The 102,662-nt window shown below is 37.0% G+C and overlaps 1 protein-coding gene across 1 annotated transcript; it reads right to left on the reverse strand.

Moving 5' to 3' along the window:
• Positions 1-5,667: 5,667 nt before the first annotated feature.
• LOC114651176 (allograft inflammatory factor 1-like) lies at positions 5,668-72,632 on the reverse strand. Its single transcript, XM_028801132.2, has 6 exons — positions 72,525-72,632; positions 71,636-71,697; positions 47,734-47,800; positions 45,414-45,455; positions 12,066-12,228; positions 5,668-6,258 (listed from the first exon to the last, which is right to left on the reverse strand). Exons 1-6 carry the CDS (start codon positions 72,541-72,543, stop codon positions 6,174-6,176), a joined length of 438 nt encoding a protein of 145 aa, XP_028656965.1. The 5' UTR covers positions 72,544-72,632; the 3' UTR covers positions 5,668-6,173.
• Between the last annotated feature and the right edge of the window lie 30,030 nt (positions 72,633-102,662).

Genomic DNA, 102,662 nt, shown 5'->3' on the forward strand with positions numbered 1-102,662 from the left:
TAATCACTAGACCACACTATACAATTGAATTTAATAGCACGTGTCATAGTGCACACCCGTCTTAGCAAGCCTAGTGAAGTTGTTTACACGTTCTCAGTACCCAGAGAACAGTGCCATCTAGTGTTGTTAGGTGGAATGTCAGGTATTAGAAAAAACATGATCTATACCAAATGGGTAATTGCAATGGCCAAGCAATGGCATGAGGGAAGTATATCTAAGGCTGTATTTACATATTAGGAATGACAGTTGTGTGTTTCATATTGTTTCCTAAGGATATATTTTTCTTTTTTGGAACATTAAATCCAAGTAAGGTGATGTTTAGAATATGACACAAGTTACTTATATGGGCAGGCTAAAAGGCAAGGGCTGAATGGAAGAATAGTGCTATGCTTCACATTTCAACACCACCCAATTTAATTCTACTATCACCTGAGGTTTATTTGTGAGCTTATTATTGACATGTTGCTATTGTCTGAAGGAGATAACAACATGAAGAAAAGGCTTGTGAGGTATCCAAATGGCCACTAAAGCTGTCCAGAATTCACAGAAAAGCCTCACCTTAATTCAGCCAGTTCCCAACTTTGAACAGCAGGCTAGGCCAAGCTAGTCCCCAAAAAGTTCTTAAAAAAAAAAAATCTTAAAAATTTCAAAATGTCTCATTAGAGGGGGAAACCACAAAAAAGGAGAAGGTATTTCTATATAAAAAGAATAGACCTATTTACAACCAAAAGAATATCAGAAAGGTTCTTATTTTTTTTAATTGTATGCTAGTTAATAGTTAAGAAATTTTCCAGCACTGTTATACCGTGGAAGACCCAAAGAGTGTCTGATTTAAAGAAAACATGCTGGAGAGCTGAGCATAAATGGAGAAAAACTAAATTGATAGTTCACTATGAAATATTGAAGGCTAAAATAATGGAATACAACAACATAGTTTATCTTGAGAGGCGGTGTTACCTCTCTAAAATTATAAATAATAATGCTGGTAATCTGAGAGTCTTATTCTCTACAATTGATCAATTGCTAAACTCAGGTCACTCAAAGGAATGCCTCCAGAAAACTACTAATGAAATGTGTGAGGCTTTTGTTTTATTTTTTAAACACAGAAATAATATGGTACATCCTCCCAAAGTTGATCCTATTAAATCCGATATTCCATTTTAAACATTAAATACTTTCACAAGGATAACAACTGTATTTATCAATGACCCCAACTCTCTTGGTTCACTAACCTAATGTCTTACTTGTGTTTCTGAATGGATGAGTAGTAATTTTCTCAAAGTAAATAAGGAGAAAACAGAAATCTTAGTTATTGGCAAAAATGGATATAGTGAGGGTATTAGAAATAAACTTGATCCATTAGGCTTAAAAATCAAGATGTAGGTAAAGAATTTAGGGGTAATTATTGACTCTGACCTAAATTTTAGATCATATATTAATCAGATTATTAGGACAGAATTTTTTCACTTAAGGAATAGAGCAAAAGTTAGATTCCCTATAACTTTGCAAGATGCTGAAAAATTAGTTCACTCTTTTGTTTTCAGTCAGCTAGATTAATGTAATGCACTTCTCTCAGGACTACCCAAAAAAGACATCAATTGATGGCAACGAGCGCAGAATGCAGCTACCAGAATCTTAACTGGGAAAAAAAGCCTGAACACATCTCTCCAGTTTTGATGTCATTACATTGGTTACCTGTGCCATTTAGAATTGACTTTAAAATACTGCTTATGGTTTACAAAGCATTAATAAAATATCGCTCCATCCTATATTTTGAAATGCCTGTCATCTTACACTAAAAAATCATAACCCTAGATCTTCAAATGAATGTCTGCTTATAATTCCAAGAGATAAACTTAAAAGAAGTGGTGAGGCAGCCTTCTGTTATGCACCTAAAATCTGGAATAGTTTACCAATAGAAATTTGCCAGGCTAACATGGTGAAAAAAACTGTTCTTCCAGATGGATTTGAAGTGGAGACGGACAAGCAAACTGTGATTGCATTCACTACACTTTTGGCACGCAGACTGATTTTGTTAAATTGGAATAATCCTAACTCTCCTCTAATAAGTCACTGGGAAACCGATGTTTTATATTATTTGAAACTGGAAAAAATCAAATTCTCAGTTAGAGGATCTGTACAGAATTTTTTCAAAACCTGGCAGGATTTAATCAATAATTTTTTAGAATAAGAAGAAATAATTATTTCCGCATTTCTTTTCCTTCTCCATTTATCTTTTTTGCCCTATTAAACTCAACAATTTAGGCATGTTTACAAGCCTTAAGTATTACTCCTTTGGCCATGCTCTCCTTCCCAGGGGTGGGGTTTGATTTGTTTTCAATCCTATTTTTTATAAAAATTGATCTATTTGTACGGAATGATTAAAATAAAATTAATAAAAAGAAAAAAAAAACATTACTTTAAAGTGGCTTAATTGTAGCAATATTTTAATTTATTCCTGTTAAAGTATATCTGCATTGTATTATCATTTTCATCGAGGCCCCACAATCTGTATTAATCCTTACTATTCTCTGCTGTTCTTTTTCCATGGTGTAATCTGATCAAGGCACCACGCAGTTCCTACATTTATAGATTGAAGGCAGCACCCTAGATGTCCGCATGATCATCATCATCAAATTCTTTCATGTGAAGCCTGAAAACCATGAGGACTGATTTAGATCATTTATGTTGAGTAGATTACCCAGTTGGGGCTGGGTGGTCTCTTGGCCTTGGAAATTCTGCAGATTTTTTTTTTTCTGTCCTTTTGGCCATCTTACCTTACTTTATTCTTTGTTAATTAGCATTGTCTAATCTTATTTTTGTTTCATGTAAACTTTTCTTTCTTCATCTTGTAAAGCGCTTGGAGCTACACCATTAGTATAAAAATGTGCTATGTAAACAAGTCCCAAATACACTAACAAAAATCAAATCCCAGAGACAGAAGCATAAAATGCAGGGAAAAAAAGCAAAATCGAAGACAAAAGGCAATACCTTTCTTCCACCGAAAGAACTTCAGTGAACAGCTACCTCTGGGTTTAAATAGCCAAAGGGCTCAGGAGTCCTGATTTAGGGGTGGCATCTCATCTTGGGGAAGCACCCACAAAGAACATGAAACATAGGCACATTTAAATAGACAGTACAAAATGAATAAATTATAGTAATATTAACTGAAAAAACGTAACATTTAAAAAATAGTAATTGAAAAAATAACAAATACAACAATTACACAGGCGCAGTGGTAGCGCTGCTGCCTCGCAGTAAGAAGACCTGGGTTCGCTTCCTGGGTCTGTGTAGGTGTCCTCCAGGTACTCCGGTTTCCTCACACAGTCCAAAGTCATGCAGGTTAGGAGCAATCGGCGATCCTAAATTGTACCTAGTGTGTGCTTGGTGTGTGGGTGCATGTGTGTGTGTATGTGTGTGCGCCCTGCTCTGGGTTTGTTCCTGCCTTGCGCCCTGTGCTGGCTGGGATTGGCTCCAGCAGACTCCTGTGACCCTGTAGTTAGGATATAATGGATTGGAAAATGTCTGACTGACTGACTGACTGACTGACTGACTGACAAATTACACAGAAAACAGATACAGTTTTCTTTGCCCTGGTTTGTAACACAATTTAAACAACTTCAATGTACTTTAAAATCACTTCCTTATTTTTTAACCAGTCTCTTCTTTCTAAGCTCTTGGGTTCTGTGTCCCTTTTCTCATTTTTAGCCATTTTCACTTTGTGTTTTGATCTTGTATTAATATGTGACTGAGCTGTGTTTTGACCTTTAAGTGTTCTTAACTTTGTACTCACCTACTTCCTTCTTTTTTCTGTTTTAGAAGGATCCATGCACAAGTCTCACCTGGCAACTATGCTTCTTTCTTTCTTTTTCTTTCTTTCTTTCTTTCTTTCTTTCTTTCTTTCTTTCTTTCTTTCTTTCTTTCTTTCTTTCTTTCTTTCTTTCTTTCTTACTTAATCCTGAAATTCATGCTGCTGATCCTTCATAAAGAATGCCATCTGCTGCTCTTGTCACCTTGATGTGAGTAAATCTTGATAAACAACACAAGGAAAAGAGTAAACACACAAGAGCCCTTGGGGGAATGTAAGGCTTATGCATGTTACTGCACCACTCCTGTTTCAGTCCTTTTACATTTTGTTATCGTTCATTTACCACATCTTCCTACCATGCATCATGTTACTCCTCCAATAGTTTGCATAAACCACCCAGCACGATGGTCATACATTGTGCTGTTTGAAATGACAATGCTTAACCTCTGTACATGAAACAGCAGAATATTTCAGCAATGTAATACAATTATGTAAATTTTATTTCTTCCATAATTCTCTGTTACCATGGAAATGCTCTTTGTGTACAATGCCTTACCTGCAAGTTACCTGGCAGAATGCCACTGAGTTACAGGATCTTCATAAAATGGAACACATTATGTATGCTATAACATTTTGGATAATCTGAACCTACAGTTCCAGGGCAGAAACAATTGAAGAATGGGTGAGCAGTCCTAGTATTTTAAAAAAGATCAGTCAGCACCAGTATGGATGGATACACATTTGTTAAGGAGGAATTAAATAGAATATGCAAGAAATAGGCAGATAAACTAGTTGGCCTCATGAATCATATGATGAATAATGACTTTCAATTTCATAGCTAACACGATTTTCATTACTGTTTTATGTAGCTTATATACTGTATATTGCCAGCAGTTATACCACCTGATTTTCAGAACAGGTAATCCACCTGATGCAAAGCATGTTTGGGCCCAGCCAATACTTGGATGGGAGTCCATCGAGGAAAAACTTGGGTTGCTTTAGAAAAGGTGTTGAGGAGGCTAGCAGGGGCCATTTACCCTGTGGTCTATGTGTGGATCCCAATGCACTGGTGCAGTAACGGGGACAGTGTGCTGTAACAATTGTTGTGGTTCTTCTGAAGAGATACTGTGTAAAGCTAAGCTCCTGACTCTCTATGGTAATAAAACATGCCTGGACCCCTTTCAAAAAGAATAGGGCATTTCCCAATGTCCTGGCTAAATTTCCCACCATGCTTGGTCATTCTGGTCACTAATCATTCCCTGTCTCTAACTGACTATCTCTCTCACCCCTTCACTGTCTAATGGCTAATGAGTGGTGAGTATACAAATGGTTACCATTGCATTATCCAGGTAGGTGGTATGGTATTGGATTTGACTCCTGTCACAGTAAAGTGTTTTGGGAAGGTAATAAAACACTATATGCACATTATTAATTATTATTATTATTATTGTGTATCTCATTGATACATAATTTTATTTAATTCAGTTAAATTTTACATGAGGGGCCTGAGTTACCTTTTTTTTGCACTAGAGCCTGTCAAATTCTAATTATGCCACTGGGGAGGTGGGAGTCTTTTGCAACACCATCAGGTACAAACAAGCCTAGATGGGTTCACAGACCGGACTCATGCATACAGCCACAAGGTGCTAATTTAGAATCACTGATTAAACTGACAGAAAAGTTTTTGGACATGGAATTAAAATCAAATTGATGAGACACAAGAAGAGAAGGTGTGAAATTCACACAGACATTACCTTAGTGTAGAATTTGAACCCAGGAACCTAGAGCCATAAGGTAGTGGCACAAAACCACAATTATGATAGTAATGTTGTATACACAAGAATCTTGCATTAACACAGTTTGTAAAAATGTAATAACTTTTATTTAACATGAACAAATAGATTACTGGAAGATGAGTTTCACGTGGTAATTAGTGCACACTTCGGAACAGTGCTTTGCAGGTCTGGTCCATTTTCTTTTGGCTTTGCTTTACTGTGCTTTCAGTTACTTAATAATTCCACCAGGTTACAATAACGTTTTTTTCTTTAGCAGGATTTTTAAATAGCTTTACAAATTCATAAATTTCAAACATGGATACATCTGGAGTCAGTCTCTGTGCCAGCAACTCCTTAGATGTACTTAAAAGAGCATTCGTTTAGAGAAAAGACTGCAAAGAATCCTGTGAGAACTACAGTGATAAGATACTTCTAAAATGCTGTGTTTTGATATGGTGATGGTAAGCTCAGATTTTTGTTTTAGGGAAGATGGGAGAGGTATTTTTCACCTAATAGAAGGGCTCTTCCATTCCTGTATAGAACTTCAGGTGAAACATGGCACTTTTTTGTTGTAGCATTTATTAGGACATCTATGGCAAGTCAGCAATCCCCTTCTTTGGTGGAGGGCCAGTGGGTTTCTCAGGCTCTTTGCCTTTGTCTTCAAACATCAGGATTCTATTAAGGAGAAAAAAAGGTTTAAGGTGAGTAAAACATGTTTGCAGATACATTTAGACAGGACCTGTATAAATGTTAAAATCCATTACGATGCTATTACTTCAAGACTTGTAAGACTACTAACATTCTAGAACTATTTTCAATTTAATCGAGTCCCCATCAAGATTTCACATCTTTAAGTTACAAAAATGTCACGGTGCCTATTAAAAACAGAAAGGAGTAATCAATGAATCTATTTCTTAAGCCACTTAATCCGATTAAGTATTGTAGGAGGCACAGATTCATGTGCAAAGCAGAAGGCTGCACTGGATGGGACATCAGTTGACGATAAGGCACACACCCACCAAGCCAGCTTTGCCTCGCCAATAAAACTAAAACTTATAACTTTGGATTAAAAAAAAAACCAAACAAAATCACACAGTCTCATGGGAAGGAAGCAGATTGCACATACATGGGTGACAGGGCGTTTTCATCGGTGGCGCCGAGGCTGTGGAATGCCCTCCCTGATTACCTGAGAGCCCCACAGTCGACTGAGGCCTTTAAGCGAAACCTAAAAACTCATCTTTTTAGAAAGTCATTTTGTTAAAGTATTTTATAGACTCTTATGTTCTTTTTTTTTTTATTTTATTATTCTATTTTTACTCTGTAGCACTTTGGGATTGCTAAAATATAAAGTGCAATATAAATAAAATTTATTATTATTTATTATTATTATACTGTAGATAGACTGAGATAGGATTTGAACCCAGAACTCTGGAGCTGTGAGGCAGCAGTCCTAACTACCGTGCTAGCATAGACTAGTTAAGAATGATAAAATGTAAAATACCAGTAAACAAGAAGGACTTTATAACCTTTTTCCACTGTTGCTTAGCTTCAATCAGGCAGTAATTAGCTGTGACTGGTTTCTTCTTCTGTTATTGTGATGGCAACAACAACCAGCAATAGAAGGTCAAGTAAATGCCAAACGACAGACAAGCAATATAACAGTTGCTACAAGGCAACATGATAGTAATTGATTTAGCGTCCACAGATGTAGAGAAGAGTATCACTGTACTCTAAAGGCCTTTTCCTCCTTCACCTCCTGGTCTGTTTATTTTTACAGTTTATAAATACACATTCCATTTAGCTGGCGAAAGTCATTTACTGATTGTGTGTCTATGACTGTGTCATGTTAAGTTCTTATGTTGGGTCCTTACTTTTTTCAGTGTACACACTTCAATTAGCTCAGCACATACTAGACTAAACTACCAAAAAGGATTCCATGAGGTCTTAAAAGCCAATGCATGACTTAGTCTTGAAATATTCCATTGAGATCTTAAACCTTTTATGTTTATTGTTAACATGAGCAGTAAAATAAATTCTAACCTATTTAATATTATTTTTTACTAGCAGGGGTAACTGGTGCTGCCCAAGGTGGAATAAAATACAGATGTACACACTAAGGGAGTTTGTTTGCCCCCAAAATATTTTGTTGCCTACTTTGCTGATTGGCACCAAGTCCCTAAAATGCCTCTTGAGGCAATTCCCCTAATAAAGCAAAGGTGCAGTCAGATTGCAGAATGAAACATAGCCTGCACAAATGGCGAATCTGTGCAACACTTGGGGGAGTTGGATCAACATTGTAGATTTGCATATTGGACAAACTAACACATTTAGCTTTGTACATTACATTTACTTCCTTTTTCACTTTTTAACTGAGTGAACAGTGAATTCCAGTGGACTGGTTGTACTGGGGATGGCCCAGTGACTAGTGATACTGCATCACAACTCTAAGTGTTGGATTCAGTCTCTGGTCTCAGGTTATGTGGATTGGGCACATTACTTTTGGATCTGTTGCTTTCTCTAGTAAAAACTTTTCCCATCCACAGCTCAGTGATATGCAGTTAAGATTAATATATGAGTGTAAATTGTATCGATGAAAGTGGGTGTTGGCAGTGTTTGTGTATGTTTACATCATTGTGTACTGCAATAGATAGACACATAGAACTTTATGTGTCCCCAGAGGAAAATCTGATATTTTACAGAACCTCTTTAAATAAATAAATACATAAATAGGAAGATAAGTAAGTAAGTAAATAAATAACTAAATGCACACACACACACTTTGGTCTGAACAAAGAAGAAAATTAAAAAGAAAGAAAAATTCTGACTTGTCTGACACAATCCCATTAAGGCACAGGTGTCAAACTCCGGTCCTGGAGGGCCGCAGTGGCTGCAGGTTTTCATTCTGTCCTTGTTCATTTGTGACATGTTTTTGCTAATAATTAACTTCTTTGCCTTAGTTTTAATTAACTTGACTCAGACCCCTTACTTGTCTCTTTTTCCTTAATTAGCAGCTAAACAATAATGAGACACAAAACAAGCCGCCACATGACCAGCTCACCTGTGCCCAGCACATAATATCTGAAAATAACGGTCTCAGTAAGGTTGATCTCTCAGGTCACCAAAACATTTTGACGATGTTCTTAGAAAAACAGAAAATCAACAGTTTTAGAAATGTCTGCCGTGGCAGAATGAGAGCAGCAACAAGCTGTGGAATTGAATAACTAGTTTAATTAACAGCAAGAATCAGCTTTTCATTAAGAGACTGGTTGGAGTGAAAATTGGTTCGAGTTTGAAATCCCAATTTAGCTGGTCATCTGTCAGCTTGTTTCACATCTCATTTCTGTTTGGCTCTCATTTAATGAAGAAAGGAATAAATTCAGAGGACTGAATCCATAAAAACAGGGCTATTAAAATGAAGGGAAAATGAGTTAATTAGCAATGAAAACTGGTCAGTGATTAGGAAAAGGGTTAGAATGAAAACCTGCAGCCACTGCGGCCCTCCAGGCGTGGAGTTTGACACCCCTGCATTAAGGCATTATGCACAGGTATTGCTGTAGGTATAAAGGAGCCCCGATAGTGTTTCTTGACACAATTCTGCTGAATAATTTGTTGGCTAAAAATACTTATTAGTGTATCAGAGAAAGGATATGCAGCCTTTTTCATAATGACACTCCGTTTTGTTTAAACTCCTTCATTTGCTGCTACCCACAGGGGGTCCACAGTGTGTCCTATAACTGAAATTGCCTTTTTAATTAGCCTGTTGATTCAGTGGACCTCTCTTGAAGTGATGTTACTGGCCCAGCACACCATAGCATAGAAAATTGCCCTAGCTCACACAGACTTATAGAAGATATGAAGGTTGAACAATGGACTACTATCCTTTCCCGAGATGGTTTCTTCATTGTGAACAATGCTGACAGAACTGGTTTTGACTGCCTGTGACCTTATAAAGGTAAAGCAAAATGAGAAACTGAATGATGGTTTCTTAGTGGAGTAGCATGTCAGAGAAATGATTAGTGCTATTGCCTGCCAGTTTCCAAGACTAGCCACCATCTCTATATAACCTTCTGCTCTCCTTGTGTTGCAATGATTTTTTTCTCTTTGCACATTGGTTTCCATATATGTGTGAAAGATGTGCATGCTGCCTTTATTGGTAAGCCTAAGCTATGTTTAGGTGTATGAATGAGTCCTGCCATCAGACAGAATCTCATTGACGTTCGGCTCCAGCCAGATGTCTGATGCTGCCTGATTAAGCTATATCTCTCCATGAGCCAAGAATAGAAAAGTCAAATCAAAAAATGAAATATTGGATAGCTTGGATTCTAACTTCTCATATGGGAAGTTAACATCAGCTCCATTGTTAGGAAGGCTATTTTTCTAAATCAGTTAAAGAATTCAGTACTACACTATGATTACTGAGTCGATCTTAATGTCCTCCATTACTGAATGATTTGGACCAATTGCCCTAGGACAAGACAAGACTTCAACATAGCATTTCGGCTGCAGAGAAAATAATTGGGTGTGATTTGCCCAGACTTCAAGATTTATGTAAAGCATGCATGCAAAGATTATCTCCCAGATGTAATATCATTCAAGCCCTCTCTTTTGGGAAATGTTCACACAGCACTAAAGGTTATTATGACATGGTATAAAGACTGTCTTTTCCCAAACACATTACTTCTTATTATTTTTTATCTATTTCTAAATGTTCACATTTTATACTAGATAAGTTGTTATTTGTATATAGTACTTGAACTATAATCTTATTTTGTATTTATTTGTAAATTGTATTACAATGATTGTGTTATGTGTATGTTTTAAATGCATCAGTGTAAGCAAACCACAGCTCAGATTCCTTTTACACTACGTGCAAATATATATGGCTAATAAAGTAATTAGATAGATAGATAGATAGATAGATAGATAGATAGATAGATAGATAGATAGATAGATAGATAGATAGATAGATAGATAGATAGATAGATAGATAGATAGATAGATAGATACTTTATTAATCCCAAGGGGAAATTCACATACTCCAGCAGCAGCATACTGATAAAGAAAATATTAAATTAAAGAGTGATAACAATGCAGGTATACAGACAGTCAATAACTTTGAATAATGTTAATGTTTAATCTCCCCGCCCCCCAAAGGGTGGAATTAAATAGTCGCATAGTGTGGGGGAGGAACGATCTCCTCAGTCTGTCAGTGGAGCAGGACATTGACAGCAGTCCGTCGCTGAAGCTGCTCCTCTGTATGGAGATGACATGGTTTAGTGGATGCAGTGGATTCTCCATAATTGACAGGAGCCTGCTCAGTGCCCGTCGCTCTGCCACGGATGTCAAACTGTCCAGCTCTGTGCCTACAATAGAGCCTGCCTTCCATTGCATTCCATTCCATGATGGCTCATTTGTTAGAGCTCCCACCTAATAGCGCCAAAATTATGGAGTTAATTCCCATTTGAATCGTTGTCTGTTTTTTGTTTGTATGTCCTTCCCATGGGTTTCTTAAGAGTACTCTGGTTTTCTTCTGACATAACAGAGATATGTGTCCTGATTTAATAAAAAACTCTAAACTTTCTGAGTAAGTTAGTGAGTGATTGGTGATTTAAATCTGGTATGAATGAGTGCACATGTGACTTATGATGAACTGGTATTACGTCCATGATTGACTACTGCCTTGTACCCAGTGATGTTGAACACAAACCCTGGTCAGGTAGAGAGTAATCAGTCTGTTTTAGACATTGAAACTACTACTGTGTAGACAACATGCTGATTGTATGCCACTCCATTCCCTGTATAACTAACTTACTGCATCTCCAGAGAGCCACAGTCTGGAAAAGAACAGAAAGCCTCCAGAAATGCAACGGAGTATAACATTCAAGATGTCTCTTTTCCAGATTCACACACTTTATTTATCATGATTTTTTATTCCTCATTTAAAGATACCCAAACTCACACAGAAAAGTAAAGGCTAGATCTGTAAACCTGTACCTACTTAGGTGTCATGTAATGCTTTAAATGTCGCTTCTTTCATTTCAATTGGATTTTAATGGCCTCAGTATGATTTATTACCTTCTGTTTTATTAAAATCAATATACAGTCCTGTTTCAAATGCTGAATTTGCACTTTTTGTTAAGTAAAATCAAAACAACATAACAATTCTAAAAAAAGAATATAGACTGTTTTTAAAAATAATTTAAAAATATGCAGCAGCCACAACAGATCGATGCTACTCTGATTTTTTTCAGAGTGTTCAAAACTAATAATGTTTTACTGAGTCAAAACATGTATACTTTTGTGCTGTGTTCTTCACTAAATGTTCATCTTTGTTAAATCCAAAATCCTAAGCCAAGTCTGACCTAAATTAAATATTTGTTGTACTTTCACGTCTCCAAGTATTGAATCATGAATGAGCTGTGCAGATGAGCTTTTTTTTGCCTGTTTGGATTGTCAACTGTGTTTATACAATATTGACTCACAGTTTTAAAATGGCTGATTTCTTCCCCAGCATCATGCAGATGAAGTCTTTATAGCTGATGGTTTCACCAAATCCTCCTGTCACTTCAGATATCATCTTTTTGAGCTCCAAATGAGTCTTGGGCACACCCAGCTTTTCCAGCATCCTTTTCAGGCCCATTATGTCTAAATCAAAGAAAGAGAAGGCTTGGTGTATATGAACATTTTTATTGACCCTAGATGAAATGTAGGAAGGCAGTTAGAAACAAATAACTTTGTCATCTCTGAGTAAACTCTTCCAACACATTTCTAGAACACTGTAGAGACTGCATATATAGTGAAAAGGAATATTAAAGCAATGGGTGAGTACAGAACACCATGTTCTCAAACTCAATCAATCTCTGTTAACACCATGTTGGGCTGGAGAAGCACCCAGGACAAAGGTACATGTTTATTGCAGGACCACCTACACACATTCCATTACGATGTCAATTTAGAGTAAAAAATTAAGACACAAGCATGGAAATGGAACCCATAACACTGGATCCATGTGGCAGCAGTACAAACCAGTGCACCACCCACTAAAGTATGTATCCATGTAAAATAGGGCTGCTGCAGATAATCATGAAGACACATGTACAGCAGGCAACATGGCTATAATTCAATGCAATTCAAGCAATCCATTCATCTTCTTAACCCACTTAATTAGATTTTTAATTTTCTGTACTGTATCAGATGCAAAGATCAAAATAATTGTGGATGAGCTGAGAGTCCATGGAAGAGAAACATGTGACTCTAACTGTATAGTTAAACCCATCTCAAGAGAATTCAAAAGCACAAAACAATGGTGCAAATGCCTTACTTGTATTTTAGCAAATGGTACACAGGCAGAGTAAGTGAATGCATAGTGAGTCAGGATCAGGAACTAAAACCACCAACTTGCTGGTTTAAAGTCCTATGCTTCAGCAATTAGACCACATAACTTAACTTAACTTTTTGAAACCTGCTTAATACAATTCAGACTCATGGTGGGTCAGAGCAAATCCTGGAAGCACTGGGCACAAGACAGGAGCCAGCCTTGGATAGAGTGCCAGTTTATCACACAGATCAGTCACACACAAATCCACACAGGGTTAATTTAAAATCACAAATTAAAAAATAAAACACACACATCTTTGGGGATATTAGAGGAAAAATAGAATGCAATTAGGGAAAACACCCTAAAGAGAAGGAAACAGGCATACTCCACATCAACAAAGACCAGGCATTGGATTCGAATTCAAGACTCAGAATCCGTAAGGCAGAAGTTTTAGCCCCTAAGTTGGCTAAATGTAACACGATAGGTTACATCAAAACTAATCTCTAAGCATTCCCAGGAAACAAGTGAGGAAAAAACAACATTAAGATGAACTGCTACATTGCAGGTTAAAGCCAATGTATATAAGCAAATGCAAATTCCTTTAGGTGATATTGTTGGCCACATCCTTAATATACTCCAGAGCCTACATTCTGAAATTTTAAAACATCCCCCAGACAGTACTAAGTTTGTCGAAATCAATTAGCATCTCAGTGTTGAAAGCATGCATGGTATAAAACCTTGTCAAAAGCTCTTTTGCTGTTGTTTTCATGAAAAACTTCAGAACTTGTGACATCCATTCTATACACACAGATTATATTTATATTGTATTTATATTGGGCGGCATGGTGGTGCAGTGGTAGTGCTGCTGCCTCGCTGCAAGGAGACCCGGGTTTGCTTTCTGGGTCCTCCTTTTGTGGAGTTTGCATGTTCTCCCCATGTCTGCGTGGGTTTGCTCCGTTTCCTCCCAAAGATATGCAGGTTAGGTGTATTGGTGATCCTCAGTTGTCCCTGGTGTGTGTCCTGCGGTGGGTTGGCACCCTGCCCGGGATTTGTTCCTGCCTTGCGCCCTGTGCTGGCTGGAATTGGCTCCAGCAGACCCCTGTGACCCTGTGTTAGGATATAGTGGATTGGAGAATGACTGATTGTATTTATATTAACCATGATAGTATATAAATGTTGTAGTAGTCACAAATCACTGCTCACCAATGGTGAAGCATGCAACATATCAGTTAAATGCCAACCTAAATATCTGCTTAAGGAATGTACTGCTGTTATTATTGTGGTGATGTACATTTCCTTAGTTCCAAAACTAAGAAAAAACTGGCTGTACTCTATGGCAGGGATGTCGAACTCCAGGCCTGGCGTGCCGCAGTGGCTACAGGTTTTCATTCTAACCCTATTCCTAATCAGTGACCAGTTTTCACTGCTAATTAATTCCTTTTCCCTTCATTTTAATTGCCCTGTTTTTAAGGATTCAGTCCTCTCAATTGATTTTTTTCTTCATTAAATGACAACCAAACTGAAATGAGACGTGAGACGAGCCAACAGATGACCAGCTAAATCAGGGCTTCAGACTCCAACCAATTTCACTCCAACCAGTTTCTTAATGAGGAGCCAATCCTTGCTGTTAATTAAACCTGTTATTTAAATTCACAGCTTGTTGATGCTCTCATTCTGCTATAGCAGACATTTCCAAAACTGTTGATTTTCTGTTTTTTCTAAGAACACCTTCAAAATGTTTTGGTGACCGGAGACATCTACCTTACTGAGACCTTCACCTTTCTTTATTTCCACATATTGTGTGATGGGCACAGGTGAGCTGGTCATGTGGCGGCTTGTTTTGTGTCTCATTATTGTTTTGCTGCTTAAGGAACAAAATAATTCAGAGGTCAATTAAACTTAAGGCAAAAGAAGTTAATTGGCAGCAAAAACAGGTCACTAATTAAGAAGATGGTTAGAATGAAAACCTGCAGCCACTGCGGCCCTCAAGGACTAGAGTTTGACGCCCCTGCTCTTGGAGTCATGAGCAAACTGCATATCTTCAATGGCTTTTTTATTATTGTTTGAAGTTTAAATCATGCACAAGTCTAATCAGATCTCCTCCTTTACTACATGAGGAAAGAACACAAATGAAGTATATAAGTCTGTAACCCCTCACCCATCTCCCTCCACCATGGTTATTCAGACTTACTATATTAATCTTGTTCAAATGTGTGAAATTGGTGAAAAAGCAGATAAGAATATGGGCAAAAGCAATTGCATCAGAAAAATAGGAATGTTTCAATTACAAAGATTGGAATATGCTCAAGGAAGCTACTATCTGTAGCCATTTCACCAACATGGATGACCATGAAGCATCTATGACAGGATATATCAGGAAGTGTATAGAAGATGTCTTTGTCTCTATGTCTATCACAACAAAAGACAGACAGAAGCCATGGATGATTACAAAGGTGTGCATTCTTCTCAAAACATGTGATGCCCTCTTCAGATTGGGTGACAAGACAGCTGTCAGAATATTAATGCCAAACTGTCCCATGTGCACAGAGAAGCTAAGCACAACTATAGTCATAAAATCCATGGCCATTTTCAGGGCACCAGAGACATGTGTGGCAGAGTATTTAGTTTATCTCTTCCTGCAAAAGTGCTGTGTTTGTCCACCACTGACTCTATTCAGAGAAAATCCATTCTGGTTTACGTGCTCAAGGAATATGAAGAGCAGATGGCAGACATCCTCACAGACATCTCCAACATCTCCCTAAAGCAAAGTGGTCATCCTTACATGCTTACATGAAGGTCATCACCTTCATAATAGCATCAAAGACGTTAACCATCTCCTGCCTTAATTACTACAGTCCCAAGGCGGTCATATCAGACCTACTGAAGGAATTCAAGAGGTAAATCATAGGCTACATAAAAGCCTGGCTGCCTACTGGACTTGATCTCTTCTACTTTGCATGTCACCCTTAATATTCCACATAGAACATCATATCCCCATCCTTCAAGTGACCCTTTCCCACCCAATAAAAAAGACACATTATATTGCTGTTTATTGACTTTAATTCATTTATTTAACACAATAATTACCAAAAATTGATATAGAAGATGAAACTTCTGGACTTTAGTACCTCCTTCTGCAACTGGATTCTAATCTTGTTAAATGTGAGACCTCAGAAATTAAAAATTATGATCAACACCTTCAGCACCGCATCATTCTAGCACAGCTCAGCACCAAGGCTGTGTGCTGAACTCACAGCTGTTCACAGTGCTGAGTCACAAATGTTCTGCTAAGTGTAGCTCTAATCATGAAAGTTGCTGATGATACAACACTGGTGGGCTTCATCAGCAACAATAATGAGTCAGCGTACAGAGTGGAGTTGGAGCTGCTAGCAGACTCGTGCAACAATAACAATTTGTCTAATAATGTGGATAAAACAAAAAAAGGAATATACTAAACCCTTTCAACTTTACATCAACGGCTCCACTATAGACTGGATTAAGTCTGCCACAGGCCCTTAACAAAGAGTTAATATTTTAACCATGCAGTGCCCAGACACCAGGTCATTTAATACAGCATAGTATTTCTCTCTCTTGATTTCAGTACAAGTCTTGATCATGTCATCTGGATCTCCTTGGTCATTATGGTGCATGGATACTCCATTTCCTCATTGAAATGCCTTGGTGAATCGGATTCGCAGATACTCCAGCATTTAATAGAGTAGGAGGGGTGGATTCACCCTTGGTCATTTCAACTCATGGATACTTATTATTTCATCTAGGGTGGTTTGGATTAGGGTAATTGGGGGAAAGGCTCCTTGGTGCACATCAAGAATGCCCTGATGGAGAAAATCTATCTTAAATGACATATTGTGCTATATGGTTTTGTGTACTTGAAGCAAGTTGTCATACAGCATTATGCAGTTTGGTGCTCTGTAGGTGCCTAGAGATTTCTCAGCAACATCCCTGAATGCCTTCCATGGGATTTCCTTCAGCGCCACTAGCAGATCTTTGAACCTCTTGTCATTGATGGCATGTTTGATTTATGGACTAACAAAAATCCTTCCTTAATCTGTTATTTGTGGAAAAATTGGTCTAAAATATCAAAATGTTACACCTTTCATTATTCATCACTTTAACAATTTTTTTTCATCATTCCAGATTTACAAGAAGAGGAGGCAAAAATATATTTGTTGCGTTGACAAGTGGTTTATGTGCCAAACTTTTCTGCCCTGGAAGCAAAGGCTTACAGAGATGCCAGTTGTTTTTAACCTAATGTGACTTTTTAACACAGCTGTCCCATTTGCAAATGAAGCCACAGCACTTCGTATATCTGAGCTGCAGTGCTACTACTCTTAGATTACCTCAGATGTTGTACTTGTAGTTGTTGTAGTGTCTATGTGTGCTTATAATATGAGAGGAAATCACAAAAATGGAATGTTACGACCTACTCTACACTTGTTTTTATACTCTCATTTGGTGTCTACCTTAATTGGGTCCTGCCCTATTTACCCACTTAAGTTGCTTATTAATTAACTCACCTGGGTTATGGGTGGGGTGTAGGTTTATAAATTAAGCTTCTTTGGGTTTTAGGTCAGGGTCAGGTATGGAGAGTTACGGTTGGATGTTCTGGCTTTGAGTTTTTGGTTGCTTATCCTCTTTAATAAAAATCCTTGTGTGCGTCTTCTGGTGAAGTGCGCTGGGCACGGTGCGATGCACGATATTACTGTCAGAGAAAGTTAGAGGTGTTTTACGGAAATACAAACCAGTATTACTGCGAGAGGAAATTAAAAGGCACACAATACAGTGACTCATATTACAGCCACATACAAGCCAGTATTACTGTCAGAGGAGTTTAAAGGCATATTACCGACGCGCACGCCTGTATTACCGTCAGAGAAAATTAAAGGTATACTACAGACATACAAGCCAGCGGACGCGCAAGACGGTATTACTGTCACAGCAAATTAAAGACACACAATACACGGCGGCAGCACACGAGGAATGGTCAGCTCAGCAAGTAAACATCAACAAAAGAAAGGCTGAAAGAAATAATAATACGACCAACAAAAAGAATGAGGTCAAAGTCCCTTGCCATTTAATATAGACTGCGCCTACTAATGTTTATGCACTACCGTTCTAGCGCCTTTTATTGTAACAGGCTAAATGACTAAAGAAACAGTTGTAAACTAGCCATCTAAATAATAAATGCAAATAGGTTTATCTAGCTGTAAACTTTGTGACGTTACACAGCTATGTTAGTGTGGTTCTCCTGCCTTGCTTGTTTTATGTAATTTTCTCCATATTACGTGTTGTGTTTATTTGACATGGAGCCTGTTTTTATTTAGCTGGTTTAGTTTTTTTGTGTTTTGTCTCTCTCTCGTATGCAGCCTATTTATAGAGCCTTGACTTTTTTTCAAGTTGTACCAGAGCCACACTTTTTGGATCTTGATATATTTTTTTTTTCAACATCACACAATTAGAAATTATATGACCCGGCTTTCTACAATAAGAACAAACACGCTTTTGGTCTACTGCTACATTACTAGAAGTCACCGATTTATCCTGTAATAACTTCTGATGAGAGGACCCATTCAAACCTCTGTTTTTTATTATTTCCTCACCAGAATATTTTTGTGGAGTAAATAGTTTTATGGGTAAGAACAAATACATCAGGTAATACAGCTGCTTCAGAAACTTTTTACTCATTTAAATAGGTCACAATTCATTCTGGAAGGCAATTTTTAAAATCCTCAAGCAAGACTAAATCTCTGAGCTGTTGAAATTGTTTAGCACAGATGCACACCATCGATCAAAAAGGTTCTCCTTTTCTCGAGCAAACTCCACAAAAAAGTTTGATTAACCTGTTTCGTATGATTTCTGAACTTTTGTCGATATGCCTCTGGAATCAGCTCATAAGACCGCAACACAGAATTTTCAACCACCTCATAAAGTTAGACTGTTCAGCGGAAAGAGCAGAACACACTTGTGCTTTTCCACTTCATTTGCATTGCAACAATAATATCTAGACATCTATTACCCAATGTAATACAGTTGCAACATGTTCAAATACAGTAAAATACTTAGACTTCAGTTTCTTTAAAAGAAGGAACTAAACAAATGTTTAGTAATATCAAAATCATTAGAAGGATTAGGTCAAGAATGGTCAGTATTTAAGACCTCAACTTAAAGTTCACGAAGTTGAGTGGTTCGTCTAGTTTCAGATTCCATCCTTCTCATCTCCATTTCCATAGCCACTTTTCTTTCAGGCTCTCTGACTTTCAGTTCTTCCAATCTAAGCTCCTGTAATTTAAATTCTTGTTGTTTTAACTGAAGATCAAGTTCTTAAACTATAATAGCTGTATTTTTGACAGGAACATCAAAACAATGCTCAGCTACCTCACCTGGCTGTGTACTTCCTACATCAATAGGAGTTACAACAGTAGCTTCTGAGAGCAATGTGGGTTCTGCCTCAGCACAAATATCAGGCAATGCAACATCACCTTCCATAATACTTGCTGAAACTTCTCTGTCAAGTAATATCCCCAATGTTATTAAATTACACTTAAGTTCAGACTTAAATTTCACTCTTACTAGCATGACGAGATAATGAGATCAAAAAAGTCAGCGTTCTGCCTTTCTACAATTATTAAGCTTAACAGTGGGAGCACTAGTAAACTTATGCAAATCAAAATCCACAGTAACACTAAAAGCAAAAAACCTGCTACAAAATACAAAAACGGACCCTTCAAAATTAAAGGAATCACTTCCAATTAACCAACTATTTAAGGCCACAATACTTTATTACCAAACAATTGCTGATGTACTGAATATGACCACTTAAAAAGGCAATCAAAAGAATTTTGAATATACTAAAGCACTTAGAGAAAACAAAAGAGAACTCAACTCCAAAGTCAACACAGGACCACCAAAACCACTCTGCCCAAAACAAAGCTAATTACAACTCAAAGTGCACAAAAATACTCAAAAAGATCCCAGACAAGCCCCCAATATGTTACAGCCTACCAAAAAGTCTAGGGATATATAAATAGGCCATACACAAGTGAGAGAGAGAACTAGCTAAATAAAAACAGGCTCCATTTATTGTCAAAAAAACAACACATAAAATATGGAAGAAATTACACAAAACAAGCAAGGCAGGAGAACCACACTAACATAAAGATTACAGCTAGATACAAACTATTTGCATTTATTACTTAGATGGCTAGCTTACAATTATATTTCTTTAATAAGCAACCCTAACTCTCTATACCTTGCTCCACACTCTCTCTCCCTGACCTAAAACTCAAAGAAGCTTAATTTCTAAACCTACACCCACCCATAACCCAGGTGAGTTAATTAATAAGCAACTTAAGTGGGTAATTAGGGCAGGACCCAATTAAGGTAAACACCAAATGAGAGTATAAAAACAAAAGTCTAGAGTAGGTTGTAACAGATAGGAAAATATAAAACTGATTTTTGTGATCAGCAGACCAAAATTCATTAGATACACCCCAAAAGTGTTTGGGAAGCAAAATATTCATTGTTAAGTGTAACTTATTTCATGTGTTTGCTGTTGTCTGACTGAATAAAGATTTTTATTTGAAAGTTTTGGGTGAAATTTATCCCTTACCAGTTTTTTTCTGTGCCACCCCCTCTTATAGTTGAAAACTTAATTTGAAAGTAACAGCTAACATCTACCTTAGTAATTAATTTCATAATTTTAAAAACATCTGTAATGACAGCTCCAAAACTCTGCTTGCTTCAGCTCAGATGAAGGGTTCAATATTTCCTCACTGCCTACATCCTGAAGTAGGTATTATTGCCCTTTCCTGGACTTTATTTTAGCACTGATACAATTTTTTTGTAATACTGAGACTCAAATCTCAAACAAGGCTTCCTAAGTGCCCTTTACAGTATAAGAATAAGCAACTTTAACTTGTAGTCACTACAGAATGCTCTTTAACAACCCAACACCCTATTAGACTCCATAATTGCCACCTTATCTTGTAAGGGGTGTAAATGTAAATTTAATAGAAAATGTGCCTTGCCTATGGTAACTTTATGAGCTTTCATTAATCAATTTCCATAAAGACTGGTGTTTTCTATTAGTCCTCAGTTTGTTTTTTGGTTCTTTTAACCTTCTTTATCTTCTTATCTTCTGTGCATAACTTGATCAAGGCAGAAAGCAATCTTTTTATAGTAACTTTCAAAAATGCAGAATACTGAAAAAAACATTCTGGAAGACAAAAAGCTGCATTGTTCTGACTTTTCTTAAATCTTTCATAATTGTCATTCATTTACACTTGTGCACTCGATGACTTATATTTTGGCATCTGCACATGGTGGAAATCAAAGCTCTTTGTGTTTCTGTATATTGCATAGGAGCTTATTATATGACTGATAGTATACTCTGTAAGCCCTCCAAAAGCTCAGTAGGTATTTACAAGTTTATTTGTAGGAGATTGAGAAACATTAAAAACAACTTTTTCATTAGGAATGATACTCTTCCGATCAGGGGTGCCTTGTTTCAAATTCATGTGTTCAGCTTGTTACAGTTCTGAGGTTTTGAAACATGTTTTCTGTGTACATTTGGAATTTTTGTGTTAATGTTGAATTTTTTGTTATTTTTAATAATTATTTCCATGATATCACCACATTAACATTTTTATCTGTATTTTGATTGTAGGTACTACTGTTTAGTGTTATTATCTCATGGAAGTGACCATGGTAGCTAGTTTTTTTTTAAGCATTTTATTGATTTTATTAAAATCAAATAACATTCCATACAAGCAAGTCAAGTTTAACAAAAATAGGTTTGAAACAAATCAACCCCCTAGGCCAATAGAGTAAAACTTTAAACTAGTAAAAATAAGTAAATAGATAAATGAATAAATGAATAAAGATAAATAGAACAAAAAAAGAGGGGTGAGAATCCGCTTCCTCAATTTAAATGCCTATTCTAAAATGTTTTTCATTAGATCATGCCAGGTTTTGCAAAAGTTTTGTACAAATTCTCTAAGTAAGAATTAGATTTTTTCCAATTTCAGATAATATATAATATCAGTTACCCACTGACTTAAAATCAGTGAGTTAAGGTACTTCCAGTTTAGCAAGATACAGTAAGTCTATGTGCCAATAGTGTAGTAAAGACTATTACAGTTTTTTTGTCCTTCTCCACTTCAAGCCCTTCCTAAAGTACCCCAAACACAGCTGTTAATGGGTTAGGAGGGATTGTGACACCAAGGCTATCTGAAAGGCATTTAAAGATTTTGGTCCAAAATTATGTTTATTTGGTGCATGCCCAAAACATATGGCCTAATGAGGCTGGAACTTGAATACAACAGTTGGATCTTGCACTGGGAACATTTTAGACAATTTTAAATGACACAGATGTGCTTGATATATAATTTTAAGTTGAATAATTGTATGCTTTGTGCATAAGGAGCTTGAGTGAATTCTGCGCATTGCTACCTTCCACTCCTTTTCTGAAACACTGAGTGAGAGATCCTGTTCCCACTATACTCTGGGATCTTTGAAAGGGAGGGAGTTTAAAGTGTTTATATATATATTACGGAAAATGTGTGGGAAAATTGGACAGGTTTTGTTTAACAAAGTTTCTAATTTGAAGGTAGTGAAAGAATTGTGTGCTGGAAAGTTACATTTTGGAGTGTAACTGTTCGTAGGATGCAAAGACGTTGACTATGTACAGATCTCTAAGTAATTTAATCCTGAATGTTATCCAGACATTAAAAACTGTGTACGTTTGAGAGGGTGGAAAAAGGTGGTTCTTGTGCAGCGGTGCCACAGATAAAAGCTTCTCTATTTTAAAATACTTCCTACATTGATTCCTTATTCTGAGGGAGTGACGCACAATTGGGTTGTTAGTATATTGGTGATGACTTGTACTTACTGGAGTACAAAACAAGGAATATAAAGAAGTACTGCAAGATTTTATTTCTATTGCGGACCAAGCCTGTGTATGTTCATCTATTTGTGTCAGTGTCCAGGTTTTTATACAGTAACTTGTATATTTGCCGCCCAGTAATAAAATTGAAAGTTAGGTAGCACCATGCCACCTTCTGCCTAAGGTCTTTATAGGGTCGCCATTTGGATACGTGGATGTTTTGAATTCCAAATAAATGCGGTTATGATTGAATCTAATTTCTTAAAAAACGATTTATTGATATATTTTGGAATGTTTTGAAATAGAAAAAGAAGGATATTCATCTTGACAATGTTAATTCTTCCAGCTAAAGTGAGATGAAGGGTAGACCATCTATGCAAGTCTTGCTTAATTTTTTCCATGCAGACAGCAAAATTTTGTTGATAAAGAGCTTTGTGTTTACTTGTGATGTTTACCCCTAGATATTTGAACTGAATCTGCGATGATAAAAGGGAAGGTGTCCAATCTAATATTGTGTGCTTGAGAATTCACTGGAAAGAGCATACTTTTATTCAAATTTATTCTGAGACCAGAAGTCTATTGAAATTCTATTTGTAGTGTTAGGACTGCAGGCACAGTATTTTGTGGATCTGATATATTCAGTACCATATAATCTGCATATAGAGAAATTTTCTGTTTAAGTCCACCTGTGATAATCCCCTTAATATCATAAGCATTTTGACAGTGAACTGCCAGTGGCTCAATGACAATTGCAAAAAAGCAGTGGAGACAAGGGACATCCTTGTCTAGTACCATGTTCTAGTTTGACGAAGTCTGAAATAATGTTGTTAATACAAACGGAAGCTTCTGGATTGGTATACAGTAGTTTGAGCCATGCACAAATGTTTGGGCCAAACCCAAATTTCTCCAATGTAGTGAAAAGGTAGTTCCATTCAACCATATCAAATGCTTTTTCAGGATCCAATGATATCATCTCGGGGGTGTTAGACTTTGTGGGTGAATATATTACATTAGACAGGCATTGAAGATTGGAAGCTAAGTATCTACCTTTAATAAATCTAGTTTGGTCTTGTGATATTACCGAAGGAAGCACTTTCTCAATCCTTCTAGATAAAAGTTTGGAGAGTATCTTAATATTATTCAGAAGTGAAATTAGTCTGTATGATGCACATTGTAATAAGTCCTTATTTTGCTTAGGAAAGATGGTAATTAATGCTTGCTGAAAACTTTCAGGTAGAATTTTATTGTCTCCAGCTTCTGTAAATATTGCTAATAAAATGGGAGCTACCTTAATTGAGAATTTTTTATAAAATTCGGCAGGGTAGCCATCCGGGCCTGCTGCTTTCCCACTCTGAATTGAGTTTACAGCATCTAGTAATTCTGATAGTGTCAGAGGTTTATCCAATTCCTCTGCACCGAGAGTATCTAGCTGTGGTATCTGTAATGCATCCAGAAACGCATTAGGTTGTGTCTTGTCTTCTTTAAACTAATAGAATATAAGGACTTATAGTAGTCTCTAAATGTGTGCATCAAGGTTATTATAGCTTTGCCTTTTTATATTAGTTTTTATTTCTATATTTTTTCTGACCTTACTTGGAAATTCAGTTTAGTTTTAGTTTTCCTTCATCGTGTATTTTTAGTTTTAATTTAGTTTTTATTTTACAAAGACATTTCTATTTTATTTTTATATATTAGTTTCAGTTTTAGTTTAAGTAATCATGGTACAGTTAAAGAGCTACTATGGAGTTTAGTTTTGGTGTCACAAATAGACAGAACTGTATACTTAACGGGTTTGGATATAATATGAGTTTAATGCTAGTGGAAGCTTGCTACACTACTCAACACACTTTACTATTTGGTTTTGTTTTTGTCTGATAAAAACAAGCATAATCAGAACCAGGTACTGAATATGAACAATTTTACAATTTTTAAAATATTTTCTATGTCATTTGTGCTGAACATATCTGCGCTGACTGTTGGCATTTTTTTTCTTTTCCTTTTATTGCACAGAATGGGCCAATTTATAATAAATGTAATGAATTATTATTAATTATTATAATGAAATGTAGGTGAATTTTAAGGTTTGAGGGTTTTTTACACTAAATGTCTACAGCACACATCATCTCCTGTTCCAACAACAAAGTGCTTATAATGAATGCCTTCTACATTGCATTCAAAAATCTCAAATACTGGGCTTTTTTATTTTCTACCAGCCATATTGATCTCTGATTTCATCTCAGGCACAAACAATTTATAGACAGAATTTTGCCATCTGCAGGCCTGAAAAAAATAAGAAAATAGAGTCTACTGTGTTCCGACAGGTGTGACCATGAAAATCACTTCGGGTAAGGAAGAACAGGGCTCTTATGCTTGAATTAGTGTACAGACCCCACCTAGCTGTATTGAGGGAAACAAAGAAAAACAAGCATGTAGTGTGAAGGTTAGGGGCAGTGAGACTTGAATAGCCCCCCATAAGAACAGTAAATCCTTAATGAGCAGAGCAAGAGCAGGTAATAAGAGTATGGACAGGCACAAAACAACAGAGACAGCATCTGAGATTAATATACAATATTATCTAAACCTGTTTATCAAGGCAGGATCACAGGAAACCTGGAGCCTACCCAAGCAAGTTTGGATGCAAGGCAGGAAAACTCCCTGGTATGCAATATGTATGAAATGACTGATGTTAAGAACAAAAAGAATATGATATTTCAACTATCTATTTTGAGAGAGAGAGAAAAATTGGGGACAGATATTTTAAAACATAATTCTGCTACTGGATTATTTTCATAATACAGTATCAGGTATTTTGAGCTGAATATTAATTAAAAAAGAGAAATTAATAAATATAGCATAAATACAAAAACATATTAGTATGTTTAGCTTTTCGTCACTTGGCTGACTCTCTTCGCCTACCTGTAGTTCAGTAGCGACGTTGCCAACTCAGGAATTTTACAAGGTTTGTATTGCTTCGTTGTTAAACTATGCTTTTAAAGCAAAAGTGATTGGTCAGCAACTATATGCTGATCTTGTATTAAGACCTTGGCAGTCTCTCGATCAGTGCCATTTAATTTTCAAAAATCGGTAGTGGTCTCCCCTAGACTTTCTTGTGTACTCAGATGGGGACGGATATTTCAGGAGTAAACCGCAAGACAATGATTACATCATGCACATTAAAGAACCATCAACAACAAATCAAATTAATAATATATTGAACAATTATTATAAAAGTAACGTTGAATAAAACAGATTCTGCAGCTGCTTGAATAAAAAAAAAAATGAGTATGTGATCAGGTAAAGTACCACTTCCGGTTGATGAATTTGGCCCAAAAGATCTACAATTTTGGTGTAAGAAACACATGCTATAGTTGCGTTTTTGAGTTATCATGTTCACACACACAATCCAAAAAAACTGCATTTTCGGACTCAGAGAGGTCTAAAACGTTGAGATTCATCAAAATCTCGAGGTCGAATTTCTTTCATGATTACTATACTTTCTCTATACTTCATGTGTGAAGTGGCAGATGAATTACTGTGAACAAAAATCAGGCACCTGAGAAATAAACTGAAACGTTACTCACTCATGATTTTTCTGTCCATATGGTAAAGTTTTTGTTGACCAACACATTTCAGTTTCAGGTGTTTGAATTACATTTTGATATACAAGTGCAAAGAAAAGTGGCACATAAATTGTTTTCTATTCTACACACTTTATTTGCGTGTTCAGCTCTCTATGTCACTGCAGATGCTGTGTGAACACTCGCCCTCCATCACCAGCCACCATTCAATGGATGAATATGTGGCGGCTCGTGAGGGATGACTTTCAGTTTTAGAGTAAAAAGTTATAAGAGTTAAAAACTAACAGCAAGAATATTCATTCAAAAACAAAAACTAAAATTATATTAGTAAATTATTATTTTATTTTAGTTAGTCTTTCCAGCTACTTTATTAGTTTCATTTAGTTTTAGTTTTTCATTTTGGTTTTGTTAATTATTTTATTTCAGTTTACAAAAATGTTTTTTTAATAGTTTAATAGTATGTTTAATAGTTTCAGTTTTGATTTTAGTTTTCGTTAACTATAATGACCTTGGTGTGCATTATATTTTTATGGTCAATGATTTTGTCTCCGTCTGTGTTGGTGATTGCTGGGATTGCATTACGAACTTCCTGCTTGTGGATTTGTTGAGCTAAAATCTTATTAGCTTTCTCTTCATGTTCATAGTGATATTGTCTCGATTTAAAAATGAGTTGTTCTGTTTCTTTAGTTGTCGAGAGGTTGGGTTCTGAACGCAAAGCCTGTCTTTTCTTATGAAGTCCCTCATTTGGACACCTGGCATGTTCTTGATCTATTCTGGTAATTTGTCTGTAAACAAATAATTGATTTGCTTGGATATAAATTCTGTACAGTTCTCGTCTGCTAATAAAAGTGGATTAAGATACCAGCTGCGAGATGAATATGTGAGGCATAATGATTTTAGGTCTATGATCAAAGGGGCGTGGTCCGAGATAACAATAGCGTCGTACTTACAAGATTTAATCGTAGGCAAGAAATTGTTTCATATAAAGAAATAATCAATTCTTGAGTAGCAGTGATGTACTTGTGAGTAGAAGGAATATGCTCTTGATTTAGGGTTAGAAATCTCCAGGGGTCTTTGCAGTGTTAGATGTCATCAACCCTGAGGCAGGAGACCTATCTAGGTCTGGCTTTAAAACACAATTAAAATCCCTAGCCATTATAATTTTATGAGTGTTCACATTGGGAATGGATGCAAATTCATTTTGGATGAAGCCCCTATCAACCACATTGGGTGCATAGATATTTATCAAAATCACTTTACAGTTAAATAAATTACCTATGACAATCACATATCTCTCTTCAGGATCAGATAGTACATCTGATACTACAAATGAGATTGTTCTATGTATAAGAATTCCCACATCTCTAGTTTTCTTTGTAAAACTGAAATGGAATATTTGGCCAGTCCAGTGTCTGTGCAGCCGAAACTGATCCTTGCTTAATAAGTGAGTCTCCTGTAAAAAATACTAATTTAGTGTTTAGACCTGTTAGGTGATAGAATACTTTCTTTCTCTTTAATTCATGATTCAGACCTTTAACATTCCAGCTCACAAAGTTAATTGTTCAGTCATGGAGACATTGCTTCTTAACTTTTGTTGTCATTTTGTAGTCTTAACTTAAGATAAGACAGCTTTGACCTTAATTTCCAACTTTCCCAAGAGTTATTGGCATGAAGTCTATTGCTACATTGGCATTTATAATTATAAGGATTAAAAGGATTAGAGATAGCTTGCTCTATTTCTCTCCCCCCCTAGTCCCCCTGACCTCCCATTTTGCCTCCCCATGTGAGGCTAGACCACACTTCACAAAGTCCCAGTTCTCTGACATGCCTAGAGACAGAGCACGATCAAAACAAAACATGCTTGTTTTATGACTGGTGACAATGCATCACTGTGATGGCAGCTCTTAATGCTATAAAACATGCAGCTCTCAACATCCTTGTTTTTAGATTTGACACTAAAACATTTTTGAAGTTTTTAGTTAGCTAAAAAAAAATCTCTATCCCAAGTCAGGACTTTTGTGCTTTTAGTTGAAGTGTTTGCATAAAATGCATTGGTATTTTGGGTAGGACTGATCATTTGATTTAGATCTCAGCATGTTTTCAATCTTAGTTTTGATCTCATCTCCTGTTCCTTCTTATTTTTATTTGTCTATTTTCATCCAGGTAGAATGCATCTTGTTTCTGAATATAAATATATCCTTTCTTTTGCCAATGTGTTCTCCCCTTCCTATCATTATTTATTTTTGTATTTTTTGCTATTATCTTAAATGTTGTCCTTACCTGTGATGCATTGTCTGTATTCATTATGAATTATATATCTGATTGTTTCATACCATGTAATACATGAAGGTATTCATTTTGAGAAACTGTATTTCATTTTTAATGAAGTGTTTGGAGACAGGGTTTAAAGGAAAAGGTGCAAATCAAAATGGAAATTGACTGATTCTGTGATTTGGAAGTCAGACTGATACTGACACATATTAATTTTATCAGTTTATTGTACATGGTGCATTATATATCGGAGAAAATTAGTGCGCATTATATAAAAAAACAAAATTACAATGACGATTGTGTCCGAGAGACATTTAATTAAATCGTGTTTCTATTTTTTGTTTTTAATCATTAAGCCACTTTTTTCCAGCTGGTTACCATGGAAAAAAAGACTTGCTGTTGGCAGTGCAGTCTGGACTGACATAAAATATGTGGGAGTGTTTGTGAGTGTGTGAGAGGTACTTTAGCTGAAGTACCAGAGGCAAGCGTCAGTATAGGTGTGTGTGTGTGTGTCTGTCTGTCCATGATGCTTTCCTGCATAAATCCAGAAGCATAAGATGATTTTGTAAAGTATGCTATTTTCAGAATATCTGGTACAATTTTATTCAAATATATTTCTTTCATTTTCTTTTATGGTCCGGTTTATATTTCCAAATCCACCCCTGCCTTCCATCCACCTATCAGCAGAATAACTAAACTCTCTCTGAACATCAACCATACACTTTAACTCACAATAGATGCACTGGGTTTTCTCTGGCCATAACATCATAAATTGGTCATTTGTGTTTTATTATTACATTATTTGACTCAGTTATTTTAAGTTTTATTATTACACCATCTGAATTCTGATTCTACCCTGATGTTAGGTGCTCAGGAGGTGGGCACACAGATCTGCTAGATGCTGCAGAGAAATCTGATCTCAAGCTTCTAGTGAAATGTTCCAGCAATGTTCATTATAAAAAAAGAATTCATAGAAAAGTTTTTCAAGGCCATGTTTAAGCCTACTGAGCTGAAGTCTTGATCAATCACAGTTTCTCTTATAACATTCTTTAGGAAATGGCCACTGGAGTTAGTGTAAAGTCTTGAAAAAAATGTATTATTTCTTTTACCACTGTTGAAATCAAGTGAAACTTACAACAATTTCAATGTATGGAATTTCCAGTGTATCCTTCACTTGAATGTGTTTGTGGAAATTTACTGGTATATAAGAGTGTAGTTCCAAAAATTGAGCTATAGGCTGTGCTGGCTTCACATACTTAGACCTCTACCCCTGTATGGGTATGTAGTTTGCTATTCATTTGTCTTTGTTACTCAAACTGGATACCATAAATAAAATAAAATATCTATTATGCAGATAAAAGAAATACAGGTAGGGCCAGATGGAGCTAATATGACAATTAGCTCAAATCTTCTGAACACAACTCAGATTCATTCAACCATCTTTATTACACTGACTAGCTTGTGTTCTGTGACTGGACCTTTACACTTTGGAGATTAAAAGTGGTCTTATTTAAAAAAAACAATGATGGCAGACTAATTCAGGAGACTGGATTTGAATTCTAGTACTTGGATTTCTCTTCAAAAGCATCAGTTTCATTCCTGCTTCTTCAATTGATACATTTTATCACCATCTTTACATTGCTCTAGAGTGAGCTCTGAAATGGGCAGGGTTTTTCTCCAGATTTGGTTTTCCATTGTGCCTGATGCTGCAAGAATGGGCTCAAGCCTTTATGCCACTCAATTAGATTACACTGATTGAAAATGGACAAATGGATTAATTCAATTATTTTAACATGCTTTCTTTGAGCCTGCTGAAGTACTGCTACAAACACTGTCTTTTTGTATCTTTTAAAATTCTGTAATTAGAGCACTGGGGAAACAAAAACACAAACTCCATTAATCTAATCAAAGATGTGTACGGTATGGACCAAATCCTTTAAGTTAGTGTTAATGGTAAATTTACATTAGTTTCCTATGTTTTGAACTTGAGACTAATGTAGCCTCATTCTAGATAATGGAAGACTTAATTTAACCCCCTATAAGTTAAAGGTAATGGAATGTTCTTAATTTTATCTTTGTGTGACAACAGAATAGTCATTAGATTGAAGTTACACAGCTAGAAAGAAAAATGAACTCTTCAATAGATACGCATTAAGGGCATATAGTTTTCTGACCACTATATACTGTACATAGGTCAAACATGGTCCTAGTGTAAAACTTTAAGAGATATAACCTTGATAGATACCATAGACAACACAAGAAGTTTCTCTTTTTCTTTTTTTTTTTTTAGTGTATCCTTTTTCCTTATTTTTTTATGTGAACTGTTGGCTTTGAATTTCATCTTAAAAGTTTAAAGTGTTTTGTTGTTCAAAGAGTTGTACTACTGCTAGAATGCCTTTCTTGTAGCTACATTTGAACTATTTGGAAACCCTCAACAAACAAAGTTTCATGTATAGAATCTGTATTTTCCTCATCATTTCCTTACAGTGTTTTACATAATTCATGGGAATAACACATAAATCAGACAAAAGCAATACAGCATAGTTACTGCTTTAATTCACCTGAATGCACACATATTTAAACAAATAAACTTTATAACCATCTGATATGCCCAACATATGACTTTTTCTGTATGAAAAACATGAGTACAGTATACACTGTGAGTCGATCAAAATGTAAGCAAGATGTAATACTAGTAGTGTGTTTGAAAATTGTGAACTGGTAAAGTTCAGAACTCTTTTGGATTAAATTTAAAATTCACAAAAATTCTAAGCAGTGGTTTGGTAGTTGTTGCTTTAAAATTATTAGCTTTTATTATTAGCTTTAAAAACTTTGAACATGAATAGCTCATTGCTGAAAAATTGGAATTCAACAAAACCTAATCAGCTCATGAAACTAACATGTGCAACTTGTCCACAAAGTCTAAAAGAATTAGTGTATTCATTACAGGATCCACAAAATGTTTACCAAATACACACAAACACAGAAAGACAGAAATACACCAACAAATGTTTTTCCAAAATGCTCAGAATAGGTTGTAAGGATATCAAAAATGTTTTTTTTCCATTAAGAAGTAATTTTTTTTTTTGGTGAAAGCAACAATAACATTTTTAAGAGCCCAGCAGTCAGATGTCAATTTGTAAGTACTAATTTTGCTGTACGTAAACATTTTTAAGAACCTAGATGTCAGACGTCAATTTGTATGTACTAATTTTGCTGTACTTTGCACACCATTTTACTACTAATACCACTTTACTGATACATTAAATATGAAGGAAGTAAAACTAAGCAAAATAAATTAATTTAAAGTTCATTGGATACTATAAGCTCGTCTTATTCTTAAGGAAGCCGTAACAGCAAGTTAACTACAAAGGTTAAAAAATACAAAGGAACGTTGTGTTACATCATTCTTGACTTAATGATTCATTTAACTTGTTCACCTACTTTTGCAATACAAAGTTTAACAGAAGAACAAAACTTAGACAAGACATCATCAAAACCACTGATGTCTGAATAGAGCACATTTGATTTGAAAAGGTTGCCTTTCCTGTCAATTTTAATTCATCCAGCAGAGGTCAGCAGAAACAAAACAAAATAAGTTCTTAAAACCACTTCAGAAGCAAGAAATACAGTACATTTACAGTTCTGTTTTTGGAATCGCCTTCACGCAACACATTTTACAAATTTTCATTCCTTCCTACCTATATTTTTTTTAACCCACAACTCAATATAACATAATTGGCGCATGACTTTCTTTATGACTGTTCACTTGGATTTCAATATTTCCATTTTTATGTCAAGAGAATTGGGGTTGGAAATAATTTGAGAGAGACAGATGTTTTATTTTGAAACACAGACACACACAAAGGACAAAATGTGTAGGAAACACAGAACAATGCAACTAACATGAAGTTAAATCATCTGATCCTACCTTTAATGACTTTGTGATTCATCCTATGGAGGTGGCACACTCGCTTTCCTTCATTAAAGATTTTCATTATAACACTCCCACCCATACTCCCTATTTACTCTTCTCTCCTCATTGTCCTGTCAACGAACCCGTGCCTTTGTCTGACTACTTCTAGAAATGCTGGTTTGTTGCTCAGGATGAAAAGCTACATATGAAAGGTGATGAATGAGTCATCACACTCAGGCTAAAAAGACGTGTTATTATCCAGCAATCCTGAAGCAAATATTTTCAATAAAAGACATGTCTGGTAGGATGATATGTAAAACTTTCTGTTTCTCTATTTATAGGACTACTAGCAAAATACCCGCGCTTCGCAGCGGAGAAGTAGTGTGTTAAAGAGGTTATGAAAAAAAAAAAGGAAACATTTTAAAAATAACGTAACATGATTGTCAATGTAATTGTGTTGTCATTGTTATGAGTATTGCTGTCTTTTATATATATATAATATACACACACACACACACATAAACATATATATACATATACATATATATAACATATCTACATATACATACGTATATACACATATACACATCCACATCAACATATATATACATATACAAATTTACATATCTACATATATATATATATATATATATAGACATACATATATACATACATACATTCACATATATATATATATATATATATATATATATTATATATATATATATATACTGTATATATATATATATGTACTTATTGGCTCCTGTATTTAGGATATAGCGGGTTGGATAATGGATGGATGGGCATCTGTATGCATAGCCCTATTTGCCCGTTTTCGTTTTTTTTCTTTGTTCAGTAATATTTCAGTAAACCCGGAGCTTGTCAGTTCAAATCCTGGTACTGACACCACTGTGTGACTCTGAGGAAGTCACTTCACCTGCCTGTGCTGCAAAAAACAAAAGTAATGTAACAAATTGTACCTCAGATGTTGTAAGTTGGTGGAATAAAGGCATAAGTAAAATAGATAAATATGTATTATACACATAGGAACTATTCATTTATTTTCAGTTAAGTCATCTGCAGCAAACTTCTATAAATGAGGGTTTCTGATTTTTAGATAGTGCAAACTGTTTCTTCTTCATTGACGTTTTGTCTTGGAGAGCTTTTTTCATTTCATTGAAAATGAAAGCAGCAGCTGCCAAAATATGTAGCTTTCTTATTAATTTTTCAACATTATGTAAAATAAATGTATAAAGTAACATAAAAGGTTTAAATACTGGTTATCCTTTTACACTAAAATATTACTAATGAGATACAAAAAAAGAAAAATGGATATGTTCTTTTTCTTTAAGGAGATTAAATATCACTGAAGAAAGAAAAAAAAAAATTAAACAGCCAAATGGGGCTATGCATACGAACTTAAAAGGTTTAAATAAAACAGAAATATATATTTTATTTTTACTTGCTTAACTTGTGGAGGGTGTATCCTGTAGCAAAGCCCTAACATTTTTCGTGAAAGCCCGTTTCAGTCAATAAGTCTTAAAAAAACATGTAAAGATATTGACAATAAGCTACGCAAACCCAGGAAGACATGGAATCGTTTAAATCAAGTATCATTACATCTTCCTTTCTTAAAGAGAAGTAAGGCAGTACTTATAAGCTTACATATTTATATATAGACATACATATATATATATATAAATCTATATCCGAAGCTGTGCAAGCACACTCTTGAGAATGCAACGTATAGTTGTACAGAAGAAAAGCAATCTTGCCTCAAATGAATGGCAACCTTTTGTAGGTCTATGAACTTAATTTAAACTTTAGGTTTACACGGTGCTTTCTTTCCGAAGTACCTGCACTCATGAATATGTCTGTATGTGTCAGTCGGTCAAATCCACGCGCTTCGCACCGGCGAAGTACCGCTTTTAAATTTTTATTAAGAAGAAAATAAAACGTTTTTAAATTGAGGGAAAATATACTAATAACAGTTTGTTAAGGATCTGTTTTTTTGTGAAGCTGCCTTTACTCGAGTGATCACTTCGACCTGACTTGGTGGCCAAGTATAAGCGTTACCTGGAAGGTAACCACCCATACAATCAGATTGTGAATCAGACTACGAATGCCGTGAATGTAATTACACACTCACTGCACTTGCTTACGGTAATCGAACCTGGGACGTCAGAGCTAGAGGGGCTTAGCAGCGGTGAAGTATTGCTTTTAAATTTTAATTAAGAACAAAACAAAACCTCAGAGGTTCGATTCCCGAAAGGGAGTGAAGAGAGTGTCCGGTTACCCACCAGGTAACGCTTATGGTTGGACAGCAAGTGACGTAACATCAGCCACGGTGCCTTCAGTTGTGAGAAGCAGATCATAGAATGATTGAAAATAGTTTTGCATTTACCTTTTTAGTAAAAGGCGAGCTTTTAAGCCTGAGAAATCACCCCGTAAATGCACACGTTTAATTGCACATGTGTTAATATGTATGGTTACACAGTATTAAAAGACAGTGAAGAACGTGATTTACCTTTGTTCCCGCGTTTGATAAAAGGCGAGCTTTTAAGCCTGAGAAATCACCGCGTAAATGCACACGTTTAATTGCACGTGTTAATATGTATGCTTACACAGTATTAAAAGACACTCAAAAATTAACGTCATTTACCATCAGCCACGGTGCCTTCAGTTGTGAGAAGCAGATCATAGAATGATTGAAAATAGTTTTGCATTTACCTTTTTAGTAAAAGGCGAGCTTTTAAGCCTGAGAAATCACCCCGTAAATGCACACGTTTAATTGCACATGTGTTAATATGTATGCTTACACAGTATTAAAAGACAGTCAAAAATTAACGTCATTTACCCTCGTTCCCGCGTTTGACTCGTGCTGTAAATCTCTTCCTTGTTTTTAGTTCACGTGATTACGTAGGAGGCGTGATGCGTGACTCCGCCTCCTCCATTAGAGTATATGGACAAAAAATATGTTCCAGTTATGACCATTACGTGTAGAATTTCGAAATGAAACCTGCCTAACTTTTGTAAGTAAGCTATAAGGAATGAGCCTGCCAAATTTCAGCCTTCCACCTACACGGGAAGTTCAAGAATTAGTGATGAGTGAGTCAGTCAGTCAGTCAGTGAGTCAGTGAGTCAGTGAGGGCTTTGCCTTTTATTAATATGTATAGATATGGGGTTACATGTACAGAGTACAGTGAAATTCCTACTTGCATGTGCTAACCATGTAACACTTCTTTATTTTCTCCAGCACCACAATTAGGTAGTAGAACTACCTTACCTTAGAAATGTTAGAACATGCTTTTTATAGCAATAAATATTTAGGGTTGACATTTAGGCTTTTTAAGGTAAGGTGCAAAGTGATAGCAAATGATAGGCTTGCTCTTACATTCACAAATAAATGATAACAGTCCTTACAGAAGGTGCACAGTACAGAAAAGATGAACTGTTAGCATCACAAGAACTGGACTCCATTTTCTTATGGTCATGCAGTGAGGCTGCATTGAAGCTGAAAAAGAGACAGCCTGTCCCGGTGTAATATAATACCCTTCCCATTGTAGTAGAAGTCACGTGATCTGCGCACACAGCAGAGTGAAGGGAAATTCCATTTAATTCAACTGGATGAGCTGCTGCATGTGACTCGGGGGCTCTGGCTGCATGGTCAGCATCTCTGTGTGAGGATATGAAATGGAGAGAGGAGGGACTCTGAGTGATTCCTTCCCAGTGCCAGATCAAAAAGGAACCCTTGCTAACTCTCACCACTCCTTGAGCCTCATGTATAAACAGTGTGTATGCACAAAAATGTTGCATACGCCCTTTCCACGCTAACTTTGAGATATATAAAAATTGAACTTTGTGTAAAGACACGCACATGTTCATGGCAGCCTCACACCAGGCATGCGCAAGTTTCTGCTTGGTTTTGCATGTGGGCAGCACCCAGCGTCAAAGCAGTGCTACTGTTTCTGAGTGGTGTCCCTTTCTTTTTTAGATTTGCTTCCATGACATAAGTTAATTACATATTGTTTACAAATTTAATTCACATAATTGTAATCATTCTGTAACACTATAATGGTGCATGGAAAGGACAAACTATTCAAACTACTATACCTGCTTTAGCATTGTTAGAAGACATTGCACATACTTATAGATGATGATGACTGGCTTCTATGTCAATTTCAATTTCCAAGAGCTATCCTCTTGGAGCTGTGTGCTGAACTGGCACTGGCTTTACAAAGGCAGAGTTTGAGGAATTGTGCTCTATCTGTTCCCTTGTAAGTTCTGTCCACCCTTGGATTTTTAGCCACAGGTGCTTTTTTTGAACTGGCAAACATCAAAACACAATTTGCAGCAAAGTCTGGTTTTCCAAATGTAATCAGAGTGGTCAACTGCATGCACATTGCTATTTCAAAAGCGCTGGACAAGTTACATCAGCCAGAATGGATCACCAAAATTACATCATCTATAGCAAGATAGCCTATAAAAATGGCAACTCTGCACAGTCGCAGGTGCTTTTTCCAACTAGTGTGGCGAAAGGCAAGCAGTCCTTTTAAGGATAGCGAGTCACCTCCAAGAGCCATGTGAAGAGCAGAGAATTGGTCCATTGTGGCGCTCGGTGCCAACACTACACTATAAAGGCACCTTCAGAGAATGAATTTGCTTATGTACATAGAAAGCTTTTCCACTTTATTAATTTGCTGCTCTATAGTCCACAGAAAGTGTGTCGCATTGTACAAAGCATGTAGCGTGCTACATTATTTACCACACAACCATAGCTTGCCCGAAACCTGAAGAGGTGCGGTCTAATGAACCTAAACCTGACCCACCAAGCGATCAGCCAAATCGAACAGCATTACAATTTTGTTTGTATGTAATTAGAAGAATGTAAAAACAGGTAATCAGATACAGCATTTATTTTTAAATAATTCATTAAATTTGTGGTATCAGATAGTATACCCCAGTATATTCCTTAGCTCATTGGCCACATCTCATACACTATCTACTACTGCATTTTGTGACTCCCAAACAGTGTCTGTCAGCACACAGACAGATGGTCGCCCAGCTGTTTGCCAAGGTGTGTGTGAAGCCATTGCCCGAAGATCACTGTGTGGAGTTGTGTCCTCGGCACAGGGGTCAGTTATTGTAATATTGTCTGAAACAGAATAAACAGATGGTGGGCTGCGACTCTCCTTTTCACGTCGACTTTGATATCTGACAACTTCTTTTTTTATTTTGGGTACTGTGCAACTTTCTGAACTTGAACTTTGGAGTGTCTCCACCACACTGTATCACTCCATCAATTTGCTTTTGTTGCTTATACCACTGCTTAAGCCAACAAATAGTACGTTTTTCTTTGCCTCCACTTTGCATTCACTGAAATTCATTTTTCCACGTGCTTTTGCCATTGTCTTTTAACAAAACACTGAATGGAAGGGGCTATTTATAATGATTTGCATACTGAATATGCAAAATTCAGGGAGGAGTTGAGGTGGGGCTGTAAGCCTGTGCATGTGCGTTAAAATTCACATTGATTGGGATTAATAAAGGTAAAGTATGTGGAACTTTGCCTAAGCAGTTTTTTGCATCTGAATTTTTTTGTGCATATGCACATTTCCAGTTTTGTCCGGATGGCATGTTTTAGTGTGAATTCTACGCACTGCGTTATACATGAGGCCCCTTATGAGGCAATTTTTGTGTCTGCACTAATCTTAAAGAATCACATCTAATGGTATTCAGTTGCTATTACTAAATATCTGTTATGTCATACCCTTTGTCTGGCGTGTACCTTAGACATACAGAGCAGATATCCCTCCTAATTCTTTTATGGGTAACATCAGATCCCTGGGTACACAACAAAGACAACTTAATTTATTATACTTTTTGATAAAGTAGGTTAACGCAAATCATTTTCTAGTCATAGTATTGATAACAGCAACACTTTAATTTTCTAATTAGCACAGTAGAGAACTGATTGAAATGCTTCATAGTGGAACTCATATGCCTGAAGAATCTGTTCAGATTTCTTTTTTTTTTTGTCCAGAACCATCCATTGAGTACAGTTTTTAGAGCATTTGTACATACTTATTAGAATATTAGAACAATGTAAATGAGAACAGGCCAATCAGCCCAGCAAAGCTTGCCAGTCCTATTCACTAAATTCTTCCATAGCTGAAACTATAAATTCACTAACAGCAAATTATTAAACCATACAACACTTAAGTAAATATATAAACTGAGTTAAACACCAGAAAAACTGAATTAATTTCAATTATTCACAAAAGCAACTAATTGGCAGTATTACCTCTTTCATTTTTTTATTTGCACATTCTTCTTTTGTTTCCACTTTAATTTTTTTTGCACTATTGCAAGAAAGAGAACCACAGATGCAATGTTTGCTCTGAGGATGTTGATGGAGAAGTATAGAGAAGGCCAGAAGGAGTTGCACTGCGTCTTAGTGGACCTGGAGAAAGCATATGACAGGGTGCCTCGAGAGGAGCTGTGGTATTGTATGAGGAAGTCGGGAGTGGCAGCGAAGTACAGGAGAGTTGTACAGGATATGTACGTGGGAAGTGTGACAGTGGTGAGGTCTCCGGTAGGAGTGACAGATGCATTCAAGTTGGAGGTGGGATTACATCAGGGATCGGCTCTGAGCACTTTTTTATTTGCAATGGTGATGGACAGGTTGACAGACGAGATTAGACACGAGTCCCCGTGGGCTATGATGTTTGCTGATGACATTGTGATCTGTAGCGATAGTAGGGAGCAGGTTGAGGAGACCCTGGAGAGATGGACATATGCTCTAGAGAGGAAAGGAATGAAGGTCAGTAGGAACAAGACAGAATACATGTGTGTAAATGAGAGGGAGGTCAGTGGAATGGTGAGGATGCAGAAAGTAGAGTTGGCGAAGGTAGATGAGTTTAAATACTTGGGATGAACAGTACAGAGTAATTGGGATTGTGGAAGAGAGGTGAAAAAGAGAGTGCAGGCAGGTTGGAATGGGTGGAGAAGAGTGTCAGGAGTAATTTGTGATAGACAGGCATCAGCAAGAGTGAAAGGGAAGGTCTACAGGACGGTAGTGAGACCAGCTATGTTATATGGGTTGGAGACGGTGGCACTGACCAGAAAGCAGGAGACAGAGCTGGAGGTAGCAGAGTTAAAGATGCTAAGATTTGCACGGGGTGTGACAGGGATGGATAGGATTAGAAACGAGTACATTAGAGGGTCAGCTCAAGTTGGACGGTTGGGAGACAAAGTCAGAGAGGCAAGATTGTGTTGGTTTGGACATTTGCAGAGTAGAGATGCTGGGTATATTGGGAGAAGGATGCGAAGGATAGAGCTGCCAGGGAAGAGGAAAAGAGGAAGGCCTAAGAGAAGGTTTATGGATGTGGTGAGAGAGGACATGCAGGTGATGGGTGTAACAGAGCAAGATGCAGAGGACAGAAAGATATGGAAGAAGATGATCCACTGTGGCAACCCCTAATGGGAGCAGCCGAAAGAAGAAGAAGTTTTTTGTGCTGTCATTGTTTCCTTTACATTTTAATTTTTTGGTGCTTCAAATTTTTGTTTGTATTTTCATCATTTTTTGTTCTTTAATTTTGTTGTTTGTTTTTTTTTTTGCCCTTCATGGCCACTGTATAATTATAATTCCATTAACACTGTAACTGACATATGACCAGATAACAACAAGAAGAAATCAAAAACTCCAACATTCACCGAAAATGTCACTGTTCTGAAGATCTAGTGGGAAACTGGCCGTTCATAGCAGGTTCAATGGTTATGCTACCTTGGTCACAGTTTGATGTTTTAGTTACATAAGATGCTGTAAGTCCTGCTAGAACAGAAAGTGCCTCGTGTGGACAGTGGCTCAGCATCATGAAGGTAGCTGTAGAAAGAGATGCTAGCATAGTTTAGGTGATCAAATGTAAGTGATTGTGTCATCTTCCGATTACAGGTTATTGTCCACACTGGGCCCAAACATTATATCCAAATTTAGTCCTCCTGGGAAATTGTTTATCACATGGTGGGGCTTCTTTCTATACCAAAATATAATTTCTTGATGAAATTTTCAACAGAACAGAGAGACAGCTTGCAGATTGCTTCATGAAATGTATCTGAGCCATTTTGATCAAACTTCTTTCATCTCTTTAATTAAAAAAAATCACATTAATCTGTCTCTCTGTGGCCTGGTTATGACTTATAGGCATTAACGGAACAATGGAAAAAGCCAATTTATTTTAAACTCTGTCCACACCTTTCCCCAACACAGAATGATCAACTCATCCTTTAACCTCATTTTTGTTTTGTTTACTCCATGCTTTTCATTTCCTCTAGATTATACCTGTATATTACATCTAGGTACTTCACTTTCAGTATGCAAAACCGAAACATTGGTGATTCTAGATTTTGCAGTCATGTTCACAAAGCTCTCCTCTAACTCCTTTGGAATGGGTCACACCTCCATATCCCAACTATTGGGCCCTGATGTTTGATAGATTTAATATAAGACTGTACACTGGATGTATGGAAGGCATAAAAGATGTGAAAATATGTTTAGCAGCTGTCATTTCATCATATCAATGATCTGGTTCATAGAGCTCTTATCTAGATGACAGAATACAAAGTAATGTTTTCCAAAATGGGGGGTTGACCTTTATCATGCCCTCTATCTTTCAAATACTGAAATTCACACAGTTAAATATGCTTTTCTATTCTATTGTACTGCAACAATTGTTTATAGTCTGCATCTTACTTTATAATAACCCTTAATGTCTGATTATCTCTGAACAACTTATAATATTGTCTCTGATTCAAGCTGTAAGCATTGAGACACTTAAATCACTTAAAAGGTTGAACAATATACATTCAAAATAGAGTATATGACAGGAAAATGTCTTTGTAAAAGATGGAATTCAATTAGAGTTGATTTTATTACACTTCCCACATTGCTAAAAACCATCCATTCCTCTGTTTATCTATGTTTTGTAGCATCTGGCAGAACCTACTCTGCATCAAGACAGGAATCAACCATTGAATAGTCATCGTCCATCACATCTCAGTTTTCAGTACTGTTGTGATTTCATCCTGCATATCAATGGCAAATTATTGGAGCTGGTCAAGTTTGAGTATAGCTTCAAATCATGATTTCACAGCTCAAGAAAGAAGAAGTCTATTGAATAGTCAAATGAATCTCAGTGGAACTCAAAAATGTGTCTGAACAAAGACAGCAACAGTGTTTTTATTCTATAGCACATGTATCTCAAAGTGCATGTCAAAGAAGTAGTTACATACAAAGAAAAATATATACATACATAGGAATATTAATGAATAAATAGTATACAAATGATAAATAAGGCATACTTATATAACAAAGATATATAATAAAAAGAAGTAGAGTCCTTAAATATAGTATTGTTTTTTTTAAGTTCCTACGTGACACTCTGATGATAAGCAGAAGCTTTTAACTGAAGGCCACATCACATTAAAATAAAAAATAAAAAAGATCTAACTGCAAACCTTATCAACTGAATAGCTGAATGAATAAGTAAGAGTTTGCTAACAGGAGAACAGTAAATGACAGAGATGGTCAGACACACATGATATCAGTCATAACAGCGTGTGAATTTCAGATTTATAATTTTAGAGTTATTGCACATATTATAAAGGTCTGTCTACTATCTAATGTATGTATAAGAAACTATGTATTTGCAAAGGTGTACTTCTCTCTGTGTAATGTCTGTGCAATGAAAAGTTACAAATAAACTGAAGTAAATTGAATGCTAAATTCACAATAGTAGTTCAATTACCATACACAAGGTAATGGTTTACCTGCAAAGTGCCATCTATAAGAATCCTTTAAATATGCCTCGTGGAAGAAGCAGTTGCAAAACAAAGAACTTTAGTTTTCTTTGTTTATTTTGTTCATTTCTGTCATGTGTTATCTTCTACCTTTAGATTTTTATTTTGTAAATAAAAACACCCTTTTATGTACTTCGTTAATTCCTTGGTTCTATTTTGCCGTCAAGAGCTTTTCGCAAGAGTCTCCCTCAGGCTAGAATAATTACTTAATTGTCATATATATATATATATATATATATATATACTAGCAAAATACCCGCGCTTCGCAGCGGAGAAGTAGTGTGTTAAAGAGGTTATGAAAAAGTAAAGGAAACATTTTAAAAATAACGTAACATGATTGTCAATGTAATTGTGTTGTCATTGTTATGAGTGTTGCTGTCATATATATATATACATATACACATATACACACACATATACACACATATACAGATATATTATATATACATATACACATATATTTTTTATATATATATTTTTTATATATATATATATATATATATATATATATATATATATATATATATATATATATATATATATATATATACACATACATACATACATACATATACACACATAGATGCACTTACAATAACATAGAAATCAATATAAACAACATTAACATCATTATCATATGAGAATATGAAGTAATATATAAGAAGCACATTTCATATAAATATAAATTATTAAACAGTAAAATGTTCTTCTATAATTTGCTACCGTGGCTTTTCGTTGGTCTGTCCAGGATTTTCAATCACATGTAGCTTGCAAACCGTTTCACGTATTGACTTGAAATGTGGTACACATATAATACGTCACGTCTGCTATCCGTTTTATGGGTGATGAATGTATTACTCTTTTTATGTTTATTTTATTTTAGAATCAACTCCTATCTGCGCACACCAGGGCGGCCGTGGGCAGATGCGTATGGTGTATTCACTCCATGTTATCGTGCATTGCGCTGTCACTGGTATTTTGATAAAAGAATTTGAACAATATATAAGAAGCGTATAAATTATTAAACAGTAAAACATTAACATTTAAGAAGTAAAGTTACATTGAGTACTACTGCAGTGCCTTCGGGTATACCTCATTTTTTCTTTGCCCATTACATGCTTAAATGTATACATTTTTTGGTGTACCTACCCGAGAACACGCGACATATAACTGACCGTGGGAGAAGCATGGATTTTAAACACGCGTTGAGTTCATCTGCTGGTCTCCCTCGTGGAATAACTGGTAATGTTTGAGTAAAATGTACAGCGAGTGAAACGACATTACCTCCTTTTTTTTTTTTACGATCTCTGAGATCTTGCTTTTTTCGGTTCAAGGCTTCATAAGCTGTTTTATGTTCAATGTTGTACTTAATAAGTACTAATTATCCCAAACCATCATCTTTGAATGTTGCAAGACTTTCGCCTTGTATGTAGATCGGGGTAATTACATTCATTGCATTCTTAGTCTGAATCACAATCTGATTGTATGGGTGGTTACCTGGCACTGTAGGGTTGCCACCCGTCCTTTAAAATACGGAATCGTGCCGCGTTTGAGAATGAAATTGCGCGTCCCGTTTTGAATCAATACTGGACGGGATTTATCCCGTATTTTTTTTATCATTTTTTTTTTAAAGCAGCGTCTCATGCAAATCATCCCACACGCATTTTATGAAGATGCCTCCTTTCCTACTTTTGATTGGGTAATACTTGATGTCATCGTTAGTTTGATTGGTGTTTTTAACTGTCCAGTGAGGAGGGCGTGTCTTTTAAGTACAGTCTGCAAAGTGTTGGCACTGAGATGTTGCGTCAGCGCCATAGTTGAAGCCCCTAACGTTGCGGTCAGCAAGTCGGCTAACATCCGCCATGTGCCGTCTTTCAGTTGCAAGAAGCAGATCATAGAATGGTTGAAACTGTTGCCCCTAACGTTGCGCCACGGCGTGTGCTTCGTTTATACCTTGTGTCTTCTCATTAAAGTTTTATCTCGCGAATATGTTATTGCAATCCGCAGCGGGAGCGTTTCTATAAACTTAATTTAAACTTATGTTTTACACCGTGCTTTGTTTCCCTTATGAACATGCTTGTATGCTTAACTCGCTCCGTTCTCAATTGTTTAATTAATTTTTTGCTCTTCGCTGTTTGCGGCTGTTCCTCCATTTCCCCCTACTTCGTTCTTTTATCTCGCGAATATGTTATTGCAATCCTTAACGGGAGCGTTTCAATAAACTGATTGAAAATAGTTTTGCATTTACCTTTTTAGTAAAAGGCGAGCTTTTAAGCCTGAGAAATCACCCCGTAAATGCACACGTTTAATTGGACATGTGTTAATATGTATGGTTACACAGTATTAAAAGACAGTGAACAACGTCAGTTACCTTTCTTCCCGCGTTTGATAAAAGGTGAGCTTTTAAGCCTGAGAAATCACCCCGTAAATGCACACGTTTAATTGCACATGTGTTAATATGTATGCTTACACAGTATTAAAAGACAGTCAAAAAATTAACGTCATTTACCTTCGTTCCCGCGTGTGACTCGTGCTGTAAATCTCTTCCTTGTTTTTAGTTCACGTGATTACGTAGGAGGCGTGATGACGCGATACGTGACTCCGCCTCCTCCATTACAGTGTATGGACAAAAAATATGTTCCAGTTATGACCATTACGCTTTGAATTTCGAAATGAAACCTGCCTAATGTTTGTAAGTAAGCTGTAAGGAATGAGCCTGCCAAATTTCAGCCTTCCACCTACACGGGAAGTTGGAGAATTAGTGATGAGTGAGTCAGTCAGTGAGTGAGTGAGTCAGTCAGTCAGTCAGTGAGGGCTTTGCCTTTTATTATTATAGATATATATAGATAGATAGATAGATAGATAGATAGATAGATAGATAGATAGATAGTGTAGAAGATACATTTTCAATAGGAAAGAAAATAAATAAAAGAGACAAAACTTTAAGTATTAAAGCATTAACTTCTCAAAAACAGTGCTACTTACCTATATCACCTTTATCATTTAAGTCAAAGTCCATATACTTCTCTGAAAAATAAAATTAAAAAGAATTGAGTCAACCAGCTAAACACCTTTCCCTGCTACATATTTCTATAAGGATATGTACATCTGACCTATGCACATCTCTGTTTGGACTACAACATGTTTGCCAAAACAGGGAGGGTACATAGGAGGAAGAGCATGAAATTACAGATTTTCAGGAGCCTGAAAGAATGAGAGGATCCGTCACTGATTTGATAGAATGTGCAAACTGTGGGAGAGTTGGGACCACTGGGGAGTGCAATTCCTTCTTGTTGTGAGTGATGCCCAAGTAGTAAAACCTCTGAGGTTCCTGCAGTTTGTTGACTGAGAAGATGCCTTCAGGATTTCACTAGGATGCTACAGCGGAATAAGAAGGCCTAAACTTCAGATGTTATGGTCAGAGTTTAGCATAAATAGCATTAGTCTATTGATCGATCCTTACATCAATTGCACAATTGTTGTGTGGTAGTGTAACAATGTGGGGAATGTTTTCCTTGCTTGCATTTGAATGAACAGTGTACCCAAGCTTTATTCCTCCCTATGTCATCACTCTATGTGACAGTATATCCTTTATCAAATTGATACAGCATATTAATGCACCATGTGACAAAGTACACATGATCTTAAACTTGCTTGATAAAGATGATGCTGATTTCACTTTACTCCAGTGAAATGAACAGTTCCTTGATCTAAATCCAAAAAAGCACGCTTAAAATGAGGTGGAAAAGATATTTTACAGTATGAAAGTGAGGTTGAAAAATAATGATGCCTTTCTAACCTATCAGAAAAGCCAAGCTAATTATACTCTTAAACACCTAGTGTATATAACCATGAACACTTGGTTTCTTTGTGAAATAAAACAGTTAATTTGTCAGTTACCTAATTAAGAAACTGATAATGAATTACCTAATTAACAAATGGTTACTGAGATTCTAAGTAGTAATGTTTCTGCACCTTACTCTGTGTGAGGAAAATGATAATTACATCGTTCCTAGATCTCGATCCAACAAAGCACCCTTGGAATGAGGTGGAACAGGAGTTTTATAGTATGAATGTGAGGTTGAAAGATCTGCAGGAACTGTCTAATGCTATCGAGTTGCTGGGGCCACTAAGATGTAGTGGATAAGACAGAAATGTAAATGAAAGGTTTACTAGTTCAAATACCGCCTCTAAATCATTTTAAAATGTGTCATCCAAATATGCCTAACAGATTTCTTCTGAGGACTCCAGCTCCTTCCCACAATCTGTGTTGATAGATCAGTTTAAGAATTCAAATTGAATTGATTTGTACAAAATTGTTTCTCTGTATGTAATGCTTATAGCAATAACATAATATCTTGGGCTAGTTCAGATTAACTAAATTTATTCAGTTAGCCATAGCTATGAGTCAGGTGTGGAAAAAAGAAAATGTCCCTCTGTCCCCTTTTCTTCTATACAGTCATACCTTATTATATGATTATAAAATGTACCTGAAAACAGGCTGGAAAATGAAAAAAATTGGATATTGAAGATCTATTTCTCATTACTTTAGATGGGAAAAATATTGATGCTTTCCTAGCTCATCAGAAAATCCCCAAATTATTTCACCAAATATCACTAATACACTCTTAAACACCTATATAACCATGAACAATTGATTTCTTCATGAAATAATAAAGATCATTCATCATTTACCTAATTAAGAAGCTGTTGATGTACAGTACTACCTAATTAACAAAATCGTTATTGAGGTTCTGAATGGGAAAGTTTCAGTAACTTAGCCTATGTGAGGGAAATGAGAATTAAACTGAGTCTTCACTGCTCTTGTGAAGAGAGAAGGCTTGCCTCCCACCATAGTGGACTAGTCACAGCAAAATGTAGCTATGAAATTTATGTTAAAAAAGAAATGGAACTACCTTTTGTTTCTTACACTTTTTTGAAACAATTTTCAAGAAACATATTTGAACATTTTGAAACATATTTAAGAATAAATGCAGTCACTGCAGAAATACGTTGTATTCAACCGAACTAAGGTGCAAGACTAGGTAGCAGGAGGCAGCTCAGACCGTAGGAGCTCCAACAACAATACACTTGTCAACACAAACACAATCAACTGATGCAACTCTCAAAATATTTTCAGAGGCATGTCAGATCAAATGTGCCTCATAGTGATCAAACTGTCTGGAGAGTGAATTTGTGGTATTAAAAAGCAAGAGTCAATTGTGTGACAAGTTAGATAAAGAGAGATGAACACATATCATTTTCCATCTTTTGCCTCATGCTTACTTATCACATTTATACTCACTCTTATAGGCTTCCAGTTTTTCTGCAAGGTCTTCTTCATTGCAATATTTAGGATCATCTAAATATTCCTGCATAAGAAAAAATGATTGTCAAACTTAATAATTACTCACTAATCTAAAAGATAAATATCTCAATTTCTTTTATAAATGCTCACTTAGTTTGAATGAATACCTAAAAGAAAGTAGTCAAAGCATTTTTTATCTAAACACATTGATTGTCACAAAAAATGGAAAAGGTGTTTAAAAATAAAACAAGTGTGAGACAATGGTGAAATGGATTTCTTTGCCATGGCACATTGCCTCCCTCCTAGTTTCTGGACGCTGGTGTGGTCTGTCCTTGCGTGCCTTTCAGTTCAGTTTTGTGGCTGCTGCTGCAAAATGTACTTTGAGGGGCTAATGACCAGTCTAGACCCGAATCTCTTATTGTGTAGGTTTATTCCATTTTCTTCATTTTGTTAAATGTTTTCTGATAGTGTTTTCTATGAACTGTACTCTGTAAAGTAATACTTGATTGAGTAATTGTGGGGTAGGTTGAAGGGACTCCCAACTGGACAGAACTTTTCAAGCTTGTGCAAACAATTGGAAGGCCCAAGTATTTATTTTAAAAATGGCTTTCAATGGGGAATTCAAGAGAGATTGATTGGCAGACATTGAAGCTACTGTACATCCACACTACACTCTTATAAATAATGTTTTTTTAAATGGCACTTTAAGGTGGTTTACTTGGTTGTGTGTTTACTCATAGAATTATTGCTTGACAAACCATTTCATCTGGAAAAAGTTATTTGCAAAAGTTCTTTGAAGTTGGTTCTTTGTGCTTTGAAAAGCTTCCTAGTATGGGAAAAATAAAATCTTTAATGTATGGTAAGATACCTAGCAGGATACTAACAGATTACAAAAACCTGAACTTAGCCTATGGTACCAGGGTGGCCCACAAAAAAGTGTCCTGCCTCCACCGACACGACTGCATTACACGGTGAAGAGAAAAATGATCAAATGTGGTACTCACATTTACAGAAGATGCTGAAAGTGATCTCCTTCTGTGTCAATATATCTCTGTGCTCGTTTCAGACATGACCGCAGCCGCTTATCCGACAGCAGACGAGATGGGAGTCTTCTCGGTGGAGGCGGGCCACTTTTTCATGGGCCACCTTGTATTATGTGCAGCAAGAGTACTTTGAAAAATATGAGCCATTGGTATTTCAAACATCTTTTACTATCTATTCATGGTTATTTACTGTGTGGAGCCTGTTATGGATCTAAATAACGACGCTTTCTGGAACTTTCACATAGATGAATCTTTTGTGAACCAAGAATGGTTCCACTATGGCATCACTCTGAAGAGCCACCCTAGCCCCTTAATTTTTAAAAGTGTACTATATTTTCATTTAAAAATGAGACATTAATCTCCATTTTTGCCTTTCATTCAAACTATCCAGGTGCTCTTAACCCCTGAAAATGGAGAGCTTTCTATATTTCTGAAAATGCAATGAAGTGGGGATGAGTGAAACAAAAAGTTTTAAATACACAGGCACTAATCTCACTTTATTAGTTTGTGCTTATAACATGTCCTTTTCCTGCTTGGACTCTGCTCATTACATTGTCTCATTACTGGATTGGTCACCCTTCGTGGAAGAAAACCATAAAGCAATGTAGAGGTCAAAGAGGAGCTGCTGTCCATGGCGTTGTGTTTCATCAAAGTTGTGTTTTGTACAGTTTGAATGCTACATACATGCACAAATGGCAAACAATTTACTGATTGTTACAGCACTTTGATAAATCCATCGCTTCAAGGAGGACACTTCCTTTTCCTTTTTCTACTGGTGTGTGCATGCCCAGTGTAGGCAAATGGCTATATCATATGAGTTTACTGTCATTTTATTGTGGATGGAGGTACTTTCAGAAAGAACATAAAACTCTAGTGTGGACGGAGATTGTTTTTGTTTAAAAACTGCCATTTTAAAATGAAAACATAGTGGTGTGAATATAGCCTAAGCATATCATGTCTTGGTCTTTTTAAACACAACGGCACTAAGGAAAATCGGTAAAATATTAGTTACTGACATTAGTTATGCATGTATTAATGCACCTAATAGTTCACACTGTCATAACAACAGAAATACAAAGTAGGACCAGTGGTGATGTCACTAAAATCACTTCAGACAATACAAAAAAATTTATGACTATCATGATCACTGAGATTTAAATTTAAACCAAGGAGAACACTTTCATCATGGGTCAGGTATTTTAGAAATAGTACAAGAAGGAAGCTAAATGTAGCAAAGATCAAAAAATGGAAAGACAATTAATTTATCATCAGGTTTTAGGAATAGTGCTAAATTAAAACTAAAAAGAAAACCACAATTTTCCAAATATAAAAAGAAAGTTTTTGAGAAAGTCTTTCATTATACTTCTATAAAGCATGGATGCAGTTTAATGGCTGCCATACTATTATGGATAATGACCACCTAGCATCATAGTGACCCAAACCTCTTAGATGGGAGTGTTCATGACAGAAAGTGTCCTTGAAAGTTTAAAACATAAAATCAAGACACCAATAAAGAAATAAACACACAAAATGGTGACAAAATGCCATTAATGGAATTAATAAAAAAGAAATCAAATGAGGAACATATTAATGTAATCCTAGCACTGACTTAGGCATTTTTTTAAATTTTGCTTTAGCTAGCTAGATGACAGAGTTTGGCATAGTTAAACAGAGTAGTTTTATAGCTCCTTCAGACTTTCCAAAGTAATATGTTCATTTTTATTATAGCATTTCTTATTCTGCTATGTTTTCTCAATATACAGGATGTGACAAATAAAGTGTGCATGTAAAAGCAGTAGCCCAATTTAGACAACATGCAGCAGTTAAAGGCAAGCAGAGGAGTCGCTTCTGATGCTTCCTTTTCCCACTACCATGAACTTGTAATGACACAGAGCTGGTGGGGTTGAAGGTTTGTTATGTTTTTGCTTTTGCAGTTACCTAGCGCTCTCTCCTAGCTCCTCCCCTTGAACACATGAGCAAGACAGTGGGCTTTCACACACCAACAATAGACAAACTCCTTTGTGTGGCTATATTGTTGGCTGAAATATATGTGCTCATTCTTTTCTAACTTATGGGTTTAATATCATGTCTGGCTGTGACACATTGTGACCATTAGGGGCACCTCAAAGCCCCAAACCCAAAATACATCTGCAGTGTCATGCATGTGTGCCAGAGGGTTACCCTACAGGTTCCTCCCAGATATGAAATCGCACAGCGGGTCAAGAGGGGGCCTCTGTCACTAACCATGCCATCTTCCTTTGCTCCCACAATACAGAGAAACTGCAGCTGACTCTGCCCTTTACAGTCTCAGAACCACAAAAGCCCAGCAACCCAGAAGGAGGGTCACTTATTGACTGGAAGCTCGAAGAAATGGAATTCCTTCAAATATCAACCAAAGTCATCAGAAAAGCCTTGAGAGGCAGTTACTTTGTTGTACAGAATGCCAGTGGGCAACTCTTTTTAGTTGTTATTGCTTCATCACTCATGTGTGTGTTTTTTTTTTTTTTGGAACTGTTTGAAAGTAAACAGGAGGCCAAGTAGATGCCCCAAAATGTATCTTGTCTTTTGACCCATCATTTCCTTGGATTACCACAGCAGCAACACAGGTCCCGGGTCTAAATACAGGGTGTAAGTATTTCTTTATTTAAGTGCCTTTTTCAGACTGGCTTCTTCTCCAGTACAATCCAACCTACAGTTCTCTCTCTTTCTGTTCCTCCTCCACTCATTTCCATGCAATCTTCAACCTTATGCACTTCCAACCCTGACTCACTTGGGGACCAATTCCTTTTCAATATGGAACAGGGAGTACTTCAGTGCAACTACTGTATATTGCACCCACGTGGCTCTTAAGGATCCTACCAGGGTGAACTTCCAGAACTTCAACTCCAATGCAGCCCTGCAGGTATCCAAGAGGAAGCTCCACTACACTAATGCTAACACCCTAGGTAGTAGTCATGCCCTCTCAACTACTGACCAAGAAAGGGAATAGGAATCTTCTCGAAAGGATGCACATTCACCCTTTCTATTCAACCATAAGTGCCATCCATCCTGGGTAGGATACCAGTCCATCCATGATGTCCATCACATCTTCTTCAGGGTTGCAGTTGCCATGACTGCCATCATAACTGTCAAAGCAGACATTGTAGTAGCAGAACATCTACATCAAAACCTGTTTCACATAGCTCTGCATGTGAAAGGAAATTACTCTACTAATGCTTTCTTCTTTTAGAAATTAATTTCTAACACAAATGATAGGCACCTACATGCTGAATAATGTATGAAAGTCATAAACATATGCACATTTATGAGCATTCAGAATGCCCACACATGCATTAATATGTGTCTCTGCATAAATAGAGATTTGTGTCTAGCTGAAAAGGAAGGTTTGAGAAGATGGTGAGTGTGTCACACTAAACAAGAGAGGAAAGAAAGTACATAGCAAAAAAACAGATTAATGAAGTGCAGATCAAAGACATTTTGCACATCAGGTATTTTCAAGGGATCTCCTTTATTGTGGGTCAGTTATGGTAAGCAGTGTATGGATGTGGGACAGAAGATGAGGAAATGGCAGTGTATGAGTGGGGAAGTGGACCAGCCAGCCCCATGGTAGTCAGAGGCCTTCACGTGTGTAAACAGGCCTTAAGGTGTCTAGTTTGTTATTTCTCCAAGCTTTGTATAAGACAGGGAATCCAATATTCAATAATTCATTGATTGAAACCCATATTTACTTAAATTTAGTACCTTAACAACAATAGTTACAAGGAACTTAGTTTAATAAAACTTATATAAATAAAATATCAATTCAAACATATACCACAAGGAATACATGTTCCTCAGTAGCCCCTAAACAATCACTGTTCATCAGTGTATTGAAAAAAGTGACAGGAAATATTGTGCCCCTATCAGAATTGAAATCAATACAGAAAATCCAGACATAGGTGCTTGGGGATGTTTCTGTCTACTTATTAATTTTTATTTTGGTGGATATGGTTCTCAGAAAACTCTGTATCAAAAAATAAAAGAATGAGTGTAGGAAAATGTTTACTTTGTATTGCATGTCTTCTGAAACTGTTACCCTACACAAGAATTATTACATGTGAATTGCAATAAACTGTGGTGGGCTGGTGCCCTGCCCGGGGTTTATTCCTGCCTTGCGCCCTGTGTTGGCTGGGATTGGCTCCAGCAGACCCCCGTGACCCTGTGTTAGAATATAGCGGGTTGGATAATGGAAGGATGGAATTGCAATAAACCGAAAGTAGTGTACTAACAGGAGTAAAGAAGTAAGTATGCAGCTGCAGAGTATAGTTGTGCTCCATTTTAGACCAATTGCAGTGAATATTACAACTGAGATGAGGGTGGCTATGCCTGGTAAGAAAAGGAGTTGGTAGTATGAGTTATGCTTCTCTTGAACAAGTAATAGGAAATCTGGGTTTAATAAAATGGATAGATGTATACTGAAGTATAAGCATTGTTCTACTTGATACATCTTGATTAGCCAAACAGAAGTGCTCAAATGGGAAAAACAGACTTAAACAGATTTTATCTAAATTGTTAAATTAATTCACAACCATGCACTGCATTAAAACATGTAATATGGGTACCATACTACTGATGGTAAATTGGTAATAAAAAAAGCTCAATCTGTTGTAAGAATTTCATCTTATCTGTATATTACTGGCAGAGCAGCTGCTGGTGTGGCAATCATAAGGTTCTATAATTATCCATGTGCTCGGCAGTCTAGGACTGCAGCTGAGCTGCTGCATATCGGTGAAGTGCACACCACTTTCTAAGTCTGTCTCAAGGAGGCCTTGTCACCTTTATTTTATTTTACTTCAGAATAACAGATATCTGTATAAGTCTTTGCAGTTCAAGGATACATTGAAACTTGAAGGTTTTAACTTTATTCTAGGATCTTTAGGGGTATGGGGACTTCAAAGATTCTGAACATTAATTAAAAATGTTGCTCATTGAAAAAATGTTTGTGCATCTTACGTATCTCAAAGACTGAGCCTAGACACCCTGCAAAGGAAGCTAATTTCAACCGCTTGTATCCATGACCTTGTTGTTCCTGACACTACCCAAAGCTCATGGTCATAAGTAAGGTGAGAAATGTAGATCAAATGCTAAATGGAAAGCTTTGCATCTCAGTTCACCATGACAGACCGGTACAACAATCATATAACTGTTGACGCTGCTCCCTCACACCTGCCTATCTCACAGTACTTTGTTCAATCACTTGTGTACAAGACCCTGAGATAATTAAACTCCTCTGCTTGAGAGGGCACTCCACCCATCTTTGGCTGAGAACTATGATCTTGGAGGTTCTGATCCTCATCTCAACTGCCTAAAACTCGGCTGCAAACTACCCCACTGTACACCTGAGGTCATCACCCATTGAAGCCAACAGGACCATATCATATGCAAAAAACAGAGATGTGATCCTAAACACACCTAAAGACCCCACGCCACCCTGGCTGCGCCTGTCCATAGAATATTATGAACAGGATCAGTGACAGAGGGCAACCCTGGTGGAGTCCCACACTCACTGGAAAATAATATGACTTACTGCTGGCAATGAGAACGAAGATTTTGCTTCATAATTAATAATTACACAAAGATTTGAAAACCAAAACTCACTATTTGAAAATATAAAAGTACAGAACTTAATAAAAACAGTAACATAAAAATAAAAAATATTCAATGAAAAGCAACAAAATAAACAACCATGGCAAAAGAAAACTGAGATCAAGGATTGAGCCAGGTTAAAACACAACACCACGACACTCATTCACCTTCAACCAATCAGCTTTCAACTTACAGTAGCTTCTGATATCATAAAAGAGGGATTTATGTTTGAGAGACGATTTCTAATTTCTTATAAGATATTTAATAAAATTGTTATTAAATCGTAACATATTTTTTACTTGCAAGCTTGGAAGATTTTGTTTTTTTGAATGTGATGTCTTTTTTTAATTCAAAGTGGATTTTGTGGGCTTTTTGGTAAATATCCTGGTATATGATGTTAAAGGTTCAGTTTAAACCGAATGATTGAAGGTGTATTGAGGGTGCATGACTGTCCTGAAACTAAAACTGTCCAAGGAACAACAGAAACCTAATGATGTCAGGTTGCCCACACCAACCCATGTGGTCACAACCTGACAAGTCACACAATTGTAAGGCAAATTTTGGATCACTGGAGGAAAGGTGACTAAACAATAATAATAATAATAATAATAATAATGATGCATTTTATTTATAGGGCACTTTACATTAGCAGTAAATCTCAAAGTGCAACATAAAAAGTTTAAACAAAGGCAAGGCAAGATAAAAACAGAGATAAAACAACAATAATTATAGCATTCTTGTTAATAAGCTTTCCTAAATAGAAAAGTCTTTAGCTGTTTTTTAAAACAGCCCTCAATCTGCTCTGTTCTTTGGCTCTCTGGTAGGGCATTCCAGAGCCATGGAGCAGCGGCTGCAAAGGCTCGGTCTCCCATTGTATGAAGTTTGGTCACAGGGGGACGAAGGCGGTAGGTATTTGTAAAACGGAGTTTTCTTGTAGTGGATTCTAATATAAGGAGTTCTTTAAGATATTGTGGAGCATTTCCATGGATACACTGGTGAGTAAAGAAACAGAGTTTGTATTCGATATGGAGATGGATAGGGAGCCAATGAAGAGACCGACGGATTGGTGAGATATGTTCATATTTCCGCACCCTCATCAGGATTCTTGCAGCACTATTTTGAATTTGTTGGAGCTTTTGAAGGCTCTTGTTGGGTATCCCACTGAGAAGTGCATTACAACAGTCCAGTCTGGATAAGACAAAGGCATGAACCAGCTTTTCAGCATCACAGAGGGAGAGGTAGGGAGAGAGTTTGGCTATGTTTCGGAGATGAAGGAATGCAATTTTACAAAGGCGATGGACATGTGTATCAAATGACAGATGGGAGTCTAACTTGACACCCAGATTTGTAACAGAAGGGTAGAGGGTAATGGTACGGTCAGAAAAGGAAATACAATTTACAGAGGAACAAAGTTGATGGGGGGTGCCAATTAAAAGAGCTTCAGTTTTGGTGCTGTTCAGCTTGAGGAAGATCTTGGACATCCAGGCCTCAATCTCATCCAAGCAAGAGGAAAAAGTTGATGGAGGTGTAAGAGAAGTCGAATCTAGTCTCACATAGAGCTGCGTATCATTGGTATAGCAATGGAATTAAACTCCATGCTTGCGAATGATGTGACCCAGGGGTAGAATATAGATATTAAAGAGGGTAGGCCCAAGGACTGATCCTTGTGGGACTCCACAGTTGAAAGTGTGGGTATGAGATCTAGCATCCCCCAAGGCCACATACTCAGCCCTGTCTGTAAGATAGGACTCAAACCACTCGAAAGCAATGTCAGAAAGTCCAATTGTATAGTGAAGATGATGAAGGAGAATATTATGATCTACCGTATCAAATGCAGCTATAAGGTCCAGGAGGATAAGAAGTGATGGAGAGCCATGGTCAGCAGCCATCAGGAGGTCATTGGTGACTCTAATCAGGGCTGTCTCTGTGCTGTGAGAAGTTCAGAAACCAGACTGAAATTTTTCAAACAGATTGAATTTTTTGAGGTGATCCTGAAGCTGAACCAAAACACCCTTTTCCAAAACCTTAGACAAAAATGGAAGGTTGGAGATCAGACGATAGTTTGCTATCACTTCAGGATCCAAAGAAGATTTTTTTAAATGAGGTCTAATTTTTGCGGTTTTCAAGGCCAGTGGAACTAAGCCGCTCTGGAGAGAGTGATTAATGATGTCAGCAATAAGAGGGCTTATATCTGATACATTAGCTTTTACCAGAGGAGCAGGAAAGGGGTCCAAGGAACACATTGAAGGTCGCATCCTCTGTATGATGTCCTCAACTTCTTTAACTGTGGTACAGAGGAACTGGGAGAGGCAGCCCATTGGCTTTGATGTAGAAACATCCATTAAACATTACAAAATGAAAACCAAAGTAAAAAATAATCAGCTAGCTGTAAAATGTGACCATTTCCACTTGGAATTTGGAAACATTTCTGAAAACATGTTTTTACTTTGTCATTAGGGCTTATTGAGTCCAGAGTGATGGACAAAAATATTAAATTTATCTATATACAATTAAATCTAGAGCACAACAAAGTGTGAAGAAAGTGAAGTGGTCTCAGTACTTTCTGAATCCACCATATACATGGTGAACAGCACATCATCTTGCTGAGTCTGTTATACAGGTCACAAAGCCCTGTGGTATATAATTTAAAAAAGCTCAGCACAGGAGGGAGGGCACAATACCACCATACAGGACACAAATTACAAGCGACGTCTAAAAAAAGCACTTTCATTTTACACCACATACACCCAAGTAAAAAACTGGCTTACTAGCAGACTTGCAGATTGTTTTTATGCACATGTCAATAAAGTTGCAACTCTTGAATGATTATTTGCTTCAGCTGTCACCAAGATCCTGTTATAATCAAATATACAACCAAATGGTCTGAACTGCTAGTACACTGCTTAAAACAATTAAGGGATCACTTAAATCACACATATGATCTCAATATACAAAATTCTCAAGTGGAAAATCTTTACTGAGTAATACTGTGTAATTCATTGAGAACAAAATGATATAGCATATAATGGTCAATGGAAACCTAAATGACCAACCAAATGAGAAGTGGACTCAACATCACACTGAAAATCAGAGTCAAAAATTGAAATCACAGACTGATCCAACTTGTGTGAATTTCATCACTTTAACTCATAATGTAACTCTATAGTGTATATGGCCGCCACATGCCTGTATGCACTCCTGACAATGTCTCGACATGCTCCTGGGGGGATCTTCTCCCAGATCCGGATCAGGGCATCAGTGAGCTCCTGGAAATTCTGTGGTGCTACTTGGCGTTGTCGGTGCACCAATACATAATGTCCAGGAGGTTCTCAATTGGATTCAGGTCTGGGGAATGTGTGGGCTAGTTAACAGCATCAATGTCTTCATCATCTAGGAACTGGCTACACATTCTTGCCACACCAGCAGGAGGAACTCAGGGCCCACTGCACCAATGTAAGATCTGACAGTGACTCTGAGGATTTCATCCCTCCCCTTCAGAGTACCTTTGCCTAGCAAGTGGAGGTCGGTGCAACCCTCCAAAGATGTGCCTCCCCAGTCCATCACTGACCCATCGCCAAACCGGTCATGCTGGATGATGTTGCAGGCTGCATAACATTCACCACGTTGTCTCTAGACTCTTTCACATCTGTTACATATGCTCACTATGAACCTGCTCTCATCTGTGAAGAGAACAGAGCACCAAAGGCGGAGCTGCCAATTAGCTGGTGGTGATGGGTTATGAGTACAAGTCCTACTAGAGGACGTCAGAGTCTCATGCAAACTAATGGAGTCTGTTTTTGATAGTTTGCTCAGAAACATGCACACCAGTAGCCAGCTGGATGTCATTTTGTAGGACTCTGGCAGTACTCCTCCTGCTCCTTCTCGCACAAAGGAGCAGACACCAGTCCTGCTGCTGGGCTGATGCTCTTCTACGGCCCTTTCCAACTCTCCTTGTGTAACGGTGTGTCTCCTGGTGTCTCCTTCATGCTCTTGAGACTGCTGAATGACACAGCAAACCTTCTTGCAAAGGCACATACCATCAAGTTATGCAGGTGAAGCTGAAACTTTAACAAGTTTCAGACATGATGCTGAGACATCATAGCAATGAGTTAAACAGAAAAGTGTATTTTTGTCAATTCAGCACTCCTGTACCTGATTGCTCACCAAAATCTATTCATTGTTAAAGGCAAAAAGGTTGATTGGTGAGTCAGCTGAGTAGGAGAACTCTGTGAGTAAACATTACACTGTCATTTACCACCATAACCTTTACAGACCAAAAAACAGTTATGTTTATATTAATTTAAGCTGTTCTTGGGGACGCTTCCATTTCTATTACTTATTTATTGTACTGTGTATCTTTGTATTTATTTCTTTGGGTTTATTTTGCTGTTTGTAATTCATTCTTTAAACTTTTGTAAGACAGTTTGTGGTACAATCTTTTCCATGAAAAAAGTATAATATAAATAAATGTTGTTGTTCTTGACTGGTGCTCCATCTTCATTTGGTTTCTGCCATGGCAGGGTTTATCCCCTATGACTCTGAACTCTATTAAATGAGTTCAATAAGGAACGATTGGATGATTGGCCTTTGTATTCTAGTTCTATTCCCAGCAGCTGGAAGTGCAGCTGGATGATAAATTGGACTGGACTGCCAATACTGATGCTCTGTGCAAGAGAGGACAGAGCCGGCTATACTTCCTTAGAAGGCAGGCGTCCTTCAACATCTTCAATAAGATGCTGCAGATGTTCTATCAGACGGTTGTATCGAGTGCCCTCTTCTACACAGTGGTGTGCTGAGGAGGCAGCATAAAGAAGAGGGACGCCTCACGCCTGGACGAACTGGTGAGGAAGGCATTCTCTATTGTAGGCACGGAGCTGGACAGTTTGACATCTGTGGCAGAGCGACGAGCACTCAGCAGGCTCCTATCAATTATGGAAAATCCACTAAACAGTATCATCTCCAGACAGACGAGCAGCTTCAGCGACAGACTGCTGTCAATGTCCTGCTCCACTGACAGACTGAGGAGATCGTTTCTCCACCACACTCTGCGACTCTTCAATTCCACCCGGGGGGGTAAACGTTAACATTATACAAAGATATTGTCTGTCTGTATACCTGTATTGTTATCACTCTTTAACCCTTTGCAGTCGTATTTAATTTTCAACGTCACGCTACATTAGTCGTAATTAATTATTGAAAAAACGCCAATAATTACAGCAGTTATTTTTTTCAAGCACGTAGGAATAACACAGGCCACTTTTCTCGACCAGGCGACTGTGCAAATCGGTCAGAAACTTGCAGGGCCACCAGCGGTGGCCTGACGACCTATAGCGCACTTTTTACTAAGGCCAGTTTTCTGGCCTAACGACCGCAAAGGGTTAATTTAATATTGTTTTTTATCAGTATGCTGCTGCTGGAGTATGTGTAAAGTATCTATCTATCTATCTATCTATCTATCTATCTATCTATCTATCTATCTATCTATCTATCTATCTATCTATCTATCTATCTATCTATCTATCTATCTATCTATCTATCTATCTAAAGTTCTAGAGCAAAATTTCAAAATGTATTCATTCCTTTTTATGAGATGACTAGCAAAATACCCGCGCTTTGCAGCGGAGAAGTAGTGTGTTAAAGAGGGTATGTAAACATATATATACATAAACATATATATATATACATATCTACATATACACATATCCACATATACATATCTACATATACACATCCACATATATATACATATACACATCCGCATATATATACATATATATATATATACACATATCAACATATATATACACTTCCACATATATATACATATATATATACACATATCAACATATATATATATATATATATATATATACACATACATATACACACATACATATATACATATACACATACATGCATACACATACATATATATATATACACACATACATACATACATACATACACATATATATATATATATATATATATATATATATATATATATATATACACATACAGACACATATATATACATATACATATTTACAAATCTACATATATATATATATATAAATATCTACATACTGTATATATTCACATATATATCTACATATCTACATATATATATAGACATACATACATATATATATCTATATCTATATCTATCTATCTATATCTATCTATGTCTATATATATACAGTAATCCTTTCTCCATCGCAGGGGTTGCGTTCCAGAACCCCCCGCGAAAGGTGAAAATCCGTGAAGTAGAAACCATATGTTTATATGGTTATTTTTATATTGTCATGCTTGGGTCACAGATTTGCACAGAAACACAGGAGGTTGTAGAGAGACAGGAACGTTATTCAAACACTGCAAACAAACATTTGTCTCTTTTTCAAAAGTTTAAACTGTGCTCCATGACAAGACAAAGATGACAGTTCTGTCTCACAATTAAAAGAATGCAAACATATCTTCCTCTTCAAAGGAGTGCATGTCAGGAGCACAGAATGTCAGAGAGAGACAGAGAAAAGCAAACAAATCAACAGGGCTGATTGGCTTTTAAGTATGCGAAGCACCGCGGCACAAAGCTGTTGAAGGCGGCAGCTCACACCCCCTCCGTCAAGAGCAGAGAACGAGAGAGAGAGAGAGACAGAGAAAAACAAACAAGCAAAAATCAATACGTGCCCTTCGAGTTTTTAAGTATGCGAAGCACCGTGCAGCATGTCGCTTCACGAAGCAGCTGCACAGAAGGGAGCAACATGAAGATAAACTTTCAGCATTTTTAGACGAGCGTCTGTATCATCTAGGTGTGCGAACAGCCCCCCTGCTCAATCCCCCTACGTCAGGATCAGAGAATGTCAGCGCAAGAAAGAGAGAGAGAAAAGTAAGTTGGGTAGATTCTCAGCCATCTGCCAATAGCATCCCTTGTATGAAATCAACTGGGCAAACCAACTGAGGAAGCATGTACCAGAAATTAAAAGACCCATTGTCCGCAGAAATCCGCGAAGCAGCAAAAAATCCGCGATATATATTTAAATATGCTTACATATAAAATCCACGATAGAGTGAAGCCGCGAAAGGCGAAGCGCGATATAGCGAGGGATTACTGTATATATATATATATATATATATATATATATATATATATATATATATATATATATATATTTATATCTATATATATATATCTATATCTATATCTATATCTATATCTATATATATATATATATATATATATATATATATATATATATCTCTATATATACAGTGATCCCTCGCTATATCGCGCTTCGCCTTTCATGGCTTCACTCTATCACGGATTTTATATGTAAGCATATTTAAATATATATCGCAGATTTTTTGCTGGTTCGCAGATTTCTGAGGACAATGGGTCTTTTAATTTCTGGTACATGCTTCCTCAGTTGGTTTGCCCAGTTGATTTCATACAAGGGACGCTATTGGCAGATGGCTGAGAAGGTACCCAACTTACTTTTCTCTCCCTCTCTTGCGCTGACTTTCTCTGATCCTGACGTAGGGGGTGTGAGCAGGGGGGCTGTTCGCACACCTAGACGATACGGACGCTCGTCTAAAAATGCTGAAAGATTATCTTCACGTTGCTACCTTCTGTGTGCAACTGCTTCGTGAAGCGACATGCTGCACAGTGCTTCGCATACTTAAAAGCTCAAAGGGCACGTATTGATTTTTCAGTTTTTGTTTTTCTCTGTCTCTCTCTCTCTCTCTCTCTCTCCCTGCTCCTGACGGAGGGGGTGTGAGCTGCCGCCTTCAACAGCTTTGTACCGGCGGTGCTTCGCATACTTAAAAGCCAAACAGCCCTATTGATTTGTTTGCTTTCCTCTGTCTTTATGACAGTCTCTGCTCCTGACGCACACTCCTTTGAAGAGGAAGATATGTTTGCATTCTTTTAATTGTGAGACGGAACTGTCATCTCTGTCTTGTCATGGAGCACAGTTTAAACTTTTGAAAAAGAGACAAATGTTTGTTTGAAGTGTTTGAATAACGTTCCTGTCTCTCTACAACCTCCTGTGTTTCTGCGCAAATCTGTGACCCAAGCATGACAATATAAAAATAACCATATAAACATATGGTTTCTACTTCGCGGATTTTCTTATTTCGCAGGTGGCTCTGGAACGCAACCCCCGCAATGGAGGAGGGATTACTGTATATATATATATATCTATATCTATATATCTATATCTAAATCCCCGCGAAGTACTGCTTTTAAATTTTTATTAAGAAGAAAAGAAAACCTTTTTAAATTGAGGGAAAATATACCAATAACAATTTGTTAAGGATCTGTTTTTTTGTGAAGCAGCCTTGACACAGCTTTTCCGCTGTTTTATAAACGAACGCCATATAAGGTCTTCCTTTTTCCTTGCTTCACCAAGGAAGGAGCCTTTTTATTTAATCCACAGGTTCTTAGCTGTTTTTTTTCTTTTTTTACGATTGTTATAGTTCTGTTTGTATACCACGTTGTCAGTTCAGCACTCCGGTTGTAATATGACCAAGCCGTGCAAGCTTACTGTTAAGAATGCAGCGTATAGTTGTACAGGAGAAAAGCAATCTTGCCGCATATCAATGGCAACCTTTTGTAGGTCTATGAAGTTAATTTAAACTTTAGGTTCACACGGTGCTTTCTTTCCGAAGTACCTGCACTCATGAATATGTCTGTATGCGTCAGTCACTCAAATCCCCGCGCTTCGCACCGGCGAAGTTCTGCTTTTAAATTTTTATTAAGAAGAAAAGAAAACCTTTTTAAATTGAGGGAAAATATACCAATAACAATTTGTTAAGGATCTGTTTTTTTGTGAAGCTGACTTCACACGAGTGATCACTTCGAGCTGACTAACCATAAGCGTTACCTGGTAGGTAACCACCCATACAATCAGATTGTGAATCAGACTACGAATGCCGTGAATGTAATTACCCCCGATCTACATGCTGTCAAATAAACGAACCACATGCCGTGGCGCAATTTTAGGGGCTTCGCCTCTAGCGCTGACGTCCGAGGTTCGATTCCCGTAAGGGAGTGCAGTGAGTGGGTGATTACCTACCAGGTTATGCTTATGGTTGGCCAGCAAGTCAGCTAACATCAGCCACGGTGCCTTCAGTTGTGAGAAGCAGATCGTTGAATGGTTGAAAATAATTTACTGTCAGATAATGCAAAGAGTATGCGACACGTGTTTCGCCCTAATTCTTGGCTCATCATGCATACACACTCACCTGCACTCATGAATATGTCTGTATGCGTCAGTCGCTCAAATCCCGCGCTTCGCACCGGCGAAGTACTGCTTTTAAATTTTTATTAAGAAGAAAAGAAAACCTTTTTAAATTGAGGGAAAATATACCAATAACAATTTGTTAAGGATCTGTTTTTTTGTGAAGCTGCCTTCACACACCCTCTCTGCTGTTTTATAAACGAACTCCATATAAGGTCTTCCTTTTTCCTTGCTTCGCCAATGGAAGCAGCCTTTTTATTTAATCTACGGGTTGTCCGCTGTTTTTTTGTTCGTTTATTACGATTGTTATAGTTCTGTTTGTATACCACGTTGTCAGTTCAGCACTCCGGTTGTAATATAACCAAGCCGTGCAAGCACACTCTTAAGAATGCAACGTATAGTTGTACAGGAGAAAAGCAATCATGCCTCAAATCAATGGCAACCTTTTGTAGGTCTATGAACTTAATTTAAACTTTAGGTTTACACGGTGCTTTGTTTCCGACGTGTTGCGTTCTACGTGCTGTTAGCTAAGACCCGGCACTTAAAAGTTTCTCGCTACAGCAATTTTTAATCCATTACAAAGTCATCGAAAGTCTCGTTTATACCTCGTGTCTTCTCATTAAACTTGTATCTCGTGAATATGGTATTGCAAACAGCAGTGGGAGCGTTTCTCATTAAACTTGTATCTCGCGAATATGGTATTGCAAACGGCAGCGGAAGCGTTTCTATATACTTAACTTAAACTTACGTTTTACACCGTGCTTTGTTTCCGCAGTATCGAAGTGATCACTCGTGCTGCATTCAGTCATTTCACGTAAGCCGCTCTCTTGTGCCTTCTCAATTGTGTAATGAATGTTTTCTTCATCGCTCTTTGGGGCTCTTCCTTGTTTTCAGTTCATGTGATTACGTAGGAGGCGTGATGACGCGATACGTGACTCCACCTCCTCCATTAGAGTATATGGACAAAAAAAAGGTTCCGGTTATGACCATTACGCGTAGAATTTCGAAATGAAACCTGCCTAACTTTTGTAACTAAGCTGTAAGGAATGACCCTGCCAAATTTCAGCCTTCCACCTACACGGGAAGTTGGAGAATTAGTGATGAGTGAGTGAGTGAGACAGTCAGTCAGTCAGTCAGTCAGTCAGTGAGGGCTTTGCCTTTTATTAGTATAGATAGATACAAGATATGTGCTTTTGGAAAATAAAACAGGAACAAATGCCAATAATCCATATACAGTATTAAAACTTCACTTCATTGATGAGAATTTTCAAAATTCCATCCATCCATCATCCAACTCGCTATATCCGAACACAGGGTCACGAGGGTCTGCTGGAGCCAATCCCAGCCAACACAGGGCGCAAGACAGGAACAAATCCTGGGCAGGGTGCCAGTCCACATACACACTAGGGACAATTTAGGATCGCCGATGCACCTAACCTGCATGTCTTTGGACCGTGGGAGGAATCCGGAGCACCCGGAGGAAACCCACGCAGACACGGGGAGAACATGCAAACTCCTCGTAGGGAGGACACGGGAAGCAAACCCAGGCCTCCTTACTGCGAGGCAGCAGCGCTACCCACTGCGCCACCGTGATTTTCAAAATTCCTTTATCAAAACTAAATTAATCTCAGAAAATTGTGTGAGTTTTGTTATGTGGCAGTGGACAATTAAAAGAAAAAGGAAGGCTTATCTTCTTTTACTGTTATACATGAAATTGATGACTTCAAGAGAAGCTACACTGTATTTACAATTAATGGCACAGGAACTGAAAAGTTTGAGAAAAATTATCCTAGAAATAGACGTATGGAATATATGGATTTAACTAACTGGTCCTCATGTAAACACCTTCCTCATTCTTGATCTTAGTGGAAGATCTATTAAGGTTTATTTTAAAGATGCTCAGAAATTGACTTCCCATATTACAGTATATTACAAACAAGTTTCAGATCCAGACTTACTCAACTCTGTATCTTAGTGGCATATAAATGTTTTAGATGAGAAAAGCTGATATAAAAGAACATGTCTACTATGATAATACTAAAAATATTTGGTTTAATTGCACATATCCAGATGCTCAAGGACACATTACAATATAATACTATAAAACTGTACAATAAAATAAAACATACACTTATTAAAATATACAATAAACATTAAAAACAATCAGAGCACAGATGATACAATTTATGGCACTGAGAAGGCAGTTCTAAAAATGTTAGTTTCAAGACATTTTTTATACAATAAAACAGCATTAAGACACCAAATACTATGATGGAGGGAGTTCCAGACCTGAGGAGCAGTGAAATTAAAAGCCTGATTTCCCATGAAAGACAGGCAGACTAATGGTACAACAAGAAGCTCAGAAGTAGAGGAGCACACTGAGTTAGTCATATATAATCTTTAGGAAGATGTTCTGAATATGTGGGAGCCAGACCATGCAGTGTTTTGCAAGAAGTGATGACAAGAAACTTAAAAGTTAAGGCTGTATTTAACTGGGACCAGTGAAATTTTTGTAGGTTAGAGGTAATGTGACTATAATTCATAGTTTGACTCAATAAGTCTGCAGCAGAATTTTGAACCAACTACAACTTGTTTGTAAGTTTAGCTGGGATACAAGACAATAAAGTATTACAATAGTCTTACATGGATGTGCCAAATGCATTAATACATGTCTCAGCTGCAGAGTAGGACAGTGAAGGACGGACTCTTGAAATGTTCCAAATATGATAAAAGGTAGCATGGGATGTAGCATAAATGTGAAACTGAAGAGACAGTAGTATCAAAAACAATACCACATCTCTTGCCTCGGGGTTGTAAAGGAATGGGGGTATCATTAATTAAAATGTCAAATTTATGAAAGGGTAGCTTTAGAGACCACAAGGAGAACTTAGGACTTGTCACTATTAAGCTTGAGGAGATGATTTGCCAGTCAAATTTGTATATTATGGGGGCAACTAACCAAACAGGATAGAGAACAAACATGACATGGTTTAGTAGTAACATACAGCATGTTGACATCAGCATAATAAGCTTAACAGTGTAGAAGAATTAGATTTACAGATCATCTCTCAAATCAAAATGTCATTAAGTGGAGAGAAATCTGAAAAATAAGTTGTGGAATGTAAGGCCCAAAGAATGGAAGTGTTGTGCAGTACAAAGTTGCTGATGAATGGCATCAATTTTAGAATGGAAAATTAAATACTGTACTAGCCTGGTACATCATGAATCACAAAAGAGTGGCAATGCAAAACGTACAGCAGTGAGGATCTCCAAACATATACCTTAAACTTAGTAAGTGCAGATGCGCTGTATAATTTTAGACCTTATTGCTCAAATGACATTTTTGTGCTCCATTTTAGTTAGCTCACTTGTTAAGATTCCCAAACTTTAATGATTCCATTGCACACAAACAGCTTCATGTGCACCTCTTATTCTTATGAAATAATCACTTTAAAATCATGAGTGGCATCTTTTATTCACTTCATTATTTTAAACACTTACATAATGTCTGCTGCTAGTCTTGATTTCTTAAGGAATGAAAGGATTCTACTCCTTTAGTTTTAACTTTAATTTGAAACCCTCTAGTCCTTGAGTGACTATAACGGCTCAGTCATATGAGTACTGGAATTGAGCAGTAAAACCATTAAAGGTGTCTTTTTTACATATGTTGGTTTTTGATTGTGCCTTCAGCTATTATGTTTTCAGAATATGTCAACCTTGACTATATGAACACATCAGTAGTTTAAAAATGTATTTTCTTCTTCACTCTATGAGGAATATGTTATAAGTAAAGGTATTTCATTTTAAGTAGTCAAAAGAGGAAAGTTACATAGTTATTGCAGGCAACAGATAGATGGCATACTCAAAAAAACGCTATATGTAGAAAAACAAAGAGTATAAAGTGCCCTCAGACATCCTGCTAGCCAGTAACCACAAAGTGCCAGCCACTTATTCACAGTGTTCAAGTGCAGCATTAGTGGTGTTACAGCCCTAGACGAGTGCATGTTGAGTGGTCTTACTCGGTTGGTGCCCGACGCTTTTTTTGCTACCCAGCCTTGAGGTTTACAGTACAGATAAATGATAAATGATACAAGGCCCCTGAGAGTTCAAGCAGAACACTAATGATTTCTTCTTCCTCACAGAATAGGCTGTGGCTTCACCATAAATATCCTTTTATACCTTTTTATGATTTTTTCACCCAAAAATACATATAATTACAGTACATAACATTGTGCTAAATTATTTTGAAAGTTTAAAAATGATATTAATAGTTTTACACCAGTGTTGCACAGAGACATTAACTATAAGATGTTTTTAAATGAAATTACTTTTTCTAGCTCTGAGCAGCAAGAAAAAACAACAAAAAGGAACAGAGAAATGTGTATTCAGTTGAAGAATAAAGTTGCAACATTTCTACTTAAACAACATTCAAGTCTTTGTTTGCTCAGGGAGAGTGCAAAGAGGTAGCAGTGGTACACAGAAAAGTGTTTGCAAGTTGTTGTCACAGTGGGCGGTATAACACATCTCTTTAACATATTTACAGATTCCAAAGATAGGGAAGTTGTGACTTCCTCATGATAAAAAATAAATCTACAGAGCTGCTGATAACAGAGAAAGTTTAAAGACCATAGACAAATGTAATTCTTGAGGTCGGAATACCCAGTCACTAGTAAGCAGCACAGTGGTTATTTGTGGTGCACTAGCTCTTGTCACGTGACCTAACGCAGTCATCTTTTGTGTCTTTTCTAATCTACAACAGTTGACAGGAGTAACTTATATAGAAAAGCAGCTGAAGACCACTAGCTCAAAAATAGAACCTCTACAGTCACATAAGTATGACCAGAAATGAAGCATGACAAATGCACAGACTGAAGAAGATGTGTTTGAATTGACTGACTTGTAAGAGTTACTGATAGTCAAACAGAGAGTGTGGGAGGCCATGAGACATGCAGAATAGGTGTATTGGCAATGCCATAAAATGGCCCTAGTGTGTGTGCTTACCCTGTGATGGACCAGCACCCTGTCCAGGGATTGTTCCAGCCTTGTGCCCCATGCTTGCTGGGATAGGCTCCAAGGTTAAGCAGGCTTAGAAAACGGTATGGTATAATAAACAAGTTACTCCCCAGTGGATATAATTTTTATTTTTAATTGGAATAACCAATTATTACTTGTAGGCTGGGGTCCTGTGTGGGTGTTCAGAATATTCTGACTGAAAAAAGTCCTATGACAACCTAAAAAGTCAATCCCAAGATTTAAAAATGAAAATGGACACATTTTTAATTCAATATCCCTTTCATAATGTTAAATAGTGATAATCTTGCTTTGCAGATAAAGTGTTCTTCTTTTTGGACAAAATGAAAGTAGGCAAGTGACTTGCATTGGCTTTGTATGCCTGATGAGAACCAATCATGGCCTGATTATGTCTCCTGCACTATTATTTGTATTACAGGTACAAAGCGCTTGGCTCCTATCCTGCCAAGAATGCCTACAGCTTTGCAATGGCAAATGTTTAAATAGTTTACCTCCCACTTAAACAATTTTTGCATGTCTGTTTATTTTAGAATCTTGGAATTTTCCCCTTGCTACCAAAAACAGGCTTTGGTTTCCCACAACCTGTTGGTTTCAAAATAAATGCTAAATGGATAATACTCCCTTGCATTTACGTAGCTCCAGAATTCTTCCAAAGTTCTGCAGCCCTGATTTAAATTTAATGGACTTAGAGATGAATGAAATGATGAATGAGTTACATCAAAGGAGATCCCTGATTGGATAAAATTGAAAAGAACTTAATAGTGGCAGCAAAATTTACAGTATCTTGAATCTCACCTATTCTACCAAATAGTATACACTTTTTCTTCTTATCTTCGATTAACTCACCCCCCTCTCTACTGCTTTGTAAGTTTATCACCCATAGCTTGCAGATATTTAAACCTCACTCATTTTCAGACTACTAACATTAAAAATGAGCAGTAAAATAATTCCTGACACCCAGAAAGAAGTAGTTTTGAAAGTCCCTAAAGTCTTACTGTCTACCACACTACCTGGTAGCTTATTCCAAGTGTCTGTCGTTCTCTGTGTAAAGAAAAACTTCCTAATGTTTCTGTGAAATTTACCCTTAACAAGTTTCCAACTGTGCCCCTGTGTTCTTGATGAACTCATTTTAAAATAACAGTCTCGATCCACTGTACTATTACCCTTTCATTATTTTAAACACTTCAATCATGCCAACTCTTTATCTTCTTTTTCATAAACTGCAAAGGCTTAGCTCTTTTAATCTTTCAATCATAGGTAAAAGAGTTGTATACATCAGATTTAAGATTGTTGAGAAGGCCGGTCTCAGGATTACCTTAACATTTTCCCACTCTTGCTATAGAGCAATAGCAGACGTTACTTGAATGTTGATTATGAATATAACAGGCTAATATTTGGTTCAGAGTAGCTGAATTTGAAATCAAAAGTCTGCAGATCATCGGGGCTTGGATCATAATCTTTGATTTGAAAATTTTTGGTGCACTGTGGCAGTATGAGAGGGAAACATCAGCCTTGTGCTATACATTGCTTAAAAGGAAATGGAAACTCCATCCATTTGGTCTTTCATGTGCAAAGCTATAGAATCTACAAAGCCAATCAACACAACCTCAGGGTCAAAGCAAGCATAGACCTTCAGGTAAAATTAAACCCAATGTTGGACACACTGATATTATCAAACATTCACCCACGCCAGACTAATTTTGAGTTACCAATTATGACAAACAAGAGGAGAAAATTCAGTCCATTCAGCATGTTTAATTAGCTAATGGCTAAATTGTTTAATATCTTAACCGGATACAGTTTTCAAGGTCTCTTCTTCAACTACATGACTTGGAAGCTTGTTTCCAGATTCAAATGACTTGTTGTGTGAAAAAGTACTTCCTGGACACTCTCTGTAATGCACTTATCCTTAACTGTCCCAGGTGCCATTGAAAACCTATCCATCCATCCATCTATTTTCATAACCCACTTGTCCAGGACAGGGTTGTGGAGCATATTTAATCTATCCCAGCAATTATCTGGTTAAAGAAGATGCAACACCTGAATGAACAGGATGCCAGTCCACACTTGAATATATGATTCACCATTAAACTGAATTAATTAGGTTGAATCAATTTTATAAATACGTTTGAGAATTTTGAATCCTTCCACATTTTCAATTATGTTACTATGACCTTTCTGCAGTGGAGACCTCCATTATGCACAATAATAGACATTGATTCAAAAGCTCATTGTTCAGATGGTAGCTAATGTCTCTTAATTTACGCTCAAGCATCTGTACCAACATGGCCCTGTGTCATGCTTTTAGATGATGTAAAAATAGATGACAAGTGCATTGAACTAGACCTCTCTTCGGGCGTCCCTGTAGACCCCTTAACATTTTAGTATATTCTGCCAATAAACACCCAGTCATCATTCATGTGACCACCTGAACTGTTCCTGTAGTCTTATTCTACAGTAGGTCTTCAACTGTATTCCTGTTCCATCATAAGTTCTCTGTTTATGAGATGGCCCACCTAACACCCAGATATTACTCCCGATTACCACATAGCTTTTTCATATTGCATTTCAGCTGAAATACCATCATTTTTGAATAGGGAATTCCACAGAGTCACCAGACTGAATCTTTTGAATAATGCAAAATATATAATAAATTAAATTGATCAGAATCATCTTTCCCTGTCCCTTGGGTTCAGGGGACTTGACCACTCACAGAGAAGTCTGACTTTACGATAGACAATTTTATCGTTCAGGAGTCAGAATTAAACGGATCCGAATGGAGCATTTCAGGACGTTTTTTGCCTCATATTGGCCAAAATTTAGCCTCGGGCCTTATGGTGTTCACCCTTGCCTGTACATTTCCTCATTCTCTGGCAGAACTCCAACTCTGAGGTCACATCTCATTCAACTTGTAGGCCTGTGGTGATTGAATTTTTAATGTTAGTTTAAATGAAAGAGTACCTTGTTTATTGAGTCTAGTCGCTCCTCTTGCTGTGCTTTAAGGATGCCATATTCTTTACCACCTGAAGAAAACAAAACGGACATTTAACACAATGTCTGAAGTGACTTTCTTTAATGTGGTAGCTTGGAGCTCATCAGGATCCAAACCGCGGCCCAGCCAACAATAAATGCAACTATAATGAACTGTCCACCACTTCCTTTTAAAATACTTCTAAGAGGTCACTGTCTTGACTTTTAGCCACCAACAAAGAGATGCTAACTCAGTGTGAAAACAAGGAACCACTTAAAAGGAATACCTCAGACGTTTAAATAGGCACATTGAGGTGTGGATGTATACAGGCATGTTCAGCCATTACCAGGTGTCAAATTATTTCATGCTTAGACTTATTGTAACTCATCTTCAGTCAATTAACATATAAAAAGGAAGGCTTATTCTGGAAGCAAAGGTTGCATGTCAACTTGACTGTGTCATTTTTTTTTTTATTTAAGGAAGAGAAGAAAGACATTACTTAGGCGACTCAAATTTGTAAGCACCTGTCAGAATTCAGCATTTTCTGGAAGGCTAATCGGAAAGACAATCTGAAGGATAAATATACACTAAAATAATGATAGAAAGAGATTGCCTTAGAGGAAAAACTGAATTAGGAATAAATCCAAGTAAATGGAAAAGTGTGGAAAGTTGTCTAGTGCACCATTTGGAAAGAACACATGGCTCACAAATAGACAGAAACAATACCAGTAAGATTTAAATTGTATTATAAACAGTTGGTGACACTAATGCTAATAAGATTTTACAACCCGTAATACATAGACACAAAAAGCAAATAGCTTCTCTAAAATAAATGTGAAAAACGTTTTTTTTTTTAATATACAAACAGACAGATCTCACCTTGCAGATCTCGGCTCATTGCGGCGTGCCTGATCGCTGTATGAAACTGAAGTGTCCACTAGAAGGAAGTGCAGCTGAACTTTTTCATTTAAGCTCTTGGTGCCTTACTTCCCCTTCTTGGTAAAATAGGAAGTGTTGCATTGCTTCAGATTGGGGGAAGGTGTGGGACAATAGGGGTGGGTATGTTTAAATATATATAGGGAACTAAATATACTTACTGGTTTGTCTCATTTGACCACAGATATTTTGCTCATCAGCATTTTGAACAGAGAAAATATAGCATAGAGATAAAAAAAAAACTGAGTTAACAGTATGAACATTCATTTAAAGAAAAACTATCAAGCTGTTATTTTAACAAAATAACAAAATAATACTTAAGCATATTTGAAATACTCATTTTTTTTTTAAACTTAATTTTTACACTTTGCAGGAAAGACAACCTGAAATGATTTTAAGGAGTTAGCACCACCGAATGGTGATTTGACAAATTACACTGTCTTGGATATATTGCTTTATTTTGATTTTCATAGTAAATGCTAATCCAAAGACCTTGTGGACAGAAAAAACACAATTTATGGTTACATGTGTATATTTTAGAGCACAAGCAGCTTAAATGCCTTACTAAGCATTGCAAAGTGAGCAGGAAAAGATGTGGAGCTGAAATTTTACATTTGTGAATTAAGTATAAACTCACTTCTGTTAAACTGTAATTCCTTGCTTACCACTGTCATTAGTGCTTATCTTACATCATAGCACTGACTCACTTTTCAAAAATATAGTTTTTGGCCTTCATTTGTTTTCTTATGCCTGTCTAAATTGCCTTAGTATTCATTACAACAATTGGTGCAATGCAGTCATTTTTAAACTCTCAATTCTGATGTTTGTACACCACAGTACAATGCTAGTAAATCTAATAATGGCTGACAATGGCTACACACTGGGTGGCATAGAGTTAGCACTGCTACCTCAAAGCCATAGGGACCTGGCTTCAGTCAATGTGATCATTCTTCCTATTTATTAAACTTTGAGTCCGACATCTGCAGTCTACAAATTTGATACTATGTATAAAGATGTTGTTCAAAGTCCAGCCTTTCCTCTTTCGAATGAATGCTGAAATACTTTCCCTTGCCTTTGTCTGGACCTGCTGCATCAACTAAATCTCAATTAAGTTTGGCATTTGCTTTTTTTTGGATGGGCACAAATAAAAATGAACCTTCAATTTTCAGTCTTGATTTTGAGAACTATTATAATACTGCATTGATGTCAAAAGAATGTAATTTAAAAGAAACAGTAGCAACACTAATGGAATAATCAGTCAAGAACTACAGTACCTGTAAATTGTAAAGATGATTTGTATCAAGAGGTCTGTGTATATGAATAAACATCATACACACCAGCAGATGAAGTTATATCAACAAAACAGATCTTTTGCTCAGGCGCCAAGCTAAGAGTTGACCAAATAACAGCATTAATCACTGGTCATGCTGTCAGACGCATAAGCATGGTGAGTGTCTTGCAAAATATGGAAAATGGAAACATGAGGGAAAGACATTTAAGGCTGCACACTCAGTAACTTGCCTTCCATTTCCACCCTGGACAAGCGAGAAGTCGACTGATATCTCTTCCTCTATAAACCATCCCCTTGTGATTGGGCCATAGAAACGATGCCAGCATTCATTAATGAACTGCAGTTATTTAGTGAGTCTGAGTCCATCTCCAAGAGCTGTCTCTAATGAAGCAAATAACCTTTTTTCACTGCCGTTTTCAATCTTGTCATATAAAAAGATGGGATTAACTGGTATGGACCCTAAACCTTTTTATGATTATTTTGTATTTTATTACACAATGCATTCAAGGCTTTGAATACTGTGGCTGATACAGAAGCTATAATATAATACCATATTATTCTAATACCAGTAACGACACACCGCACGATAACCAGCAGTGAATACACTTGACTTGAGCATTCCTAGTTTTCATCCTCTTTCTCTGTACGTTTAGCATTCGTTTGCTCAGAGGTTGATGTGTTTGCTGCTTCCTGAGCAGCTCTTCTTTTCTCCACCCTAGCGGCCCACTTCTTCTCTTCTGTCATCGGCATCTTTTCGCATTAAAACTGATTAAGTCAGTTTTTGTGTTGCAATTACTTAGTACGTTTTCGTTAATTTCGTCAATTATTCACTTAAGCTGGCACTTAAATCTGCCTCAAGAATAATTTTAGAAATGAAAAGGTAGGGGAAGTGACGGTGAAGGTGGTAAGGATGAGAATGGCGCCCGTACACATGCGCCACATGGCCGCCCTGCTGGCCACTGCCGAGATTTGATTCTACAATAAAATAAAATAAAAATAAAAACAGGAATAACCTTGGAGGTCAATCATCACCCTGTAACACCCAATAACAGACTAAGAGGCAGAGGTTTTTTCCAGTTTTTATATGTAACAATGTGCGGGGGGTTGAATTTTCACTTTTCTGCTTTTATCTCTGCACAAGTGAAACACAGCAGTTCCCTTTTAGATCTTAATCTGAAACAAATGCTGTTCTCACATTTTTCCACAGGTACATCCTGAATTCCGATCTAGAGCATTGGGAAAGGGACACTAATTGTGGCTTCTGCCAGCATATTAGAAGAACTTGTCCGTAACTCTCACCAAATAACCTATATGGCAAATGAGATTTTCTAACCCTGGCCTCCTTATTTCTTCAAAAGCCCGGCATTCACCTCTCATTCAGCTTTGGGACTTATACTTTAAAATCATATTCTAAGTTTTGCAGAAAGGATCAGGCTTTCCCAACATTCTAATCACCCCCACTCTTATAAATTCACTGTCTTTGTTTTTCAGGGATTATACTGTCACTATTATCTTATTTAGTCCCCTTAAAAACCATAGATTTGCATTAAATCTCCCTATATATCCTGGTTAGTTGCTTTGTACCCTTCTGTATTCTTTTTCTGTGGTTATGTTGTGTACTGATGAGACCATCACAAGATATAACGTGGGAGAAGCAAAAAAAAGTCCAAAACACATAACCCAAACTTGTGTCCCAACACAACATACTGTAGGCAGATTCACAAATATGTTTAACTGTCTTCAATAATTCCTCTAAACCGATCAGTCAATGTCCGTTTGTCAGTAAGCCAGTCATTTTGCAACCCGCTATATCCTAACACAGGGTCACGGGGGTCTGCTGGGGTCAATCCCATGCTGGGTGCCAGCCCACTGCAGGACATACACACACCCACACCAAGCACACACTAGGGACAATTTAGGATCGCCAATGAACTTAACCTGCATGTCTTTGGACTGTGGGAAGAAACTGGAGTACCCGGAGGAAACCCACGCAGACACGGGGAGAACATGCAAACTCCACACAGAGAGGACCCGGGAAGCGAACCCAGGTCTCTTAACTGCGAGGCAGCAGCGCTACCACTGCGCCACAGTGCCGCCCAATATCTGTTTGTTTAATCAAAAATTTCCAGCACTCCAAAGCAACCTTATACACTATAACCATAGTACAAACAGACAACTTCACACAATGCGGGGGAAATACCCAGTCAGTCCCCCAATTCGCATCTGAACCTTCACACACTGGAAACCGCGTCTGTTCTGTCCACACCGCTGAAAAATTGTCTCACGGCTGCATACGCTGCAGTCATCAGCGGCTCTCAATTATACACCTCTTTCCTCATCCCTCAGCTCAGGCACTTATTCGTCTCTTTTTCGCTGCTTCACATTTACTTCCACCGCACAACAGGTAACTCAGTTGTCCATCCAGTTCACAACAGTTTTCCAAAAACCACAGCTTTCACTGATCTTTGTCTCTACTAAAATAAGAAAAACGAATCTTCAACACAGAGACTGCACAACACACACACCCTTATTATCTAAAAACGGTCTGGGGGCATGTGCTCATCCTCATTAAAAATGTGTTTAAAACAAACTGAATAAATTACTTAATTTAACCAACTCAAATTGGGTTAAACAGATATTGATGGTTTGTGCATATGAAAATAACTGCTGTCTTTAAATTAGCTCAGTATGTATAAATGTGGGTGTGAGTGAATGTTAAATTAATTGGTGACCTTACTGTAAATTGAACAGATATGAGTGGGGGATCTATGCATGCATGCATATCATATTGTTGGGTTTCAGATAATGTTGAACCCTTAAACCAATCACATATAAAGGTAGCCTCTGACTTTAAAGGAAAAAAGAAAACATTCCCCCATCATTCATGAAAACACAACAAAACTTTAATTCTGAAACAATGTCCACAGGCATGTTCCTTTTCAGACAGAAAAAGCTGGACCTGCTTTAATCAAATGTTAATGCCATCAAATGATCATCTTACTGTCATCTATAGCCCTGTTATTGATTGCAACAGTTCTCCAGTATCAAAGACAGAAGCTCTTATTTGTATTTACATGTAGCAGATTTTTGTTTTATAATTATGTATTATTTCTATTTCTCTCCCTTCAGCTTCTGCAAAGTTCTAACTTTCCCCTTGGGGACAAATAAAGTCTATCTATCTATCTATCTATCTATCTATCTATCTATCTATCTATCTATCTATCTATCTATCTATCTATCTATCTATCTATCTATCTATCTATCTATCTATCTATCTATCTATCTATCTATCTATCTATCTATCTATCTATCTATCTATCTATCTATCTATCTATCCATCCATATGAGAAGTAAGTAATTATTCTAGCCTGAGCGAGACTCTTACGAGAAGCTCTTGACAGCAAAATAGGGCCAAGGAATTAACGAAGTACATAAAAGGGTGTTTTTATTTACAAAATAAAAATCAAAAGGAAGAAGATAACATATGAAAGAAATGAACAAAATAAACAAAGAAAACTAAAGCTTAGCTACTTCTCTTAGTATTATTAAATAGAGGACTTGATCCCTTTTTGTCATTTGGGGTCCTTGCTGCATTTCCCCAATTTTATATAACAATAGTTCTATCACAACTTGTTGTAATTCTGTCCTCTCTTCCTCTCACCAGTTAAGCATTTGGCAGGCTCTCTTTCCCAACTCCGCACTGTGTCTTTATGATTAGAAGGGGGTTTTAAGCTCTGGCCAATGACTACTTCCTGAAATAACCTCTGAGGCCAGGTTCAGCTTCTGGATACAAAGGCAGTGTTTGTTAAACTTTTTTTTCCATAAACTACTCACAACGCAGGCCATAACAACTGTCAGGTTGGGTCCCTCTTGGATAATCACCGCTGTCAGTCATAGCATTCTTTGTTTAAAGTACCCATTGTGAGATATTTTGTAAACTGTATTCAACCCTCTCCCATTCAATGCAGTGCTGAGCCACAGACCCGCATAACCTAAAAGATGTCAACGTGTGAAATTATGCCCCAAGGCCATCCTTCTTGAGCTTCCTCTAGTAGCCTCAGGTGTCTCTATTGTCCACAGTCCCAGCTCTTGATTAAAATGCTATGCAGTCTGAGGTCACATGCTCATTGCAATTTATTCCAGGAATCAAAGCAAGCAGATTTTTTAAACATCATTAAATCAATATAAAATGTCAACCCTTACATTAGGTCTGTTAATCTCTTATGCTCTCGCTGTCTTGTGTAAAGTAAATAAATATGTAGCTGTCTGCTTTTGCAAACTCTCATTTTAATAACCTTGGTCTCTGTATAGGAGGTGACTCTATCTGATTCCTGGGCTGGATGGAGCACGGCATCATTACCCTAGGAGATATTTTTGATGGTTAGGGGTTCAGAAAGTTTCAGTTAATTTCCATCCCACCCTCTTCTTTTTTCTTTTATCTCCAACTGTGGTCTGTTATCAGGTTTTATGATTTTCCTCTGTCTTCTCCGGTCTTCTATCACTCTTTTTTAACTCTTTCTCATTCTCTGTACACTTGGACAAAACCTTTCCCTGGTTCTTTCACCTTTTAAAGCAAGGCTGCCTTCAAGTCCTTGTAAATTCAGTCAGTTTCGGAAATGCAGTCTATCATCATCTACTGCTCTTGACTGGGTGGTCATTTTTAAGATCATTTTTTGTCTCTATTTTTACTTTGTATTAATGTTTTCATAGTTATGTTTGATTTACTGTAACTTTTATTTGCATATTAATACATTTGATAACAACAAAAAAACACTATTAAATCATGTGAAATAATTTGTCTTTATGCGCATAGTTCCTGCTTCATGATGTTTATGGTCAATGTAAAGGCTGTTTCGTTGAAGGTGAATGGCAGTTCTGGCACAGCCACCATAATGTGGTTTGAGGAAAGCATAAACCTGAAAATATCAGACTTCTGTTTCTGTGTGAGTGTGCCCTCTGATGGTCTTCCATTCTGTTCAGGGTTTCTCACAACACTATCATCAAAAACAGAGCCAGTATATGGATTCATGAACTGTGTATGAGTGATTTATTAGTTGTCCTCAATAATAATGAAGAAAAGGAAAATTTGTAAATCTTTAAATATTACACAAAATATGTAATTTATATTTTCCGATATATTAATAATGCTAACAAAATCAAGATGTGTGCATTATGTGCTAGTTCAGCTTCTCACATAGGACCAGTATCAAATTAAAATGACGTTTTGTGAAAGTGTGTTGACCCAGTTTACTGTGTGACCATGGCGGGCAGGAAACAGAAATGTCCTGACTGACTGATCAGCAGCAATTCGATGACTTATCTAAGTTTCTAACACAATACTCCATTAAAATTGTGGATTAGAATTTGTCTAAAATGTACATTGATGAGCCACTACATTTTTGTGAAGTTCAAATTATATCAGATTTGTGAGGTTCCTTTATTGATCTTGTGCTTGTGTCTCAAAATGTTCCTTGCTTTAAAAATGGAGAGCTTTAATTTTCTTTACCATGTACCTTTAATCTCTTAAAACCAGGTTTCTCAAACCAAATTTTAGTCCGCTACATTGTCTATATGGATATGCGGACTGAGAATAGCAAAGAGTTTTGCCAGTTGTATTTAAACCCTTTTGTATAAACATGTATATTTGTGGTTTAAAAAGACAAACTGCATACACAGTCCATTAAACTTATGCAGTTGAATTGTTAACATGTTTGTGATTTTTAGGACGTGGAACTTCTTTTTGGGTCCCTAATGCTGAACTTGGGACATGCCATCTGAATTCATTTAAATATCACAGAAACCAAGACCTAATTGTACTGTAGACTTCAGCAAAGAGTCACTACTTTTTGGATTTGATCTTTGCAAAACCACTTCTCACATGGAATTTCTTTTGAATACATTCTTTCAAACCTACTTTTTTGTCATTGTATGGAGTCAGTGCTTTTTTTATTGCATTGGGCATAAGGCCCAAACTAGTGATAAGCAAAACACATCAAAACTCAGTGTTTCACTTCCCCCCTAAGAAACTGCCAAACAAATAGTGATTTGCTTCTTGCAAAATTTACTCTATTTACACAATGAATGGTGAAATAGTGCTAATTGTAAATGTCTGTTTTCTTGTCAAATCTGTTTCAAGCCCAGCACATGGAAACACCTGTCTAGATCTCATCTTTTTGGGCAATAAAGACAGAGTAATAAAACAGATTTTATTGATTCTTTAGGCAACAGTGATCAACATGTTAAAATTTTAGATTATCTTTGAAAACACACAAAGGTTTACCAAAACAAAGATATAAAATTTGTAGAAAGCAGACTGTATAGGGACGAGGAGGTATTTAGAATACACTGAATGTTAAAAGTAAAAACTCTGCAACTATAAATGACAGGAGGTGTCATTTCAGAGACTTTCTGATTTTTATTCCTAAAACCAATAAAGCAAATAAAAAAATATCTAAAATGGATAAACAAAGGCATTATGAAAGTGGTAAAAATGGAAAGATCACTGTAAAATAAATTGAAACAACATCCAAATAATTCTGACTTAGAGGATTACCAGACACTACATCAAGAGATCAATAAAAGCATTTAAAAAGTGAAAAGAGAAAGCGAAAAAGAAACTTTCTTGTAAAGCCAAAAGAAACAGCAAGCAATTTTTTGTGTACTTCTCAAGTAAAAATAGGATAATAGAGAATCTAAGAAACCTCAGGAACACAAAAGGAGAAATCATTAAAAAATGAGAAGGAAATAGCAAACAAACTGAACAAATATTTCACCTAGTTATTTTTAAAGGAAGAAACAAATGGAATGCCTCATGCAGAAGTTAAGACATAATTTGAGTTCCTAGATTTTAAAATAGATAAGTCAGATGTGCTTCAAGCCCTTGATACATTGAAGACTAATAAAACCCTCAGACCTCAATACCAATTTTACCAACTCAATTTTACCAATTGTATTGAAAGAAACAAAAGATGGCATTTATGAACCCTTACTAGGATATATAAAGTTGCAAAAGTGATTCCATTGTTCAAGAATGGAGTCACATAAGATTCCTGGTAATTATAGACCGATAAGTCTTAACTTCTGTACTATGCAAAATTCTGGAAACTATAATAAGAAATGGGTGGCACGGTGGCGCAGTGGTAGTGCTGCTGCCTCGCAGTTAGGAGACCCAGGTTCACTTCCCAGGTCCTCCCTGCGTGGAGTTTGCATGTTCTCCCCGTGTCTGCGTGGGTTTCCTCCGGGTGCTCCGGTTTCCTCCCACAGTCCAAAGACATGCAGGTTAGGAGGATTGGTGATTCTAAATTGGCCCTAGTGTGTGCTTGGTGTGTGGGTGTGTTTGTGTGTGTCCTGCGGTGGGTTGGCACCCTGCCTGGGATTGGTTCCTGCCTTGTGCCCTGTGTTGGTTGGGATTGGCTCCAGCTGACCCCCGTGACCCCGGATTCAGTGGGTTGGAAGATGGATGGATGGATGGATAATAAGAAATAACTTACAAAAGTACCTATTATTAAATGTTGTATCATTTTCTAACCCCCTTAATCTAGACAAGGGTGGCATTGGAGCCTATCCCAGCTTGTACAGTGCACAAGGCAGGAACAAACCCTGCACAGGCCACCAGTCCATTGCAACGTGAACACACACACACACACCCATACACCCATACAAGAAGCACACAATAGGGCCAATTTAGTGTTGCCCATTCATCTAACCTACATGTCTTTGGACAGTGGGAAGAAACCTGGAAGAAATCCATGGAGTCATTGGGGAAAAAATTACATCTCCATGCACTGGGGACATGAACCTCAGTTTCCTTACTGCAAGGTAGCAGTGCTACTACTGCACCACCTTGCTGATTATTTGAAAATAACATGCTAAATAATGGCCAGCATGGCTTATAAGAGGGAGATCTAGCCAAACAAATATTTTAGATTTTTTTAACATGCAACTGTAGTAGTTGATAAAAACAAATATGATAAAATTTACTTGGGTTTTCAAAAAAAGTTGAATACCATCCCACACCAAAGATTAATTTTGAAACTAGATGGTGTAGGCATTAGATATAGCCTACAGAAGACAATCAAAAAGATGTAGACAAACTTCAGGAACTCTGCAACACTTGAAAAATGCAGTTTAATATAGAATAGTGCAAAGTGCTACACATGGGTAAAAGGAATGTCATTTATAAACACAACATGGAAGACACTGTCCTATAGGATGCAACCTCTGAAAACGATTTAGGGGTTTAATGCTAACACAACATTTCCATCATCTATGCAATATGCAGAATCTTTAAAGGCAATAAAATGTTAAATTATTCTGTAAAATCTGTTGAACATATATCAAGTGATCTTATGCTTAGACAACATAATGCCCTAGTGATACCACATCTGGAGTTCTGTGTGCAGTTCTGCTCCGAGCCACTGTACCCCCTTGATGGAGAAGACTTTGTGTTCTTTTGAGCAGGAATTGGGGCTGATGTATCAAGTTTGATAGCTGTTCCTTGTGAGGCCGGATCCTCTCTGAAAGAGACTTGTGTTTGTATCTGCCGGAACAGCAATAAAGTTTCTACTCCTTGTAAAACCTTCTGTACTCTCCTGTGCAAATTTGTGACCCAAGCTTGGCAAGGGGTAACAGGAGTGGGGTGTTGCACAATTGGACCCTCAATACGTTCCCTTACCTCCAGACCCAGAGGACCTGCCACCTCTTCCCACTGTTCTCCCTAGAGACCTGCTTGCAAAGATGGGTCCTAAGGTTTGACACGGAGGGTTTCCTCCTTGGCTTTGAGTATATGGCAATGTTGATGCATTGGGACAGACGAAACTGGGCTGCCATCGTCACCCCGTATTTATCTGGAGATGCCCTGCTGGTCTTGCGAAACCTCCTTCTTGAGAAAATTTGAGATTATGAGTTCTTGGGTCCGAGTGCAGATGCTTCCACTTTGTCCAGACCAGACATCTGGCTAGGGCATGTCTCCTCTCCCCTGCTCAGTCCATGGAGGTTGGCTTGGCTGAGGTGTGTTGCTCCGATGTCCTCTCTAAGTCTCTGAAGAGAGATGGTTTCAGGGTGTCTGTCATGTTGGCCGGCCGTGAGATCCCTGCTTTGTTGGACTTGGGTAGTGACCTCTGTGTGATCAGACGCGACTGGCAGCGGGAGACTCCCTCCTCTGGCATGGAGCAAGTAAGCATATGTTGTGTTCATGGTGATGTTAAGGACTATAAGACTGTGTTGCTTCAACAGAAATATAAGGGATGAAACTTTAAAGTCTGGACTGCCATATCCAATTCCTGCCCTTGGCCTTTACTGCTAGGGAAGATAAATGCCCTATTTCCTAGGGTCTTGGCTGACTTCAAAGCGCCTGCGATGACTCTCCCAGAAGCTTTGGAGGGAGGGAAGGGGCTGGTGGCTAACAGAGTTGACCACGGTTCCAGTCTGGAAATTGACCCAGATCTCTCCACAATGGGGGAGACTCCTTGGATTTTCTCGAGCGGCTGCAGGCGGTTGCTGCAATGGCCCCCGGGAGGCATCGTTCTAGCTAGCAGATGGATTTTGTGTGATTGCAGCGAGCCGACAGCTCCTTGGAGTTTGCATTTAAGCAGGCTTACACCGCTGGTGACTCCTATTTTAAGGATTGTGACACCCACGGTTTCAAAACTCCGCACTTTCTTGTTAAAAGCAGCTTTCTTTATCGGGTGATCTCCAATCGTGTACAGAGGTGGTCTGATTGAACAGCTGGTCATCCTGGCTGAGCAAAGAGAGTATTGATGAAGGCTCACGTGCACATCTTGGCCAGTCACCTGGTAGTCACAGGTTTCCACGGGATTGAGTCCCTTTGAGTGGCTGTTTGGCAGGCGTCCACTAGGCATTTTGGATGTTATTTGTGAGGAATGTACGGGAGTTAGTACTTATGCTCACAGCCCTAGCTTTGCAGACTGGGTCGTTTTGCTGCAGGATTATATTTCTAAACTTTCTTCTATCACTGTGGAGCACCAGCAACGTGAACACGACGCCCAGAAATGCCATTGTGATAAGTGGAGCAAACTCTGAGAATTCAAACCTGGCAATCATGTACTGGTTCTGATTCCTTCTGATCCGCATAAGTTCCTTGTGAAATTATAGAGTCCTGTTGTCATTCTGAAGCGTATGGGACCAGTGAATTACAAAGTCAGGATACCAGGCAGATGCAAGCATGTGCAGGTTTTGCATGTTAATCTCTTGAAAGAGTGGCATGAATACCGTTTTGAGAAACTCAGACTTCTCTCAGGAGTTCATCCTGCAGACAGACACTAGTACGTTCAGTTTAGGTGCTGTCCTGTCTCAGGTTGTGAGAAGCACCCCATCACATTTTTGGGCAGGAAACTGCTTCCCAGGGAGAGTAATTACTCGACTATTGAAAAGGAGTGTTTGCTGATTCAATGGGCTGTGGAAACGCTCCATTATTATTTGTGGGGGTGTAAGTTTACCTTGGTAACCGATCACGCTCCTCTTCAATGGCTCTACAGACAGAAGGATAATAATCTCGTTTTATAAGGTGGTTCTTAAGCTTGCAGCCATTTAATTGTATTCTCCGTCCTCGCCCCGGCTCTGCATACATCAATGCCGACGTCCTCTCTCGCCTGGCAGAGACCAGATTTGTGCATCACTTAGTTCACTAAGGTGTGAACAAAGCTGAGGGTGGGGGTGTGACTACTGCTGCAGGGGGATGCGGCTGCCGTTCAGAAACCCCCTTTTAAATAGTTTTTCAATGTGAAATAAATACACTTGTCAGCTCCTTTTTGTGGGATCAGTTGCAGGCATACTGGCTTGCAGCGTGATGTGCTCCTTACATGAGGCTTTGAACATTTAAAAGACCGAGCCACAGCAGTCCTGTGTTCTCACTTTCCTGTCTCTCTTCCCCCAGACTCCCTCTGCTCCGGCTGCTGCTTCTGAGCCACCACACCCCCTTGATGAAAAAGACTTTGTGTTCTTTTGAGCAGGAATTGGGGCCGATGCATTGACAGTTGTTCCTTGCAAAGCCGGATCGCCTCTGAAAGAGACTTGTGTTTGTATCTGCCTGAACAGCAATAAAGTTTCTGCCCCTTGGAAAACCTTCTGTACTATCCTGTGCAACTTTGTGACCAAAGCTTGAAAACATGTATTGTCATCAGATTGGCTGGCCCAGCACTGATTCAGCTGTAGAATGGCCAGTAGGGTGAGACATTTAGTTGGCCATGGTCAGCAGGACTCTAACTATATCTGGCTTGTCTGACTCCTTTTCTACAATCTGACTGTGGTTCTGCAATCAGCTGATGGACAGATATTGTTGTTTTTATTTACATTAATTAGTTTCTATCTTGTTTTTGATGTATTTGAACAAATCTGTAAAGTCATATCCGATATCTCTGTATATAGTGAGTGGTATAATCTGTTCTTGCATGTTGCCTTAAATTTTGTACTATTGTATTGTATTTCTGAGATGACAATGATAGATTGGCCATCTAGCTCTGTAAAGACAAATTTTTATGTTCTGTTTTTGGTATTATATATTTAGCCCCATTTTTTGACAGCCATTGCACACCCAAACTACTTGGAAATGAAGTGCATTCCAATGCCTCTCTGTGCCTTTCACAATATTTCTATCAATTTTTTCCCAACAAGGGTTTTTTGGGAGTTGTTTCTAATGGTTGTTTTAGGGAGTCAGGGCTGGGGGGCTGTCAAAATACATGGTCATTCCATATGTGATTTTTGGGCTATACAAAAAATAAATTGTTGTTGTTGAATTTAAACCTGCTTTGTCTTGAGTAGTGGAGTCTGCATGGGGACTTAATCCAGGTCTTCAAAATCCTCAAAGACATCTATAAAGTAGTTCCAGCAGAATTCTTCAGGTTAAGAGTGAATCATATATTCAAGGACACAAGTGAAATTAAGGAGAAGTGCAGGACTGAAGACAAAGCACTTCTTTACACAAAGAGTTCAGGGAATGTGGAACTGCTGAGGTATGCAGCGGAAGTAGAAATCTGGAGAACCTTTAAGAAGTACCTTGATGAGATATTGAGACAGCTTAGCTACTAACTAAATAAATGAGCTTGATGAACTGAATGGTTTCATCTTGTTTGTCAGATTTCTTATTATCTTATTTTTGTATGTATGTAACAAGAAATGTGTTTATTTCTTGTCTGGAAGTTTTTTCATGCATTAATTCTGCATGTGTCTGCCTATCATTTAGTATTTAAATAAAAATCTCTACTGATAAAAAACTCACCAGACTAATTTCCAATTATGTGGAGTCATTTGCTTTAAACCATTAAATGTGTGTTAATGTTAGCACTAGTAAAAGGACAGCTAGCTTGCCAGTTATAATAGCGGTCTGAATCATAAAGATGCATCTGAAACAGAAATGAAACTTGCATATAACTCATGTAAGACCTCATCTGTAGGAATGAAGAAACAAAAAAGGGTGTTGCTCCGTTAACATTGGGGATCAAGTGGCTTTTGAATATATCAATGTTTCTTCTGGAGAAAACACAGTTAAATGTATGATGATGTGTTTTGTTGTGTCTCTGTGCAAAGAACATGTCATAATTAAATAAAAAAACACACTGTGTCTCTGTCTTAAATAGAATTAATTGGACCTGGATTCAGGCGATTATCTGCATTAAGCAGCTGCAGAATAAACATAGATGGACACAAAAGTTTGAACAAGTCTTTATGGATCAGTATCACTTATTTTAAAACCCCCAAAATCTCTATTTAGTGAGTTCTGTGTTTTGAACTTGTGAAATTGCTAGTGAAGTGAAGTTTCACATCAGTTTTGGAAAACTGTATGCAAATTGAAACTTGGCTGCTTCTCTAATCATTAGCAGAAATCAAGAGTGGGAAAGGTTGCAGGACAAACCTCCATTTACATCCACACTTACTCATACCAAACCAGTTAAGAATCACACATTAACCCAAAACTGATTAACAATAAGGGGATTGTGTAAACTCAACACTGCAGTTTGAAGCTAGAGGCTGTGCTTTAACAGGGATGCCAACCACTGTTCAACCATGTCACTCATGCTTGTGAACTGAGTATAAGTCTTTGTAAAAAAAATACATGGATGTTTAAGGACATGAGATTATTATCTTCGGAAAAATCAATTATCTTATTACAATGAATGTATTATGAAATGTTACAAGTCGGATGATGATTTAATCAATTCTCCCAGTCTCTCTCCTGCTGACCATATATAATGAAATGGAACATATAATAATACAATTTTTAACAAAATCTTTCAGTGATAACAGGATGCCCAGTCTCATCAAAGTAATAAAAATATGTTGAGTCATGTCTGTCTGTTTAGTGAAAATTTGTTTAAACAAAAAAGAGTAGTATTGTTGATAAATAATAAACTTTGCTCAAATAATACTTAATAATGTTTAGTGTTCTTTTTAGTGTTTTTTTTTTACAATTAAAATATTCTGTCTACATACTTTTTTTCCTCCCCTATGAGATCAATTGGCAACTGAAATTGGCTTTGAAAGACTGAATGTGGGTGGGTGCATAAATGTGCCCAGAAACACACAGACACCATTTCCAAGTTTGGTCCCTGCATTGTAGTCTAATCTGCTGAAATAGACTCTGACCTTCAGAAAACCTGAGTTTTATTTAGCAGATTTGATAATGAATTGATATATGAATGCTTAGATTCATATGAATAGGTAAAGGAAAACTGTGACATAATGTACTAAGCCAGGGTATCTCTGAAGCTGACATTTTTCACACTACATGGAGCTAAAATCTGGGTTAGACTGCTAGTATAACAAAAGGTACAGTGGTGTGAAAAACTATTTGCCCCCTTCCTGATTTCTTATTCTTTTGCATGTTTGTCACACAAAATGTTTCTGATCATCAAACACATTTAACCATTAGTCAAATATAACACAAGTAAACACAAAATGCAGTTTGTAAATGGTGGTTTTTATTATTTAGGGAGAAAAAAAAATCCAAACCTACATGACCCTGTGTGAAAAAGTAATTGCCCCCTGAACCTAATAACTGGTTGGGCCACCCTTAGCAGCAATAACTGCAATCAAGCGTTTGCGATAACTTGCAATGAGTCTTTTACAGCGCTCTGGAGGAATTTTGGCCCACTCATCTTTGCAAAATTGTTGTAATTCAGCTTTATTTGAGGGTTTTCTAGCATGAACCGCCTTTTTAAGGTCACGCCATAGCATCTCAATTGGATTCAGGTCAGGACTTTGACTAGGCCACTCCAAAGTCTTCATTTTGTTTTACTTCAGCCATTCAGAGATGGATTTGCTGATGTGTTTTGGGTCATTGTCCTGTTGCAGCACCCAAGATCGCTTCAGCTTGAGTTGACGAACAGATGGCCGGACATTCTCCTTCAGGATTTTTTGGTAGACAGTAGAATTCATTGTTCCATCTATCACAGCAAGCCTTCCAGGTCCTGAAGCAGCAAAACAACCCCAGACCATCACACTACCACCACCATATTTTACTATTGGTATGATGTTCTTTTTCTGAAATGCTGTGTTCCTTTTACGCCAGATGTAACGGGACATTTGCCTTCCAAAAAGTTCAACTTTTGACTCATCAGTCCACAAGGTATTTTCCCAAAAGTCTTGGCAATCATTGAGATGTTTCTTAGCAAAATTGAGACGAGCCCTAATGTTCTTTTTGCTTAACAGTGGTTTGCGTCTTGGAAATCTGCCATGCAGGCCGTTTTTGCCCAGTCTCTTTCTTATGGTGGAGTCGTGAACACTGACCTTAATTGAGGCAAGTGAGGCCTGCAGTTCTTTAGACGTTGTCCTGGGGTCTTTTGTGACCTCTCGGATGAGTCGTCTCTGCGCTCTTGGGGTAATTTTGGTCGGCCGGCCACTCCTGGGAAGGTTCACCACTGTTCCATGTTTTTGCCATTTGTGGATAATGGCTCTCACTGTGGTTCGCTGGAGTTCCAAAGCTTTAGAAATGGCTTTATAACCTTTACCAGACTGATAGATCTCAATTACTTCTGTTCTCATTTGTTCCTGAATTTCTTTGGATCTTGGCATGATGTCTAGCTTTTGAGGTGCTTTTGGTCTACTTCTCTGTGTCAGGCAGCTCCTATTTAAGTGATTTCTTGATTGAAACAGGTGTGGCAGTAATCAGGCCTGGGGGTGGCTACGGAAATTGAACTCAGGTGTGATACACCACAGTTAGGTTATTTTTTAACAAGGGGGCAATTACTTTTTCACACAGGGCCATGTAGGTTTGGATTTTTTTTCTTCCTAAATAATAAACACCATCATTTAAAAACTGCATTTTGTGTTTACTTGTGTTATATTTGACTAATGGTTAAATGTGTTTGATGATCAGAAACATTTTGTGTGACAAACATGCAAAAGAATAAGAAATCAGGAAGGGGGCAAATAGTTTTTCATGTATAATGTATGTATAAGCTTCAAAAAGTACTACACACACATGATGCAACCATTTTAATTATGAAGGAACCCTGAAATATTTAGTCAAAATGCAATTGTAGCACAAGATTTTCTGACAAAGAATATCTTAAAGAGATAACCTTGAGCAATTTTGGAACCACCATGTAGGTTATTGAGGTTGAATTAAGCTTTTGCAGTATGACATAAAGGGGCAACCTTATCAGAAAGCAAAGGATGGTCTCTTGAAAGGGGAAAGATGGCAAGCGAGACTCCAGTTCAACCTAACTTAAGGTTCTTAGTGGAATGCATGCATACACTTACTGTACTGTAAAGATAAATTTGCCAGAAGGGCTCCAAAATACTACATGATGATTTTCAGGTTTCTTTTTAGGTGCTTTCACATATATTGCAAAAAAGCACCTACTGCAATAGCCATGTCTATCTGTTAACTCAGCTCCCAGTGCAGCAATTTTGTTCAAAATTGTCACACTTATACTTTTTGGAAATTTGTTGGAATAGTTCAGTTTTCTGTGAAATATCTCAAACACAGTGCACACAACATATTTTTTAAATTTTTAAATCTCCCATTAAAAAGGGTTTGCAAACATGTTTATCTTAAAACAGACAAACATTCTATGAGACTTAAACCACAACTGCAAATTAGTTTACTGTTTCAATTATTAGTTGAGGGAGAGGATACTTCTTATATATTTTGTGTTCTTTTTATCATTCAACATCTGCTGCTAGCTGGTAAAACACTTTTGTATGTTGAAGCAAGTACACCTTGTAGGACATGGTATGGGATGGAGTCAGATTACAGGCAAGGCTAGATAACTGAATATTACCATATAAGAAAGATATGACATTAGGTGTGTGTTTCAATTCAGTAATATTGACATTATTTATTTATTCAATGCAGTAGTAGTGATATTATTCATTTATTCAGAAACATACAAAGTAAATAATATCTCTTAATGTACCGGAATGCTGCAGTAAGTCTCATTATATGCTAACAGTCTGGCTTCTGACTTTACTCCATCACATGCTAGTCTCTGAGACTTTGAGGCATCTTGCTCAAACCTCAGTCGCAGCGCCTCACTTCTCCTGTTCATTGAAATGGAAGCAAATACATGTAAGTGGAATGATGTAGAAATGAATGAAATATTTGAAAATGTCACGTTGAAATGTATGAAACATGGCTCAGTGACATGTTACGTTGCAGTGACTGAATGTGTACTAAGCATTTCCATTACAGTGAAAACAACCTCACAGATGCATTTTCTAAAGATTGTAATCATTCACTTATTTGTCTTGACACGGTAATTAATCAGCAAAGTGTCACGATCATCCACTATCTATCGTGTTTGGAAGCAGCCAGCAATTTTAACTTGTGACTAAAGTGTAAATTTTAAATCTCCACCATACGCTTTGCAAAATTTTATATTTAACAAAATTAAACAACAGTTAGCCACAGACTCTTGACAGCCAACAACTCACAGTAACATGTGAATTATTTTTTTGTCACAGAAGTAGGAATTGACTGTTTATGAAACCATGTTTAGCCACATGATATTGTAAAATGGTATTAAAAACATACAAAATCAGATGAAATGGGGAAACAGTGTTTAGTGCTGCTACCCAGTGTACTGGGTTTGTATCCTGCATTGTCTCACTGTCTTTGTGGAGTTTGCACAGAACTCCAAAATCCTTCACTGTGCAGTTGCTACAGACTCCATTGCTTTCATATGTCAAGGCAGCTTTCCATTTAACTTCTTTTTCCTGTACTCATTAGTGGTCTTTTGACTTATTTTGCCAGAAAAGCTGACCTGTTAGCTTTCATTTCCTGTTAATATTACCCTTAGTTCAAATGACATTTCTTAAAATGTACCTATTTAATCTAACCTCCCTGCCAAAAAAACAGTAAAGCATTTCAAATATTCAGAAATAATAACAGAAGAGGAGGAGAAATCTGTTACTATTTTAGTGGTAAATTTACTCAGATCATAAAAATATCCAATTGCTTATCTCTTAACATTCTAATTACTGTGAGAAGTGTTTGGTTAAAATGGCTTCTGCAAAACTATTCGAATGAACTGTTTTTAGTTGTGGTGAAGTCACTGGTGCAAAGAATATAAGATAAAATGTAAGTTGTTCACCTGTTCACTCAGTCTCTGAATCCAACCATTTCAATACAGGTCTGTACAGATCTGGCTCCTACCTGTACTGGATGCAAGTAAAGAATCAACCTTGGATGTGGCAGCAGCATCTCCAGGCAAGCTGAAGCTCACACCCACTCTTATTCACATCACAAAAAAATGAGTAGCCAAGTAACCCAATCTGCTAATCTCTGTGATGTGTGAAAATAACAATGTATGAGAAGAGAAACCCTACAGACATGAGGAGCACATGCAGACTTCAAAAAGAGAGTAACTGGGCAGGGAATCAAACTCAGAACTTTGGTGGTATGAGGCAGCAGCCCCTGAGAAGATGTCACCATACTAACCAGCAGTGTTTTTGTCGTCAAATAAGAATGTGACCCATATGAACACATACATTCCTCCAAACTCTGATCAGTTTTTTTTGGCAGTATAACAATGCTTAAATGCTTAGATTTAGAAGTAAGAAAACTAACATTGTGTACAATTGGCAGATATACTGTATACACAATGCAAATTTAGATTCAGGAAGCTGATGAAGGACTCGGTTTCACCAAGTGGACAGGTCAGATCTTCGTGCCACTGGCTATTGTTAAGTACGACTACCAATTAAACAATTACACAAGAAAATGTATTTAATATATATATTTATTTTGTCATCACAGAGATAGGAAAAGCATGCTCTTGTGATGCAGGGTAAGCCATAGGTTTGCTAGATTATCTAAGTTAAACTATCCAAAAGCCATTTCCATAACCACATTAATCTTTAACTCTTAGCAAATATTGTTAGGTAAACTTTCCCTGTATAAATGAGTGGCTACTGCCAAATAATCTGCAATATCTGTACAAACAGGGTGGTCCCTTATTGAAAATTAACTAAAGTTTTAGGACAGTAACTGAGCAACTGCACAAATGTTATAAAAAAATATCTCAAAAAATACTTCTCTCTTCAGGCGTTCAATTTCCCCCACAAAATGATGTAAAAAAAATTACCTGCTTTGGGGGAACCTGTCCAACAATGCTTTGTTCCATTTGAATGTAAATAGTGATTTTATGCCAATGAGATAAGTTTGCTTTGTTTAAATATAAATTAACCAAGTTATTTTGACATCCAACAAAACTATGTCAATTATATTAGAAATAGATATGCAAATCCTATCAACTTTTACTTCAATCAGCTTAATGTAGTTGTGTAATGTCACATTTTTTTTCAAAAATCATTGATAAAACTTTAGAACGTGTCCATTTTGAGTAAAGCCAACCTAAGGCAATTGGGTACTGGCCATATATCCTAGAAATTATTTCTGTGAGTGGTACTGGCAATTAAAGCAATGAAACACATTAATTATGTTCATATCTAACTTAGTTTTTTGAGCAATGGATAAATAAAGCCTTGAAACCTGCTCATTTTGAGTAAAGGCAATTTAAATTAACTGTCAGCAACAAACCCTTAAAATTATTCTTTTCATGTATATTTTAAACCAATACTTTTAATGTTTATTCACAAAACAAAAATTCAAGAAAAACAGAAAGAAAAACTTTTAAATTCAAAATTCTGAAAAGAGTGATTCTTAGGACAAAGATTACCCCACGTGGCCCAATAAAATTCTTAGAAATTTAAGGTGAAATATTGTATTTTTTTTAAATAATGTTTTTATTATTAAGCAATATGAACATCTCAAGAACAAAAATAATGTCACAGAGGTTTAAATCAAGAATTATAAATATACAAGAGAGGAACTATTAGAGATATTCACAAAAACATCCTACCACTAGCGCCCATCAAAGCCCACCCTTACCCATTCCTGATCGAGTCAATTGAGATGATAAAATTTCCCTTTGTGATAATAGACAGAGAGAGAGACAGAGAGAGAAGACACCCCTTCAGATCCCTCAACTGCTTGGAGATTCAGAATTAGTAAGCAATGTTCATCACTGTCCACCACCTGATCAGAGAGCTCAGGCTTCATTAAGAGGTTAAAACTCTGCAGAAATTTCTCTAATGGAAAACAACCTCATCTGAGATAGACTATGAGGTGAAGAGGAAAGTTTTAAAAGAAGGACATCAATAGGTAGTACAGATGATAGACAGGAATGTAAAAACTAATGGACAATCCCAAAACATTTATTAAAAAAATACATGGCAAAGTTGTGAATAAGGATTAATGGAAAGACCCATTGTGGGAGAGCATAGGGAGCTTATGAGCGACAGATCTGAAGGTTCTGTACATTTTGCATGCACCAAAGAAAATAATGGCTTAAAATGAATTGAAATGCCACAGCTTGAATGACATTACTTCATTCAAACTTATTTTAAAAATCTTACATAGTTTTACAAAAAATAATCACTTAAAATCACTTTAAGTAACAAACAGAAAGTGTATTCAGCAAAATGGAAGCTCCACTTTCAGCACTGTACAGATAGATGTGATCATTAGAATAATATAGACGATAACAGGCCATTCAACCCAACAAAGCTCACTAGTCCTATCCATTTAATTCTTCTAAAAAAACATCAAGTCAACTTTTGGAAGACCCCAAAGTCCTTCAGTCTACCATGCTATTTGGTAGCTTATCCCAAGTGCCTATGGTTCTCTGTGTAAAGAAAAACTTCCTAATGTTTGTGCAAAATTTACCCTTAACAAGTTTCCAACTGTGGTCCTATTTTCTTGATGAACTTATTTTAAAATAACAGTCTCGATTTACTGTACTAATTCCCTTTATAATTATAAACACTTCAATCATGTCACCTTTTAATCTTCTTTTGCTTAAACTGAAAACCACCATCACCATCAGTTGATCTTTTCATGCCTTACATGTACAATACACATGAGCACACAAGCAGCCACAGCACACTAAAAATTATAAAATGGGGTCAAGGCTGCCTATAACCCATAAATGCTAGGTGATATTTCAATGTGGTTGCAATTTTTACTTGTCAAAAATAAACATCAGCGCATTTGAAGTTTGTCTAGCAAATCAACCAAAATTATAGAGGTTTATTCATAGTTGCCTGTGTGGAATAATATTCATATTGTTTTTGCTTATATAATGTGTCTCTTTTAATGGGTACCATCATCTGTTTGATCCTTTTTCTATTTTATTGATGGAATGTCCTAAAGAATAAATTGCTTTAAAGAATAAGAAGCTTCACTTTGCTGCTACATGTCTGTTTTAATGATGCTTCTTTACAGATGTGGTTGTACTGTATTCCCTTCTATCTTCATACATATTTGTTTTCTTTCTTAAATCGGGTATTGGTAAATTTTATATCTTGACACTTTTTGATGCCCTGTACATTTTTCTGGACAAGTTGCTCTTTGAGTGACATAACAGAAGTCTGACTGAAGCTGATTCAGAAAATCTAAATTTGATGTCTGCCACATCTCATTAGAAAATTCATAGGCAGGCTTTTGAATATAAAACTGCAGGCATACTTTGACCTAGTGACCAAAAAGAAAGGAGTTAGATGTTTATTAATATCAACCAACAGTTACAGAAAGCGTAAACTAAAACTGTCCACATAGGTGAAGAGACAGCTACATGTGAAGCACCCAGAAGTGCAGTGTGTGATAATGCCAGATTATATACAAACTCTTTACAAGAGGTTTAAATAATACTTGATAAATCATGGATTTAGTGAAAATGTAAGGTGCACAAAAATCAGTCTGTAAAATAGGTATAATGCCTTACAGAAGAGACAGTGTGTTTGGGTAGAAGAACAGTGTGTAAATTTTATTCCTGCTAATCTGGTTGGGATGAATTCTGTGTTGAGTTGAATTCTGTTTTTCTGGCTTGACTAAGGATTCTCAACAAGATATCCTTTGTTGTTAGAGAAAAGCCTTGCATTATAATTGCTTCCTTGAGGAATCACTTTCATCACTACACACGTAGTGGAATTTGAGAAACTGTGAAAAAAGAAAAGACTTTTCAGTCTACCCAGGATCAAAAGAGCTGTTCAGATGGTAAATGTTTAATCCAGTGGGTTTGTGCAAAAAGACATTAATTGGGAGCTGTATGCTGAGAAATGTTAGTGTGGTGGAGGATACATTGATGGTATGGAAACAGGTCAAATGATTCAAAATTTATGAAGCTAACGTCTGTAATTTTGAAAATATCAAAAAGGTTATTAATGCTTCATATATCTAATGGAGGTCAGGGAGAACCTCTAATTAGCAGGACAATAAACACTGTTTCACTCATCTGACCAGGAAAGATGTTTGTTTAGCTAGCTCCCATATTGCTACCCATAGCCACTCTGCTGTCAGAGTGATGAACGGGAGAACCAGTTCTCAAAACCTGCTGATGGTGTGTGTTGGTGTGTGTAAGGGTCTAGGACATCATGTCTATTAATGGCATTCATAAATGCTATGAAGCTTTCAGCATGGGAAATTCCAGCATATAGAGAAGGAAGATTCATTGTGAAAACAAAACAGTAAGGACAGTAAAACAGAAAGTTGTTACACCCCCATAGAGCATGATTATCATCCAAAGGAATACATTATGAGGTTGCTTGTTCAGTTCTTGACTCTGACTTACTGTGTGACCTTCAGTAAACCACCTCACCTGCTTAATCAAAATACCTTTATATTTCTAAACAGCCATGATAAGGAAAACCTAATGGAACATAAATCCTCTGATTATATTCTCCTTTTAGGTCCTGTTTTGGAGGAACACGAGACTGCAGGAACCCCCTGTAATTTACAGTTCTTTATATCAGACTACTGTTAAAGCCTCATTTTTAAAAAAAGCCCACATATATTTTAATTCCACTTACTTCCCAAGTCCCTTATGCACTACAAGTTTAATTTTGTCTTTCCTTGACATATAAAGGATAACTTCAGAATTTTAGAAGTTAAAATGATTTTCCCAAAGTTGTGGCTTACACTTATTTGTTAAGTGAAGCTGCATTCTCTCAATTGTATAAAAGCATCCCTTTGATTGTCTTAAAATGGTAGCCAATATGACACAATTCCAAATGAGAAATTACCTTCTGAGAATCTTGTTTCATCTATAAAAAACAGAAACGAAAATATTTGACAGATTTGCTGCAGAAATGTTATATGTTTTCTTTAAATGAAGAGTTGATCTCAGCATCTAGTGTTTCACTCACCAATGAAACTAAGAGCAATTTGTTGGTGTGGAATCGCCATACACACAATTAGGCTGATTAAGAAATACAATACAATGACCTTTTCTTGCGGTATGTGTCTGTGTCTTTTTAAAGAACCAAAAAATACTGAGTTGTGGAAATAAACTAAAAAAAAAAAGTGAATACCACAAAGAACAGGAAATGCAAAAAAGTCAGCATTCAATAAGACTGGCCTTGACAGGTCTGTTCATTAAATGAAAAAGGAATTGAGAATAAAGATTGCATAATACATTCAGAATGTAGGGTACCTTTTAAATGCATATTGGTTTCTGTTTATGCTATACCTTAAAACAATTTTCATCAAAAGTATTTAAAAGATGGATATTAATATTTTCTGTACAAACTGCTTAAAGCTATAGTTTTTTGTCTTTCTTATATTTGATGAGCTAGTTCCTCATTATATTCTAGCAATCATTTAATTGAACTGTAAGATAGATAGATAGATAGATAGATAGATAGATAGATAGATAGATAGATAGATAGATAGATAGATAGATAGATAGATAGATAGATAGCATTAGGCTAAAGACAGTAATATAATTTAAGAAGGTGAATGTTTAACTCTCCTTGCCCAATAGCAGTCCTGCTGTTAGTGCTCACAGCTTCACATGCTGGCCATGTCACAGTCAGTGTGTTGTTTGCATGCCCCCTGCATGTTTATGTTGTTTTCCAGTATTTTCTGCTGTTACTTTCATATCCTAAAGAAAAAATATTGGCTTAAATGACAAGTCTATGTTTAGTGTGAGTGAATGCATGGGTGTATGTCAGTGTACCCAGGGATGACTAATGTCTTGTTCAGGGTTGATTAGTGCCTAACATCTGATGCTGCCGGAATAGGCTGAAGTGCCTACAGCTACATTAAGGGAGGAGGGTTTTGAAAATGGATATGAATTATGGAAAAGTTATTACCTTTTTATTTACAGTAGAGGTTATTTAATTGTCCTTACATCAAAAAGGGTACCTGCATATAGAACTCATAGAACTGTACATTGAGTGAATTCTCAAGCACACAATGTTAGATTGGACAGCTTCCCTTTTATCGTCGCAGATCAGTTTAAATACCTAGGGGTAAACATCACAAGTAAACATAAAGCTCTTTATCAACAAAATTTCGCTGTCTGTATGGAAATAATTAAGCAAGACTTGCATAGATGGTCAACCCTTCATCTCACTCTAGCTGGAAGAATTAACATTATTAAGATGAATGTCCTTCCTAAGCTTCTCTTTTTATTTCAAAACATTCCAATATACATCAATAAATCATTCTTTAAGCAATTAGATTCAACCATAACCTCATTTATTTGGAGCGACTCTACAAAGACCTAAGGCAGAAGATGGAATGGCTCTACCTAACTTTCAGTTTTATTACTGGGCAGCAAACATACAAGCTACAGTATAAAAACCTGGACACAAATAGATGAACATACACAGGCCTGGTCCGCAATAGAAGTAAAATCCTGCAGTACTTCTTTACCTGCTTTGTGCCCCAATAAATGCAAGTTATCACCAATATGCTAATAACCCAATTGTGCTTCACTCACTCAGAATATGCAACCAATGTAGAAAGTATTTTAAGATGGAGAATCTTTTATCTGTGGCACCACTGCATGAGAACCACTTTTTTCAACCCTCGCAAACATATGCAGTCTTTAACAACTGGAAAACATTTGGGATTAAATTGTTTAGAGATCTTTATATAGACAACATCTTTGCATCAAACGAACAATTACAATCCAATTTAAATTTTCCAGAAACACATTTCTTTCACTATCTTCAAATTAGAAACTTTGTTAAACAGAACCTGCCTGAATTTCCCCATCTCCCACCTTCCTCTATGCTGGAAAAAATATTGCTCAGACTCAGACAGCATCTCTGCAATATATAAAATTATTTTACAGTCCCTCCCTTTCAAAGATCCATGAGTACAGTGGGAAAAGGATCTCTCTCACTCAACATCTCAGAAAAGGAGTGGAAGGTAGCAATGCACAGAATTCACTCGAGCTCCATATGTGCAAAGCATACAATTATTCAAATCAGAATTATATATCGAGAACATCTGTCTCGCTTAAAATTGTCCAAAATGTTTCCAGGGCAAGTAACATCATTCTGGACAAAACATTTTTAAGTGCCTATCAGACAGCCTTGGTGTCACAATCCCTCCTAATCCACTAACACTAACACTAACAGTGTTCTTCCAGATGGGCTTAAATTGGAGAAGGACAAACTAACTGTGATTGCCTTCACTACACTATTGGCACGCAGACTTATTTTGCTAAACTGGAAGAATCCTAATTCTCCTCTTTTAAGTCAGTGGGTAACTGATGTTTTATATTATTTGAAATTGAAAAAAATCAAATTCTCAGTTAGAGGATCTGTACAGAACTTTTTCAAAACCTGGAAGGATCTAATCAATAATATTTTAGAATAAGCTCTTAAAGCACTGAGGAAGTAGACTCTCTTCCTTTATCCGCCTATTAAACTCATCAGTTTATTTATTTTTACTAGCTTTAAGTTTTATTCCGTTGTTCATGCTCTCTTTCTCAGGGGTGGGGATTGATTTGTTTTCAATCCTATTTTTTGTAAAAACTGATCTATTTGTATGGAATGATTACAATAAAATCAATAATAAAAAAAGAACTGTACATTCAGCTAAAAAGAGAGTTATTTTATAATATTTTTTTATTCATTCATTTTTTAATCACACTTACCCAGAGCAGGTTCACAGGAAAGCTGCAGCCTGTCCCAGCAAGGATCAGACGCAAGTCACAAACAATCCCTGTTTGGGGTGCCAGCCCAACACCAGTGGCAAATTTAGCATCACCAATCCACCTAACCCACATGTATTTGAACTGTGGAAGGACACTGGGGAGCTCAGAGGAAATCCATGTGGAAATGGGGGAGAATATGCAAACTCTGTGCAGTGATCACCCACACTCTTAAAAATAAAGATGCCAGAGTGGTTTTTCAGAGTGATGCCACAGAGGAACCATTTTTGGTTCTCTAAAGACCTGTTCACATAAAGGTTCATGAAAGAAACTTTAATTTATTTAGACTCATAACAGACCCATTAACTAACCATGACTAGACGGTAACAGATTTGTGAAAAACCAATTGGTCATGATTTTAAAAGGACTCTTTCTGCCCACAATCACACAGGCTAAGTCCAAGTTTTCTTAATATCTTAGTGACCTGCTAGATGGCCTACTATTGTTTAAAAATTTCTGTTTTTTTCTACATATTAGGAAGTTTTTCAAAGCACTAAAGAACAACTGTCTCTTCTCAGAATGGAACAGTACTTTGTCAAGCACTGGTTCCACGAGGAACCATACAACCCAGTAAAGAGCCAGTATTTTTAAGAGTGCAGGACAGGAACCACAGTCTCCTTTTTGCGAGAAAGCAGAACTACCAGTGCACCACTCACTATCCTTCCTTGACTTTCTTAACTTGTACAGTCTAAAGTTTGGCCTTTTGCTCTTCAGTTCACCAAGACATTTACTCTGCAACATTCCAGAACACAAGACTAATTTTACATTGTGACATTCTATATTTTATTCTATAAACTATGAAAGCAACATTTTGAGTCACACATTCTAAAGCAAACCCAAAAAGTGTGTTCATGAAAGTATTAGGCTTGTATAAATCACGTGTACTTGAAAAATAAAGTCCTGAGCTAAGAGAGAGACACTTTAAGTAGAGTAAAAAGAAAACTGTTTTACTTCAGTACTTATGATTTTCCATTCTATTACAATTAAGACTGAAAAGCAGAAAGACTTTTTGCTCTACTTGTATCTCATTTAATGCTTATGGTGAAGCAGGGTTAATAACACGTCTTGTAGGATGTGCTCTCTTTGTTTTTCATTCAAAATGATTTTGTACAACTACCTGTCAATTTACCTTTTACTTTTATGCAAACACATTTGCTCAAAGACTACTGAATAATCACAAAATCATTACAACCACTTGACGCTGTAATCCAAACAGAGTCACATAGATGATGTTTCACAACAGACAGACCAAAGCAATTTGTTGAAATGTACAGTATATCCTGGCAAGCTAAAAACAAAATAAGCCACCTAATGAATTTTTCACAAACACCTTACAAGAAGCAGCATGAGTAACACGCAAGAATCAGAATTTTAGCACTTGAGCACTGAGTTCTAATATTGCACTCTTTAAATAATAACTCATTTTCCTGGTTTCAAATTAATGTTTCTTGCAGCATACCAACAAAACTCTTCTCAAACTCAGTTCAGGAGTATATCCTGGCAAGATCAGGAAGCAGACCCTCAGCTGAGTGTCAGTCCAACCCAATGACAATTTAGAATCACCAGGACACCTAACTGGAATATGTCTGGGAAAACAAGAGTAACACAGAGATAAAGAGGGTAGAATGTGCAGACCACCACAGACACTGAATGAGTGTGGGCTTTGAACCCAGGACAAAGGATCTGTCAAGCTGCAGTGCCACCATTGTGTCAGTATAACACTGCTCAATGCACTTAATGAAGTTATTTAATATTTAGTAATATTGATATATTTTTTTCTAATTTTGTAAAGGTTTGGGAATTTCTTTACTTTGCTGTTTAACCCTTTAAACTCAGCCACATTATTTTGGAATTGTTGGCGGGACCAATCAGTAAGGCAAAATGTAAAAAAAAACCTGCATAAAATCAATTATTTCATCATTGTTATAATTAAAGTACAGTATTTTGCCATTAAAATACCATATTACATACCCAACACCAAATTCCTTTCTTCCCTCAAAGTTGGTCGAATTGCTATATCGCAGGAACAAATGCCCAGGTTTGACTTTCTTGAACGTCCTGATTCAGTTGCATACGATTTGACACACAGACTATTATCTACAAAACTTAAACGGGGGGGGTGGGTTGGTGGTAGTGGGGTATGAAATGACACCACGTTTCACTTTTTCTGTTTTCAATTTTCTAAATTTCATATACATTTTTTGTATCAATATTTGTGAATCTTGCAACTATTGGTGTTGTAATTTGGATACACAGCATAATTTCATTACCCACTATATGTGTTCGGATAGAGTAAGATGTGCCCTTTACAATGATACCTGGGACATGGGTCTTCAGTAATGGATTTGTACGCTAATTATACTTATTTAAAAACAATAAAAGTGCAGGAAAACAATCCTGTTTTTTTATACTGCTTCAAAAACAGTAAAACTAGACATATTACTTGTGTAGATGTTTTATAGCATTTTTTTTTCTGGATGTACCTGACACATTCACAGACAGTTTTATAGTGTTTGACAGCTCATTTCAACACCTCTGGAAATAAGAATAACATTCAAAGTGCATTTTTTTGGTAAAAACATACTGAATTTTGTTACTTATTATGCTGTAGCATATGTGTGCAACATAAATTCACCAGCTATAAAAATTATTAAAGAGTAAAGTCTGCCCTTAATTCTAAGCAGTAGAACATGCATATTGAGTGAAGGTTGTATGAACTTATAGCCAATTAAATCAAAGCAAAAAACAAAAAAAAACAAAAAAAAAACAAAATCGGAATGAAATTAAGCTGAGTTTAAAGGGTTAATAATGAGGTAACTTTGATTATGTGTTACTAGTCAATAAAATATTATAAAGTGGATGACATATATCAGAGAAGAAAATTAATAGTTTTAAATATTTCGCTACAATATATTAATCAAAACTAGAATTTGATGAGACATAATCCCTTAGAGCTGTGTACACAACATTCTCTTCTTTTGGCCTTGGCCTCTTATTTTGCATGTTTAAAGACAGATGAGCATATTGAAGATCACCATGACTCGAAGATGCAGCCTGTGGATTGAAAAAGAGGGGAGGTAAATTTTGTAATCACATATGAAGATCATTTTTAAGATAGTTTAAAGATGTAAGCAAAACTACAAAAACACATTTACTGTGTTACATATTGCACTGTTCAGTCAAAATCAAAACACAGAAGATACAAGCAAAGATTTTCTTGAGGAGATATCTTCAATAGGCGGCACGGTGGCGCAGTGGGTAGCGCTGCTGCCTCGCAGTTGGGAGACCTGGGGACCCGGGTTTGCTTCCCGGGTCCACCCT

This window comes from Erpetoichthys calabaricus, chromosome 1, assembly GCF_900747795.2.
Source record: "Erpetoichthys calabaricus chromosome 1, fErpCal1.3, whole genome shotgun sequence".
Taxonomy (NCBI): domain Eukaryota; kingdom Metazoa; phylum Chordata; class Cladistia; order Polypteriformes; family Polypteridae; genus Erpetoichthys; species Erpetoichthys calabaricus.

Coding starts and splice junctions, on each gene's coding strand:
- LOC114651176 (XM_028801132.2), bottom strand. Junction 47,801..71,635: donor GACTAGACTCAATAAACAAG/GTACTCTTTCAT, acceptor TTTCTTATGCAG/GAATATTTAGATGATCCTAA. Junction 45,456..47,733: donor AAAACTGGAAGCCTATAAGA/GTGAGTATAAAT, acceptor TTTATTTTTCAG/AGAAGTATATGGACTTTGAC.